The sequence below is a fragment of the Panthera leo genome, chromosome D3 (genome assembly GCF_018350215.1).
Source record: "Panthera leo isolate Ple1 chromosome D3, P.leo_Ple1_pat1.1, whole genome shotgun sequence".
Taxonomy (NCBI): domain Eukaryota; kingdom Metazoa; phylum Chordata; class Mammalia; order Carnivora; family Felidae; genus Panthera; species Panthera leo.
The window spans coordinates 29,528,807-29,669,118 of record NC_056690.1 but is presented as its reverse complement, the minus strand read 5'-3'; the positions used below and the strand labels follow the sequence as shown (position 1 = coordinate 29,669,118).

Sequence of the window (140,312 nt, the reverse complement as noted above, 5' to 3'; positions counted from 1 at the left end):
TGTTTTGTTTTGTTTTGTTGGTAATTGATACCAACAAAAACCCTTACCACTTTTTTTGTTGGTCTTCTGAAAAACCCAAGCTCCTCTTGAAACCAAAAGAACAGACCGTGAGCTGGCTTCAGGGAAGGACATTCACACACGAGACCACAACCAGATGTGCTGGTAAAGTGTTGGAATGTTCCACCCTTTTAAATTCCTAAACAGTAAATATCATCCTGTGACTTTTATTTAAATTATTTAAAATATTTTTTTCCTTGAAGTTTGGGAGGTGATGCCAGGATCATAAATGCATTTAAACTATGTGGTGTTCTCTGGCACAGCACGTCTACTCTAAAAGTGTGGTTTAGTTTTGTTGCTGTTTTATATATACATATATATAGTATTTTTATACCTTAACGCTTATTCTTGATGGCATCTGTCAGATATTACGCGAAATCAGAAATGGGAATCTTTTTTCAAAAGTCCTTTAATTTACCTGATGACTTCACCAGGTACTTACAAAATCCAAGTGGTTTTAATACCTAGAAAACTAAGTTCCAAAATGACCTACAGAAATGTAAACCCTCATTTGTCAAAGGCTCTTGGGTGGATCTGCAGCCCAGAGTGGCCTGGCCATGCCTTGGGCCAGGTGCATGTGGTCACTGGGTGCAGCTGGAGGGACGGACCGATGGACAACAGCCTGAAGGTTTGCCCCTTGGAGCAGGACTGCCAAGCTCACGTGCACAAGCCTCCTTCAGCCTCTGCGTCCAGCCCTCTGTCCTCTGTGTCCGTGTGAGGTTCAAAAATAAAGCTTCCAATGTCAGATGTGTCCTTCCCAGTAGCACCTCCTGTTGTGGGCACTGGGGGCCCTGGATTCCCACAGTTCTCATTGTCCATGGCTTCTCCCACGTGGGGTCCTGTTCCTTGAGGTGGAGAGGCAGGTAGTCCTGGGTGTGGGCCACAGGGGAATGTGGCTGTGACTACCCATGGTCCTTGCTGGGCGGGCCTCAGTGAGTCCACGCATAAGGCAACAGAGCTTTCCCTGCTGCGGCTCCAGTCCCATGTGGGGCCATGCGGCCCACTGTCTCCTAGAGCTCTGTGTCACCGGGCTCCCACCAGTTGGGCTTGTGCACGTAGCCCAAGAACGCCTAACCTGAGCTCACCCCTCCTGAATGCTGAGGGGTTAGGAGCCCTCTGGGACTCCCTCTTCACCCCCACATACCCGGAGTCCACGAGCGACTAGTCAGTGGCCTGCAAGTGCGTTTATATGGCTGTCACTGCATCCAGCCCTCTCCTCCTGGGTGAACCAGACTCTTGGGATACATTTCAGGCACAAACACTGGAGTGTAAGCCCTTCACTAATTGGGAGGGTAGTGGTGAGGAGGTCATGAAGAGGGATGAGGGCCAAAGGCAGAGGCTGAGAGGTCACTCCCTAGAGCCCAGGTCCCTGGTTCCAGCTATGGTCACAGGCAAGGGATTGCAGAGGCACAGGGTGCCTGTGGGGCTCAGCCTTGTTCTCAGCACAGAGGAAAGCTGGTGGCAGGCCTGAAGCAGGATGACCACAGGCTGATGAGCTTTAGGCGGGTGACACAGATATGACCTCTGTGTGGATATGCACAAGGGGCTTGAACAGACGCAGGTGAGAGATAAGGGGCTTAGACCTGGGGTTCAGCATCAGAGATGGAAAAAGAAGAGCCCCCCAGCATGTTCTGGAATTTGAAGTTTGGGTGAGGGGAAGAACCAAGGACAAGCTGGAGAGAGTGGTGGCCTGTGCTGACCTTTAGACCATAGGCCTTAGGAGTGGGTGTGAGGAGTGGACAGCCTTGGGGCCAAAGGAGACAGACAGTGGGAGGCGGCAGCTGTCCCCACCCTTCTGCAGAGGCACTTTGGGAAGGCCGAGGTAGCCGTGTCAAGGTCAGGAGCATGGAAACCAGGCTGGCACAGGCTACGGAATGAAAAAAGGGTGGGCAGGCAAGCAAGTATGTTTTTTAAAAGACATTTATAGAAAAATAGAGTTAAGGGATTTTTAAGTCTGGAAACGCTGGTGAGGCTGGCCTAGAAGCTCTGGTGCTAGGGCTGGGGGTCAAGTGAGCATGTGGGGAGGCAGGGGGCCAGGGGGCACACCAGCTCTCTGAGGCCTTTGGCACATCCATTGGTAACAGCAGGAGCTGGCTGGCTTCTCCCATGTGTGGTCCTGGTCCTGTCCTGAGCTGGAGGGGTGGGCAGTCCTGGGTGTGGCCCTCGGGGGAACATAGCTGTAACCACCCATGGTCCTTGTTGGGTGGGCCTCAGTAAGCCCAGGTATAAGGCAGCAGAAGAGGTTTTAGAAACTGATGTCAACAGGGCACCTGGGTGGCTCAGTCGGTTAAGCGCCTGACTTCGGCTCAGGTCATGATCTCACGGTCTGCGAGTTCGAGCCCCGCGTCGGGCTCTGTGCCTACAGCTCAGAGCCTGGTGCCCATTTCAGATTCTGTGTCTCCCTCTCTCTCTGCCCCTCCCCTGTTCATGCTCTGTCTCTGTCTCAAAAATAAATAAACGTTAAAAAAAAAAAAAAGAAAAAGAAACTGATGTCAAGGCTCTGTCTAGCATCATCAAGCCACCGGCAGCAGGAGCCCCCCCAAGGTTTGGATCTGAACCCTGCCCCCAGAGTCTCCCGGTCAGAAGATCCGAAGTCTGAGACTCTGTTTCTAACCAGGTCCCAGGTGATAACACTGAGTAAACAGTCTCAGACAAAATGACTGAAGTGGGGTGGGGAAGGGAGGAAGGCCAGAGTCAGGACACAGCGTTCCTCCCTGTCCCAGACCCGTGCTGCAGGCTGGTCTAAGGGCCACAGCCCACGCCTGGTGGTCCAGGTCGAGGGTTCTAGGTAGGCTCAGGCCTGGAAACAGGGCCAGGCCACTGTACCAAGTGAAGGTTGGGAAGGCCCAGGGGCCAGGAAAGGGGAACAAGCAAGAGCTCTAGTGAGCTGTAGTCAGGAGGACAGAAAACTCTGTGGTGTGGATACAGGTCCCCAGCCCTGAGTCCCTAAGGGGATCCAGAGTGACAGACCTGCTGCTACCATGAGCTGAAGTCCCCAAAACCTCGGCTGGGTTTTTTCTTGGCTACAGGGACAGCTGCACTGGTTGACGGCTCTTCCTCTGATACACGTTTCCTAGAAAGAGAAGAACCACTCTAGCTGCTGTGTACCAATTCCTGGAGCTGGGGGCCCACACCCTCCCACAGCTCCCCTCAGCGTGATGTCACACGGCCATGTACCCCCAGCCCCAAGTCCTCAATCCCCAGCCTGCGCAGTGGCCCCCATGGCCCCTGCTCGTCCTCACCACTGGTGGGTTCTGACCCATGGGCACTGGTAAGCTTGGAGAGCACCATGCAAAACGGGACAACAGCCCTCACTCCACTCACGTGGCTGCTGGATTGATGTACTTGCCCACCCCCTGGCGGTACGTCTGGGGGCCCTGGCTCCCCGGCTTGGGCTGGCTTGTTTTCACTGTGCTTTCTGGGGCCACCTCCTCGAGCTGCGTCTTCTTCCGCTCCTCAGCAATCTGTGAGGGAACAGGACAACAGCTGGCCCGGAGCTCCTCAGGCTGGGCAAGTTCCCCAGAAGCCCTGCCCACCTGGTGGCTGAGGCCCCCTCACCTGAGCGTCGGCCTCCTCGTAGGGGTCCACAAACACCGTGGTGGAGTCAACGCGGATCTCTTCCTAGCAGCAGAGGGAGGCAAATGAGGGGCCGGCAGAAGGCAGCAGGCCCCTCCTAAGCCACCTGCCTGATGCCAGGCCTGAGCAGCGGTCCCTCTACTCTCCCTGAGTACATACCTTAGGGCGGTCAGTTTTGGGGTCACTCTCCACATTCTCCATGGCTGTCAGTGTGTCAAAGCCCCCAACAACCCTGCGGCAGGGGGACAGGGGTACCTCTGTGCTGCAGGCAGTGAACCCCCAAAAGCCAAGTCCCTGTGGCATGCCAGGAAGAAGGGCAGAGGATGGGCCTGAGAAGGTCCCATAGGGGTGAGGGCCATGGCCCGGGGAGGAGGGGCCGAGGGGAGAGGTAAGAGCAGGGCCAGTGGGCCACCTGGCTTGTTCAAAGTTTTATTGGGACGTAGCCACACCCATTGCTTTTATGCTAGTGCCTTTGGCGCTACAGACAGCTGAGCTGAGGATTGTGACAGACCATGAAGCCAGGAAACTGGAAATACCATCTGGGCCTTCACAAGACAAGAGGACAGAGAACAAACATGGACCAGACTTGAGACCTGGAACCATCCAGAGGAGAGCCTGAGGGGGGTGAGTTCAGGGAGGGCAGCCGGCCAAAGGGGGCAAGAGCTCCTCTCCTCTCAGCAGGTCTGCATGGCCATGACTGTGGCAGTGATGGTGATGAGGGCAAATGAGCATGGAGCCAGGCGAGGGGGAAAGGCAGTGAGAGGGTCCCACTGGGGAAGAAGCCCACCCGCACCCCAGACCTCAGCAGCAGCTTCTCTTACCGCCCGAAGATAGTGTGCTTCTTGTCAAGGTATGCGCAGGAGCGGAAGGTGATAAAGCTGGGCAAGGAAGAGAGGGCATCAGGACGAGCGTGCACGCTCCCCCACCCAGCCTGACTTGGGTCATGGCTTCTGGGCACAAACCAGGCGTCCTTGTCCCTCAAGAGCTATTCTGGGAAGCTGGAGCTCACTCGCGTGTGTGGCCTTCATGCCCTGCCCGTCCAGGGGACCAGGACCCCTGGCTCCCCAGGAAGAGGCCCAGGGCACAGCTGCCTGGGAAAGAGCAGGAGAGGCTGTGCCTCCAGACCCAGCTACTGCCACCTCCTGTCGGGCAGACACCCAAAGCCTGCAGGGAGAGGCTGCTGGGGGAGTGAGTGGCTGGGGAAACTGGACACCAGAGCCCACACCAGTGTGACAGCAGCTCAAGGAGCAGGGACTCTGAACTGGAAGAAAGGACATGAGCAGGAAAGGGAGCAAAGACACTGAGGAACATGGGTAAATACCCATAAACACTGACCAAGTAAATTTTTACATCTAGTTTGGTATAAAAATGAGTGAAATTTAAATGCCTAAATATACTAATGTGAGATGGTAGAGCTGGGGGGCCAGGACTGGAAGGATGTGTCTGGGAGGGAGACAGAGATAACTAACTAGTAACTACAGACTTTAAATAAATCTACTTAAGTGACACATCTAACTTCCAAATCAGGAGAAAGAGAAATGAAAAATATTTTTTATTTATTTTTTTTAACATTTATTTTTGAGACAGAGAGAGAGCATGAACGGGCGAGGGTCAGAGAGAGGGAGACACAGAATCTGAAACAGGTTCCAGGCTCTGAGCTGTCAGCACAGAGCCCGACGCGGGGCTCGAACTCACGGACCACGAAATCATGACCTGAGCTAAAGTCGGCCGCTTAACCGACTAGCCGCCACCCAGGTGCTCCGAAAAATATTTTTTAAAAGGGTGACTAGAAAGCACAAATGAAGGTAACAGAAAGCAATCCAGACACCGTCTGGAAAGTTAGGTATGCACTTATGACTGTCAGGCTGAGGTAAAATAGTCCCCACTCTAGCATGTGCTGTTAGAAAGACAGCCCCAAGACTTCAAGGATCTGGAAAGCTCCAAGTTAAAGGATGGAAGGAGATGTTTAACAAGAGATGGAGGCAAAAGCATTCTGGGGCGGATCCTGGTGCACAAGGGCATGAGGCCACACCCCTCGAAGCGGTGCAGGCCGGGTAGCCTGCTGGGACACGGTGCGATGCCACCCACATCCCCGACAACCCACAGGATGCACACACGCACACACGCACACACAGCTGGCAGGGACGGAAGGCTGAAGCACATTCCTCCAGGGACAGCACTCCCTCGGGGCCCACCCCGAGGGCCCCTTGTCTGACCCGATGACAAGGCCAGCGGGCAGGTGTCCACAGACGTCAAAACCCACAACTGTGCAGACCTTAACTCTGGCCACCAAGTGGGTCACTCGCTACCACTCATTTCTAACACACATGGGGAACCTTAAAAGGGAATGAAATAGTCCCAAAGAAAAAAAAGGAAACAGAAAAACAATGAAAGGGCAAAGATATAATAGAAAGGAAGTAAAGTCTCAAATTAGTTCTTTGACCTAAGAAGAAAGTGCCGTCAACATATACAGACTCAAATGTCTTCAGGGTGGAGAGTAAGACGCGAGACTAAGAAAGGAGAGAAAGAGAAGAGAAACAGGAAGAAGCCATTAAAGATGGAAACTGAGGGAACTTACATGAAGTAAAAACAGAGAAGCCTTTCGTGAGCCATTAAGGAGAGTGGGAAAGGAGATACGGTGAGCAACAGGAAAAGAGATGCCATGGAAGCAAGTTTGGAAATCTAGACATGGACCAGTTACATTCTGGCAAAACAGAAACGTGGGTCAGTTGGCCCACGGAGTGGAATCTGACTAAGGAATTAGAGTGAATGATCTGCAAAAGCTGTCCTTGACAAGCTAACTGAACAAGCAGCTGACTCCAATCTAAGTTTAACCACCCCAGGCTATAAAGTGAGGGCAGGCTCACTGTGCAGGCTGCACCCTCTCAGACTCTGGTCCCACCAAACCAGTTCTGACAAGCCACACCTGGCTCCAGAAGATAGTGGCACATGGTCTAAAACAGTGGTCGTCGGACCATCATTGCACAGCAAGGACCAGACCGAGTTTACTCCAGAACAAAGGATTGACAGACAGCAAGGCTGGTCAGCCCAGAGGCTACATCCACAAATTCCAGGAGGAAAGGAAAACCATAGGACCATAGTAACAGATGCTAAGAGAAAAACATCTGGAAATGCCACAGTCTCTCCAAAAAAGTAGGCCCCAAAACAAATTTGATCAGATGGCAAAACAGCATGTTACGCCCACTCCTCTCCTTACAGGCCTATGAAGTGACTGGTGTTCACACTAGAAGAGAAGACAGAACACCACCTTGTGCTGATAAACGTGAGTATCTAGAAAACCCAAGACACTCTTAACAAAAACTATCTGAGTTATAAGAGAATTTGATAAAGTAGCTAGATATAAAATAGACTTTCTCAGGGCGCCTGGGTGGCTCAGTCAGTTGAGCATCCGACTTCAGCTCAGCTCATGATCTCATGGTTTGTGAGTTCGAGCCCCGTGTCGGGCTCTATGCTGACAGCTCGGAGCCTGGAGCCTGCTTCGGATTCTGTGTCTCCTTCTCTCTCTGCCCACCCCCTGCTTGTGCTCTGTCTCTCTCTCTCAAAAATAAATAAATAAATGTAAATAAATAAATAAATAAATAAAATAGGCTTTCTCCACATGCGCAACAGAATTGGAAAAGAATTCTCATTACAAAAATATCACAAGTCATAAAATCCTTAATGAACAGGCTTATCCAGGAAGGCAGGGAGCCCAGGTGAAGAAAACTATAAAGCCACATTAAAAGATATAAAATACAGCCTCACGGAAGGTCAAGACACATTCATAAATGGAAGAGGTCATACATCTATCCTTCCAAACTATCAACATCACATCACTCCAATTAGAACCCCCATAGTCTGCTGTAGATAAAATGATCTTAAAATCTGGGGTGTGTGGCAGGCTCAATCAGTGAAGCATGCACTCTTGATTTTGGGGTTTTAAGTTCAAGCCCCACACTGGGTGTACAGCTTGAGAAAAAAATAAAATCAGGGCACCTGGGTGGCTCCATTGGTTAAGCGTCCAACTTTGGCTCCGGTCATGATCTCGTGGTTTGTGAGTTCGAGCCCCACATTGGGCTGTCTGCTGTCAGCACAGAGCCCACTTTGGATACTCTGTCTCTCTCCCTCTCTGCCCCTCCCCTGCTTATGCATGCTCTCTCTCAAAAAGTCTTTTTTTTTTTAATGATTATTTTTGCGAAAAAGATCACGCGCATGCACACGCACACAAGTTGGGGAGAGGCAGAGAGAGGGAGACAGAGAATCCCAAGCAGGGTCCACACTGTCAGTACAGAGCCCAACTCGGGGCTCTTGGTCCCATGACCCTGAGGATCAAGACCTGAACAGAAATCAAGAGTCAGATGCTCGACTGACTGAGCCACCCACGTGCCCCTGTATTTTTAAGAGCTTTTTAGTCATTGATATTCCAGATGTTTTTCCCAGGTATTTTCCATTTGACAAGATCCCAGATAATATTTTGTTTTATTTTTTAATTTTTTTTTTTTTTTTTTTTTTTTTTTTCAACGTTTTTTTTTTTTTTATTCATTTTTGGGACAGAGAGAGACAGAGCATGAACGGGGGAGGGGCAGAGAGAGAGGGAGACACAGAATCGGAAACAGGCTCCAGGCTCCGAGCCATCAGCCCAGAGCCTGACGCGGGGCTCGAACTCACGGACCGCGAGATCGTGACCTGGCTGAAGTCGGACGCTTAACCGACTGCGCCACCCAGGCGCCCCAGATAATATTTTGTTTTAATGTTACTTTTTGAGAGAGAGAACAGGGGAGGGGCAGAGAGAAAGCGGGGCAGAGAGAAAGTGGGGCAGAGGATCTGAAGCAGGCTCTGTTCTGAGAGCAGAGAACCTGAGGCCGGGCTCGAACTGTAAGTTCGAGATCATGACCTGAGCCGAAGTTGGGACACTCAATGGACTGAGCCACCCAGTTGACTGCCATTGACTCACCTCTAATATGAGGGTGCCCATCAGAGCCCCTGTCAAGTGTGCCTGGTTGGCCCCAGACACCATGGGCACAGTGGAGAAGGGGGGTGCTGGGACTGCCTGGGCCCCAGGGTGTCCTCTCTCAAGGGAGGCCCCTTTTGTATCCTGATGGTCCCCTAGCTTAGGTGACTCGTTCCAGGTGATTTTCCATAAATCCTTTACATCCTAAGCCAGGGCCCTCCTGCTGAGTGCTTCCTACAGAGAAGGCGCTCCTCCAGCAGGTGTTCTGGGAGAGGCCCGGCTCCTTTCCCCACCCCCTCCCAGGCATGTGTTACATCCTTGTGAAAATCAGGGCCTAATTCCAGATTATATATACATATGCACACACAAACTTCCTCATAAAAAGTGAGCAAAGAGGAAAGAGTTGACAAAGAACAAGCAGAGACTAAAGACTTTTAAAAATCAGAAATAATGAAACTCCGTGAACTCCTCCAGCTCCCAAGAGAGGGAATGATTGAGGCCAAGCGAAACCCTGCCTGGCTGGGCACCCCCATTCTACCCAGCTGCACGGCTCTGCGGGGGAATCCCATCAAACGTCCAGGAAAGCCACCACTCCTGCCCCGCTCGATGCCACCATCATCAGCCCCCACATTGCACAGACCGATCTCCCCTGCCCTGCCAGCCCCATTGTGCAAGGCTCCTCCGGAAAATTGTCTTGCCGCTGCCCCACAGACATCCCCCACCCCTGTCCCTCCCAGGTTGAGTCTAGCTGTTCCCCTTCCCACACTCACTTCCGGTGGGCCCTCACCCCTCGCCTTTTCATCTAGACCAGGGCGGCCAGGTCTTTACTTCCAGCTCATTCTCACCCCCTTGGCTGACCCACTAGGACCAGGCTGAGTGTCCCAAGCATCTCGCACCTCAATGCTGCAAGCAGAATTCTCACACCCTCACTGGGTCTCCCCATTTCTAGAAACGCATTACAAGTTCTAGCCGCCCCCGCCCTCCACCATGCCCTCTCCCCACAGCCCGGGCCAGCCACACCCACACCCGCATCTGCCTCCTACAGCCGCTCTGGGTCTCTGTGTAACCACCCATGTCTATTCTTTCATGGGCACATACAAAGCACACACACCTGGGGGGTGGGGGAGTGGTGAGTCTCCCCCTGGAGTGCTGCCCACTTTCTGGGTGGGATTCAGGTAGTGTATGCTCTCTAGGGCAAAGCTGAGAGGGAGGACCCACCCACAGCTGCCGGCTGACTCACAATTGAGACTTGTTGGTGTTGGGCCCCGAGTTGGCCATGCTGAGGATACCCCGGCCCGTGTGCGAGAGGTTGGGCCGGAATTCATCTTTGAAGGGCTTTCCCCAGTACGACTCCCCACCTGGAAGAGAAAGCAGCATGACTGGCAGTAAGAACGACTGGGTCCCAGGCCAAGTGCAGCCCAAAGGATGAAGCCCAGCTCTGGAAATGTGTGTTGAGTCCCAAGGGGCACTGCCAAGTACCTCAGAGGGCAGCCCTGGCCCCGAGGGACCCTCATCACTATCTCCCCATGGAGTCCTCCCAGCCCCCAGGTCCTTCAGAGCCCCTACATGGGGCCAGGCCCCTGGTACAAGGAGTAGAAGGTGAAAACCACAGGTTATTACTGCTCACACCACGTGGGGTGAGGGAGTGGCCTGGGCCCAAGGAGCCAACAGGCTGAAGGGTTCAAGAGGCAGCAAGAAGGCAACATGTTGCTTTTCATCCTCTAACCAGGCCTTACAACCATCTCAAAATGAGAAAACTGAGGGATGTGCCTGAGGTCACACAGCAGGTTGGTGGCTGGTCTGTCAGATTCCACATCTGGAGCTCTCAGCACAGCCTGCACCCACCTACCCCCTCGCGGCCTATGAAGCAGCCAAAGCTGCCAGGGTAGCCCCCATACTAGTACCTACCTGTGCCTGTGCCAGTGGGGTCTCCCCCCTGGATCTGTGAGAAGACAAGAAGCCAGTCAGCAAGCTGTACCCCTTGAGCCGGAGGCCCTGCCTGGCCCTCCTGCCACCGCCCACCACCACTGGCTGAATGAACTCCCCACCTGCCAGGGGGGCTCAAGGGAGTTCTGGGTGAGGACAAGGCCCTCCCAGGCCACTTCTCTGCACAAGCCTAGTGTGGCCAGGCTGGGGACTCTTAGGGGTCAGCCTGCAGGCTCCCTGCCCTGAAAAAAAGGGGCTCATAGGAATGACTCCCAGGAGTCACCTGCAGGACTCACGCTGGCCAGGAGTCACAGGGCCCCTACAGTGGTGCAAGTCTTTGGCCAGTGCTGACTCTTGTCACTCACCACAAAGTTCCTGATGGATCTGTGGAAGATGGTGCCGTTGTAATACTGCTTCTTGCAGAGTTTGATGAAGTTTTCACAGGTTTTTGGTGTCTACAAAATAGCCCAGATACTTCTGTGAGGCAAGGAGCAACTGATGCAAAGATCACAACTGCCACCCAGGGCCCTTACCGTGCAGGGGCAATGGTCTGCTGCCCAGCCCAGACATGGTAAAGAAGGACCCGTGAAGCTAAATGACAAGACACTTGTATCTGCCGTGACCCTAAGCCAGGGCCGTGGAGAGACACTTGAACAAGTCGGGGGCAGGGGTGTGTGTGTGGAGCCTGACCCCTTTCGTGTGAAGGTTGTGCACGCAACTGGTCAGAGCACGGACCAAGGAAATGCAGTGCACCGCTAACAGGGTCCCTAACAGAAAGGGAGGTGGGGGCCATACTTTCTGGAGACCAAGTGGAATTTTGTACCACAAGCATGTGCCAAGTGCAGCTATGTATTTAAGACCCTGGCAAGGGCCTGGAGTTAGGTGGAGGGGATGGCGGCCACCTACCATGTCGCAGTGCAGCTCCAGATTGAGGTCGCCCTTGTTGGTGTGCAGCCGCACATAGCCCTTCTTCTTCACAAACTGGTAGCGCAGCACATCCTCATCGATGGCAGCTGCAAACCGAGGCCAGAGCTCTGTGCTGCCCTCCATCTCGGGCAAGCCCACCCCACACCAGACTCTAGGGCCGGGGACGCAGCCCCAGCTTTGGGGAGAGCCCAAGGGTCTTCCTGGGCTGAGCATAGGCTCACAGGGGCCACAGTGGCAGGACAGGGTGAGTATACAGGTAGAGGGATGAGGAAGGGCTCCAAGGTTAAGGAGGTACCTAGAAAAGCCTGGACACAGCAGGCTAGGAGGGGCAAAGGCGATGGTGGGGACTTGGCAGGCTGAGAACACAAGAGGAAGGGGCGTGGGGACAGTGCCAAGGTGGGACGTGGGCTGGAGCCCAAGGCAGGGCAGCCCCGGCAGGTGGAGGGAGGACCTTCTACTCCCGGCCTGGCCCCCCCTGCAGCCTCTGCCATCCCAGACAAACATACTTTCCAAAAGGGCCCATGGCTGCCTGACCATGCCTGAGTTGCCTAAGCACCCATGAAGGCCAGGCACGATAGAGTGATGCTCAAGGGGGCGCCCTGCCCTTGGACGCTGTTAAGCAGCACTGCTGGAGATGAAGGTGCAAAGGCAGCTACCTGCTTCATGCGTAGTCTCTGGAACCATGGCAGTGGAGGTGAAGGAGGCGCTGACCTTGCCGGTGGAATAGTGCGCCTGGAGAGGAAACCACATGGGTGCATTGGTGGTGCCCTGAGAGGCCGGGGCCCCACTGCTCAGGCCCTGCTTGGTGCCCTTCCTCCAAGAAACTGTCCACGGCCGCCACCCACAGAGCCCAGCAGGGACCTCCTGGGGGCCGGGCCCTCTAAGAGCTCACGGACTGAGGGGACCAAGCCAGTGTGCCCGCAACACAGGGCCCCGCCTGTGCAGGAGGCTGAGGCTGAGCTGGCCAAGGCTCTCGTGTAAACTGAAACCCTGGAAGTAAGTAGAAACTGGTCACCTCTGGTATTCACAGTACCAGGGACTCTAGTTCTTTTGCAAACGTTTCCACTTTTCACAGTAAACACACTGCCTTTTTAATCAGGAAAAAATAAACCCCAATAGGTTTTATTTTTATCTAAGACAGTGGGAAAAAAAAGATTTCTCCCCATTAGAAGAAAATAAATCAAAATACTAAGTGCTGCTGTTTTAGAGGAATGGGATTATTAACCACAACCTTTCTTTTCTTACTTTTGCAAATATTTCTGGATAATTCTTTAAGGATGTAGCCTCAGAGCCCCCTCTATCCTCCTCATCCCCCATAGCCCTGCCCGAACAGGCCATGTGTGGCCTCCAGCACCCCACCTGCTATCCCCAGCCTCCTGAGGCCCATTTTCAATGCAGCCCACCTATGGGCCTCCAAGGGGCATGTGGGCTCTGAGGGGTCCTGGCCACCCCCCTCCAAGTGTATCCCAGGGCCTCCATGAGTCCCTTCACCAAGACCTCTGAGGGGCTGAGCTGGGCAGGCTGGCTGAGCTGGCAGCTGTGTGGCCCTCTGCCTACTCACAGCATTCAGCTTGTCCACTTTCTTCTTCTCTGGGACTTTCATGGTGGCAGCCAGAACCTCGTCCCCTTTGAACTCTTTGTAGAGCTCCTGCAGCGTCTCTCGGGTCTCGGCGTTTGTATTTTTCAAATAATAAGATGGGTCCTGTTTGGCCTTTTCTTCATCTATAAAACAGCACAGTGGCCCTGATCAGCCAAGCCCCCAGCAATGTCCCCAGATGTGCACGACAGGGACAGGAGGCCAGAGCCCGCTGTAATAGTGGAAGCCCAGGCTAGGACTTAGGCTGGGTAACCTGAACCTCCATCACAGTGATGCTTTCCTGGTAGCTATGATGAAGAAAAGGGTGTGCAGAGGGAGAGAGAGCGAGGAAACGGCTCACAAGGGTACAAGTCAACCCGCCCACAGTGTTCTCCACAGTCGGCTCTGGTCTGTCCCCAGCCGTGACCTGGCCCCAGTGGCTCATACACAGCCCTGCACCAAATGACACTGGGGGCAGCAACCAACTAGCTGAACAGAGGCCACAGTCACCACCCCTCACTGACTACCTATTCCCACAATGAGAACAGAGCCAATTTCTAAGAAGCGAGTGGAGGACCTGGGAGAGGAAGCGGCCTAGAAGGGCCTTGGAGCTGGGTATTGAGTGGGGAAGAGGCGGCAGCCAGGCCTCCATGGCATGAGGCGGTGGGCACCAAGGATACTGGCCCCAGCTGGGACGCCCACAACAGGCCCCCTGTGGGCAGGCATGGGCCAACAAGGTCCTGCCAACTTCAGCACAGAAGCTAAGAGTAGCCAGTCTAGGCTTGAGCAAGACTCCTGGATGCTCCAGCCCTCAGGAAGGCGAGGTAAATTACCCAGAAAGCACTGGCACCCAAACCCCTGGCACGCAGACCAGCTGCCATTGCACCTACCAGGATCTGTTATTTTTATGTTATTCTTCACATGAAAGAAGTTGGAGACATTGAATTTGTCCAAATTGGTGGGGTCCTGCAGCAAAAAGAACACACACAGCACAGTGAGCCAGGCAGCAAGGGATGGGCAGGTGGCCTGAGTGCTGGGGTTGGGAAGGAGAGGCCAGTGGCAGCACAGAGATCTGGGGTGTCGAGCAGGGAATGGAGGGTGGGCGTCAGGGGTCAGGGGAGGGCTCTGCCTGAGCACGGCCAGGAGCAGGGGTGGGGTGGGGATAGTGATACAAATGGCTAGCTGCTCTCCAAACTGTGTCCCCTTCTCCCTAGCACACGGAAGATGAGCATGTCTCGCATCAGGCAGCCATGGGACGGATGGAGTTTCGTGGAGGGGATGCAGGCAGAATGGGGCACCCATCTTAGCCTCCCACATGCCACACCCCATGCTCCCTTCGGCCGGGTGCCACAGACCCCGTGGTGCCTCAGGTCCTGGTGACAGCAAGCCCACACTGTGGGAGGGAATGTGCACGGACCTCCGATGAGGACAGGATAAGCCCTGGACGGGAGGGGTCCACAAAGGCCACCCCTGGTTTCTAAGTCCAGGTCTTTCAGGAACCCACTCTCTGACACTCAGAGGCACGCCCTAGCCCTACGCTCACCACTGGGGTAGAGCACACGCCAGCCCATCCTCTCCCACTTGGATACGGAGATGGCTCTGGGGCAGAGAGGAGCGGCCTTGACGTAGCAAGGGCAGGCACTGGAAGAAGAGATGTGAAGCAGCCTCGTGAAGGCCCAGGCTGACAGAGAGCAGGGGCGCTGCCAGGAGCTGAGGGCAGCTGGGAAACAGCAGGCAGGTCACAGAGCCTGGGTGGAGAGGTGGAGTTGGCAGAGGAGTGCCACGGTCCCTCCTGGGAACAGCAGTGGGAAGGGGACACCCACCTGGAGGGTGATGATGTCCTGCCGAGAGAAGGGCTCATCTGTCAGCAGGTCTCGGAAGTTCTTGGCCTTGATATTTAGTTGCTCCACTGCCTACAGCCAAGAGAGAGCCCACTGTTACAGTGCTGGCCCCAATGCTGGCACCAGGAGTCTGGAGCCCACCCAGATGACAGCGCCATCTCAGAGGTGAGGAAAAAGACGGGACCCACCAAGGGCTCACAGCAGTGGCCCCACCACTGAGGGCGGAGCTTGATGAGCCTGAAAGATTCAAATTCAGCCATTTGAGCAAAGCTCACCAAAGGACACTCTCATGATACACATCTTATGTCAATAAGCAGGCTCAACAAGGCCAGCCATGCATCTCTATCAAAGCCCTTCCACCAAATCTGTGCACTCTTTGGGCAAAAGTGACCCCTGGAGCCCCTAGGGTGGCACTGGCCACCAGGACCCTGCCAACAGCTGGTGACAGGTCTGATAACATCTCAGGGAGGGTTTCCCTGCAACATGGGGCCCACACCCTGCTCTGTACCCTGTGCTGGCATACCCAGAGCAGGAGGACAGGTATGGAAATCAGGGCCTCCTCACCCTCACACTTGCCCACCAGCCTGCATCTGCTCCTCCTGGGGACTGCACCAGGACGCGGTGGAGGGGGGCTCCATGCTCCCCTCAGCCCCAGGCCTGCCCTCAAGAGCACAGGTTCCCTTCCAGGGCCCAGTCAGTGAAGATGAAGATGGTGGGAAGGACCCCTGGGGTACAAAAGAACTGGCCAGGTTTCAGGTCTGGAGGCTGCAGGAAGGGCACACCTCTTCCTGTCTGTGCTGACGGCTCTCAGAATGTAGGCTCCACGGGGACAGGCTGTGCCCACTGCACCCAGTGCAACCTTAACGCCAGCCCAGGGTTTCCCTGGAACATACACCCAAAGAGCCTGCATGGGATACAGTTCCCAAGAACCCACCTCATAGGTATAGACATTGCCTGTGGTCTTGACAGCTACGATGTGGGTATTGTTGGTGAACACGGTGAATAGCACTGGGCAGTGGTACTTTCCTAGAAAGAAGGCTCATCATCAGGGAAATACAAATCAAAACCACAATGAGATACACCTCACACCTGTCAGAATGGTTCACATTAACAACTCAGGCAACAACAGATATTGGCGAGGATGTGGAGAAAGAAGAACCCTTTTGAATTGCTGGTGGGAATGCAAACCGGTGCAGCCACTCTGGAAAACAGCGTGGAGGTTCCTCAAAAAATTAATAGAACTACCCTACGACCCAGCAATTGCACTACTAGGTATTTATCCAAGGGATACAGGTATGCTGTTTCGAGGGGACACATGCACCCCCATGTTTATATAGTGCTGCTGACAATGGCCAAAGTATGGAAAGAGCCCACATGTCCATCGATGGATGAATGGATAAAGAAAATGTGGTGTATACACACACACACACACACACACACACACACACACACACACACACACACAATGGAGTATTACTCGGCAATCAAAAAGAATGAAATCTTGCCATTTGCAACTACATGGGTGGAACTAGAGGGTATTATGCTAAATGAAATTAGAGAAAGACAAATATCATATGACTTCACTCATATGTGGAATTTAAGATACAAAACAGATGAACATAAGGGAAGCAAAAATAATATAAAAACAGGGAAAGGGAACAAAACATAAGAGACTCTTATTTTGTTTTTGTTTTTTAATGTTTACTTATTTTTGAGAGAGTGAAAAAGATAGAGCATGAGCAGGGGAGGGACAGAAAGAGAGGGAGACACAGAATCCAAAGCAGGCTCCAGGCTCTGAGCTGTCAGCACAGAGCCTGACGCGGGGCTCGAACTCACAAACCACGAGATTATGACCTGAGCTGAAGTCAGATGCTCAACCAACTGAGCCACCCAGGTGCCCCTAACATAAGATACTCTTAAATATAGAAAACAAACTGAGGGTTGCTGGAGGGCTTGTGGATGGAGGCATGTGCTAAATGGGCAAGGGGCATTAAGGAGAACACTTGTTGGGATGAGCACTGGTTGTTATATGTAGGGGATGAGTCACTGGACTCTACTCCCTGAAATCATTATTGCACTATATGCTAACTAACTTGGATGTAAATTATAAATACATAAATAAATAATAAATGAATGAATTAATAAACGGGGGAAAGAAAGAGGAAGGAAGGAAGGAAGGAAGGAAGGAAGGAAGGAAGGAAGGAAGGAAAGGGAAAGAAGGAGGAAGGGAGGGAGGAAGGACGGACGGACAGAAGGAAAGACAGGAGGGAGGGAGGGAGGACACGCAGAGACCAGAGAAAGGCCCAAGGTCAGAGAAAAGGAGGAGGCAGAACTCTGTGTCAGCATGCCCAGAGTGGAGACCCAGAGGGACAGTCAGATACTCAAGCCCCCTCCTCCCACTCCACTGGGAAACTCCTAGTCATTCTGCAAAACCCAACCCCTACTTGGCCTTCCTTGGAAGAGTCTGCTCCATCAGCCCCCAACCCACTGCTAACTATCACCACCCTGGCCCCATCCTCCATCTCAGACCTTGCCACATTCCGTCACCTATGTTACTGCAACAAACTCCCATTGCCCTCCCTGCCCCTGCCCTGCCAACTCGGCACCAGGCAGCCAGGAAGCCTGTTCAAGTAAGTCTCAACAAATAAACTGAGAAAAAAGGGCAGGAGAATATTTGCAGACTAAGAGACTTAGATATCAAAGACACGGATTTGTGTGGACTTAAAAAAAAAATCTTGATTTGAAAACTTAAAAAAAAAAAAAAGGAATGCATTCCAGAAATTTGACCACTGGCTGGATATTTGACAATACTAAGGAATTCCTGTTAATTTTTTAGGTGGGATGATGGTAGTATGACTAGTTTTGGAGTCCTTATCTTCTAGAGATACACATTAACGTACTTAAGCATGAAATGATACAGTACCTGATATTTGCTTCAAAATCACCTATGCACATGGCAGCACAGATAAAATCAGACAGCCCTGAGTGGATGGGACTGAAGCTGGGTGATGGATGTGGGGCAGGGGATCACCATACTAATTCTACTTTAATGTGTCTGAAATTTTCAATTAAAAACAAAGCAAAAAGGGCACTCAGTCATTTGAACATCCAACTCTTGATTTCAGCTTGGGTCATGATATCAGTTCATGGGTTTGAGCCCTGTGTCAGCGTGGAGCCCACTTGGGATTCTCTCTCAATTTCTCTCTGTCCTTCCCTCGCTCGCTCGCCCACACTCTGGTTCTCTCTCTCAAAATAAATAAACATAAAGAAAGAGAGCAAAGAAAGGTGCTTACTGGTCAAAACTGTTTAAAAAAACCAAACAGGTGAAAGGTCAAACTTGTCTTTTCCTCTCTGGCTGGTATCTGAGAGTCCTGTGGCTGCCTGGACCCTGCATGGCTGCCCGGCACTGTCCCCAACCCTGACCCCTCTGACCGAAGCCCCTGCTTCCACCCCTTGTACTATTCCAGCAATAATGGACTGCTCAGGGCCTTTGCACTGGCTGTGCCCCCTGCCTGGAATGCTTTCCCCCACATCTCCACAGGCCTCCTCTCTCATCAGATTCCCACTCAAATTCTATCAGTGTGTTTTCCTAGGAGTCTCTTCCCTCATCTTTAACTTTGGTTGGTGGTAGAAGCAGCATCTGACACACTAAGGTGATCTGTTTTCCAGTTTCCTCCCTTGCCATTCCAGAAGCTTTTATTCCAGAAGGGATGTAGCCTATTCTGCTTTCTGCATGTGGTAGGTGCTCAGTAAATATTTGCTGAATGAGAGACACACTGTGGGCCTCTCTGACTCCGCTGATCTCAGAGAGGAAGATCTACACCACTTGGCTACCGGTCCCTGACCTCCAGGGACTGTCCACAAAGCACTGTGCACACTCACTCATTTACAGCGAACTAGCACCTATTGTGAGCCGGACTCTGGGGTGAGATAGGACTGCCCGGTCCCAGCTTCACGTGTTTCAGCATCTCCCCAAAATGTACGTTCCTGGTTAGCAGAGACAACCCCCACCATGGCATCTATATGGGCCAAGAGAACTGTGCCAGGCCCATAAAGAACCAAGAGCAAGGTTGGTGCCTGTGGGGGTCACCTCAACTCTGGTATCTGATGAATAAGAATGGTGGAGGGAGGGGCACCTGGGTGGATCAGTCGTTGAGTATTTAACTTTGGCTCAGGTCACAATCTCGCGGTTCATAAGTTCAAGCCCGGCATCGGGCTCACTGCTGTCAGCACAGAGCCTGCTTCAGATCCTCTGTCCCTCTCTTTCTGCCCTTCCTCCACTTGCACTTTCTCTCAAAAATAAACAAACATTAAAAAAAAACAAAACAAAAAAAAGAATGGCTGAGGGTGCAGAGAGATATAAAGCAGGAGGACCCCAGGGCTGGGGTGGGCTTTACAACCAGTGGTGAGGAGAAGCCCAGACTAAGAGCTGCCTGGCGAATCCATCACACTGCCCATACCTACTGCCCTGGGCCTCAGTCTGAGCAGCTTCTGGTCCCAGTGATGAGCAGACCAGCGCCTCATCCAGACAGGGTCCATGCCCACAGGACCCAACTATACACACAAAGGCCACCAACAACCCTCACAGCCCCGCTGCCCTTGCGGGAAGAAATATCCCACCCACCCCCAGCTTTAAACAACTTGGAACTTTAAGGAAAAATTATACATCTTTTTTTTTTTAATTGGGGTAAAGTACATATAAACCTTTGCTACTTTAATCATTTTATAATTTTAAGTAACCTCTACTGCCAACATGGGGCTTAAACTCAAGAGTCATGTTGTCCATTGACTGAGCCAGCCAGATGCCCCTACATCTTTGAAAAATTAAGTGCCTGGGATGGGGTGCCTGGGTGGCTCAGTCAGTTAAGCACCTGACTCTTGATTTCAGCTCAAGTCATGATCTCATGATTCAGGAGACTGAGCCTCGGGTCGGGCTCTGTGCCAATATGATGGGGTCTGCTTAGGATTTCTCTCCCTCTCTCCCTCTCTCTGCCTCTCCCTCACTCGCACATGCTCTGTCTCTCTCTCAAAAATAAATAAACATAAAAAAGAAAAAAAACCATGTCTGGCTTGATCAGAAAGGAATGATGGATTCTGCAGAGATCTTGGTGAGAGACAGGGGCTATGGGGTCTGTGGGCCAATTTTTGAATTGGGTGTCAAAGGGATCACTCACCTTCGTTGTTCTTTGCAAAGTTCAGCTTGATCAGGGACCTCCCATCCAGCTTCTGGAAGGAAAATAATTAATAATTAGTAATAATGAATAAGTGGCTGATGTGAAGAAATGCTGAGGCTATGAGGCTAGGTGAAGCAGAGACTGGAGGTCTCTGACCAAGCAAGCCTTTACAGCTACAGGCAAGAGGAAAAGCCACACAGGTGCTGACCCAAGGCCCCCAGGACACAGAAGTAACCTGGACAAGATGGGCTGTACAACCCAGGCTCTAAGTGGGCAAACTGAACTGCTCACAGGGGCGGACCCCCAGCTACAGGTGGAGGCTGAGTGTGGAGGTTTGTTTTATACTTCTCAAATGTTCAGACATTTTTATTGTGAGCACTGATTACTTCTGAAGCTAAAAAATGTGTGTATTTCTTCTTCTGGGTGGTGGATACATAGATGGGCATCTACAATTCTGCTGTATGACTATTTAAAACAGAATATTAAAAAGTGGGGGGAAAGGAATCAATATACCCAAATGCTGAGTGATTGTGATGGATCCTCTATTTTCCAAAGTTCCTGCACTGTCTGCAGTTTATCTCTTCTGTGGGAAACTTTACAATAAAACAAAGTCCAGGCAGCCAGAGGAAAAATGCTGCCCCAGTGTGGGAGGGCTGGGTTGGAGGCAGTGAAGGGGGCTGTGGAGACCCCAGAAGGGGAGGCAAGGCTGTGCACCTAGGAGCACCTGAGGGCCCACAACCTGGCAGCCTCTGACCACTCTGGTGCGGGCCCAACCCTGACTACCTAACACACAGAGAAAACGCTGGGTGGGCATCCCTGGGCCAGGCCCCCATGTCCTCACCCTCCTGAGTGGCCAGGCCACATGCAAAGCCTTGTGAGGCCACTGCCTGCTGGCCAGCCCACCCTTGTTCCTCCACAGCTGGTTTCATCCCTTCCTTTGCCACTCAATGGCCCTTCTCACCAGTGCAGGTGAGCATTAGACTCTACGACAGACAACAGGGTCCCTGCTCTGAGGTTGCTCCCATCAGAAAGCCCTCCTCCTTCAGGCCCAGGCACATGACCCAACCCAGAGAGACCCCATATACAACTCCTGGCGGGAGGCCAAGCCCAGGACATCTACATGTTTTGGGGGTCCTGACAAGCACCTGAGAAGCAAAATGTCCACAGTAACCATATCCACTGGGAAGGAGACAGAGGACATATGGACAAGAAAACATGAGAGGGGTCAGGGGCAGAGTGGGGCCTAAAAGACACCATTGACACCACAAAGCACAGACCCTCAGCAGCAGAGGAGCCCCAACATCAGATGCTCCACTGAGGCAGAAGTGACCTTCATGTCAGGGAAGGCAATGTACCCCAAACACAAGCCAATCGCACGGGGCACAGGCAGGCAGCACAGACCCCATAGGAAGCCCCTGGAAGCCCACAGTGGCTCCCAGCAGACAGCCTCACAGAAAAACACTGCCAGTCACACTTTCAAATGACAACAAATGAGGAAGGACACAGCAGACACCTGAAAGAGAGCACTCTCCTTAGGGAGGCCAGACCACCAGCAGCACCTCAACCACCTGAGAGAAAAGTCCACAGGCTCTGGGCGGCCGGGCCCAGAACATGCACCACTGGTCTAGCCCTGTCTCATCCAAGGGCAGGGGAGCCACTCACCTGATCCAAGGGGCCTAAAGCACCCTACACCCTGTCACAAGTGCCAGAGGAGCCCAGATAGCACAGAAGGGCCTCCAGAAAACAGGTAATAAGACCTCGGCTAAGTAAAGAACCAGTGACATTTCACTTGTCCCAGGCTGCCAACCAGGACACTGTTCACATCGCTCACCCTCTCACTACCTCGCCCTCAAGCCTCACAGCAGCCAGGTCCTCCTGGGCCTCCCTGACGATGGCCTCCACTCTCCATGTTCTCAAGGGTCTCTGTCACAGAACTAGTTGGGCCACACCCAGCTTACTATCTTCTCAGTCAGGTCAAGACCTCATCCCAGCAGACAGGGTTCCAACCCCAGCCCCCTGGGCCAGCTCTCCACTCCACCGTGCCAGAACCCACCCTGCCCACCTCGTCCTCACACTCCTCCTTCTTGAACAGTCCATATTTCATCAGGTTGACCTCTTAGCCTCAAACACCTCCCTTGGACACCCTGGAGTTGACTTGTCCTCTAAAGTCCCACAGAAGTCCCCACCCTCCCTGCTGGCCCCCCTCATTCCCCCCTCCACTCCAACTGCCCACCCTCACTCCATGCTCCCAGCTCCCTCCTGCTGCCCTGCCCATGGCTCTGCTTCTGAGGGATCCACCTTCCTGCCAAAGCTGCACTGGCCCGGAGTGCCAAGCACAGGCTGGATCACCCGGTTCCACCTGTTGTCCATGGCACAGAATGTGCTAACTGACCCAGTCCTCTCAAAACGTGGCTGCACTTGAAGATTTCTACTGAGCTCTCCCCCTGCCCTGGGGACACATAGACCCTGATGTGATGGCCCAGCAAGTCCCACAGGCCCACCCTTCACAGCCATCTTGGGTCCAGCCTCTTTGTGCCACCTCCCCCGCCTTACCCTGGTCCAAACTCACACACCACCTCTTACACAGACACAAGTGCACAGCCCCCTCCCTGGCTGCTTTCCCACCTTCCACCCTTGACTACACATAGTCCTGTTTCCCACAGGGCAGCCAAAGTGAGCCTTTAGAACACAGGCAGGATCACAACACGCTTGGGCTTGAAACCCTGCCCAGCTTCCAGCACCACCCCCCAGAACAAACTCACGCTCCTCCCACGGCCTCCAAGCCTCCCCCCACCGCCCATGTGCCTCTATCTGCCACCATTTCCCCATCCCCCTCCGTCTCCAGGTCTCAGCTTCAACGGCGCTGCGCTGCTCCAGACGTTCCCCAAGCCCCCCACCCCCAGCCTGCCTGTCGGTGAATACCTCTGCCTCCACAGCTCACGGCTCACTGGCCCTGCACACAGCACAGGCTACCACCACGCTGAATAAATGGATGCAACTGAAGAAATGAAGAAATGGGCCTGGGCTGCAGTGTGAGGGAAAGAGAGAGACCTCTCAGAAGAAAAGGGACCAACAGAATGTGTAAAATATAGGAACACCACAGGTTTGTGATGGAGGTGTGCAGTGGGGGGGCAAAAGAGGAGAATAAGCTGGAACTTGGCTCTGGGAACCTCTTCCTGAGCGACACAGAATTCGTGTCATTGGACCTATATACACGACATATAAATACCTGCTTAACCTAACTCATGATAAAAATACAAATTAAGGGGCACCTGGCTGGCTCCGTCAGTAGAGTCTGAAACCCGTGATCTTAGGGTTGTGGGTTCGAAGCCCATGCTGGGTGTAGAGATTACATAAAAATAAAATCTTAAGAAAAAAAAAAAGTTAAAAAGTGTTTTCACCCCGAGGCAACAAAAATTTTTTAAAAAATTGATGATATCCATGGTTGTTGAGGGTATGAAGAAACAGGCGTTTGCAACTTCTCTGGAGGACAATTTGCCAGTGGCTACCCAAACTGAAAATACTCCCACCCTGTGACCTAGCCGTCCTGGAAGGACACTCCCACATGTGCCCAAAGAAACATGCACAAGGGTAGTCCCTATCTGCTGTTAGTAACAGCAGGGGACTTCAGATGTGCTTCAGCAGCACATGTCCTCCCTACAGGAGGACGCATGCAGCCACCACAGAACGCAGCAGGGCTCTATGCACCCATGTTCAGGTCTTCAACACACTGCAGGGGTGGGGGAAGGGGGAGAGCAAGTACAGAGGAGTTCGCGCCTGTGATTACAACCATGGCCCAAGGAAAGAAGATGTACATTTATGCATATGCGTGTGCACTTCGGGAACATTTCTGGAAAGGAACAATGTGGGGAAGGGGGAGGAGGACAGTCCTGCTCACCATGCCTCGTGAACAGTCCTCTACTGCGCTTGCATGTACATGAAAACCACAGAACAAAAGGTCAGACAAGAGGATAGCATTCACTGGCATCACTTAAACTCCTGCCCGGCCACCTACCTCTCCATTGCTGGGGTTGGTCCCATACTTCTTAAGCCAAGGGACGATGTTACTGAAGGGAAGAGAAGACACAGTGTCAGTAAGGCAGTCAGGTGCAGGCTGGTGAGGAGGTCACAGCTTAGGAGGGCTGCGTCCAGGTGAGGGCTATGAACAGGCTTTGCTCTACTTCACTTCTGCTAGCAGAAGCCAAGAAGAGGAGCATCCAGCCTTGACCAAGGAAGCAAGGGAGTGTTTCTGGTTTCAACACATGTCTAGGGTTTTTATTGTGGTTACATATAAACAACATAAACAAGCAAAAAAAAAGACATATATAAATGCTGATACGTCTGTGCAATGAGGTGCTGAGCCAGCATCAAAAATTATACTTCCAGGGGCACCTGGGTGGCTCAGTCGGTTAAGCTTCTGACTTGGGCTCAGGTCATGATATCACAGCTCGTGAGTTCGAGCCTGCTTCAATTCTGTGTCTCCCTCACTCTCTGCCCCTCCCCCGCTTGTCCTCTGTCTCTTTCTTAAAAATAAAAATAACAACACAAAAGTGTACTTCCAGAGAACTCTGAATGACACAACTGAGTGAAAAATGGATTCAGAACGATCCTTGCAGTATTACCTCAACCATGTTGCCATAAATAACCTCACAGAAAAAGAGGAATATAAGTACCGACAATGGTTATCCTTGACAGTGTGATTACGGTAAGTTTTTCCTTTTACCGTCAAGTATTTTCCACATTTTCTAAAAGACTAAAACACAGGAAAGTTTTAGAAGCTGGTTTATGTTGGAACATAAGACCTTAAGCATCATGTTCTCATGGTTCATGAGTTTGAGCCCCGCATCTGGGTCTCTGCTGACAGCTCAGAGCCTGGAGCCTGTTTCAGATTCTGTGTCTCCCTCTCTCTCTGCCCCTCCCCTGCTCGCACTCTGTCTGTCTCTGTCTCTGTCTCTGTCTCTCAAAAATTAAACATTGGGGTGCCTGAGTGGCTCAGTCAGCTAAACATCCAACTTTGGCTCAGGTCATGATCTCAGGGTTGGTGGGTTCGAGCCCCACATCAGGCTCTGTGCCGAAAGCTCAGAGCCTGGAGCCTGCTTCAGATTCTGAGTGTCCCTCTCTCTCTGCCCCTCCCCTGCTGGCGCGCTTTCAATCTCTGTCTCTCTCTCTCTCAAAAAATAAATAAACATTAAAAAAAAAAAAAAGACTAAGCAACATGCTTCAAAATACAGCACTGGGAAAGTATGTACCTAAATTATGGCTCTACTTTCATAAAGTGGAAAGTACTCAGTTTGTTAACATTCCAAAACAGGATAGGTAGGCCAATTAGAACACTAGCGCCCCCCCCCCCCCACCACAATGTGTGTAGAGAGGTCAATGCCACCCCAGGCAGGGACAGCAGCATCTGCCAGCAAGGTTGCCTGCCCAGGGGTCACAGCAGCACTGCTGTCTCATCCCTAAGGCCCTGGAAGTCCCTCCTGGGTCCCCAAGAGGCCCACTCAGGTCCCGAGGTTGCCAAGACTTCAGTATGGCCTGGCGTAGCATGGCCTGAAGCCACAAACCCTCCAGCTGGTCCCATACCCCCTTGCTGAGTGGGTGTCAACAACCTCACCCCTTTTGTTAGCTCAAAAGTCGAGGGCAAACTCACAGCAAGTCAAAGACGACTCCTTCGGGGGTGCAGACTGGGTAGACGAAGGGCTGCAGAGAGAGACTAAGAAAGGACAGAGTCACTCCAAGTCATACAGTGATTCCCGTGACTTCTCCCTTTGCTCCTCCCTCCTTCCCTCATTCCTGCAACAATACCAGTGCTCCTCTGCCAGCCGGGGCTGGGTGCCAGTACAGAGGTGACCCTACAGCCCTGACCCTCAGAAGCTCCCCACACAAACCAATAAATACAAGGCAAGGGTCCCTGGGATGACAAAAGCCTGGTTCTCCCCACACTCTCTACTGTGTCATATAACACACACGTGATCACATTCAAGCCCCAAAGAGGCTGGGGGTTTGGGTTTGGGACTCCCCAAAACCTCACATAGCAGGCAGGCCATACTTTTCTACTGAAAACTAACCTCTCGCATCCCAAGAGACTCTGTGGAGCTATTGTGGTCTGGCGGTGCCCTGTCTGCTCCTGACCAGAGTGTGCACACAGTTGCCCAACATTTCCAAGGGACAGGCACGTGACTCAGGCAACAGCCGATGCCCTAGGAGCCCTGGGTAAGTTCTAATACATGGATATGGGGGTAGAGGGGTGTGCAGAGATCCAGACTGCCACAAGCCATTTGCCACCTCAGGAGGGTTGGCTTTGGAAAAGGAGAGCCCACAGATGAGGGGAGACAGTACCTGGTGAGCTTCTTTATATCAATACCCTTTTTTCTTGCATGAGGTTTCCATCACTAGCCATCAAGAGCCCTGGTTGACCTGGCTTGTTTGCACCTCGGTCACCTTAAAGTCCAGATGGCACAGGCCAGTCCTCTGGACCTGGACCGCCTGGTGGCAATGGCATCACCTCCCCAGATGCTGCCCCAGAAAGCTCCCATGGGGCAACCTCACCACCTCCCCACTCTGGCCCAACCTACTGCTCTAACCCAGTGGTGATCCTGGTGCTGCAGGGGACTGATGAGAACACGACCCAGCACCAAAGCAAGCTCCAAACGGCAAGACACTGCACATTCATCTTCTCCCAAACGGGCCTTGAAGGGCATATTCTCAAAGCACATTTTTACCCAGAACCCAAGGTAGTTAAAAAGTAGATGAAACACAGCTTAGAGAGATCTCTTGGAGGAACTGGAAACCAAGGACCAAAATATTTCCATAAAATCCATTCATACCCACTCTGAAGGATACCACATTCCCATGAAGCTGATGACAAAACTTGGTGGGCGTGGGGAGAAATCCAACCAATGAAGCCTGGGTCTCACTTGCTGACCCTCCCTGAGCAAGTGCTATGAGAAGGGAAAACCCCTCACTCAGCGCTACATGGGAGCCTCTCGGGGCCGACCCAGTGGCTGCATCCCTGGCCTTCCCTGCACCCTTCTCGCCCTATGGTGTCTGGCTGACCTGCCCCAATCAGGGTGCTGGGATCACTAGTAGAGCTTTGTCAGTTCTTAAGCTCATCATGCCCAATGGGACACACACACACACACACACACACACACACACACACAGCATGTGTCCAGGGCAAGGATGATCACAGCTTGAGCTTGGAGAAACTCAGGCCCAAATGGACCATCGGACCTGCCCAATCCCCAAAGCCCCAATGTCTTGGGGTTCATTAATCTTAGCCCCACTTCTCCAGCAGACACACCTGTTCATACACATACCAACCACAGTGGGAAGAAGCATCTGAGTGGCTCTGCAGCTGGGTCCCTCCTCATCCTCATCAATAACCTGTGCTCACAGGGAAGGGGGAAGGGGTTCACAGTACCATGACTGTTGCTGCTGCTGTTACTGCTTAGACTATGGACCAAAAGTAAAGCATGAAAGACATGGGCCCGGAGTCAGACCACCAGGTCCAAGCCTCAATGGCATCACTTCCTGGATGTGACACATGGGTGAGGGACTTCCCACTTCTAAACATTAATCCTCTCAACTGTAAAGTAGGCTTAACAACAGAGTCTACCTACCTTGGAAGGCAAGAAAGAGGCTGGAAAAAAAAAATGCAAATACATAGACACCGAATGAGCAGAAATATTAGTTCTTATCATTGTTAGGTCATCTTCTCTCAGTTCAAGGAAGATCTAGACAGGAGAACACAGACAGAACCCACATCTGCATCCCCAAAAATCATATTCACTGTCAAAATATGTCATTAAGTAACAGAAAACAACTAGGAAGGAAAGATAAACACTCAAAACTCTTACCTGCAGTGATCAAAAGGTAAGCGACGAAAATTTGCTTGTGGGATATCTGTTTAAGATGAAAATAAAAGATGGAAAGTTTATTCTGTAAAACACTTCCATGTATGTGTTCCTACCAACAATTCAATTCCATGTTAAGAAAAAGTTCATGTGGGGGCACCTGGGTGACTCAGTCAGTTAAGCATCTGACTTCAGCTCAGGTCATGATCTCGAAGTTCGTGGGTTTGAGCCCCACATCGGGCTCTGTGCTGACAGCTTGGGAGCCTGGAACCTCCTTCGAATTCTGTGTCTCCCTCTCTCTCTGCCCCTCCCCCGCTAGTGCTCTCTCTTTCTCAAAAATAAACAAATATTTTAAAAATAAATTAAATAAATAAATAAGAAAAAGTTCATGTGAATTACCTAGTGCAAAAACTGCTGTGGATTAAAAACCTTTCAATAGGTAGGACACATGGAATACATCAAGAAAGAACTTAGAGAAAAAAGGACATACTTGCTTAAGCCGCTGGGGTTGGGTTTCTCCCATAATCCTAATACCCTTGCTGTGGGCCCTGGCTTTGCTTTCCAAGAATCCTGTGCTGGTTTTACCCCGGTCAGCAATTATGAGAATATGCTCTTTTTATTTCATCCTCTTTTGTGAATCATCTGTGTTCTCAACCCATTTGTCTGCTACACTTTGTGTTCTTGTTCATTGTTAATTTTTATAGTCTCATTGTGTAGTAAAAACATCAGCCCTTAATTACAACACCCACCCCCCGCCCCGCCACACACACACACACACACACACACACACACACACACACACATCCACATCAAGGAAAACAGAAAGATTTCATGCCTTACCTGGTTTCTTGCCACCATAGAAGTGAGTGTATTCAGCACAGGTAATGTACCTAAAGAAGAGACAGAGAATCTTATTACCACCCCCCTTTATAAAGAGGACAGTCTCTAGAAGTAACTGATGATTAAATCATTTCACTCATTCAGCAAATGCTTTTTTTTTTTTTTTTTTTTAATTTTTGAGACAGAGAGAGACAGAGCATGAATGGGGGAGGGGAAGAGAGAGAGGGAGACACAGGATCTGAAGCAGGCTCCAGGCTCTGAGCTGTCAGCACAGAGCCTGACGCGGGGCTCGAACTCACGGACCGTGAGATCGTGACCTGAGCTGAAGTCGGACGCTTAACTGACTGAGCCATGCAGGCGCCCCAGCAAATGATTATTAAACACCTACAATGTGTGAGATGCAACACAGACATACACAAACTAGTAAGCAAATACAAACAGTCCTGCTCTGCTCTGAAGGAAATGAACAGAATTTAACAGAAGGCTTGATGATGCAAAGAGCAAGCCATGTGAAGATGTGCGGGAAGAGCTTTCTAGGCAGAGGGACCAAGCAAGCTTATCCAATATAAACATCCTGACACAGGAAAAGCTGGTGTGTCTTCAGAAAAGGGTGAAGTCATTGAAGAAGAGTGTGCACGGGGGCATGTGGCAGCAGGTGAAGAAGGCTAGCAGTTGGATCACGAGGGGCCCCACAAGCTGTGTGATGGCTGTGGATCTACTTTAAGCGGTATGGAAAGCGGCTGGAGGGTTCTGAGTAGGGCCCTGACATGCTCTAACATAAGTCCTCAAAGCATCACTCCGGCAGCTGTGAATAGAGGGACAAGCAAGAGAGGCAATAGAAAACCAATCAGGAGGCATCTAAAAATGTCAAAGGAGGGGCGCCTGGGTGGCTCAGTCGGTTAAGCGTCCGACTTCGGCTCAGGTCACGATCTCACTGTCCGTGAGTTTGAGCCCCGCGTCGGGCTCTGTGCTGACTGCTCAGAGCCTGAAGCCTGTTTCAGATTCTCTGTCTCCCTCTCTCTCTGACCACCCCCCCACGTTCATGCTCTGTCTCTCTCTGTCTCAAAAATAAATAAACGTTAAAAAAAATTTTAAAAAATAAAAGTAAAAAATAAAAAAATAGGGGCGCCTGGGTGGCTCAGTCGGTTAAGCGTCTGACTTCAGCTCAGGTCACAATCTCGCAGCCCGTGAGTTGGAGCCCCACATCGGGCTCTGGGCTGATGGCTCAGAGCCTGGAGTTTGCTTCCGATTCTGTGTCTCCCTCACTCTCTGCTCCTCCCCCGTTCATGCTCTGTCTCAAAAATAAATAAACATTAAAAAAAAATTTTTTTTTAATAAAAAATAAATAAAAAAATAAAAATGTCAAAGGAGATGAAATACACTCTACCTACTGAGGGGTTTGGTGGATTAGTGAGTGCCCTCCTATCCCACATTTACTTCCTGGATGAGCCACAGGATTTACTGATGAACAGGGGGAGGAGAGAGCCTCAGGAAAGAGGCACCAAGGCTAACTCCCAGACTTCTGACCTGTGTTAACTAAGTAGCAGTATGACCACTGAGATAGGGAAAATGAGGGGGCAACATATTAAATGTGAGATGTCGGGACACCTAGGTGGCTCAGTCGTTTGAGTCTCTGACTTCAGCTCAGGTCACGATCTCTCCCGGTTTGTGAGTTGGAGCCCCACATCGGGCTCTGTGCTGATAGCTCTGAGCCTGGAGCCTGCTTCAGAGTCTGTGACTCCCTCTCTCTCTGCCCCTCTCCCACTGGTGCTCTGTCTCTCTCTCTCTCTCTCTCTCTCTCACTGTCTTAAAAATAAATAAAAACATTTAAAAAAATTTTTTTTTAAATTCTTTTTTTTAATGTTTATTTATTTTTGAGACAGAGAGAGACAGAGCATGAACGGGGGAGGGTCAGAGAGAGGGAGACACAGACTCCGAAACAGGTTCCAGGCTCTGAGCTGTCAGCACAGAGCCTGACGCGGGGCTCAAACTCACGGACCGTGAGATCATGACCTGAGCCGAAGTCCGCCGCCTAACCGACTGAGCCACCCAGGCGCCCCTAAAAAAATTTTTTGTAAGTAAATGTGAGATGTCTATCAAACCTCCAACTGGAGATGTCAAGTAAGCAGTTGACTACTGCAAGATGAGAGAGGGAGAATGTAAAGGGAGAAGAAACGTGGGGGACATGGACGTTTGAAATCTGAGAGAGTGGGAGAAAGACCCAGCAAAGGAGACTGAGAGAGGCTATTGAGACAGATGGAAAACAAATGGAAAAGGGCATATGGGGTCTCAGATATCAAAGAAGGGCCTCAGAGGGAGCAAGGTGGTCAACCGTGTCACACGCTATTGACAAGCCCAACAAAACGAGAACTGGGAATTGACCACTAGATTTAGCAACAGAGAAGTTACTAGGATCCTGACAGGAATAGTGCTGGGGAGAAAAGCCTGACTGGAGCGGTTTCAAGAAACAGCAGAAAACAGCAAGTAGACACAGGTCTTTGACGCCTTGTTCGGAAGAAAACAAACAAAAAAACAACCACGGTGGCAGGACAGGAGCACGGGGCAAGGCTGGTTTGTTTTAAAATGGAAGATTCCGGATGTGTGTAAGCCAATGAACGGCACACAGGAAGACTGGAGGTGCAGGAGAAAGAGGGGCTGATTAGGGGCAGAATTCGAGAGTGGAGATGGGGCGTTCCAGGGCAAGAGCGGAGGAGCGGAGGGGCGGAGGGGCGGAGGGGCGGAGGGGCGGGGGGGCCGGAGCTTGCACGGCGCCGACGCGATAGGAAGGCCGCGCTCAGAAGCACTGACAGTGTTAGTACCAAGAAACCCGGGAGACCTCGGCGGTCGGGGTAATTCCCCTGCCTTGGAGGAGACAAAGGCTTCCGAGACGAAACGGCATTTAAGAGTGGCTCTGGGAACCAGCTCTGAGAGAGGGAAGAGGGGCGGCGCGGACTGCGGGACAGGTGGGCACTGAGGCCGAGCGGGGCCGCGCTTCCGGCTGCGGTTCAACTTACATCTTGTCCTTCTGATGCTGCCGTTTCCCCATGGCGGCGGGAGCGGTGGCAGTGCCAGGACCAGCGAGTGAGGAAAAACGACAGCAAACGATTTAGAAGCCGACTTCTCGGCCGAGCTCCCTAACGACTTCCGGGTCCCGCAGACCCGCCCCGGAAGTGGGCGCAGGGCGTGAGTGAACAGTGGAGCCTGGTGCCAAGTGCGCATGCCCAGTCGGTGCAGCCCAGTCCTTGGACACCTGGGCAGTTTGTGGTAGGGTTTGCCTCCTGCTGGGGGCCGAGGGGCCTCGAAGCCCCACTTCCTCGGGCGAACGAAGAAGACTCTCTCTAGACCTTTTCTCCTCTCCATACCCCCGCTCAAGGCTGCCCTGGTTTGACCTGGTTTCTCAGATTTTTTAAAAAGTCCACCTTAAGTCTCACCAGCCTCTGTCTCATCTCTGCTTCCTTCCACGGCAGACGTCTCCAAACCTACGTCCACATTCGCTGTCTACCCGTTCTCCCATTCAGTCCCCACCACCTCCAGCCCACTCCTGGGAGGCTTAGGGACAAGTAGCCATTAAGCCCGAGAGTCCAAAGCCCTCACTCATCTCTCTTACGGACCCTTCCCGCGGCCAGATCACTGTTTGTGTGCCCCAGACTAAGCCCCGGGCCTCCGTCTACACCCAAGCACCTGGTGATCTTTCCCAGGCTTGTGGCTTTAAATACCACTCATATCTCTTGACTCACATCATTAAATGGCCAGCACTCCAGATTCCTGACGTCTATTTTAGGTACCATTGATCTCAAATTTAACGTGTGGTCAAAACAGAATTCTCCACCCCCCCACCCCCCTCCCCCTCCCCCTCTGCATAGGCTCCCCTTGCCACAACTGTACCGCTATCTAGTCACCCAGAGCCAGTGGTCCTTGCCCTTTCTCATCTCATGGCTGCCTCCTTATGTTTTTCTAAGTTTCAACATAAATGTCACCTCCTCAGAGAGATCTTCCCTGACCACCCACTGCATACGTATCCAACTCAGCTTCCTTAGGGCTTATCACAATTTATAACCCTGTTATTAATTGGATGCACTGGTTACACATACAGTCACACACACACACACACACACACACACACACACACACACACACACACAGAGGAGGATAGGATGTAAGCTCCTTAAGAGCAGGGACACCAACTGCTTGGTTTATTATCTCCAGTCCCAAGCAAGGTGTGGAGCATACACAAGGGTTCAACAAGTATCTGCTAATGTCCAGCAGTCATTAAGCATTTTGTGAGGGCTCATGTCTCACATGCAGGTTTGACTCTAAGGCTGGTGTGCAAAGCAACAACAAGAGTCACGTCTCTGAAATTCCTTAGGGAGGTGCCAAGTTGGAAACTAACATGCCAGCTTATTTTCCTCCAGGGAGGGAATAGATCACTGTTTCTAAACCTGCACCCAGATAAGGCTTGAGTTTAGAGCCCAGGTGTAGGAAAAAATGATGGAACTGCAATTCAGTGAGGTCAAGTGAAGCTCAAAGGGGCTGCAGAGTCACTGTAGAGAAGGGCAGTGCTGTCTCCTCACTCATTTCTCTTTCAAAGTGCCATGGCTGAATTCCCAAGTTAAAGAACAAGCAAGGGGACTTCACAGTAGCACTGACCTGAACAATTACTGTATGCAGGCTCAGACTAAAGGGCCTCTGGCTTGCACTACTCTGACAAACTCTTCCAGCAGGACGAAGCCCAAGGGATTGCACAGCCTTTAGGGAGCCCAGCACAAGTAAGGCACCTCCATGGGAACTTTATTCATTGATCTAGCCATGGTCTGTAGGAAAGAGGTTACGGATCCCTCTTGTGGGGCACAGACTCCATGCTGTTAGGGTCATTCTCAGAGTCATCTTTGGGTCTTGGCACAGGCTGGAACTTGAGCAAGACAGGCGGGGTGAAGATGGACGTCTTCACAGGAGGGGATGGTGTCTCCTTGGTGTTGGGGGAGCCACTACAGGCCAAGGTCCTGTGCAGGAGATAGCCAACACATGTCCATGAGGTGGGATACCGGCACACAGAGCCATCAGAAGTACGCATGACAAAACTTAAGGCTGTGGGATGGCCTTCAATACATTTCTACTTCCAGAATGCTCTCCCATGGATGTTTTGTTCCAGGCTGTTCATCACAGCAATGTTGGTGATTATGAAACCCTGGAAACAATCAAACATCCATCAAAGAATGGCTAAAGGAACCATGGACACCATGCAGCAGACCATTCTGCAGCTGTTTAAGTTCTGATGATGGCCCAGCCCTGGTGCATGGCCCCACAATTCTGTGAGGATCTGATGATGCCAACAATGCCTTGATTCTACATTTTGCATCATAACAACACTGCACAAGTGATTGCCGGCAACCCCTTCTCCATCACTCGGCAGTCAGTCACCTTCCTACTCTTCCATCCTACCAGGAGGTAGGACAATCTGATTGGATAGCTTATTGTTTCCACTTACACATAATTCATGAATCTACATAATCAGGTTTAACCATGTTCATAATTTTATGTCTGCATAATATTCCATAATTCTGTGAATGCACATTTAAGCTGTTTCCATTTTTTCTCCTTTTACACTGCCATAAACACTTTTGTACCCAGTCGCTTTTTTCTTTCCCTTAATCATCTCCTTGAATTGAAACTCTCCCAGAACTCGGGGCGCCTGGGTGGCTCAGTCGGTTAAGCGGCCGACTTCAGCTCAGGTCACGATCTCGCGGTCCGTGAGTTCGAGCCCCGCGTTGGGCTCTGGGCTGATGGCTCAGAGCCTGGAGCCTGCTTCCGATTCTGTGTTTCCCTCTCTCTCTGCCCCTCCCCCGTTCATGCTCTGTCTCTCTCTGTCTCAAAAATAAATAAAACATTAAAAAAAAAAAAAAATTAAAAAAAAAAAAAAGAAACTCTCCCAGAATTGAAAATACCAGAGCAAAGAATATGAGAACGTCTATGGCTCCTGATGTTTTGATAAACTGCCTCTCAGACTAACCTTAAACTTTGGTGATCCAAAAAGACCAGAGAAAGAGAGAAGATAACCCACATAATATGAGGAAATATTTTGCAGATCCTACGTCTGATAACAGACTTGTGTCTTTGGCAGTCCCTCAAAATATATTTACCATATGATCCAGCAATTCCACTTTTAAGACTATACCAAAGAAGGGGTGCCTGGGTGGCTCAGCCAGTTAAACGTCTAACTCTTGATTTCGGCTCAGGTCATGACCTCACAGTTTTGTGAGTTCAAGCCCCACTTTGGACTCTACACGGAGCCTGCGTGAGACTCTCCCTCTCTCTCTGTGCCTCCACTGCTCACACTCTTATCTTTCTCAAAAATAAAAAAAATATTTATAAAGAGTGTGCCCAAGAAAACTGAAAACTATGTCCTCACAGAAACTTGCACAGAAATGTTCATAACAGTATTATTCATAAGAGCCAAAAATGGAAACAACCCAAATGCCCATCAACTGATGAACTGACAGATAAAATGTGGCATATCTACACAGTGGAATAATATTGTTCAACCATAAAAAAAAGTCAACCCATAGAATGTACACCACCAAAAAGGAACCCCAGTATAAACAATGGACTTTGGGGTGATGCTGAAGTGTCAATATAGGTTCATCAGTTGTTAATAAATGCACCACTCTGGTGGGGGATATTGACAATAAGGGAGGGTAGTCATGTGTGGGGGCAGGGGACATGGAGGAAACTTCTGTACCTTCCTCTCAATTTTGTTGTAAACCTAAAACTGCTCTAAAAAAATTAAGTCTTAAAAAAGAAATTTAAAAAGCAGGAAATTCAGAACTGACACATGCTAGAACATGGATGAACCTTGTAAACATTATGCTAAGTGAAAGCAGCCAGTCACCAGAGACCATGTTATTGTATGGTTTCATTTATATGAAATGTCCAGAATAGGCAAATCCACACAGAAATGTTAGTGGTTGCCTCGGGCTGGGGGAGAGAAGAACTGGGGGTGACAGCTTAGTGGTGCTAGAGTTTTTCTTTTTTTTTTTATTGTAGTAAAATATGCACAAAATTTACCATTTTAACCATTTCTATGTGTACCATTCAGTGGCATTATACACATTGACAGTGCTGTGGTGACCATCACCATTATCTATCTCCAGGACTTTTTCATCATCCCAAACAGAAACTGTACTAATTAAGCAACAACTCATCTCCTTCTCCCAGGCCCTGGTAACTTCTCACCTACTTTGTCTTTAGAATTCTGCCTACTCTAGATACTTCATGTAATGGGAACCAGACAATAACCTGTCCTTTTGTTCTGGTTTATCTCACTTATTTCAACATTCTATTATATGGATAGACCACATTTTGTTCATCTTGGGTACACCTGGCTTATTTTCTCCTTTTAGCCACTGTCAATACTGGAGCTATGAACACTCATATACAAGTATCTGTTTGAGTCTCCACTGCAATTCTTTCAGGCATATACCTACAAGTGGAATTACTGGGTCATATGGTAATTCTGTTTAGCGTTTTGAAGAACCACCATACCCTTTTTCCATGGTGGCTACACCCTTTTACATTCCCACCAGCCACACACTAGAGATTCCAATCTCTCCACATTCTCATCAACACTTGTCATTGTCTTTTTGAATTTATTTTATTTTTTAAAGTTTATTTATTTATTTATTTTGAGGGGGTGGAGGGGCAGAGAGAGAGAGAGAGAGAGGGAGAGAGAGAGGATGAATCGCAAGCAGGCTCCACACTGTCAGCACGGAGCCCAGCTCAGGGTTCAAACCCAAGAACCGTGAGATCATGACCTGAGCCGAAATCCAGAGTTGGAAGCTTAACCAACTGAGTCATCCAGGTGCCCCTTTTGTCTGTCTTTTTGATGGAAGTAGGTGAGAAGTAGTAGTTCACTGTGGTTTTCACTTGCATTTCCCTGATGTCTAATGATGTGGAGCATCTTTTCCTGTGTTTATTGGCCATGTTGTAGGTCTTCTTAGAAGAAATGTCTATTCAAGTCCTCTGCCCAATTTTTAGAATGGGATTTTGATGATTTACAAATATTTTCTCCTATGGGTTGTTTTTTCACTCTCTCCTATTTGGCATGATGGAAATGTTCTAAAATTGGATTATGGTGATGGTTTCACAAATGTGAACATACAAAAAGCCACTTAAGTTGACACTGTAACTGGGTGAATTTATATGATGCTATGTAAATTATCTCAATAAAAGAATTTTTAGGAGCACCTGGGTGGTTGTCAGTTAAGCATCCGAACGTTGATTTAGGCTAAGGTCGTGATCTCAGAGTTTGTGGGTTCAAGCCCCACATTGGGCTCTAGGTTGATAGTGCGGAACCTGCTTGGGATTCTCTTTCTCACTCCCTCTCTCTCTCTCTCTCTGCCCCTCATCCACACTCTCTCCCTCAAAATAAAAAAACTTAAAAAAATTTTTTTTTAATTTATTTAAGTATTTATTTGTGAGAGAGAACGTAAGCAAGGGAGGCAGAGAGGGGGTCAGAGGATCCAAAGCGGGCTCCATGTTGACAGTGGAGAGCCCAATGTGGTGCTTGAGTCCATGAACCATGAGGTCATGACCTGAGCCAGAGTCGGATGCTCAACCGAGCCACCCAGGAACCCCGCCCCCCCCCAAAAAAAGAATTTTTAAAAGAATTAAAACAGGGGTGCCTGGCTGGCTCTGTCAGTGGAGAATGCAACTCTTGATCTCCGGGTTGTGAGCTCAAGCCCCACATTGGGTGTAGAGATTATTTAAAAATAAAATCTTTAAAAAAAAAAAAAAAAGAATAGGGGCGCCTGGGTGGCTGAGTCGGTTAAACGTCCGACTTCATCTCAGGTCATGATCTCATGGTCCGTGAGTTCGAGCGCCGCGTCGGGCTCCGTGCCGACAGCTCGGAGCCTGGAGCCTGCTTCGGGTTTGGTGTCTCCCTCTCTCTCTGCCCCTCCCCTGCTCTTGCTCTGTCTCTCTCTCAAAAATAAATAAAGATTTTAAAAAATCAAAAAAAAAAAAAAAAGAATAAAGCCATTTTATATTATTTTCACAGCAAAAATGAGTCTCTGCCTACAGCCTCAATAGCACAGGATTCTCTACTTTGGGCTTTTTGACAGGTATATAACATACATGCTAGCAACCTTAATGTGTACATCTTTCATTACTAAGTATGCCAAAAATATTTTTAAAGGTTTGCTTACTCTTTGGGTGTCATCTTGGATAAACTTTCCATCAACTAAATTTAGAATCAGCTTTATAGAACTGTGTAGGTTTCTTACAAAAGAAGCCATCTGAATTCTCACTCATTGCTAGTGGGAATACACAATGCTATAGCTACACTGGTAGTTTCTTCAAAACTGAACATATTATCACCATGTGATCAGCAATCATACTCCTTGGTGAAAGAGTTGAAAATTTATGTCTGTAAAAAACCTGCACATCTATGTGTATAGCAGCTTTACTCATAATTACCAGAATTTGGAATCAGTCTTTCGGTAGATGAATGGATAAATAAACCACAGTACATCCAGACAATAGAATGTTATTCAGTGCTAAAAAGAAAGGAGCTATCAAGCCATGAAAAGACATGGAGGAAATTTAAAAGTGAGTATTACTAAGTGAAAGAAGCCAATCTGGAAAGGCCACATACTGTAGGATTCCAAGTATATGACATTCCGGAAAAGGCAAAACTGTGGAGACAATAAAAAGATCAGTGGTTGTCAGGGGTTACGGGAGAGGGAGGGATGAATAGCTGGGGCACAGAGGATTTTGAGGACAATGAAACTATTCTGCATGATACTATAATGGTGGACACATGTCATTATACATTCGTCCAAACCCACAGAATGTACACCACCAAGAGTGAGCCCAAACATATGACTTCTGGGTAATAATGATGTGGCAAGGTAGGTTCATCAATTTAAGGTGGGGAATGTTGATAGTGGGGGTGCCTGTGTAGGGACAGGGGGTAGAGGGGAACTCTCAGTACTTTGTCAGTTTGCTGTGAATCTAAAACTCCTCTAAAAAACAGTATTTTTTTTTTTTTTTTTATGTCATCTGAAGCAATGAAGCGGTCAGTTTAAATATATACTTTGAATTAACACTCCATGGAATGACATGGGAAATACTTAACAACACCCTAAGTGGAAAAAACAGGTGACTAAAAAACAAACCAACAACCATATTCAGTAAATCCCTGCTTTGCAAGACACATGTCTATAAACCTTAGGGCTGCCCACAGTTGACAGAATTGTTTCTAGTGGGTCTCTGAGCTGCTTGTTTCTGATTCTTGCCATTACAAACACTAGGAAGGGGGAGTGACTTTTCCAGCACCCTATTACATTAGGGTCTTTTCATGAAATGCAAAGGACTATCATACAGAACGTTTTTCTGGCCCTCATGCACACTGCCATGATGCCATCAAGCCAGGCAAGCCAGGATGGTGTCAGAGGCATGCTTACCAGGGGTAGCCAGGGCAATGAAGCTGATGTGCACTGTTTCCAGCCAAGTACGAGAAATGGAAGCCTCCGGGGTTGAGGACCAAGGGGGTCAGATCAACCATGTGGCTGCAAGACAGAGCAGAGAGGGTAACATCAGCTCTGGGCTCCTCCCAGGCAGGCCCTTCCCAGCCTCATTGCACATGTCTATACACAGAGCAGACCCGAGCCTCGATTCCTTCCCTATTAAATGGGAATAACAACCCCTCAGGATTATTGTGAGGATTAACAACGTAGGGAAGAAATGGCAACCGAGTGTTGGCACACAAGCTACCCAAAACACTCCTTTTTCATTTGCCCCAAGTTTAAATTCTACCTCTTTGGGTTCGATGACAGGCCAGCCCAGTTTAATTTCACTTCGGACCTTGTAACTTCCAACTTCTCCATCTGCGGTATAGAAACGAAATCTTAGGACAAGTTTGGGGGCCTCGCTGAGAAAAAAAACACCTTATACCGGAACTAGGGGAAGTACGTGACTGTCCTTCATTTGACAAATACGTCAGGGTCATCCTCAGTGCCCACCTCGAGCTTGGTGTTAGGGTAACAGAGAATGTGATGGGGGCTGGGAACTGACAGAGGATGGGGTCTGCCTGGAGTGAGAGTGCAGGATACGCGGAGATTAGCAGGGACAGGCAGATAGGAAGGCACACTGCAGAGGCACCTAGAGACTGGCAAGAACACCACCCATGAGGCGAGGCAGGTGTGGGGTTGGAGACATTGGGGGGCAGCCATGGTTCTCCACCTGTCCTTTGGGCACCCCAGAATTCTGCCCAGTGTTTTGGGGACTGCCTCACTCAGCTGAAGCACAGCAGGTAAAACTCTGTGCCTCCAACCCTTCAACAAGAGCAGACCCCTTTTCATCTGCTTTATCCGTTCCACCCAAGATAGTGCCTGCAGACAGAGTTCTGCCACTTAAAAACAAAGTGCTGAGAGCCACTGCTGTGGGCCAGGAGAACCACTGGGGTGGTTCTGAGCGAGGGGCAGAGGCTGCCCTTCCTGGGACCACATGAGTGGGGGATGTGCTCACTGACCGACTTGCTGGGCAGAGGAGGGAAGGGGCCAAAGACCCTAGGCATAGTGTAGACAGGGGGTGATGAGGCCACCATGGAGGCCACGGTAGTAGCAGTGGATGGAAGTGGTGGAGGTGGCAGCACGGTTGGTAGCAGGCATGGGGAGGTGGACCGGTCTTGCAAAAGGATGGGTTCTGGTTTCTTCAGTTTTGGCTTTCTTCTCTTCTTCTTGGCATCTGTGACAAAAGGGACCAGTGAGTGCCTACCCCACGGCCAGAACAGGATAGAGTGGGAGCCCAACAGTAGTATAGGGTCTTCACAAGGTTCCTCCCCCAAAAGGGACCACATGATAATGCCTAGAGCCACTGTTGACAGGCACCAACATGTACCATCTCATCAGTCCATAACTATCCCATGGGGAAAAGGTATTTTTGTCTCTCTACAGGTACAACTGTAAGCTCCAAGTGTACAAGGCACAGGCAGGATCCATACCCCAACTGTCTGACTCCAAGGCCAGAATTTCAGGGGAAGTGACAGAGTATCTCCACCAACGAGGGCTTGGCTTGCCCTAGGCAAGTCAGTCTGCCACCTATGCCCAAGCACTGTGGAAAGCTCCTGAGTCTGCCAGCACCTTCATGGGGTATCCAGGCTCTGGACAGTAAGCTCACCAACTACACCCAGCCCCAGGGCCATCCTAAGGGTGTGCAAAGGCTCCTTTTTCTGTAAGGAAACCCATATGTACAAGGTCTTACAGAGGTGGGCTCAGGGAGGGAATCTTTGAGAAGCAGGGCCCTCAGGCCTACCCCCTCTCCTCTTTCTGTATTAGGTTTTCCTCCTATATTCAACAAGTCTGGCTATTTCTACTGTTCAGAGTTATAGGAAACCAGCAAAGTGGATGTGAACAAGTGCCTCATACAACCCATTAGAACGGCTCATCTAGAATGATGATCACCACCACCAAAGAGCACTGACCCAGAGCTAAGAGCCTGAGCCTCAGAGCAACCCAAGCCTGAGTTCAATTCCAGATTCTACTACTTACTATGTGACATTGTTGTCACATAGTTGGCTACCCTCCCTGGCCTTCTATGTTCTCTTTCATAAAATGAGAATAAATAGGATCAACACTACCTTGGGAGACTATGGTAGGAGCTACATATGCCATGGGTTGGGATGAAATGGTGACGTGGAGCACTCACACTTACCATCATGGAAAGTAGGACCCCCAGGTGAGCCAGGCTTCCTAACATAATGAAGCAAGCAGCTCCACTGCTAGGTAGTCTATCACTGAAGACAAATGCACTGAAAGAACTGAACCCAAATCTAATCAAGGCTTTAGAACGACTGTCCAAGACATACAGGCAGAATGGGCTGCCTGGGTGGCACAGTCGGTTAAGAGTCGGACTCTTGATCTCAGCTCAGGTCATATCTCACAGTTTGTGAGTTCAAGCCCCGCATTGGGCTCTGTGCTGACAGCAGGGAGCCCGCTTAGGAGTCTGTCTCTCCTTCTCTCTGCCCCTTCCCTGCTTGTGTGCACTGTTTCTGTCTCAAAATAAATAAACTTAAACACACAGACACACAGACACACACAGACACACACAGACACACACACACACACACACACACACAGAGGCAGAGGGGAATAAAACAAACAACACCAATGAGCCATAACAACAGATATAAACCCATTAAGTGGATTACCCCAAAGGACAACACAGTTCTTCAAGTTGATGGCAGGGGGGACAAAAGTGAGGGCATCCCATCTCAAGAGGTTTCAACAGATGTGGCCACTATACTCATTTGCCATCCCTGTGTGGTCATTAAAGTGGCCCCTTCCATTTCACTCTCACAAATGTCCTAATGTGGACACAAAGTATATAGCCATCCTAGTAATGGAAAGTCAGAGGCTGAACACCAAACTAAGTATCAGCTAATATTATGGAACTGTTGTCAATTATGTCCGGGGTAACACTGTGATTACAAAATATCTTTTTAAAAAAATTTTTAAATGTTTACTCATTTTTGAGAGACAGAGCATGAGCAGGGGAGGGGCAGAGAGAGAGGGAGACACACAATCCAGAGCAGGCTCCAGGCTCTGAGCTGTCAGCACAGACCCTGACTTGGGGCTCAATCCCACGAGCTATGACATCATGACCTGGGCGGAAGACACACTCAACTGAGCCACCCAGGCGCCCCACAAAATGTCTTTTTTTAATATCTAAAAAAGCATTCTAAAGTATTGAAGAATACAATGATGTCTGAGATTTCCCCTAAAATGCTCCAGAAAAAGAAAAGGGGGGATGAAGCAAGCATGGCAATATGGGGATAATTGCAGAAGCTGAAGGGAGACCAGTATCTGAGTGTTCACTGCAGTCTCCAGTTTTGTTTATGTTCGTTTGCATAATAAAGACTCAAAAAATAAACACCAAACAATCGAAAACGTACCAAGCACAGGATCAGGGATCAGGGATCCTAAGTCAGGTGTGCTGGCAGAGATTGACCCTCACCCTGGGAGTAGAGGTGCACGCGGTGGATGCTCCTCTTCAGCTGTTCCAGGCGCTGGTGCATTTCCAGGGCACCCATGCTGTTGCAACAATTCAGCTCCCCCTGGACTGCACAGAAAAACTTCGCCTACAAGGGGAGAGGCAGGGCAGTAAGAAGCGGGAGAGGTGACACAGCTGCCTACAGCACTCCCCACGCTGGGCCTCCTGGGCCTCCTGGAAGACCCTACCCTGCAGCTTCACCTACGTCCGACGGCCCTCCCCACACCCGCTCCAAACCTCCAGTCCTCAGAGCTCCGCCCCATCCCCCGAAGCCCCGCCGGCGGACTCGCACCCAGAGGAAGGAGAGGAGCCCGCGCCCCTCGTACTCGGCCAGCTTGCCCTTGCGCACCACCCTCTCGGCCAGCGCGGGGTTGCGGTCGATGCTGCGAAAGAGGCGGCGCAGCGCGCGCTCCGTGTAGGTGGCCGCCTGCCTCTCGAAGTCCTCCTCGGAGATGAGCTGGCAGAAGGTCACGCTCTGGGAGAACTCGCTGTCGAACTCGTCAAGGACCTCCATCCGAGAGGGGCTGCGGGCTGGCTCGGGTGGCCTGGGGGCGGGGCCACCGAGGCTCCAGGCGCGCCGACTCCCACCCGCCTCGGGCCAGGAGAGAGGGGCAGCTCCCGAGGGCCCGGGATCGGTCGCCGAGGGCGGGCCGGGGCCAGTAGGGGCGGGGGCCGCCGGGACCCACCTGCTCTCTTTCCCACAGCCGCCGAGCCAACGCAGCCTCTCTCCGCGAGCCGCAGCCACCGCCCCGACCGTTCTAGCCAATCCCCCTGGAGCTCTCTAGCAGGGGGCCAATCCGCGCGAGGGGGACGCACGTGACAATGCCCGCTGCTCTGGGCATGCGCTCTGGCGCCTTCGACGGGGCGAACACTCACGCGCGCGCGGCGGAACACTGGCCCTGATGGGGTCCCGCAAGACTTGATGAGGGAGCGGGCCATGGCACGCAGAGAACATGGTCCGCACCCAAACTCTTTTTTAGGCCCTCACTCCTCCTTGTTCCGGCAGCTCACCATCTCTCCTTGCGGTCTGTGGACAACACCCCAAGGACTTCACTCAGCCCCTGACTCATCTGCCCCAGACTTCACTCTTCCACACTTGATTTACTCTCCAGTATCACTCCGCTCGCACTGTCGTATAAGTACCGCGCGCTAACCGATTGCGCCACTGGAGCTCCCTGCTCTCCAGTATCAAATCCACCCACCCTCCCCAGCTTCTATCTTCTCTCTTCCCCTGTATAACTCAATACTTTGTGTTACTTTGCTCAATACTTTATGTTGCCTCTTCAGCATCTAGCTGCTCCTTATGGCTTTAAGAAGGTCCTATCTTCATGGTACCATCTTGGACAATTTAGCTCACTCTGAGGTTCCAACTCAGGGCTGACTTAACTCACCCTAACTTATATCTCAGGCTCAGACCTTCCTTGAGTTCTAGAACCACATCCAAGTGTCCGATGGGGAAGTTTTGGGGGCATCTCATGATGCACACATAAGATTGGCATATAGGTTCTTCTCTCCCAACCCCAAACCTGCTTCTTTTCTCCTCTCCTACTTGGTCAGCGATGACACCACCATCCACCCCAACCACTAACAGGGGGGTGCACCCTGGATTGCTTCCTTCCTATTACCTCCACCGCCCTTCACCCCCAACAATCCATGGAGTGTACCTGATAAGTCTAGACAATTTTCACCTCCCACCACCAAGCCACCAACCCTCTAGGCTCTGCTGTCCCCAACATCGGGCCCTCACTTCCTCCTGCTTTGAGGTCAGAGAGCAAGATGGAAACAACCAAGGAGGAAAAATGTTCTAGCCTAGGAGGACAAATAGACTTAGATACACCTGGGTTCAAATCTTCATCCTGCTTCCTGACCCTGTGTAACTTAAAATGAGACTTTACTTTGAAATATGTAGTATGTGCCTTTTTATAAACAGCAGAAGCATCCTCTGAGGGGTAGAGTAGACCCCTAATTAATCTTCCCTCATGTTCTGCTAATAATACTTTACACTTTATGTACTTATTTGTATTTTTTTAAGTTGTATCAGTCCCCTCCTCTGTGCCAGGCACTGCCAAGAGAGATATAAAAAGGGATATTGTCCCTGCCCTCAGGGTCTAATGAGGACTTCAGCCACAAGGAGAAATTTCAATCTAACATGCTCTGCTGGAGGAATATTGGATGTTGTGGAGCCCAGGAAAGGCTTCCCCTAGGACGGAACATTTGAGCAGAACCCTGAGTTCACAAACATCCCCCAGCAAGGGCGAGAGACAGATGTATGAGAGTCTCCAGGCAGTGGGCACAGAATCTACACAGAAGGATGGCCACCTCCAAGCATGCATGCCCGGGCTTCTACCCTCAGGGTGGGGTGAAGCTGGCATCTTGATGTGCTCAGCCAGGAGTGAGGGGTATTCCCAAAGGCCCATCTGGAAACCTGGTCCTCCTCTTAAAGGAGACAGGCTTGAATAACTGTCACTGGGCACAGAAAAGCCTTTTGCATTGTGTTAGGTCCTGATGGTGGAGCCGGCCCTACAAGGATGCCTGGGGCCTGGCTCTTTGACAGTCCCTTTAATTGTAGCTGTTAGGATGGGCATGCCAGGCATCTCTTGGTCCCCTCTGCAGTCTCAGGGCAGCACACCTCCCTGTAAGAAAACAAGCTGACATGGTTGATGGGCATCACCTGTGGTCTGCATATCCCAAGTCCACCCACCCAGCCCAGATAGTGCTGCTCCTAAGATCCCAGGACAATGTTCTCTCCAGAGCCTGACCCTCCCCAAGCCCTCAGGGAGGCCTGGGTGCAGTTCATCTGCACATGGTCAAGGTTGAGCTGGGTCTGAGCCAGACCCTGGCATACCCTTCATGCAATACAGTGAATCTTCATTTCTCCACAAAGCCCTGACCAAACCTGGAGTCCCCAGTCTTACCCAGGGAGTTGGTGTGGAAAGATCCTCTTCAAACCAGAGTTTTTCTGATCCCAGGGCCTCTGCCCCTGCTCCTGTCCAGCAATATCCCAGAAGGAGAATTTGTGGGATGATCCCCCAGTTCTGCACTCACCTAATCCTCTGATGGAGGGTCCAGCCCAGTTCCACACCTGCTCCTGCTAGGAAGTGGAGTGAGGCAGCAAAACTCCCTCCCCTCAGACACTGTGGGTGGTGGGTTGGGCCTGACCGATGCCCTTTCATCATTGCACTGCTTCCCAGTGGCCCACAGTAGTGCAACAGGGAAAGAGTGTCAGGCAGGCCTGCCAGCGCCTCTCCTGGTGGTGGTCGGTGAGGATCTGAGATCTGGAATGCAGGCCCACTGGGGTGGGGCCCCGAGGCCTGGGGGAAGGGTGCCCTCTGACCCTAGAGGCCCGGGCCTGGCCAGGATCTCAAGTTTCCATGGAGAAGGGAGTGAGCTGGGGAGGGAGGTGGGGGGAGGGGAGGGCCTGCAGGCCCAAGGGGCCCGGCCTGAGGAGGGTTGTGGTGTGGGGAAGGGGGGGGTCCCCAAGGCTGGTCCCAGATGCTTTGACAATATCATTGCACTGCTTCTCAGAGCACAGTAGTGCAACCTCGTCAGAGCAGCTGGGGCCAGCAGGGGAGACCCGCATGGTCCCCAGTAAGTGCAGAGCGGGAAGCTCAACCGTGGGTGGGTGGGGCTAGAATCCCTGTTCAAGACCACAGGGAGGGGAAGAGGATTTCAACAGGGCTGCTGTCCTGGAGATAGTCAGAAGGTCTGGGACTTTCCCCAGGCACTCTCCACACTGCGGTACGGGAGAAACCCCAGACTGAGGGGTAGCTCCAACCCAGGAGCGGGAGAGGACGGGAGAGAGGGTAAACACACAAAGGAGAGGGGCCCGCGCTCCACCGCAGTCCGAAGCCCACTCGTGCACGGAGCGAGGGTGGGTACACCCCGACGACCCTACTCCCTCACTCGACCCAGGGCTGCAAGAGAAGGAGGGTGGCCCCATTCCGATCCACGCGCCCCTGTCGGCTTACGCCCCCTTCCCTGGCCCCTAGTCCCCAACTCCGCTCCGTGTTCAGTCCTAAAGATTATCTGCCTGGAGGCCCAGAGCGAAGCAAAAGAACGAGGGGGGGCTTCCCGCCCTGCTGGAGTCCCCTGCGGAGAAGGCGCCAGGGATCCGGGCTGCGCCCCTCCGCACAGTCCCACCGGGTAGGGCCGCCCTGCCTGTGCTCTCCACCTCGGACCCTGCTACTCACGCGGCGGGACACACCTTTCGAACCAGGCCAGGACAGGACGCGGAAGGTTAGCAGGAGAAAGGTCTTAGCGGTTGTTCGCTCCCCTCGTACCCATCAGGGCGACCCCGCACCTCGTGGCGCCCTCTTGCTCACCGGCTCCATCTTTAACCCGCTGACAGTCGGCGGGGCCCGGCCCCCGGCTTCTTAGCATAACGCCGCGCTCATTGGCCGGAGCCAACGCGGGGCTTCTCTTCCCGCACGCCTATTGGCTAAAACCGGAGCGATTTCAAAATAGCCTCCGGGCCTGCATTGGCCGGGCGCAGGCCAAGTCCCAGGCTCGGTGGTTTTAACAATGAGTACTACAAACACTTTCTCCTCATTCATAACTTATCAAAAGGAATTTTACCCGCCTTTTCTCGGCTCCAGTCTCCGCGAGTTTAGGAGCAGCGCCCGCGAGAGCTCTTGGAAGTCTGGGGCGGGGGGGGCGTCCGCGCAGCTGAGCTCGCTGGGAAGAGGGCTGCGATCCTAAGAATCCTGAAACCCTGAAACCTGTGTCTAGCCTGCTGTGGAGCCGAGCTGCTTCGTTTTGCGTGCTCACATCCCTCCCTGTGTCTCCCGGATTTGATATTCAGCTGCATTGGGTTTCCCGGCTGGGTAGCTCCCCTCCCCACCAAACCCCACCTAATCGTCCTGCTTGACCAGAACGGGGTTTGCCTGAAGCAAGCCGGTTAGGTCTGAGCTTCAGAGATCCGGTCCTGGAGCCCAGGGAGCCTTGTGGATCTGTGGGAGGTATGGGGAAGTGGGTGTCGACCTGGGTACATTTTGTAGATAAGCATTCATTAAGTGCCTAACCGAGGCTGATGACCCAAAAGGATATACATTGGCCCTCACACAGCTGCAGTGTGTGTGTGTGTGTGTGTGTGTGTGTGTGTGTGTGTGTGTATGTGTGTGTGTGTGTGTGTGTGTGTGTGTGCGCGCGCGCGCGTGTGTGTGTAGGCGGGGCGATGCTTAGGCTACATTGCTTCTGTCCCTTCCCATACCGCCCCCGCCCCCCATTTTATTCTCAGTCCAATGGCTGAGAGTAAATGTTTTTGAGGCAGGCAGAGCTGGGTTTGAATCTTTACCAACTTGCTGCCTCCTCTGCAAAATTAAGATGATAATTGAGCCTGCTTCAGGGTTGTTGCCAGGAGCAAATGAGATGCTGTGTAAATCCTTGGCCCAGCACCTGACAGTGTTCAATAAATGAGTGCTCTACTGCTACCGCAATTTAATTTTTGGTCTTGTCCAGCATTCTGTCTGAAGCTATCTTATATGCTCCCACAGCTTCAGCCTTGGTTCCCCAAGGATTCCTATGTGCTGTGCACTGTTTGATTCTGCTATTAATCTAGTTGTACTCCAATCCTGTCACAGGTCAGGTGGGTGATGGGAGAGGAGGTTAAACTTGTAGACAGTGTTTGAGAGGTTTGGCAGTGGAGGGGTCAGGAGCTCTGTGTTTGACCAGAGCAGGAACTCATGGGTTGGGAGGGTGGAGAAGTAATGGTTCAGCACCTACATGTGACCCACCTCCCCTCAAGTCTCACAATTGGCTAGAGCTATTCTCCCACCCCCATAACGCCAACAGATTTCTCACCTGCAGTGTGCTCTGCCCACATTCCTCCAAGCCTCTTCCAACCAGTTGCCACTCCCAGCATCTCCTTGGGCTCTTGTATTCTCATTCAGGAAAAGTGTCACTCTCTACCCCCAGCAGCTCCCTTAAACCCCTCCCCTCCTATATAAACAGCCACACCTGGGCCAAGTTTAGCAAATCCAGGAAGCCTGTAGTCTCCACCATAACCTCTAGAGGTCACCTACACACCAGCAAAACTAACTGTTCCCTTCATTAGGGCCCTCCTATTTATTGTTCCTGCCTTTAAGTTGCAATGTTTTGCTTGCCCAAATTGTGACTGTCCTTCCAGGAAGCCTTCTCAGATATCTGCAGGTAGCAGTTCTTTGTGGTTACTTTCCCTTGCAATATCTTTTGAAGTTCTGTAATCTCCTTGGGACCCTGGAAGGTTGTAATGGGGGCTAGAGATGCCCACATACCCAGGCAGGCTAGGGTGTGAGGGGTGCCATTTGCACCAAGAGTGAGGGAACTTGTGATGTTAATTTCCAACAGATGGGCAGTCTTGGCTTGGTGCTGAATCGAAGACAAATGTCAAGACTGCCACAAATGCTAGAGGAGACGTGCCAGGAGAACAGGGACCCACCTCAAGGGATGAGGGCGCTGGAGAACTTGTGCTTCATTCTAGCTGGCAGGCAGTGGGCCTACTGTTCATCCTGCTGAGGCCCTGGCCCTGGTCATAGCCCTTAACAGAAGATTGATGAAGCTCAGGGGCTAGGAAACTGGGGTCACTTGCTATTAGAGCATCTAAGGATAGAGAAGGGTGTTGTGATGGCCCAGGGCAGTGCTGGAGTACATGAAAGAGCATCAAGGTTTGGACAGGTTTAGCTGTCATTCCGTGCTGGAGACAAGGGGTTTTGCACTAAGGAAGAGATAGTGAACCAGTCAGGGAAGCTGGGTACCTCCTGGCCACCCCAAGGCTCACAGCAAAACACAATCACAGACTAACATTCTTTAATCACAAAGGCACTTGAAAACCCCTACAAACCCAAAGTCTCCACCAAGAGTGGTCCTGTAGATGCCCCACCCTTCTGCCCTCCATCCACCCATCCATGGCACTCAGAGTTCATCGTGACCTGCAGAGGAATCCACACTGGGTTTGATGAAGATGCCTTCCATGGCCTTCCACGTATTGTGTGTATTGGCACTGGACATACCATGCACTTCGTGCTGCCCACGGATGGGGCTCCCGTACTGCTCCCCAGTAACCGACAGGAACACGGAGGTGCCCACGTGCTGGAAGCGCACGGCAGCCTCTCGCTCCCAGTGCTGCCCTGAGCAGCGCACCGTCCACAGGTCCAGGTCGTCACCCTCACCGTCTTCCCCAAAGGCGCTCACCTCCTATGGGTGCAGGGGGCAGATGGACAGTGTTCACCACAGAAGGCACAGAGTCCCCTGTGGTCACTTGTCTGGCAACAACCTCACACCCAGAACACTGGGCCTTGGGTCCTTCCCTGTACCTTTCTGAGCTTAGCTTCCATAGCTGCAAAATGGGACACTACAACCGCCACTCCCAGCACCCAGTAGGCTCTCCCCAGCAAGGGCTTTTCAAATACACGTCCACCCTACCCCATCTGTCTGCGCAGTGATCACAGGCCCCCGCATAGCTAAAGCCTCCTCCTCTCTCCATGTTCCCCTTCCTAACCTCTCTGAGACTCACTCAACATGATGTCCAACAACCCCTCACTCAATTTCATACTTTTTCTTCTGACAAGTCCCCTAAGCACTCAGTCCCTAACCCCACAAACCCCTCCCACCCCAACTCCACCCCTCTACCTCTCCCTCCCCAAGTTCCAGTGAACTCCATTGGAGCACAAGCTCTTCCCCAGGCCTGCAAAGCCGCTAGTCTCTCCTCTGTGGCCTAGAGGACTCCTACTCATCCTTCCTGACCCAGCCTGAGTTCCTCATCCCCTGCTGGCTTTCATGTTCCCCACCCCAAAGACCTTATGGATCCTCTTCCTGGGTCCAACTCACCCCCAGGAGAATAAGTTATCCAGCCTGATCTCTCTTCCTGTCAGTCGCCGGCAGAGGTAGTGCTCAGGCTCAGAGTCACTGAGAGGAGTCTAGATTCTGTCCCTGCACCACCCCCCCTCCCCCCGCAACACAAGTAACCTCTCCCGGCCGGCCACTCACCTGGTTATTGGACAGCGGCGACGGAAAGTGGTGCGTGTGTAGGTTCTTACCGGTGAGCACGTGCGTGAGCCGAACCGCCTGCCCGCAGCGCACCGGGGACCCACGCGGGCACCCGCCCTCCGAGCCGCCACGGATCCGCCAGTAGCTATTGGCGTCGTCAGACGCCTCCACGCCAGTCACCGACTGTTGGCCGCTGCCTGTGGGGCGACACCCCACCCCACCGCGAGATTGCGGTCAACCTCTGAACTCCCTATACTTGACTCGGACACCATAAACTTTCCCAACAACCTCAACCCTGGGACCCCAAGGGCTCACTCCCAGCCCCAATCCCTGGCCCTTGGTCTCTGGCTGAACTCTCAAGTCCCTTAGCCTGCAGCTCCTGGACGACCCTCCTCGCTCCCAATATCCCAACGACCCCCTTAAAACCGCCGGTCCTTGTCCCCCTGGGCCCCCCAGCAACTTCAGGCGGCCAGTGAGGCTCCCTGGTGACACCCAGACCAATGGCTCTGCAGACTCCCCACGACCACCCAGCCTTCAGACTCCCAGCCCCGGGCTCCGCCCCCTGACGATGCCCCATTCACGGGCCTCTGCGCACCGGATCCGTATTTGATATCGTGCGAGTGCAGCCGCACCCTGTGCTGCGTGTTGAACAGCTTCAGCACCGACCCGCAGGTCACGAGCCCCGCGCCGGTCTTGGCGGCACCGCTGCCTGGCACCAAGAGAGTCAGCAGCAGCCCTACAAGCGCCGGTCCGGCAGCTCGGCCGCGGCCCGCGCTCCACATCGCCCCGGCCGAGCTCCGGCAGCTCGGGCCCATGGGACGCTTCCGTCTCCGCCATCGGCCAATGACAGAGGCACTGGAGGCAGCCAATCGCCAGCCAGCACGGCTCTCCGCCTGCACTGCCATTGGGTCGGCATGGAAGGGACTCGCCCCTAGCTTTCCAGAGAGGCAACTGGGGAGGGGGCTGGAGACACGAGGAGGGTTTTGATTGGTCCACGCTTCCGAGGACCCACCAATGAATGATGCCTAGGGAAGGCTGGTGCGGCGCCAAGTGGTAGGAGAGAAGCTGGGGAGTCGTGCTGTAGGTGAGGGCGCCCACCCCCCCCCCCCAGCGGCCGCTGAGACCCTGGACACCAGGCTGGGAATCCAAGACCCTGCGGGTACGTGTTCACAAAGCCCTTTGATCTTGGATCTTCGGGCTTCAATCACGATCTTTCCTCTCGGACTCTTTGTCCTCAGCTTCAGGGTCTTGAGGTTGCCGGACCACTAGATTTTGTGGTTACAAGGTCGATGTATCTCAGATATTGGATCACTTGGCTCTTCATTCCCTGGAACCCGGGATTAGTTAATCCCCCAGTTACTCGGTCATTGCCTTCCTGACAATGGGTCACCTCAGTCTCTGGACTTTGTGGGTTTTTAATTCCTCTGACCACTCACTTTTTCCAGGGCAGAATCACATGGTCATTCGACTATCGGGCAGCAGAGGGCAGCAGAGATCTGTGGTATTGAAGATGATAGGTTCTCTCACCAGGAGACCCCAAGGTTTCTTAGGAAATAAGAGCCCTGGCCAACCAAGTGACTTTGGGAAATAAGTGTAGGTAACCATGTGTCCCAGGTTTCTGACACGAGTGGGTCCCAGTCTCACTGCCTTCTCAGAGGGCTGTCAGCTGTCTTCAAGGGGGAAAACTTATATGACTATTTATTCATTTGTGGAACATTCTTATCTTGACTTAACTCCCTGAGCTAGGGGCCACTGGGGAACTGGCTCTGGGCTGCATTGCTCAATGGGCTGACTACCCATGCACTTGGGGTGCAACAAAGCAGGGATAAAAGTTTATATTTAATTAAATCATTCAGAATTTTGCGTTCAGAAAGTCCAGAATAGAGCCATTTTAATTATAGAAACATGTTATTTGGGGGTTTTCATGTTTAATATTGTTTCTATTTTGAATTACATATGGTATAAGACACTTGATTCTTTCAGGGTTTAGGGTGTCTAAGTTGCTAAAGTTATGCCCTGGCATTGGCAGACCCTGCCCTTGAGGGGCCTCCACTCGAGGGTGGAGGGGCTAGAGTGTAATCTGGGAAGCAATGAAAATATCCTCTTGGATACCAACAAGCATCTCAGACTTATTATCTCTAAAGCAGAATTCTTGGTCTCTTCTCTCAAACTGCTCCCTCTCCCTAGAGGGAGTCTCAGTAATGGTACCTCCATCCCCTCCCGCCACCACCCACCCCCCCCCGCCCACCACCACCGTTTGGGACTTATCTTCAGTTGCTCTCTTTACCGCATACCTAGCATCTCATCCAACACATATTGGTGGCTCTAACTCTAAAACAGATTGTGAAGCATCTCTCCTGCATTCCTTATCACCACCCTAATCCAAGCCACCCCATCCCCCCTCCAGATATTGACCACTGCCTCTTAACAGATTTCTGTCTTTCCATCGCTCCAGCCCCTCCAAGTCATTCTCCAACAGGGAGAATATATACCTTTTTATACCTTAAAAAGCATATATCAGAGGGCACCTGGCTGGCTCAGCAGTAGAGCATGTGACTCTTGATCTCAGGGTCATGAGTTCAAGCCCCAGTTGGACATGGAGCCTACTTAAAAATAATAAAAATAAAAAATCAGGGTCAGTAGGTGGAGTGTGTGACACTTGATCTCAGGGTTGTGAGTTTGAGCCCCAGGTTGGGTGTAGAGATTACTTAAAAATAAAATCTGGAAAAAAAAAAAAAGAAAAAAGCATATATCAGATCATGCCAGGCACCTGCTGAAAGCTGCCAACAGCTTCCCACTGCAGGTAAGACCAGAGGGTGGTTAGGACACAGCAAGCAATCTCCCCAACAGGCAAAGACAGAATTCCAAGTACAGCAGAGACCCAAGAACTGGAATAGGAGAAACCAACATGGCTCTCCATCAACTTTCTCAGAGCTTCATGGCTGGAGCTGTTCTCTTTCCCTGCTCCCCACTGCATACCGCCTTCCGCAGCTGGCAGATGCTCAGGGCTGACTATGGTGTCTCCACAGACTTCTGCTTTCCAGCCACAGTTTGTCTTCAGGCTCAGAAAAAAATCTGATCTGCTCCACTTGGTTCCAGGGACTGCTCAAGGTGAAATCAGCTATGGATGGGGAGGAGGGGTAGTAGCTGGTCTCCAAATATGGCTACTAACAGTTCCTTCCATCCCTGTAAGCGTAAGCTGCTTCTCTCATTAACACCTGGACTCCATTTTCCCTCCCCTTGAATCTGGGCAGGCATTGCCATTCGCTTTGACCAAGAGAATGGCACAGAAATGCTGTTTTGGGGCTTCTGAGCAAAGCTGCAAGAGGACCAGTGGTTCTCGATTTGTCTCTCTAGGAAGCCAGCTGCTGCACCGTGCTGTAAGGAAGTGCAGGCCAGAGGACTGAATGAATGGTTAGGGGCCTTGGGGAGATCCTAGAGGGGGAGAGGCCATGTGGGATGTTCTGGTCTCAGCCATGTCCCCAGCTAAAAGCAGCCACACAAGAAACTATCTCCACCACTGCCAGCTGAGCCTGCCAACCACCAGCATCAGGAAAAATGATGACTTTGTTTGAAGCCACTTAAGCCTTGGAGTGGTTACATAGCAACAGATACCTGATACAGATACAGGAGCTAAAGTCAGATGTCTTTAGCACAGTGTACCAGTGGTTCCCAAAGGGGCTGCTCCCACTCCAGGGACATTCCCTAGACATGTGCCTCTGAGGCCAGGGTGGGTGTATGTTCTTTTTCCCTTGAGGACTTGGCAGAGAGACCTGGAAAGCTGGCAGGTTTCATGCCAGCTGCTATCTCTGAGAGCCCTAGGGCTCCCCTCCCGGTTCTGTCCTACAGACAGGATTTCTTGCCTCTCCAGAGGGGGGTGGGTCGGGGGGAGATGCTCCACACTGTCCACCCTTGTTTTTAGCACTCAGTGCAAACTGCACCAGAATTTCCCAGTCTATGCCAGCATGCCTGGCTGGCTCAATTGGAAGAGCATGTGACTCTTGATCTCGGGGTTGTGAGTTCGAGCCCCAGGTTAGGTGTAGAGATTACTAAAAATAAATAAACTTAAAAAATAAAAATCTCTCAGTCCACCCCAATTGCAAGCTCCTAGGGCAAACACCTGACTGGCCTAGCTTAGAATAGGGATGTGTCAAGAGGGCTAGTCAACTGTGGCCAAGTGATATGGCAAAAAGGTACAAAAATGTGGCCTGACACTGTGGTGGCCTCAGGGAATGGGCCTTATGAGTTGAGCATATGCCCTAAAAGATCCTTGCCACAAGAGATCTCTGGAAAAATGGGTCCCTGATCCACCAACTTAGGACCCCGGTTGCTCTGACTGGCAGCAGAGCAGGTCTTTCTCCTTGAACCACAGGGCATGGGTGTGGTATGGAAGCTCCTCCCTGACTGGCTCCAGAGAAGCTCTGCAGTGGCTGTGTCTTCACACATGGAGTGCTGAGCGTGGCCAGGCTTGGTTGAGCAGACTTGGGCTCTATACGCCCAGGTGGGACCTGTGTGATCTGTGTGAGCAGGTGGCTCACACCTCCCCCATATCCCTGAAACAGCAGCCCACACAGCGAGTCAGAGTGGAGCATCTTCACATGTTCTTTTGACAGGGTGGAGGGGAAAGAGGTTGAGCGGTTCCCTAGGTGAAGATGCCTGAACAGCGGAACAAAATGGCTGCCCTGGGAAGGCAGAGAGAAGGCAGGTTCTGAGCTGGTAGCACAGGATGGCCAGAAGCCCCAGAAGAACCTTGGAGATGAGACCTGCCAATCACAGCACCAGCCATGCCCACAGACCCTTCCAGAGAAAGCTGTCTGGCCAGGGCCACTACTGAAAGGGTAGTCACATGGCCAGCCTGGAGCAGCCAATCCACAGCTTGACAGACCGTGAGCCCCCATGTGACCCCATGTGACAGACCGTGAGCCCCCATGAGCCCCCATGTGATCGATCCATAGTTTGGATCCTCCAGATTCAGGAGCTGGGAGCTGGGAAATACAAATTAGGAAGACAGGTAGGCATGGGAATATCAGGAAAGGGAGGATGCATGGTTCCCCAATAGGAACATGAGGGTGTGGCACAGCAAAGGTAGCAGGTTGCTGCCCTGGCAGAGGAGGAGCTCTCTGGAAGCAGGAACCACAATGCTCAGGAGCCATTAGGAAAATGCACCATGAATCCTAAGAGGCTTGAAGAGTCAGGAAGGTGCACACTGGGGCAGAGAAGAACCATAAGCAGACACTTGTGTTCAAGCATGCATGTGAGGTGAGGGGGGCGGGGGGTCAGGGTATGGCCAGCTGTCATGAAGGCTGGCTGTGGCCAGGCCTGCGGGAGGTGTTACTTCAGGCGCAGGTGCTCAGTCATACGGAAGTGGGGCTGAAATCTCCAGACAACAAAACTGTGCTCCATCAACACAGACTTTATTTCTCCCTCTGGCTTTCCTGATAAGCCAGCAGAGCTCCTCGTGGGCATTCAGACCACCCTGACCTCTGCTCAGGGCAAGGGCCGGTGGGGGGGGTGGGGTGCAGCACTCCATTGGAGCAAGAGGATGAGCAGGGAATCAAGCACTGGGTGCAACTCATAGGCCTCACGGAGCATGACTGTGGCCCACATCTCTGGAGTCACTGCTGACATCGGGCTCCACTTGAGACTCGGGAGAGCTCTGGGGTTTGCCCTTGTCCCCAAAGAAGTCATTATTCTTGTCCTCGTCCTCTTCCTCCTCATCACCTTGACTGTCCATGTCTACAACTTCCTGACACAGATCGGAGCCCCTGTCTGTGCCAGTGAACATGAAGGGCCTGGGCTCCTCCTGGCTCTTGGGCTCCTTCTCCTTGAGTGTAGTATCCTCCTGAGTTGGGAGGAGCTGAGGGTCCAGCAACTCACTGTGGAGAGTGGGCTCTGTGTCCTCCTGATTCTTTTGGGTGGACAGCTCAGGCAGCGTGGAGGGGGACTCCGTGTTGCTCCGGGGCGCCCCCTGGTGGGCAGTGCTGCGGTGGGCGGTGCCGCGGTGGGAGTCGTGCTGGGACGCTTGTCTAGACAGCTGTGGGGCCCACTCTGCCTCCTCCAGCTTGCGCAACAGGCAGTTCCAGTTGATCTTTGAGGACAGGCAGATTTGGGAGCCCTTCACTTTCTTGAAGCCCAGGAGGAGGTCCACGAGCGTCTCGGTGACAGGGAAGGAGATGAAGCCTAGCTGCTTGGAAAGGTTCTTCTCGAATTTGTACTTGCAGATGAGCAAGGACACGACCTGCTCCACCAAGTAGTTGATGAGCTCCTGGTACAAGGGGTTGGAGAGGTGGGATATGGTGGACTTGGATGAGATGGAGGGCAGTGGCTTCTTCTTCATGAACTTGTAACTGGGGCTCTAGTGCAATAGCCGGGGAGGGAAAAGGAGACACGTCATGCCATTCCTGATGCCTCAGGATGCCCCTCACACCCGAGCACCCTCCATCCACATCACCCACACAGATGCCACGCTTGTTGCACTAGTGTTATGGCCTTGCCACATCTGCTATCCTGTCTCAATCAGCAGCTGAGCCCTGGTCCTGCATGTGGGCCACACCCTCACACTTAACACACTGTTCCCACACTTGACCAAACCGGTCAGGCCTGGGGCCAGGCTGGTGATGTCAGTCACAGTGCCACCCAAACTGGAGCGTGGATAACCTGGGCTCTGGTAGATTGTCCCCCAGACCAAGGTTCAGAGGAAGGAAGCCTGCCTCGGCCTTGATGGGTGAGATGAAGGTCAGGGGCTGTGCTGGGGGTCTACCAGGGTGAAGCCACCTATGTCTTCTCTGTACTCTTTCTGAGCAACTCCCTCTCAGCAAACACACTGGAGGATCCTAGGTTAGTGGGAGCACAGGTAGCTGGGCCTAGGATGTGGGGCCCCACTCTGGGCTTAAGCTGCTGTCTACAAGGGACAGGACCCTCCCCACATAGAAGGGCCCCTCAGATTCACAGGCAAACATTACAAAAAGACCCAGAATAAAATCTTGGCTTTATTCATCTTCAACAACACCTGACAGTAACCAGGCCAGGATTTCTGCTCCCAATCAGTTCGTCCCCAGCTCAGGTGGTTTCCACAGTGCAGGGCAAGATACCTGTGATGGTGGCTAAGGGTGGTTGCTGAAGGAACCCTTCCCTAAACCCCCTTGTCCCACCCTTGAGGTCACCTCTGGATACAGTGAAGCAGATGGGGAGAAGCTTCTTACTGAGGAGGCAAGTGGTGAGAACACGGGGAGGTGGTGGGAGACGTGAGGGGAGAGGGAGATGAGAGGAACTGTGCCCTGGGTGGTGGGCTGGGTCTGGCTGGAGGGCCCTTCAACCACGATCCCAGGGGCAGGCAGGGTGAGGTGCAGGCTCCACCAGGGCTGGGCCTTCTGGCTGAAGCTCAGGGACCCTGAAGTAGGTATGGATGGTGTCTGTATTTCAGGGTCCTGGCCAGGCACCTCCTGTCTGCGGTGGGGTGAGGGGACCTTGGGTTCTTCTGTGGGTGTTACCTTGAGCCTGAGTCTGGTGGCCACTTGGGCACTGGACATGGGGGAACCACCTTCCTTGGGCTTGGCCTGTCCTCTGCTCTTGGTGCTCTTTCTGCGAGCCATCTTGGGGCTGGAGGTTCTGGTGGGTAGCATATCATAGGGCTCCTCCTCATCAGTGGGTGTGGCTAGCTTGGAGCCTGGCATGGAGTCAGAGTTGGGCTCTGTTGCGGGCTCCCATTCTGATGGGAAGAGAGGGCAGCCATCATGGCGGCGGGCACCACGGAGCTTGTCCACAGCCTGGCTGACCACACTCTGCAGGGCAGGGAAGAGCTGGTGCTCAGCCAGAAAGTCCAGAGTCCGATGGGGCTCACGGAATGAACAGTAGCCAGGCAGGTCAAAGGATGCTGGCTGGCTCAACAATGACTTGATCTCCTTATTAAACTCTTGCTTGAGGCAGATCAGTTCCTGTTCTCCAGGGCCCAGCTCTGATGTTTGAGGTGTGCCTGAGCTTGAGCCCAGCTGGCCTGAGAACCAGGACAGAGGCGGCTCCTGGGTCCACTGGCTGCTGGCATGGCTGTCCAGTGAATCCCACAGCAGGGAATCCCTCTGGAAGCAGGACTGATCCAGGCCTTTCTGCAGAGAGAGGGGGACTTTCAGGGGCAGCCAAGCCAGGCCTAACCCTAGCCCTGGGTTCTTGACTGGGGTCCATCCCGCCTACCCTGTGCCATGGCCCTGGATCTCACCCCTCTGTTCTCCAGCTTCAGCAGCCGTTTGAGGTTCTTCTCCAGCAAAAGTTTGTCCCTCATGGGTGGCAGTGAGCCCATGCCATGGATGCCCAGGTCACTGTCCTGGCTGTGGGATCCCAGCCAGCCAGCTGTGAGGCTGTTATGGGAGTCAGACATGGAGCTAGAGCAGGATGGGTAGTTGTTGGGACATCCAGTGCAGAGGCTGGGCCGGACACGGTGCCAGTGCATGGTACTGAGGCTAGGCTGGGCACGTACCCGCCGCCTACCCCTTGGTATCTCTATTGGGTCCTGCACCTCCACCAGTGGCACCCCAGCCTCTGTCTTCATGGTGGTCATGCGCTCAGTGGCCTCCTCCACCACCGTCTGTAGGCTGTCCAGCACCTGGCCTTTGACAAGGAAATCCAGGAAGTTACCGAAGGGCCGAGGGTCCCTTGGGTTTTGTTGGTGGCCACGGAGCCCTGAACTGTCTGTGAGAGTGTACCTCGATGGTGGGTGTGGCATGTGGCCCAGCTTGGAGACTTGTCCCATTTCCAGGAACAGTGGCTTCTTAGGCAGCTGCACCAGAGCAGACAGGCATCATGTCATATAGGGCATGGATGCTCCACAAGGAGTAGGGGGTTTCCTGGAGGTCCTCCTAGGGCACCAGGAGCTGGGTGGGAGTGGGCAGTGGAAGGCACTGTGTGTGTGTGTGTGTGTGTGTGTGTGTGTTTTGTTTTTTATAAAATTTATTGTCAGGAACTATGTTTTAGAGTCAGGAAGTTTCTAGGTCTGGACCCTGGCTCTGCCACTGCAGGTTGTGACACCATAGGCATGATGGCCCCTCTTGAGGTCCAATTTCCTCTTCTGCAAAGTGAGGCTTGATTTCAGGTCATCCTAACGCTTCCCTGACACATACATTTCACATATATAACATGTGGCTAGAGAGTCAGAAAGCCCACTTCTGCCCTCACACAGGGCAGGACAGAAATGGGCAATCACAAACCCCTTTGAGCCCTACTTGGGTTCCTCACCTGTCCTTAGAGCAGACCAGTCCTGTCTCCACTGCACAGACCACCTGTAGTCCTGAACCCTCGGCTCCCCATGGCTGTTTCTGAAACTTTGAGCCTTGGGCCCTGAGTAGACTCCATGCTTCCACTCTGGAGTACCAGTCTACCAAGCTCCTCCCCAGCTGCTGGAGGTCAGGGGACACAGTGAATGAAGTTTGAGGGTGACTAGGGCCCAGCAGGGGGTGAGAGGAGTGGTCAAGGTGATAAGGATGTCACTACCAGGCCCAGAGAGGAGGTCAACAGGCACTGAGAAAGGGGGGCTGTGGTCTGGGGTGCTGGAGCTGGCGGGGAACATTTTGGGGGTCTTAAAGTCAGGGTCCTGCCAGACACACTTACCCGGGCCACGTAAGTGGTGTGGCCGGCCTCATCGTCTGCCAAGTATCCTGAGTGATGGCGGCAACTGGTCATGGTGAGGGTGAATTGCTGTCTGCCTCCTCTCTCTCTGGTTCCGAAGCACAGCCACGGATTCCTCTCTGCGCCTGGCGGGGAGATGGTGTGAGGGTCTCCCTAGGCCTCAATGAGTCCGACTCTCCCTTCGTCTGTCAGCCACTGTGTCAGCAATCCCCGGATCCGCAGGTTCCTCGCTCCCCTTACCCCACGTCCTTCACATGTCGGGCCCTTCCTCTGCTCGGAATTCCCTGGGTGTCTGCGCACGGTCCGTCCGTGTCCAGAGTCGTCGGGGCTGAGGTCCCCAAGGATGTCCGCATACTGTCTCTGACCATCTCTGGGCCTGGATGTTTCCGACCCTCCCTCCTCCTAGACCCCGGAAGCCCTGTTGTCTGCCCCTGGTTCAGAGCTGACCCGCTCACCAGAGTCCGTGCCTCGCTCAGTGCCAGTCAATATAGCCTGGGCCCACTCCAGGGAGGCGACACAGAGCTCTGGAGTTGGCCCATGTCAGCAGGGCTTGCTCATTTACATGCTACGTCCTGATTGGTTCGCAATGCTGTCTAATTCCGCCACAATGGTTGAGGGCGGGACCCAGGCTGGCCCCTCCCCCACTTCCTCTGAATTTGCCTTGCCCATATTCACTGTGGGAGATTCAGGGGTTGCTTCCGACTGTTCCACGTAGGAGACTGGGCACCTGAGGGAAGCCCTAAGGGTCAAAGCCACAGTCTCCTCTGGTGACACAAGCACTTTCCTCCTGGGCCTCCTGATCCTTTCTAGGGTCCTCTCCTTGCCCAGTGTGGGGGAACCCAGGAGAGTCTTCAGCCCTCTCCCTCTGCAGTGTCCCTGAGCACAATGGTAAGAGTCCCGGCTCTAAGTCACAGACCTAGCTTCAATTCCTAGCTCTACTGTTTCCTCCCAGTGTGACTCAACCTCTTGTCATCTGCTCCTCCTCTGTAAACAGTTGAATGTTCTTCCATATGAGAATATAGAGATTAAATCAAATCTGCATACAACACACCTGACACCCCAATAAGAGCCCTGTGTATCTTTACCTCCTTTCCCCCTCTGCCCAGTAAACTCCTCCTAATGTCCCCCCCAGGTGTCACCTTCCAAGAAGGCCTGCCACCCTCAACAGAATTACCAAAAAAACCCATTCTAGGCTCTGCTACAAGGTATTGTTACTCATTTACCATATGGTGCTCCTTGGGGGTAGGAACAGAGGCACACACCCCTAATCTCTAATATTTCTAATACCAGTAAGTGCTCAATAAATGTCAGTTTCCTCTTTCCAATCTGCTTACCCTCAAGGGCTGTGGTCTTTTCAGGATCAGCTTCCCAGTGGAGAAAGATAGTTTAAGTCCAACAATTCAATAATCACAACTCAACACAATAACCCTTATGCCAAGAGGTTGATAAGGGCTCTATGAGGCCTCTGATCCATACAATGTCCCACAAGGAACATATTATTTGTTATCTCAAATTCAGCTCTGCCTTCTCTGCCCCTGACCCAGGGGGCTGCTAGGGTCTAGAGGACCAGGGTAGACCCAGAGCTTTGGAGGTCAAGTCGCAGCTCCACTACTGGCAGGGTCACTTTGGGCAAGCCACTTTTCCCCTCTGAGCCTCAGCTTCCTCATCGGCAAAACAGGAATAACATTACCAATCTAATGGGCTGGAGACAAATGCTGCACTTTCCATTGGGAAAAGAAACACAGCCACATCACAATGAAAACTCTCACTGTCAACCATGGTGACTATATAGTCATCAGTAAAGAAAGCTTTTCTGCACCACCAAGGAAAAAAATGAGATTATGAATGTAAAAGTTGTATCCTGGCACAGAGCTCAATTGGGGCAATCAAGGACTAATGCTTCCTCAAATGAAGCCATTGTTATACACGTTTTGTTTCATTTTCTTACTTAGAACGTTCTTTCTAGAATGTTTTTTTTTAAACCTCCTCTTAGAAAAAAAAATCACCAAAGACAAATACGCAGTTGAAAAAGTTCATAGTCACTATCAAAAAAATGAAACACTACAAGAATGGGATAACACTGATGTGATCATTATCTTCTCAAAACAAACAAAAACTTTAGGGTGGGGGAGAAAAGGAATTGGGTTTGTTTATTTGCTTAGAAAAATGCTGGAGAGACACTATCTAGAAAGTTAACAGTAGCGACTTTAGGGAAGAGTAAGTGGTTTTTTTTTAAATAGGGTTTTTTTTCCTGTATTTTTCATATTAAATATAATTTTTGCAGTTACCGAAAGTTCCGCGTTGCAATAAATCCGGCGGAGCGCGCTGTGTGGTCCAGAGGATCGTTGCAGGGCCACATTGAGACCGGTAGGTGGCGAGAACAAAGGCGAAGTGCAGCTGCGTGAGGGCTTGCGCTTCAGGGCGGAGCCTCCGACTGCGTCTAGGGGTGGGGCCTGGGTCCAGTCCTCTAGGGTCCGGGGCAGTCCGCGGAAGTGTCTATGGCTGGACCGCGCGTGCGCCTCGTGGTCACCGCAGATGACTTTGGTTACTGCCCGCGGCGCGATGAGGGCATCGTAGAGGCCTTCCTGGCAGGAGCTGTGACCAGCGTGTCCCTGCTGGTCAACGGCGCAGCTGCGGAGAGCGCAGCGGATCTGGCCCGCAGGTGAGTGGCGGACCCCTCCAGGGTCGGGGCTGGCTTCGGGAGCCGCCGCCCCGCGGCAGCCAGTTCTCCCGCTCGCGCTCCGCCTGCAGGCACAAAATCCCCACGGGCCTTCACGCCAACCTGTCCGAGGGCCGCCCCGTGGGCCCGGCCCGCCTAGGCGACTCGTCGCTGCTCAGCCCCGAAGGCTTCTTCCTCGGCAAGATGGGATTCCGGGAGGCGGTGACGACCGGAGGCGTAGCTTTGCCCCAGGTGCGGAGGTGCGGCTGCAGGAAGATGCTCGAAAGGATCCCCAAGGCTCCGCCCTGAGGGTACCGTGAAGCCTTTAGTGGCAGGAGCTGGCGATGGATGTTTCCCTAGTTCAAACGAGCAATCACACGGAGGCACCTGGAGGGAACCCTCCTTGGTAGCTGCTCCGGGACGTTCAAGGTGCCTGTCATCCTCTCTCTCCAGGTGCGGGAAGAGCTGGAGGCCCAGCTGATACGCTTCCGAGAATTACTGGGCGGGGACCCCACTCACGTGGACGGGCACCAGCACGTGCACGTGCTCCCAGGTGGAGGGCATTGTTCCCTGGAAGGGGGCTGCGGGTGAGAGGTGGTCCCAGGTAGTAGGAGGTGCTACTTCCTGACTCCATCCCGCCCGCAGGCGTGTGCCAGGTGTTCGCAGAGGTGCTGCAGGCCAATGGGGTGCGCTTCACAAGGCTGCCGGTGGAACGTGGGGTGGGCGACCGCGCGTGGCTCGAGGCCCCCGCGCGTGCCTTCGCCTGCTCGGTGGAGCGCGACGCCCTGGCCGCCGTGGCCCCCTTCTCCCGCTACGGCCTACGGTAAGGCCCCCCGCCCCCTATCCCGTATCCTAGTGAGCCCGGCCGGCAGTTCACCTGACAGCTGTGTCCGTTCCTCATCGTTGAAGGCGGTCAGGCGTCGACTTAGGTTGCCCCCGTCCCAGATCTGTCCAGTCACAGGCCTAGCCCTGCCCATCACATAGTCCTGCTGCACCCTGCATGCCCCTGATGCCCCGACATCCACAGGTGGACGGATGCCTTCGTGGGCCTGAGCACCTGCGGCCGGCACATGTCTGTTCATCGTGTATCAGGAGCACTAGCACGGGCCCTGGAAGGCATACCCACGGGCCATACCCTGACAGCTGAGCTGATGGCACACCCTGGCTACCCCAGTGTGCCTCCTGCCGGCGGCTGTGGTAAGGGTCCCGATGCCTTTTCCTGCTCATGGGAGCGGCTGCATGAGCTGCGTGTCCTCACCGCACCCACACTGCGGGCCCAGCTTGCACAGGACGGAGTACAGCTCTGCGCTCTCCACGACCTAGATTCCAGGAGGCCTGGGGAAGCCACTCTGAAAACCTTCCTGGAGCGCTCCCCGCCATGACCCTGATAGCCAGCCAAACATAAACACCCGTTAGTACACAAAAAGGGGACCAGTGTCAAGCCCTGGGACATCCTAGAACCAGGCTGAGAGCCAGGGTCCAGTAACATACTTCCCTGGGCAGGACCCTGTCACATCTGTGTCCAGGTCCTCATGGCTCAGAATGGTGGCCAGAGCTTTGGCAACCCATCTTGGCTACAGATGACATCTGGGCCTGGGGCCTGCCAAGCATTTGGTGCCCTTCAAGTTGTCATGTAAGTTAGCATCTTCCTTGTCCAGATGTAGTAGAGATCACTGTATTAATAAAATATCTGTCTTGTAAACTTGGATGGTTTATAAACTGTGCCCATAAAACGTTTGCAGACACTTAAGGCAAAAGCAACTCAGGGCCCAAACCAGGTCATTATTCCAGAGTAGATATGCAAAACATACTCCACATTTGGGAGGAAGGGGTTTGGGAGAAGAATGTCTCACTTCTTGCCTACTTTTGGGGAGATACTATAATCTCAAATTTTATTTAAAAAGTCACCTGTTCCGGGCACCTGGATGGCTCAGTTAAGCATCTGACTCTTCATTTCAGCTCAGGTCATGATCTCAGGGTTGTAAGATTGAGCCCCAAGTTAACACCTAGCGTGGGAGCCTGCTTAAGATTCTCTTTCTCTCTGCCCCTCTCCTGCTCTCAAGTGTGTGCACGCGTGCTCTCTCTTAAAAAGTCACTTGTTCTAAACAAGCAGTCCTTTGCCATCCTAGGGGCAAATAAAAGGAGGTCCTGCAAGCCTGTTTAATATTCTCCAAGAGGAACCGTCTATGGAAATGGGATCCTGGACTCTTCACTGCCTGGTGATGTGTGCATGCCCCGTCACTGGGGTTCATGTGTCTCGGATCAAGGAGATGCAGGGAGCAGATGGGGAAGGTGGTAGGGAGTTCTTGGGAGCACAGTCCTGCCCGGCTCTAGAGTGTTGAAAGGCAGATGGAACGATGATCCTGTTTCATTTAATCTCAGGTAATAGTGCCTATGTGCAAGGAACAACGTCCTCGTTTTACAGACCTAGGAGTGGCAGGACTTTGAAGCTGCCTGTACGTTTTTTCACCATGCAGTGTCAGGCAAGCAATCAGGTGCCTAAAGAGCTCTCTCTTGGCCTGGGCTGCCTTGAGGGATGTACAGCTTTCTTTGAGAGGTGAGGGTGGGATCTTGCTCCTCCTTTCTGCTGTCCGGATCCTACATCTCTAACCCTTGACTGTGGCTTCACGCTTTTCTTTCCTGGCTTCATCTTCTACTCTAAACTTCCCTTGACCATGATTCTTCCAGCAACAGGCCCTTTCCTCCATAGCTGTGAAGTGGAATCCCTTAGCCCCTCCAATTGCCTTGCCTCAGTGTACTGGGGTCTGGCCACATTCCTGCAGGCTGCTGGCCAGAGCTGGTAGGGGTGGCCTGAAGGCAACCTATTGGCACAGAAGCTCCCTTGAGGGAGGTTCTGCTATTTTGAGAAGAGGAGGCAGTTGGCTGTGTGGCTCTGAGGCTGAGGACAGAGGTATGGGTGGACAGGAGAGAGATTTGGGATCTGCACAGCTAAAGCTGTGGAGTCACCCAGAGAGGGAGAGAGGGGTGATCAGAGATGAGGGCCCAGATCAGCCCTAGGGACCATGAGGGTTTAACAGTGGAGAGGAGAGAGGCTGTGGCCAGGAGACAGAGGTCTACTTCAGAAGGGGTGGGAAAGTGATAAGGCAGAAGGCTGCAGGCAGACCAGGCCCACTGTGGGGCTGGTCACTAGCACCCCACTGGGGAGATGGGGTATTCCTTATGTCAAACCTGCTGTGCACTGGGTGGCTTGGACAAGGGGTTTACTGTTCTCTACCCATCAGTCATGTATGGGAGGTCTGCTCTGGGCCAGGCAGGACTGGGTGCTCAGATTGCCTAGCCTGTGTGGAGCTCACAGTCTGGCACATACATGGGCTTAGCTGGCTGGACTGCGGTGGGAGAGAGGGGGGAGGAACACAAAGTAGAGTGTGGGGCCAAAGTGGGGCTCCTAACCCAGCCAGGCCTGCTCAGAAAACGCTCTCTGGAGGAGGTGACTTCCTTCTTTGGGCCTTGGTTATGGGCCTCCATCCACCATTGGGCAGTCCTTTCCACTCTGATCCTCTGAGGCGTGTATGGTGTCCCCAGGAGCCCTCCTGCAAAAACATGTCCCAATCACCCAGGAAACAGCCATTTAGCAAGTACCACCTGAGCCAGGCCACCTTCAGCTCTGCTCCTCCGGTTGGTGCCACTGCCCCACACTGCGTGAGGGAGGCAGGGAGAAGAGGAAGAGCCAGTGCAAATGGGGCAGGAAGAACTAAGACCAGTCTGGCTTTGCCTTTGATGGGGTCAGGTGGCTGCCCTGCAGAGTGGGGCACAGAGGTGCTACCAAATGAAGAGAGTAGGCTGAGAGGCTGACAGCCTGTGGATTGTGCGATGAGGAAGTCCTGGGGCCCTTGCCAGGGAAGCCTCAGGAGGCTGGCCAGGGGCTGACAGAAGCCAGGCTGCAGTGGGCACAGGAGTGATGAAGTAGATGCATATTTTGAGCTGAACAATTAATACAGGAGTGAGGAAGGCAAGAAAATGGTGGCTCCAGAGTTGAGGAAGTTGAGCGAAGGTCCTGTAGCACTCTGGTTTTGGGAAAGGGGTGGGGACTGTGGCTGTGTCTGGGGTCCAAGAACCTGAGTGATGGAATGTAACAGGCTCTGGAGCCAGACTGTAAAAACACAGGCCACGTGTCCTTGCCTGTCACTGAACTTTGGTTTCTTCCTCTGTAAAAATAGGGATAATGGTGTCCATGGGGTTGTCTTAAGAGTCACAAAGGATAAAGTCTTAAGAGGCAGCAGAGTTGATCACCCTGTTGATGATCAAGGGAAAGGACTAGCTCCTTGCTTGTAGGTAAAATGACACTCCAGGAAGGTTCCTCCTGGACACCTGCAGATGTAGCTGACAGGGCAGGTCTGGTATCAGCTTGTGTCAAATTCCCAAGGGGACTTAGGAGGCCTTGGAGGCAGGTTTCTGGCTGGGATGGTTCAAGGAAATGGCCTAGCCTCACCCTCAGGTGCACCCTCATTTAGTTCAGTGAGGTTGAACAAGACAGCCACTCTCTAGGGGCCTCAGTCTGCTCCTCTGCTAAATGTACATAATACCACTCTCTCGGGACTGACAGATGAACTGAAGTGATGCATATACAGAGGCCACTGTCCCTTCCCCTGACACCCAATGGGTCCTTCCACAGGCCCCAATGGCCTGGATTTCAGCTTTTTCTGCTTCCCTCGTGGAAAGACCACACACCTGTGAGTGCCTCTTCTGGAAAAGCTGGGCATGGGGAGAGAGGAGCAGGCAGAAGAGCCTAGGCCCTGGCCACCCCTTCCCCATCTCCAAGAACATAGGCCCCTGGCTCTGCCCACCCCCAGTAAGGAAGAAACCCACAAAACCAAACCAGTGTCGGAGAGCATTTTTATTAAGGGCAGCAGAACGGGATCGCAGCATCTTAGAAAGCCTATTCTCTGCCGTTGGCAGGGAGTGGGAGGGAACCCGGCGCACTTCGAGGAACCCAGTGCTTGTGAATTCCTGAGTAGGCTCAGGTCAGTGGTGGCTGCTCGACAGCTCTCCCCTTCTCCAGAGGACCCAGCTGTTCGGTTGTGGAGCAGCCAGGGCTGTCCGCCAGCATGCTCAAAGCCTGCCCTGGGGACTGCCAGTCTGGAGGGGGGCAAGCTGCCCAGGCCTGAAGGAGGGACCATCCCCTGCCTTGCTCTCCGAAGGCCAGGCCTCTGACGGGGCAAACCATGGGGTGCCATGCCAGGGCTGAGAGTCCCTGAGGGGCTGCTAGCTTTAGCAAAGGTATCCTCCTGAGCACAGAAGTGAGAGGGCAACAGGCAGGCAAAGCTACGCTGGTAGAGATATGAAACAATGGGACAGTTTCCAAGAATGGCAGTATTTCTGGATTCAGAGAAGCAATGAGAACAAATGGTGGCTTATTTGGATAGCTTCTGACAGAATTTGGCATTTTATTAACAAATCTGTGTGTGAGTGAAATGAAGTCCATTATCACCTTTCTGCTAATGAAGAGACAGATGTGGAAACACTGGCCCGGTGCTCCTGCCTTCCTGGGCCCACGGGAGTCTCCAGAACCTGCCCTGGCGCACCTAGGACTGAAGAAGCCAAGTTCATTGCCACACTGCAGGGGCCACGCACCTGGACAACTAAACAACGTTCTGCTGCCTAACCGACCCATCACACCCACCTCTGCACAGGTAAAACCATCTTACAGGTCTGTAAGGCCCAGAAAGATCTCAAGTAAGAGAGCTAAAAACAGAAAGCCAGGTTTCTTTATCTTCCCCACAGGATCTAGTCGCCCCCCCCCCCCCCCCCCCCGCCACCTCCACCCAAGAGCCAAGAAGGGCAGCCGCCAGTGGCAAAAGAAGAGTTGGTGACACACGGTGTTTGGACCATCGGCTTCCTCTGGGTGTCAGTGACACGTATTCTCTATTTCAGGGGCAGTCCCACTTGCTTTGAAAAGACATTAACATTCAAATCCTTACAAGTTCATCTGATGATAAATTCTAAGGTCAATTTTTATTTCTACAAAAAAAGGCAGTCAAAACAATATAAAACACATGTAAAGGATATTATTGAGTGAGCTTCAAGTGGAGCTTGACTCTGCAAAGGCTGTGAGTCCAGAGGGAGGGGGAAGGCCGTCTTGTTCCTGGGCTGGCCGGCTGCTCCGAAGAAAGGGGCCAGCAGGGCGCCAGCAACCCCAGACTGGTGCTGGCTACAGCCGAGTCCTGCCAACTCCAGCCAATTCCAACCCCGCAAAGGGTCAAACTGCCAAGGGAGGGTCGCAGTGGGGCTGCGCTGCACTGAGGAGCTGGGAGAGGGAGCTCCATGGCACATTCAGATGGAGCTCGGTGACAGGTGAGCGTGGAATTTCACATGGACATTCTGGCTTTGGCGTTGTTGCCTGCACTGACACATCTTCTACAATGGTTGCAGGGAGGAGTGTCAACCTTTGGCTTCAGCAGCCTCTCTGGCGAGAAATTCCTCACACAAGTGCCAGCTCACACAAGTGCCAGCATCTTCTGGTGGGTGGGCCCTCCCCTGGGGTCACCACAGACATGGGTTACCCCAATCAGGCCAGGCCAAAGTTCAATCACGCACACAGACATCAGGGTTTGCCCATTTAATCAACGTTATTGTGGTAACACCAGCTGGATTTTTACATAAGAACTGGGCCTCCCTTTTCACGGAATTTTTTTTGGGGGGGTGATGAGGGGGAGGTGGTGGGGTGGTGACTGGTCGTTTGCTTGTTTTTAAATTTTTTTTAAAGGATGTTATAAATTGGAGCCAGGAGAATTTGAACCAACTCCCACACAGGGCAGTGCAACGTGGGAGTAGAGAAGCCACCAGAATCACCAGGAGTGGTCTCTTCTCTTTGCGGAGGAGACGGGCCTGGGTCTGGGGAAATGAATGAGTGAAAAATAGACCGAATGCAAGAAGGTGGGAGTTGCAGGGGCAGGGGAAGAAAGGGAACTGCAACCTTTTTTTCTTTTTTCCTTTTTTTTTTTCTTAACCTTAAGGGCTAAATGTAAATTGAAAATTTTGGATCAATTTGGACAAGAAAAGAAATACCATTCTTTTAAAGTAGATTGAAGCAGTGATTTTTAAAACAAAGAAAGCAGAACTAGAACATCTTAAATTTTTAATCCTTTCTTTACAGGTTACCTAGACCACTTTTGATTAAGAAAACTGTAGAAAGTTAGTAACTGCCACAAGCAAACGCCAGGCGGCGGAACGTGTCAATTTTCCACAGAGTCCTGCTTTGCCGGGTGTCTGAATGCGCTGCTCGGGATCTCCGCTCACACTCGCTGGAATCAGTCGCGGCAGAGTTTAGTCCACAGGTCGCTTCTCCCCGTATTTCTTTGTAAACTCTTCAGCGTTCTTACAGAATTTTTTACGGTCCTTAGAGTATTCTTCAGCTAGGTCAGCCCGAAGTGGGTGCTCGGGCTGGGGGTCGTTCACCAGTGCTATGAGGGACTGGATTACTGCCAAGAAAAGGACCAGGCACCGCTGGTTAGAACAGTCTCAGAAAGGGCAAAACTTTGACTGCAACACTGATATACATTGATGTGCTTTTATGAGAAAGCAGCCTCCCGTTTATCCAAAATTCTAACCACCAGGGCGCAACCCATCTTTTCTCTGTAGCTGGGAGAAGGTGCTGAGCCACAAGCAGCTAATACATCAGCAGTTAACTGGTCAGATGACACCTCCACCTCTCCAGGAACCTTCCTGAACTGACACCCTGGGGAGCCAGTCACTCTCTCCCTGCTTCTCCCAAACTGCGGAGCTCTCAGGCCTAGCAAGGACACCTCCTCACATGCACATACACATACTCGCACGCACGAGTGGAGCTTCTCCAGGGTAGGGATTGGGTGACGTGTCCCTCACTACAATCAGTTCAGGGGAGTTTCCATAAAAGTGTACTGAGAAAGCATGACAATGAAGGGTGCATGACAGGTCTGCACAGTGTAAATACATAATGAGCCCACCCTGGAAGACCACTAGGAGCTTCTGAAGCAGCTGAGAAAGGTTCACTTGACACCCGAACTGCTGGAAGGCAGGTAACCTTCAGCACTGTTATGCTCTCAATCCCACAGGCAGAAATCACACAGCTCAGGGTGGGTTCCACAATGCTTTCCCAAAGTACAGTAAATCCTAGATGTACTGGAAGGCTAGCCCTGGGATGGAAGGGCCACCAGGGAACAGAAGATGGGAAAGAGAGATCAAGGGGGAAGCACGGAAGGCTCAGGAACCCCAAGCCTCCTCACCTCAGAAGTGGGGTGCATGCAGCCACTTTGCCTTCTCCCACATGCTTCCCCTCACCTCGCCCTGATTAGGACTGGCACCCCGAGAGTTCCATGTTTCTTCCCACTGTCATGTTCCTAGCAAAAAAGGCATCTCTTCTCTGGATTACCGAAGCCATGTATTCCTTTCCTGGGAGCCATGTTCTTCACCCTAGCATTACAAGTTATGAATTACCTGCTACCACTGGCTGGGTCAGGTACAAAGACATAACCAGCCAATAGGTCCACTCTGAGTGGGGGGAACAGCACAAAGTACTCCTGGTCAGGCACCCAAATACCACCTGCCCTCACCTCTGTCTATTAGTGTTACCAAGTGAGACAGGGCAATTGAGGGTTCCTGTGACCATGGTGGGCACAGGCGAGGCCAATAGGGTCCAGGCTGAGTATGGAGGAGGTGGGCAGAAAGGGTGGACTGGGGAGAGCCAGCAGGAATGAAAGGCCTGGAAACAGCTCTGTAGGTTAGGGCAGTTTCTCCTTATCTCCACACCACCCTCAGGGGCAGGCATTATCACCTCCCACCTGTAAATATCTCTTAAGAGAAAGCAGGCCCTGGAAGTATATTTCTATCTGTGTATTTAAGATTTACCCTTTCTATATTTTATTCTTGTGTAACAGCAGAAACAATGATAAAGGTATTTTGTCCCTATTTCCCCAACTTCAACCATTGGTACTCCACTATTTGCTGTGTTTCCACATATAACCTAAGTGACTACTTATCTAATATATTTCTCTAAATCACTTTAAAAAATAAAAATATTTATATTTTATAAAGGAAAAGTAAATGTTAGTACCTCCAATGGAAAACCACTTTCACTCACCATAAACAGAAGGTATGCATCAACAAACATTAAAATAAGTACCTAAGGCTCCCTCCTGTCCAGCCAGGGGAAGCAAGCACACGGACAAACCCTCTTCCTGAGGACATCTTTCACAGCTTCTCCCAGATGCTACCCCAGCTTGCAGGCCAGGCCCTAATTTAGCAAGCTCCCAGATTTCTCCACCCCCATGCTCAGCTGCGAGACTGCTCCATAGACTTCCCCATACTCTTTTCCTGCTCTTGACTTCAGGCTAGAAACTTGAACCACATCTGACTCACTGTAAACAGGTGGCTTCCCGTCTTCTTCCATGATCAGAAACAGTTCTGTAGCAGAACTGATGCTTCATTAGCATTTCAGGAACCTCAGAGGGTTCTTGCCTGGATAAGTACTTTGTGGGAGGTACTGATGAGTTTTCAAGTTTTCCTGTTCACCCTCTGTGACGGATACTCAGGCTCTCTGCTGTTCACTAGCTCATCTTTTTTTTTTTTTTTTTTTTTTTTTAATGTATGTTTATTTTTGAGACAGAGAGAGACACAGCATGAGCAGGGAAGGGGCAGAGAGAAAGGGAGACACAGAATGTGAAGCAGGCTCCAGGCTCTGAGCTGTCAGCACAGAGCCCGATGCAGGGCTTGAACTCACGAATTGTGAGATCATGACCTGAGCCGAAGTCAGATGTTTAACTGACTGAGCCACCCAGGCACCCCAACTAGCCCATCTTAATACCTAATCTATTGGTATAAAAACCATTTTGTTAACTATTAAGACTAGTTTTTCTTTTTCTTTTTTAAGTTTATTTATTTATTTTGAGAGAGCAAGCGAGCAGAAGCAGGGGAGGGGCAGAATCCCAAGCAGACTCCACACCATCAGCGCAGGACTTGATGCAGGGCTTAAACCCACAGTCTGTGGGATCATAACCTAAGCCAAGATCAAGAGTCGGATGCTTAACCAACTGTGCCACCCAGGCACCCCAAGACTGTTTTTTCAAAAGATGACTAATTTGTAAGATTTCTGTATCTATTTAATTCTTGTCTGGGAACTTGCTTTTGCTTATTTGATCAAGTCAAAATATTTTCCAATTTTTTTACTTGTTCTGATGAGTATTTCATTCTTTCTCTGTTCCTTTGGGTGCATTTCTGGCTCCTTGGCTAAACTGTAATAAAGTCTAGCTGAGCTTAGCTTGCTTTGATAGTAAGGAAACTGACAGCTACAACAGATTTTCAAACTACAACTGTGGCCCCATCCCAGCATTTTTCATACATAAAACAGCGCATTCATTGTATTTTACAAGTGGTCTAGCCCTATTTTTTTTTTTTTTTTAAATCTCTTCCTTGACCCAAATGCTCCTCAGGAGTATATTTTTCTCCTCCAAAATGTAGGGGCTAAAGAACAAAATCAAATTTTACCTCCCACTCTCAATGTATACAGTCAGAGAATAAAGGCTATAAAATTTCCTTGTTTTTGTTCTTAGTTTCTTTGTAATGGGGAATGTAAACAATATCCATGACATCCCCCCCCCCCTTTTCATGGAGATCTGGGGGCTCCATTCTCAGAGTAAAATGTGAATGGTACATTCCCCCATCCCTAAAGGCTGTCTGATGCAGTAGCCTTCCACAAACTGTACTACAAGGGGCGCCTGGGTGGCGCAGTCGGTTAAGCATCCGACTTCAGCCAGGTCACGATCTCACGGTCCATGAGTTCGAGCCCCGTGTCAGGCTCCGGGCTGATGGCTCAGAGCCTGGAGCCTGTTTCCGATTCTGTGTCTCCCTCTCTCTCTGTCCCTCCCCCGTTCATGCTCTGTCTCTCTCTGTCCCAAAAATAAATAAACATTGAAAAAAAAAAATTTAAAAGTACTACAAAATCTAATCTTACACTGTTTATTATATTTATGGAGTCCTCTTTCTAAATTTTATCCACTTGATTTAAGATAATAATGGAGGGGGAACTGAAACATTCAATTAAGGAATTATTTTTCTTTTTATATATTTCTGTCGCTATTGTTTGGTACACACAGAATCCATATTATGCTGGCTTTGTTACAGACTCCAATTTATATGGCAAATCTTATTCAACTACCACATTAAGCCCTTGCTCTACTGCTAAGATATCTACTAGAACCAGATACACTGCTATGCAAAACTTTGTTTTCACATTCCTTTTTTCTGGTATTATTATTGTCAAGTTCTACTACCTCTCTGTTTGATACAGTTTTGCTTTGTTTCTTGACTTTTCTCCTGCTACTTTTGCTCAATTTTTTAAAATGTTTATTTATTTTTAGAAGAGACAGGGTGGAAGTGGGGAAGGGGCAGAGAGAGAGAAACACAATCCAAAGCAGGCTCCAGGCTCCGAGCTGTCAGCACAGAGCCCGACACGGAGCTGGAACTCATGAAACTGCGAGTTCATGACCTGAGCTGAAGTCAGACAATTAACCAACTGAACCACTCAGGCACCCCATACTTTTGCTCAATTTTTAATGCTTCTCTACTTTCTAATTAAAAATCAAGGGGCACCTGGGTGGCTCAGCTGTTTGAGCATCCAATTTCGGCTCAGGTTATGATCTCAAGGTTCGTGAGTTCAAGGCCCACGATTCTCTCTCCCTCTCTCTCTCTCTGCCCCTCCCCTGCTCATGCTCTCTCTCTCAAAAATATACAAACATTAAAAAAAAATCTTAAAAGTATACAAATTAAGTTGTTTTCAGCAGATAACACAAAACTGTGTAATACCACTACTATTTCATTCCAGAACATATTCATCATTCCAAAAACACCCACTCTTATAAAGAGTCACTTCCTAATCCCCTCATCCCACCCCTGACAAACACTAATCTATGTTCTATCTCTAGATTTGCCTATTCTGGACATTCCAGGTACAGCTGATTCTAGTTTTTTTGTTTTCTTGGGTGTTTTGGGGTTTTTGTGGTTTTTTTTTGGTTTTTTTTTGTTGTTTTTTTTTTTGGTTTTTTTTTTTTTTTTTTTTTTTTTTTTTTGCAGCAGTTATGTACTGTAAAGTTGCTGTGAATGCTGAATTACAGAGATACTCAGCCATGAGTGACCCCAGGGATGACCAGCTACAGAACCATCCAGCTGAACCCAGCCAATCTACAGAATGAGAAATACCAAATTGCTGTTATTTTAAGTCATGAAGTTTTAAGGTGGTTTGTAACATAATAATAGCATAAACATGGAAGCATATCAGCAAGTGCCAGGGACAACATGCCTGATTGTATGTGAGGACAAGCTACAGAACGATTTTCCAGAAAGAAACCCTAACTGTCCCAAATAACAAAATAGCAAGTCTGCCCATCACTTCACACACAACAGTACCCTGTACCAAAATTTTTATCTTAAAAAGCCTGCCGGCAAGGGCGCCTGGGTGGCTCAGTCAGCTGAGCATCCGACTTCGGCTCAGGTCGTGATCTCACAGTTTGTGGGTTTGAGCCCCGCATCAGGCTCTGTGCTGACAGCCTGCTCAGAGCCTGCAGCCTGCTTCAGATTCTGTGTCTCCTTCTCTCTCTCTCTCTGCCCCTCCCCCACTCATGCTGTGTCTCTCTAAAATAAATAAATGTTAAAAAAAAAAAAAATTAAAAAAAAAGCCCACCGGCAAGTACCAAAAGAACGAAAAGCCTATCTCAGGTATCTGACAGGTATCTAATTTAGGGGTGGAGGGGAGCTCAGCATTTTGGCTATGCGCCTACATCTGCCCATCCGGAGCAGCTAGTCTCTGAAGAGGTGTGGAGCACTTTTACTTGTGTTTGTATCTCCTACAAGCCTCAATGCCCCTGGTCCCACTCCATTTCTCAGGTAAGGGAGAAGATCTTATAACTTTGAGGCCTGGCAGTCTGAGCTGTGGTGCAGCCAGGCCTGGAAGGGCTTCCCCTCCCAGGGCATGGTGTTAGATACACACAACTTGGCAAGGGCTCCTGAAGTTGTGTGAGAGGCTGACAAGGCATTCCGGAACAAATGCAGCTACAGCCTTCCAACACAGAGCTAGGAATTTGTATAGAAAAACAAAAACAAAAACCAAGTATGTGCACTTAAGAACTTCATCAGCTTTTATAAACATCACGTTGTCCATGATCGAAAGTCACGTCCACTGGAGATCTCTCTACCCAGACTCAACATTTAGACCCATTCCTTTCTACTACTGAGCTGTGAAAGCCTGATGGACACCTTTCATGATGATTATTTCAAACAAGAGAGGCTCAACTTCCCATGCAAAAGGATTTCAACTCCATCTTCCAGGGGTTCCAATGAAAAATTACTATATCAGTCTGAAAAACCATCTGAGGCCTTCCACCCTCATCCACTCCCTTTAATCTGAAAAGACCGTATAGTGGTTCAGGTGGCTACGCACCAACAATATGAGATTAAAAGTTCAAAAGAAAGTTCTGAAGTTAAGAAATAAAAACTAGACACAGTCCATAACAAAATCTAGATACTTCCAAGGGACAAGAGGAAGGCCAACCATAATAATGAATCAAGTACCTTTCCCAGAAAAATTAGCACATGTATGTTCATACAGAAGTACCTGGACACATGGCCACATTCAATTGCAAGGAATTCCAGGCCCACTAAAACCAACTTTGTGCTTTTATCTGGGCACACAGCCCTTGACCATGCCCCTTCCCCCCAGCACCACCCACTCTGAGCCACTGGCATTGTGCTGCCTGCCAGGTAGCTTTGATTTGCACCCTTCTTTTAGCCTGGCAGGGCCTCTCCAACCTCCCTCCCTCCTTCAAGTCTGAGTTCATGTGCTAACTGCTGTACGAGGTCACCTTAAACACCATTTGCCCTTTCCCACTCAAAGCAGCCCCACAATCCTTCATGAAAACTTCCAGGGACAGTACCTACACCCCCTAACTGCACAGGCAGCAAATGCTGGGCTGGTCTATTTACATGTGTCCCCACTGGTCTGCGAGCACAGGAGGGCCTCCTCAAATACCTGTGCAGGTCAATGGTTTGACTGAGATGTGCCCTGCCCATGAGGAATGACGGGAACCTCAGCAGCACTTGTGCATGCACTGGAGTTGGGTCAGGTAAGATTTCTCTGGAATCTGTGAAACATGGCATTAGAAAGGACTGAGGGGCCCCTGCCCCACAACAGCATCCCCAGAAGAGCACCACCTGAGAAAGACACAAGAAGCATGCCTTACCTTGGTCGGTTTTGGTTGCTGGCTTCCAGTTTTCAGCACTAATTACCGGCAGACAGACCTGCCCCTTTTCATCGATGTTCGGGTGATAGATCTTTGTTTTAAATGTGATCTTCGGTGGTTTGAATGGGTACTCTGCTGGAAAGTTGATTTCGATTCTGAAGGCCCCCTTATCATATGGAGGGTTGTCCTGCAGGGAATGAGAAAAGATCAAAATGAACACGCTACAGTTCAAACACCTGTAGCTGAGACAGGACTGTCCTGTTTACTTGAAAAATTAACTTATTTCAAATAGTATGCCAATTGAAGCCTTGTCACCTTCAGGGCAACCATCAATTGGTGTTTCCGGAGCAGGATGTCCGCAAAGCTACATAAAGGTCTGCAACTGGCCGTGTGGTCTCTTTCTCTTTGTATCCTTAATAGACTTTGTTTGTTTGAGTAGGTTTAGGTTTACAGCAAAACTGAGAGGGAAGTACAGGTATCCCCCACTTTCCAGAAGTTTGAGTGACGCCACTTTGCTTTCTTGAAAGACCTATGTTAGTACCTGTTTTGCTAGCCAAAAGACAGAAATCTGAAGAGGATTTTCACTTTTACCAAAAAAGGCAAAAAATGAAAATAGCATTCAGCATCTGTTTTGCAGCAATCATTTATAGAGACAGCACTGCACCTGGAACAGCCAGAGTGGTGGCGCCGACAAGTGCCTTCTTCAGGAACTGCACTCAGCATCTGAGGCAAGCTGTCAGAGCTTTGAACTGTATCTGTAATAAACATCTGTGCTTTACCTTGACTTTTGTCTATCTGTTAGCAAGACGTGTCCCTAAGGTATCAGACAAGCCTGAGAGGTTAATTTTGGGGTCTGGAAACACTAACAATTTTTTCCATATAAATTAATAGTAACTAAATGCTTCTTTGCTTTACACCATTTTGGCTTATAAAAGGTTTCCTAGGAATGCTCCAGTTGTGTGTGTTTGTGAGTGTGTGTGTTTTAAGACTTATTTTTAAGTAATCTCTACACCCAACATGGGGCTTGAACTCACAACCTTGAGGTCAAGGGTTGCATGCTCCACCAAATGAGCCAGCTGGGTGCCCCAGAATGCTCCCCTGATAGCAGGGGAAAGCTGTACCAAATTCCTATATGTCCCCTCCTCCACTATCAACATCCCCCATAGAGTGGTTACAATCGATGAACCTACACTGACAGTTCATTGTTACCCATAGTCCAGTTATACTAAGGTTCATTCTTGGTATGCATTTTGTTGGTTTGGTATGGTATCATACATTATAGGTGGAATCATTCAGATTAGCATATTTCATTTAGTTATATTCATTTAAGGTTTTGCCATGTTTTTTCATGGCATGATAGCTCATTCTTCTTAGCACTAAATATTTTGTTTTCTGGATTTATCACCACTTATTCCATTCATCCACTGAGGGACATCTTGGTTGCTTCCAAGTTTAGCAATTATGAATAAAGGTGCTATACACACCTGTGTGTCAGTTTTTGTGTGGATATGCATTCCTAACTCCTTTGGGTAAACACTGAGCAGCATGATTCCTAGATTGTAGGTTAAGACTATTTTTAGTTTTGTTAAAAAGCACCAACTGTCAGGGTGCCTGGGTGGCTCAGTAGGTTCAGCAACCAACTCTTGATTTTGGCTCAGGTCATGGGATGGAATCTTCCAGACTCCAGATATATTCTCATTCTCTCATTCTCTCTCCCTCCCTCCCTCCCTCCCTCCCTCCCTCCCCCTCTGCCCACTTGTGCTCTCATTCTCTGTCTCTCACAAACTAAACATTTACATTTTTTTAATGGTTATTTACTTTTGAGAGAGAGAGAGAGAGAGACAAAGCATGAGTGGGGGAGGGGCAGAGAGAGAGGGAGACACAGAATCTGAAGCAGGTTCCAGGCTCTGAGCTTTCTGCACAGAGCCTGACACCGGGCTTGAACCCACGAACCTTGAGTGAGATCATGACCTGAACCAAAGTTGGACACTTAACTGACTTAACCACCCAGGTGCCTCCAAACTAAACATTTAAAAAAAATCACCAACTGGGTTGCCTGAGTGGCTCAGTCGGTTAAGCATCCAACTTTGGCTTAGGTCATGATCCTGAGGTTTGTGGGTTTGAGCCACGTAACAGGCTCTGTGCTGATAGCTCAGAGCCTGGAGCCTGCTTCAGATTCTGTGTCTCCCTCTCTCTCAGCCTCTCTCCTACTCACACTTTCTTTTTAAAAAAAAATAAATAAATAAATAAACATTAAAAAAACAATCACCAACTGTCTTCCAAAGTGGCTGCACTATTTTATATTCCCACCAGCAACAAATGAAAGTTCCTCACCAAGACATCCTCCCCAGCATTTGTTAGTGTTAGTGTTTTAGACTTTTGCCATTCTAATAGGTGTGTATGGTATCATGTTACTTTAGTTTGCAATTCCCTAATGACAATATATGATGTTGACTATCTTTTCATATGCTGATTGTCATCTATATATCTTCTTTGGTGAGGTATCTATTCAGATTTTTTGCCCATTTGAAAATCAGACTCTTATTATAGAGTTTTAACAATTTTTTGTATATTTTCGGATAGCAGCACTTTATCAGATATGTCTTTTGCAAATATATTTTTTGAAAATATGAACAGTCACACACAATATGAACATATAACAACCCAACCAAGACCACACTGAGTGCTAATGGTTCAAAGAGGTGGCGGAACTCCAGCTGAACTCTGGGGAACAGAGCTTGCCCCTAGTTGCTATCCACACATGGCCAGAACCATGCCCCACATCCTTGTCCCTAGGACAGCTCAAAGATCTAGACTTCAGGGCCTGGATGCCCTGATGGGCCCAGGAGCCTCTGAGAGATGCCCCAAGAAAAAGAGCCCCAGATTCTTCCCACCCTCCCTCTACCTCCAGGGTTGAGCAAACCCTTCATCTACTGCCTTTCCCCAATACTCTGGCTCTCCTGTGTGCCATCCAGGTGTGCCATGTCACACCCAACCCAAAGAAAGCTAAGCTTCACAGAGCGCCCAGGAATGCTATTGGCAGCCCCCCCCCCCCTCCTCTTCAAGCCCCAAACCATCTGGGCATCCTCCAGCAAAACATGGCTCCTCTGTTGGGAAGCAAGGCTGGCTTGCACCAGGTCTCTACACTGCCCTGTGTTCTAATCCTGCCCAAGGAAGGGAGGCATGGGGCAGGGGCTTTGGAGGACAGGTAAAGTTGGGGAAGGCTGAGGGGCGAGAGAAGACTTCCCGACAGATAGGACTAAAGACTATGATGGTGGGGTCTGGAAGGGGCAGTCTGGGGAAGACAAGAGGCTGGGAGCAGACAGTGTGGCCGAGGGGTTACACAGGGTCTTCCTAAGGAAAGCCTGGGGCCACGTTTAGGGCTCCGAACTCCCCCTGAACAGCAGGATATACTCTCAGATTAACCTGTGGGGAAGCTTGTAAGGAAGTTGGAGACTCAGGGTCAGGAGTGGAGATGCTAACTAACAGTCTGGGTCGTATGCCTGTGTGAGGAGACTGACCTGCACACACCTGGGAAAGGATGTTAGGAGAAGACACGATTGGGAAATCATTTTTATCCCAACAAATCCTTCCCTAATCCCTTCTTCATGAACACAGATTTTTATAGAACACTGTCCAGAAGTTAAAGTGGTAGCAGACCCCTCCCAGACCTTGCCCTGTCTGCCCACCCCGACTCACTACCTAGGACAGACAGCTCAACTCACTGTTACAAATATACAAATTTGTACAAATTACAAATGGAAGGAACTCAGAGAATACTGCTTTTGTTTTTTAGGAGAGATTTAAATTTTCTAAGTAAAAATCATGTTCGCTTATACTGCTTGAGCAAAGTGAAAAGAGCTTTCCTTTATAACTTTTGTTTGGCTTGTGATTTCTGCCAGATTTATTCATTCACTGCCCCAGACTAGTCACCAGCCTTGTGCCTTGCCTTGTGCTGGGCACCGTGCTAGGAGCTGAGAGGCAAGAGATAGCTGGTCCCAGTTAGCAGTATTAACCTCGGTTCTACCTCCTCCTTGCTGGATAAGCCTGGGACATTCTTGAACATCTGTAAAATGGGAGTATAACAGCAGCCTGCACTGATGATGAAGTATGAGCACATACAGTCCAATGAGCCTGGCACCTGGCAAAAAGCTCAAGAAAAGCAGCTCTCTTGCTACCAGAAGCAGGACAGGCTGAGCCTCTCACCACAATCTAGGGAGTGTGGCTAAGCTCACCTTAACTTCTCTGAGACTCTGTCCTTGTCTGGAGCTCTGCGGAGGACCAAAGGAGTGGCTCGAATGTGTGCTGACACACAGACTGTCCACCGGTCCCAGGGACTTTTGCTGAAGGTGTGCAAAAATTAAAACACAGAAGAAGCATATACCTTCCGGATAAAGGCCTAAAGCCCCACAACTTTTGACATTTCAGACCTAAACTTATTATGCATGACCCTGACCAATGTTTTTCTGTCATTCCCACCTTTATGTATGCCTTGCATTCCCTTCAGCTCACATTGCTGTGTCAAGGAAAGTGTTTTTTTTTGTTTTGTTTTGTTTTTGTTTTTAATGTTTATTTATTTTTGAGACAGAGAGAGACACAGCATGAGCAAGGAAGGGGCAGAGAGAGAGAGGGAGACACAGAATGTGAAGCAGGCTCCAGGCTCTGAGCTGTCAGCACAGAGCCCGACGCGGGGCTCGAACTCACGAACCGTGAGATCATGACCTGAGCCGAAGTCGGACACTTAACCGACTCAGCCACCCAGGCGCCCCAAGGAAAGTTTTTAGATGTAAAATTAATTTCTTCTGATAATTTTTTTCTTCTGATAATTTTAACATGTCATAAATTACTGCACAGATTTTAAATTTTACTCTCTCTCCTGAAGACGCTATAAGTGACAAGCCAAACATGTATCCACTCTCCCTTTACATAAGTATATTTTATCAACAGTATGGTTGAGAAAAAAGGAAAAAGAAAAATAACTTTGGTATCGCTTTCATGCTAAGAATCCCCTTTTCTGGGTCATCTGGATGGCTCAGTCAGTTGAGCGTTCAACTTTAGCTGAGGTCATGATCTTGGGGGCTCTGCGCTGACAGTGCGGAGCCTGCTTAGGAATTCATTCATTCGTTCATTTTCTCTCTCTCTCTCTCTCTCTCTTCTCTGCCCCTCCCCCACTCATGCTCCCTCTCTGTCTCGAAATAAACAAACTTAAAAAAAAAAAATCCCCTTTTCTGCATTTGCTTCTAGTCATTACACACATGCATGTAAATAAGATTTGACCACTCTTTACCAAAGACTTACTACATGCTAGCTGTTTTTCTGTCTTATCTCCAATTCACTTCCCCCAACAGCACCCTCAGGCAGATGCTGTCATCACCCACATCTGGAAACTTAACAAGTGAGGTGGAAGTTGAGTAATCAGCCTAAGACCCTAAACTCACCCTTCCTCTCCTGTAACACAACTTGCTGCATGTGCAGGCATACCTCATGTGATGGCATACCCCATCCTCGTCACCTCTGTGGGGCCTGCGGGCAAGAGGCACTGATGAGAATGTGCTGATGCTCATGTGGCTTGCTGTATCATGAGTCACGAATTGTTCTCTGTCCCTGTACAAGAAGTCTTTTGTCTCCTGCCAGCGTCCAATAAGCCGTGGCAGGCTACCTTGTTAGCTTGCAAGTAGGGCAAAAACTTCAGATCCTTCACAGTTCTCGACACTAACTTTGCAAGGCACAAAGTCATTCTGTGGCAACTAAGACCAAGAGGAAGCTCCTCCACACATGGCATCAGACCATCTGGGGCTGTTTACCCATGTGTCCTACTCCTAACCCTGTGGCCAAACCTAATCTTTCCTTTCCAGGGCAACCCTTCAAGAATCTCAAGACCCCATTGCACGTCTTCCCTTTCTTGAATGTTGACCCTGATTCCTTCAGTTTCCCCACAGAAGTCACAGTTTGTGTCACTGCTGTGACTGCGTTCTCTGTGATGCAGTAAGGACACCACACAGCTCTCTGGCAGCCACAGAGGAAGTCAGTCCAATCCTCCCGCTCCCTGACGTACGTGGACTGCTGCCACATGGTGTGTCCCCACAGCATGTACACAGCCAGCTGTCTGACACCACATGCAGGACTCATGGCTGACTTGATGCGAACAGGTGGATCCTGGTTTAGAGCTAACGAACATGCTGTCCCTTCTTCACTCCAGGATGAACTAAAGGCTCTGTGTATCGCATCCACTTCTGTCCATTTTGGTGACGACCCCTCAGTCGCATCCCATCCTTTCCCCATGCCTCACCCAGCAAGTTAACAAAGCCTGAAATTCACAATGATGCCAAGCCCACACCTGACCTGCTGGCTACCCGCCCCCCAGAGTTGAGCCGTGCTGTTGAAGGGGAGCTTTCTATGCTCTCATGTCTTCAGGGTCTACTCTAGAATCTTGTCAACTGGGGCTCCTGGGTGGCTCAGTTAAGCGTTCATCTTTGGCTCAAGTCATGATCTCATGGTTCATGGGTTGGAGCCCTGCATTGGGCTCTATGCTGACAGCTCAGAGCCTGGAGCTTGGTTCGGATTCTGTGTGTCCCCCAACCCACCCACAATCTCTGTCCCTCCCCTGCTCATCCTCTCTCTTTCTCTCTCTCAAGAATAAATAATCATTAAAAAAATTTTTTAGAGTCTTCTCAAAAGCTGAGATAAGCTCATGGGTCTTCTGAACACAGACAATGTCTTTTTACCCTTTGTAAACTGTCAAGTATTTATTCTTTTGTAGCTATTCTGAAAATAAGCTTCCTGATTGCCTGAATCACAAAATCTGCTCAATTAGTAGGCTGATTTTGCACTAACGTTGCTTTCTGAATGAGTTATTTGTACCATTTCCAACAATTTGGTTCACAGGGTTTTTCACACTATAGTTGTCAATGAAGACCCCACACTACAGAATTCCATCATACTGAAAGTATTAGTGGAAGTAATCTTAGAACTGGTTTTCCAATCTCTCATGACCAAACTACCCTATGAATTATATCTAAATTTAAAAATCATGCTCAGTGGGGCACCTGGGTGGCTCAGTCAGTTAAGCATCCAACTTTGGCTCAGGTCATGGTATCGCCGTCTGTGAGTTCGAGCCCTGCATCGGGCTCTGTGCTGACAGCTCGGAGCCTGGAGCCTGCTTCAGATTCTGTGTCTCCTTCTCTCTCTGCCCCCCCCCCCCCACTCTCACTCTGTCTCTCTCCCTCTCTCAAAAATAAATAAACATTAAAAAAAATTTTTTGGGGGGGCGCCTGGGTGGCTCAGTCGGTTGAGCATCCGACTTCAGCTCGGGTCACAATCTCACGGTCCATGGGTTTGGGCCCCACGTTGGGCTCTGGGCTGATGGCCCAGAGCCTGGAGCCTGCTTCCGATTCTGTGTCTCCCTCTCTCTCTGCTCCTCCCCCGTTCATGCTCTGTCTCTCTCTGTCTCAAAAATAAATAAAAGTTAAAAAAAATTTTTTTTTAATTTTTTTAATGTTTTAAAAATCACAATATCCATGAACTGAATTCAATAAGGAATATTCTCTCCTCTGAACTCGTATGTACTTCTCACAACACAATCCACTACCCCCAGGAATGAAGTAGCCTTATTGTTATTCTTCATAGAAATATAACAAAAGCAACAACAACAACAAAGTATTAAACATTCCATCCCCCAGGTAATAGCTGTTAGTCGCTGCTGCATGGCCCTGCTATGTTCTCTATGCATATGTAGCATAAACAAAGACATTTTATTCTGGACATCTATACGTATATATTTTTTAATTTTTTTAATGTTTATTTTTGAGAGAGAGGGCTAGCGAGCAGGGGAGGGGCAGAGACGGAGGGAGAGAAAGATTCCCAAGCAGGCTCTGCATTGTCAGCATGGAGCCCGATGTGGGGATTGATCTCACAAACCGTGACATCATGACCTGGGCTGAAAGCAAGAGCCAGACACTTAACTGACTGTGCCACCCAGGCATCCCATCTATACATATTTCTTATAAGTAGTTATAAAACTGGAGTCATACTGTCTATATAATCTTTCATAACTTCTGTTCATGTTGCTATCTATACATTGTCTTCCACTCTGCAATCCAGATGTTTCCCATTTCTGTCACGCCAGAACACCTTGCAGGTGGAGCCACACTCAATGTTACAGAGACCATGGAGGGCAGTGCCCCAGGTGGCTTCTGTCCACAAAGCCTGTGCCTGGTTTGGACAAGAGCTCAACAGTTCCCACCAACATGGAAGGATGCTCTTCTCCCTAAGAATATCCCCAGTGCAATCTGAGGTTGGTGGCAAAATTATTTTTTATGTATGGCTCTGGGTCAGAAACCAGGGCTCCCCTCATTTGGTTTCAACCATTACAGCTACAGAAAAGCAGAAGGAAGAAGCTCCAGGACAATCAACAGGAAAGCGGAGAAGAGCAGAAAACACAAACCAAGGCTGGGCCCTGAGACAGGCAGGACTTGGCTCCTCCTCAGTCCCGAAGGGCAATGTAGAAAAAAGGAAGGTATCTGGAGGGTGAGGATTTCCGGTGAAGTGGGCTATAAAGTGAATAAGGATCCAGAAAGGAAGGTGAGAGATTACAACTACAAATGTAGCAACAAAAAGGTAAAAGAAGGAAACCAAAGCTTCACACACGCTCCTGGAGGCCAGGGTGGAGCTGAGGGAAATCTTCCTTCTTCCTTGACAAAAAATAACCTAACACTAAAGGAGCTTTTATATTGTGCCTGGGAGAGTGCCAAATACTTTTAATCAAGAACACCACACCAATCACCAGAGGGCAACAGGAAAAAAAAGGAAGGAAAGGGTGCTTATGTCACAGACATCCGAACACCCTACTAGCTTCAGAAAGTAGGTTTTGTTGCAAGTGGGGAAAAAACGTTTTTTAATTGAAGCAAAATTCACGTAACACACAATTAACTATTTTGGCACATACAATTCAGTAGTATTTAGTGAATTCATAATGTTGTGCAACCACCTCTAATTTTAAGACTTTCTTTGCCCTCACTCTGTATCCGTTAAGTAACAAATGGAAAATCGAGGCAATGAAACTTTGTTCAATTTATTACATTTTTTTTTTTAATTTTTTTTTTCAACGTTTTTTATTTATTTTTGGGACAGAGAGAGACAGAGCATGAACGGGGGAGGGGCAGAGAGAGAGGGAGACACAGAATCGGAAACAGGCTCCAGGCTCCGAGACATCAGCCCAGAGCCCGACGCGGGGCTCGAACTCACGGACCGCGAGATCGTGACCTGGCTGAAGTCTGACCTGGCTGAAGTCGGACGCTCAACCGACTGCGCCACCCAGGCGCCCCGAATTTATTACATTTTTGCTTCAGTAGAGGCTGAGGGGGCTTGGCCAGAGGTGGCTAACTTCTCCCAGGAGGAAGAGGAGACAAGCTCAAGGTTGAAGGAGGGACCCTCAGGCGGAGGCAGGCAAGCCAAGAACACACACTGCTTTCTACAATCTGGCCCTAAAGTTGTTAAAATAATGTTCAATACTAACAGAGACAGAAATCCGCGTTTGTTGTAGAAAATGTGGGATGTGGGCAGGCAGAGGAGAAAACAAGCTCCTCTAGTCTAGCCTCCCTGACAGAGGACTGGGGCCAGAACCTTAGTAGATGGCATTCCTGCCCCTTCTTTTAGGTGAAGGCACATGAGGCTCTCTCTCACATGTTGGGGAACTGTGTGCACAGTGCCATAACACCTTTATTTACTTTACAGGCTGCCACCAACATTACCCTCATCACCCATGTACACTTATCTCCTTGATCTTTCTAATGGCTGCAGCATATTCTGCTGTCTGGATATACCACAATTTCTTTACTGCTACCCCCCACTGCAGGGCGTGAACTCCGTTTCATTTGTAAAGACGATACCAATAGTATCACGAGTACCTGTGGGAGCAAGCATTAAAGACCCTACATTTTTTTTTTTAATTAAAAAACAAAGCTACTATGTATTCCCAAGGCATCATTGGCCAGTGCCCCTTCTTCACCACAGGAAAAAGCACGGGAGGCAAGGTTGTAGGGAGCCATGAGGATATGGTAGCAGCACTCACTCTGGGAAGCCACAAGATCAGTGATGTTCTCATATAAGAAGCCTGGGTTTATCTAAAACAGAGGGAAGTGGTGGCAAGGAAGCCTTGTTCTGGTGGGCTCCTCACAGCACTCTGATAGCTGCTGCATTTTGATCACCTGTCTTCTCCATTAGTCCAGGAGATGCCTGAGAGCAGGGACCCAAGGCCTCAAATGTTTGCTAAACTCAGATTGTCTTCTCGATTATAAAATCATCAATGCCAGTGTTTATGTTATTCTTTTGAATATGGCCAGGAATGGGTCAGCTCTCAGAATAATGGTTTAACACACCTGAAATACAATGACCCCAGAAGTCAGAACCAGCCTGGAGCTTATACACAGAAGAGAAAACATTTCTACAACTCTGGATATCCTAGGCACCAGTCACAGCTTAGAGTTGCTAATAAAGTAGGAAGTATGAGAATCTCACAGTCAATCTAGGTGGTAGGGAGTCAATTCTAGGTCATTCACATGGAAATAACACAAGCTCTTATTAGAAAGGAAAATCTGATTATTGCCGCTTTTTTTAAAAAACCAAAGCTAGGGGTGCCTAGGTGGCTCAGTCTAGCTGAGTGTCTGACATCGGCTAAGGTCATAATCTCACGGTTCGAGTTTGAGCCCTGCATCAGGCTTGCTGCTGTTAACGTGGGGCCCACGTTGGATCCTCTGTCCCCTACTCTCTCTGCCCCTCCCCACTCACACGTTTACATTCTCTCTCAAAAATAAATATTTAAAAAAAAAGCTAATTACAACTGAATTTAAAAAAAAAAAAAAAAAAAGCAGGCCCAAATAACCCAATTCTAAGAATGGGCAAGGTAGGGGCTCAGTTGGTTAAGTGTCTGACTTCAGTTCAGGTCACGATCTCACTGTTCATTAATTCAAGCCCCACGTCGGGCTCTGTGCTGACAGCTCAGAGCCTGGAGCCTGCTTTGGATTCTGTATCTCCCTGTCTCTCTGCCCCTCCCCCACTCATGCTCTGTCTCTGTCTCTCTCAAAAATAAATAAACATTAAAAAAAAATGGGCATTGGGGCGCCTGGGTGGCGCAGTCGGTTAAGCGTCCGACTTCAGCCAGGTCACGATCTTGCGGTCCGTGAGTTCGAGCCCCGCGTCAGGCTCTGGGCTGATGGCTCGGAGCCTGGAGCCTGTTTCCGATTCTGTGTCTCCCTCTGTCTCTGCCCCTCCCCCGTTCATGCTCTGTCTCTCTGTCCCAAAAATAAATTAAAAAAAAAAAAAAAAAAAATGGGCAAGGTAACATGAACAGACATTTCTCCAAAAGATACATATAAATGGCCAACAAGCACAGGAAAAGATGTTTCAAATTATTAGCCAACAGGGAAATGCAAATCAAAACCATAATGGGATACCACTCTGTACCCACTAGGATGGCTGTAATTGAAAGGACAGACAATATCAAACGTTGGCAAGGATATGGAGGAATTAGAACCCTTACACACTGCTGGTAGGAATGTAAATGATACAGCCACTGTGTTAACAGTCTGGCAATTCCTCAAATGGTTAAACATAAAGTTACCATATGACCCAGCAATTCCACTCCTATGTAAATACCCAAAAGAAATGAAAACACACGTCCACCTAAAAACCTGTACATGAATGTTCACAGCGGCATTATTCATAACAGCCAAAAAGTGGAAACGATCCAAATGTCCATCACCTGATGAATGGGTAAATAAACCATGCTATATCCGTTATAATGAATATTTGGCAATAAAAGGAATGAAGTACTGATACATGCTACAACAGGGATGAACATGAAAGTATTACGCTAAGAAAGAAGCCAGACACAAAAGGTCATATGTGGTATGATTCCATTTATATGAAATATACAAAATAGCTAAATCTACAGGGACAAAGTAGATTTTTGGTTGCCTCAGCCTGGGGGGGATGAACTATGGGTGGGGGGTGATTCTTTTGGGAGTAATGAAAAATGTTCTAAAATTGTAGTGATAGTTGCCTAACTGTGAATAGACTAAAATCCATTGAATCATACACTTTAAAAGGATGGCATGTATGGTTTATGAATCTCAATAAAACTGTTTAAAAAAAAAAAATCAGGGGCACCTGAGTAGCTCAATCAGTTAAGTGTCCAACTCTTGATTTTAGCGCAGGTCATGATCTCACGGTTCTTGAGTTCAAGCCCTGCATTAGGCTCTGCACTGACAGCACAGAGCCTGCTTGGAATTTTGTCTCTCAAAGTAAATAAATAAACTTAAAAAAAAACAAAATCAAAGCAAACACAGAAACAGTGGTTCTCAACTAAGGGCAATGTTGTCCCTCTCAGACAGGTTTAGAAATGCCTAAGGGTGCCCTTACATCATCCCAATGACAAAGTTGGCCACTGGCATCTAGTGGACAAGAAACAGGGACAATATGACACAGATAATCCACACACACATACCAAAATGCAGCGTACAACACAACCTCACTGAGAAATACTGCTTTAGGATAATTACAGATTGAATTTACAAACCGTGTGTGAGGTGCTTACTATGTGTGTCACATGGTGCTAGGCACAGGAAGTAGAAGGGAAACAGATTTCAGGCTCCCACCTGAATCAGAACTCACTGAGATAGATATCAATATCACAATACAGCAAAAGTCACACTGTGAGCAGTGCCCAAATAGAAGGGGGCACAATGATGGGTGGGTCACACCAGGCCCCAACAGGCTGTCCAGCCAACAGGCATTCCCCCATTTCTTTGCTGGCAAACTTCTGGTTTTGTATGCAGTCACACTGCTCCCTATTGTGACACAGGGGTAAATCCTGACTGGTCTAAACCTGTCCGACAGGTAGCCACCAGCTGCTAGTGGCTATTGTGCACTTGAAATGTGACTCTTCAGAGTTGACAAGTGCTGAGTGCAAAACACCACCTGGATTTCTGAGATCTTGTATTTATTTTATTTTATTTTTTTAATTTTTTTTAACGTTTATTTATTTTTGAGACGAGAGAGACAGAGCATGAGCGGAGGAGGAGAGAGAAAGAGGGAGACACAGAATCTAAAACAGGCTCCAGGCTCTGAGCTGTCAGCACAGAGCCCGACGCGGGGCTCGAACTCACAGACCACGAGATCATGACCTCAGCCAAAGTTGGATGCTCAACCGACTGAGCCACCCAGGTGCCCCCTTGAGATCTTGTATTTAAAAAAAAAAAAAAAAAAAAAAAAAGAATGCAAAATAGTTCAGTAATAATTATTGATACTGATTATATGTTGAACCATATTTTAAACATATTGCATTACGTGAACTATTTACAAAATGAACTCCCAAATGAATTTTTAAAAATTTTAGTGGGACTACTAGAAAATTTTAAAGTACAGCTGTGGCTCACAGTATGTCCCCACTGGACAGCACTATCCTACTTCAGCCAGTGATTGCTACAGGGTGGGGTGGGGGTAAGCCATGTGTCCTGGTTCTGGATAACATGTGAGGGGCCTGTGGGCAGCTTCTGGGATAGGTGTCTTTGCTCTTGGTCACATCACACTACATGTATGATAAAACTTCACAGACATAAACACACACATATTAACACTGGAGAAATCTGAATAAAGTCAGTGGACTGTATTACTTAATTTTCTGGTTATGATATGATGCTATGGTTACGCAATAGGTGAAGGGTACTGCCAATCTCTCTATATTATTATAATTACATGAGAATCGACGATTACCTCAAAATAAACAGTTCAAAGAGACAGAGAAGTGAAGGGAAGAGAAGGTCCTCTTCCGACCCTGGACACTGGGGCCCTGCAGGAGTCTGCAGTACTGCAGCAGTTTTCTGACAGCTGGGTAAAAGCTGGACTGAATTGAACCAAGGTCAGGAGAAGAGGAACAGGCAGAATTCAGGTCCTTGCTCACATCACTGAGTTGCTGGATTAACCAGCTAAGAGCACAGAGCATGCACCATCAGATTTTGTCAGGTGCAGTAACTTTCCCTTTGCAAAGCTAAATTGAGTTGGGGGCTTCCTTACTTGGGAGTCAAAAGTGACCTCACCAGTACAAATGGTGACTGCAGAGAACACAGAAGGGTAAGATTCACCAAGACCAGGGGATGGGGAGTTTCAGAGAAGACTCAGGAGGAGGAAGATGAGTACCCTAAGCAGAAGGGGCAGCCTCCTAAGCAGGAATAGAGGTCATGTTCCTGAGAAAATGCGATGTCTCTCTCTCAAAGTTAACAGGAATTTGATGCAACAATTAGTTTTGAGTACCCTAGACACAGCCCAACTTAGGGTCAACTGGTGGAGGGCACTGACCTGTAGCCCACACAACAAGGAAGCAAAGCTGTTTAAAAGAGGCTGGTATATGGGGCGCCTGGGTGGCTCAGTCGGTTAAGCATCCGACTTCGGCTCAGGTCATGATCCCACAGTTCGTGAGTTCGAGCCCCACGTTGAGCTCTGTGCTGACAGCTCAGAGCCTGGAGCCTGCTTTCACATTCTGTGTCTCCCTCTCTTTCTGCCCTTTCCCTGCTCATGCTGTGTCTCTCTCTCTCAAAAATAAAAAAACATTAAAAAAAAAAAAAAAAAAAAAAAAAAAAAGAGGCTGGTATCCAGCACACATCAGGGAGAGTTGATGATAAGCCTGTGAGGCTTTGCAAAGAACTCCTGAAATGGAAAAGCTTGCACAGAGACAAAGGTACTTCCAGTTTTCGAAAGACAACATTAATCAGTGCAACTGATGCCCATCCCCAAAAATATTCTGGAGGAGTTCACCAGAACCTGGTATGTGTGGGCACTGAAAGGAGACAGCAGTGAGCCTCAGGAGCCAGCACGGAGACCGGACAAACTGCAATGTCAGAGAGACTCTATTTCCTCTCCCACCAGCTGGCGGGGGGCACAGCAAGGAAGTACAAGACTTCTCCAGAGAGCCTTCATTTCATTTTAAAAACAATTCTTGGGGCAGCCTTTGATATACAAGGCCTCAGGGATACAAAGATGACTCACAAGTCTGCAGTTCTGAAGCCCAGAGGCAAAGACATTCAGGGCTGCTGACTGGAGCACTGACCACAACATTGGCTGAAGTAAACACTTGTTCTGCGCCTGCCCTGCAGGAGCACCATCAACCTATTTAGTCCCCTGCCCACTGTGAGAGGCAGGGACTTATGAGTTTTACAGATGAGAAACTGAGGCACAGACCATTAGAAGGAAGACTACTGTCACTGCTGGAATGTCTCCACCTGTGAACATCTTACCTTCTAAATAACAGGTAAAACTAGCACCACCATAAGTACCACCATAAGTTCAGGGTGACAATGATATGGGACAGGAGTAGCCCAGGCAAGAAAGGAACTCAAGATGGAATAAATTCCTGCCTTAAAGAACTAAGCACTCAAATCACAAAATTAGAAAAGGACAAAGAGCAAACACCAAGGAAAGAGAAGACATCATAACATAAAAGCAGAAGTTAACATAAAAGCAAAAATTAGCTATTCACAACACAGAAAAAGAAAGAAATTTCTACTTCATAATACTAAAACTAGTATGATCATCTTACCCAAATCCACTAGAACACAAAAAACACATTCCAATCTCACATATGAACACATACAAAAACACTAAAGACTAGTAAACTTAACACAATGGAATTATTTTAAAAAATAGTCCACAGTGAAAGAGGGGTTAATTCAGAAAGGGAAGAGAGATTTAATTAACAGGTCACTTTGAAAACCCATATCATAAAATTTAATTGACAAGTAATATGGCCTTTAATGAAATCCACTCATTCCTGATTAAAATTAAAAGATTTGAGAGCAACATCAACAAAATGGCAAAGCAAGCAGCTCCAAACTCCTATTCCTCCACAGAAACATAAAACAAAACAAAACAAAACAAAAAATGCACGCAAGAAACTGTCAGAACCAATTTTGTAAAAACTTGGGAAAACAGTCCAAGGTTTACAGCAACTAAATAAACCAAGAATCAAGAAAAAAAGCAACTGAAAAATGGTGGGAAAGCTTTTGTGGCAATTTTACCTGCCCTTACTCTACCTCCTCCCAGGCTGGGCAACAGACAGTCTTGCAGATGGCAGCCTCTGTTTCCAGTGTGGGACCCTGGTCCCCGGCTCCAGAGGGAGCAGAGCAGAACTTACTTGCAAATTATTGTGTCTGTCTGTTCTAATGTGTCCAGGGGCTACCTGAGGCGCTGACACACAGTGCTCATCTCTGTTTTGCCTAACTCAGAATCCACATAGGGTGAAAAATCATAGGCACTGCTCAAAAACATTGTAAGACACAAGCCACCTGGAGCAAAAGATAATGATTAAGACTTCCTAAAGTAATGGAGGAAAAGCCAAGAAGAAATCTAGCGAAATTAGGACATTCAAAAGTGCTCAACCACACTGGGGAATTGAGAAAGCCATGCACATGCCTCGAACAGGCTACATGCTCAGAAAAGTCCTGAGAAGATCTGAAATTTTCACCCACTGTCTAACTATAGCCTCAACACAAGCAACAAGTAAAGGCTTGGCTCTGTGTTGAAGTAGTACCCTAGACAGAGCCAATCTGCACAGACCGAGACTCTTTTTTTAAGGCTTCTGGCAATCAAGGAAATTTCAGCCCAAACACTGGTAGAACACAAGTGAAACCTTTAACAATCAAGAATAGCAAACCCCAGGGCGCCTCGCTCAGTCAGTAGAACACGCATCTCTCGATCCTGGTGTCAGGAGTTCAATCCCCATGGTGGGTGTAGAGATTAAACAAACAGGGGTGCCTGGGTGGCTCAGTCAGTTAAGCATCCGACTTCAGCTCAGGTCATGATCTCACAGTTCATGATTTGAGCCCTGCATCAGGCTCTGTACTGACAGCTCAGAGCCTGGAGCCTGCTTCAGATTCTGTGTCTCCCTCTCTCTCTGCTCCTCCCCTGTTCATTCTCTGTCTCTCTCTCAAAAATAAACATTAAAAAAATTTTTTTTCAAACAAACAAACCAGCAAACCTTGGGCAAGAGGGAGAATCTGATTCCAGATTACAATATTCAAATGTCCAGTTTTCAATAACAACAACAACCACCACAAAGTATACAAAGAAAAAGACGGGCGCCTGGCTGGCTCTGTCAGTAGAGCACATGATCTTGGGGTTATAAATTCAAGCCCCATGTTGGGTGTAGAGATAACTTAAAAATAAAATCTTTAGGGGCACACCAGGGTGGCTCAGTTGGTTAAGTGTCTGACTCTTGTTATCTGCTCAAGTTGTGACCTCATGATCAGGAGATGAAGACCCACGTTGGGCTCTGTGCCGAATATGGAGCCTGCTTGGGATTTTCTCTCCCTATCTCTCTGCCCCTCCCTTGCTTGAGGATGCTCGCACACACTCTCTCTCAAAATAAATAAACTCTAAAAATAAATAAATAAAGGGACTCCTGGATGGCTCAGTCAGTAAAGTGTCCAAATCCTCATTTCAGCTCAGGTCATTATCTCTCAGTTTGTGGGATGGAGCACCGTGGTGGGCTCTGCGCTGACAGCACGAAGCCTGTTTGGGATTCTCTCTCCCCCTCCTTCACGCACACATACGCCCTCTCTCACAAAATAAATAAACTTTAAAAAACCTTAACATTTATTTATTTTGAAAGAGACAGCACGTGCAAGTGGGAGAGGAGCAGAGAGAGAGAGGGTCAGAGGACCTGAAGCGGGCTCTGTGCTGAAAGCAGATAGCCCAATGCGGGGCTCAAACTCATAAACTATGAGATCATGACCTGAGCTGAAGTCAAATGCGAGCTAAGCCACCCAGGCGACCCTAAGATTTTTAAGTAATCTTTATATTCAACATGGAACTTGAACTCACAACCCCAAGATCAAGAGTCGCATGCTCTACCAACTGAGCGAGCCAGGAGCCCCAATTATAACCCATTTAAAGGAATAAAATAAATCAACAGAAACCACTCCTGAGGAAGTCTAAACACTGGGCTTACTAGACAAAGAATTAAAATCAACAGTCTAACACATGCTCAAAGAAGCAAAAGAAATAGCGGACAAAGAGCTAAATAAAACCAGGAAAATGATGTCTGAACAAAATGAGAATGCCAATAGACAGAAATTGTAAAAGGAAAACAAATTTTAAAGCTAAATAGCACAATAAGTGAAATGAAAACTTCAGTAGAGTAATTGGACAGTAGGTTTGAGTAAGCAGAAGGAAGACTAAGAAAGAATCACCTGAAGTTAGAAAAACTGAAATTATCCAGTCTGTGGACCAGAAAGAAAAAGGAATAAGGAAAAGTGAACAAAGCTTAGGGATATATGGGACACCATCAAGAAGACTAACATATACATTGTGGGAGCCCAAGCAGGCTAGGAAACAAAAAAGGGGCAGAAAGAATATTTGAAAAAATAATGAGCAAAAACTTCCCAAGTTCCATGAAAGATTAATCTACACATCCAAGAAGCTTAATGAACTCCAAGGAGAATCAACTCAGAGAGATCCATACCAAGACACATAGTCAAATCACCAAAGAGATAATCTTGAAAGCCATAAAAGACAAATGATATGTCTGGATCTTCAGTAAGACAAACAAATGGTTTCTTACCAGAAACCACAGAGGCCAGAAGGCAGTGGAATAACATATTCAAGGGGCTGAAAAGACCGTCAGCAAAAACTATCCTCCAAAAATGAACGAGAAATTAAAATATTCCCAAATAAAAATTGAGAGGGGCACCTGGGTGGCTCAGTGTATTAAGCAACTGATTCTCGGTTTTGGCTCAGGTCACGATCTCATGAGTTTATGAGACTGAGCCCCTGACAGTGCGGACCCTGCTTGGGATTCTCTCTCTCTCTGTTCTTCCCCTGCTCGCGCACATGCATTGTCTCTCTCGTGCTCTTTCAATCAATCAATCAATCAATCAATCAATAAACTTAAAGAAAAAAAACCCTGAATTATCACTTTCTCTAAAAGAAATACAAACAAGAACCCACCCTTCAAGCTAAATGAAAGGACAGTAGCTTAAAGCCATATGAAGAAATAAAGAACAAAATAAATGTAACTACACAGAAAAATATAAAAGCTAATGTTATAGATTATTGCACTCTGGGTTTGTAGCTGCTCTTCCTGACAATAACAATATAAGAATGGGAGGTAATGGAGATGTATAGAAGCATAGTGCTTGAATACTACTGAAATTAAGTTGATATTATTCAAACTAAATTGTTAAAAGATTAAGATGTTAATTGCAATCCCCAAGGTAACCTCTAAGAAAATAGTAAGTATATATAAAGAAAGAAAGGAATCAAAACAGTATGAAAAATCAACCATATATATATATATATATATATATATATATATATATATATATATATAGCAATAACAGAGGAATTCAGGAACATAAAGCATATAAGACATCCAGAAAACAAACAGATAAATAACAGAAGCAAATTCTTTCTTAATCACTTGAAATGTAAATGGGATAATCTCTCCACTTAATAAAAGAGATTGGGACACCTGGGTGGCTCAGTCAGTTAAGCATATGACTCTTGATTTCAGCTCAGGTCATGATCTTGCAGCTCATGGGTTCAAGGAAAACAATTTTAAAGCTGAATAGCACAATAATGAAATGAAAACTTCAGTAGAGTAACTGGACCGCAGGTTTGAGCTTGCACACTGGGCTCTGTGTGGACAGTGCAGTGCCTGCTTGGGATTCTTTTTTTCCTCGCTCTCTGCCCCTTCCCTGTTTGTGCACTCTCTTAATAATAATAATAATAATAATAATAATAATAATAATAATAGTAATAGTAATAATAATAAATAAAAGACAAGAGATTGCCAGAATGGATAAGAAAATGCAATTCATCTATATGCTGACTGCAAGAGACTTGCTATACAAAGACATAAAGTTAAAAGTAAAAGATGCAAAAGATATTCCACGCAATTAATAACCAAAAGATGACTATATTATTATCAGACAAGACAGATTTTTAAGTAAAAAGGATTATAACGAAGGATATTATATATTGATAAAGGCTCAATCCATCAAGAGGATACAAAAATTATAAACCTATAGACAACTAACAAACATAAACCAAAATACATGAAGCAAAAATTGACAGAGTGAAGGAAGAAATACAAGTTTTAAATAATATTTGGGGATTTCAGTATCCCATTTTCAATAACAGAACAACAGAAAAGATCAACAAGGAAATGGAATACTTGAACAACCAATTAGACCTAACATATACAGAACACTCCATCTAATAATAGCAGAATACACATTCTTCAAGTGCTTATGAAACATCTTCCACAATAATCCACATGTTAGGCCACAAAATAAGTCTTTAAATAAATTTTGAAAGATTGAAATCACACAAAGTATCTTTTCTGGCCAGCATGGAATGCAACTAGAAGTCAAAAATGAAAGGAAAACCAGAAAACTCACAAATATGTGGAAATTAAACATACTCTTTATTTTTTTAATGTTTGTTTATTTTTCAGAAAGAGATAGAGACAGAGCATGAGCAGGGAGGTGCAAAGAGAGAGAGACACACACACACACACACACACAGAATCTGAAGCAGGCTCCAGGCTCTGAGCTGTCAGCACAGACCTCAATGCAGGGCTTGAACTCATGAACCACAAGATCATGACCTGAGCCAAAATTGGACACTTAACCAACTGAGCCACCCAAGCACCCCCATACTCTTTTCTTTACATGTTTATTTATTTTGAGAAAGAGAGAGAGTGAGAGCACATACCTGCTCATGAGCAGGGAAGGGGCAGAGAGAGAGAGAGAGAGAGAGAGAGAGAGAGAGAGGGAGGGAGGGAGAGAATCCCAAGCAGGCTCCAACACTGTGAGCAAGGAGCCTGGATGCAGGGCTTGATCTCACAAACCGTGAGATCATGAGCTAAGCTGAATCAAGAGTTGGACACTTAACTGACTGAGCCACCCAGACACCCAGAAAATTAAACATATATATATATATATATATATATATATATATATATATATATATACACACACACATATATATATATAATTTATATGTATATATATATATGATTTATATGTATATATAAATTATTTATATGTATATATAAATTATTTTATATGTGTATATGTTATTTATTTTTTTTAAATGTTTAATGTTTATTTATTTTTGAGAGAAAGAAGAGAGAGCACAAGCAGAGGGAGGGGCAGAGAGGGGAGCAGAGGATTTGAAGCAGGCTCTGAAGCAGGCTCAGAGCCATCAATGCAGAGCCCAACGTGAGGCTCAAACCCACGAGGCGGGAGATCATGACCTGAGCCAAAGTCAGATGCTCAACCAACTGAGCCACCCAGGTGTCCTGGAAATTAAACATAATTTTTTTAATTTTTATTTTTGAGAGAGAGAGAGAGAGAGAGAGAGAGAGAGAGTGTGTGTGTGTGTGTGTGTGTGTGTGAGAGAGAGAGAGAGAGAGAGAGAGAGAGCAAGAGGAGGAAGGGCAGAGAAAGAGTTGGGCAGAGAAAGGGGAACAGAGGATCTGAAGCTGGCTCTGCACTGACAAAAGCAAGCCTGATATAGGGCTCAAACTCCCGAACCACGAGATCATGACCTGAGGTGAAGTCAGATGTTCAACTGACTGAGCCACCCAGAAATTAAACATATTAAAAAAATATATGTTTATTTTCTTGACCCGGTTAAAGTAAAAAAGTCACAAGGGAAATTAGAAAATACCTTGAGATGAATGAAATTTAAAGCACAACAAGTAAAAACTTACGGGATGCAGTGAAAATAGTGCTCAGAAGGAAATTTACAGCTATAAGAACAATAAAGATCTCAAATCAATAATCTAACTTGACACCTTAAGAAATAAGGAAAGGAAAGGAAGAGCAAACTAAACCCAAAGCCAGCAGAAAGAAGTTAATAACAACAATTACAGAAGAGATAAATAAAACAGAATAGAGGGGCGCCTGGGAGGCTCAGTTGGTTAAGTGTCTGACTTCGACTCAGGGCATGATCTCACAGCTCTTGAGTTCGAGCCCTGCATCGGGCTTTGTGATGCCAGCTCAGAACCTGGAGCCTGCTTCGGATTCTGTGTCTCTGGCTCTCTCTGCCCCTCTGCCATTCACACTCTCTTTGTCTCTCTCAAAAATAAATAAACATTTTAAAAAATGTTTTAAAAAGTAGAAAAACAATAGAGAAAAATCAATGAAAGCAAAAGTTGGTTCTTTGAAAAGATCAATGAAAAACTGACAAACCTTTGCCTAGACTCAGGAAAAAGAGAGGAGACTCCTATTACTAAAATCAGAAATTAAAGTGGGGACATTACTCCCAATTTTACAGAAATAACAAAGATTATATGAGAGTAATATAAACAATTGGGTACACCAACAAATTAGATAACTTAGATAAGATGGACAAACTCCTAGAAATAATCTGCTAAAACTGAACCAAGAAAAATCTAACTAGATCTATAATGACTAAAGAGATTGAATCAGTAACCAAAAACCTCCCCTCAAGAGTGCTGAATCAGATGGTTTTACTGATGAATTGTACCAAATGTGTAAAGAATTAGCACAGATCCTTCTATAACTCTCCCAAAGAGGAGTGAACACTTCGTAACTCATTCTATAAGGCCAGCATCAGCCTAACAGTGAAGCCAGACAAAGACACTACAAGAAATTTACAAAATCTTACGAATTTTAAGCCAAACTCCTCAACAAAACACTAGCAAACTGAATTCAGTAGCATATTAAAACGATTATTCACCATGACCATTTGGGATTTATCCTAGGAATGCAAGGATACCTAAATATACAAAAATCAATCAGTGTCATACACCACATTAATAGAATAAAGGGAAAAAAATCACAATCATCTCAAGTGATGCAGAAAAAGCATTTGACAAAACTTAACACACTTTCATAATAAAAACACTTTATAAACTAGGTCTTGAACTCAACAAAAGCTATATATAAAAAAGCTACAGCCAACATCATACTCAATGGTGAAAGTCTGAAAGTTTTTCCCCTAAAATCAGAAATAAGACATGGATGCTTGCTTTTATCACTTCTATTCAACAAAGTATTGGGGTCTTTAGCCAGGACAATTAGGCAAGAAGCAAAAGATATCCAAATTGAAATGGAAGATATAAAACTACCTTTATTCAGAGAGGACCTGATTTTATACATAGAAAACCCTAAAGATTCCACAAATACACACACAAGCTATTAGAACTAATAAATGAGGGTTGCTTAGGTGGCTCGGTTGGTTAAGCATCTGACTCTTGATTTCAGCTCAGGTCATGATCTTGTGGTTTGTGGGAGCAACCCCTGCTTCCACTGGAAGCTAATGCAGAGCCTGCTTGGAATTCTCCCTTCTTCCCTCTCTCTGCCCCTCCCCCGCTCACTGACACGCACACATGCTCTCTCAAAATAAATAAATAAAAATTTTTAAAAAATGGGGCGCCTGGGTGGCTCAGTTGGTTAAGCGGCCGACTTCAGCTCAGGTCATGATCTCACAGTCCGTGAGTTCGAGCCCCGTGTAGGGCTCTGTGCTGACAGCTCAGAGCCTGGAGCCTGTTTCAGATTCTGTGTCTCCCTCTCTCTGACCCTCCCCGGTTCATGCTCTGTCTCTCTCTGTCTCAAAAATAAATAAACATTAAAAAAAAAAAATTTTAAGAATAAAAAAAAAATGAATTCAGCAAAACTGGAAGATACAAAAGCAACACAAAAATATCAGTTGTATTTCTATACACAATGAATAATCCAAAAAAGAAACTAACAAAACCATTCAAAATAACATTGTAAAGAATAAAATACCTAGAAACAAATTTAACCAAGGAGACTTAGTTACAGACTGAATGTGTTCCCTCTAAATTCATATACTGAAGCCCTAACCCCCAGTGTGACTATATTTGGGGTCAGCGAGCAATTAAAGTTACATGAGATCATAAGGTGGAGTCCTGATCCAATAGAGTTAATGTACAGTAGCTCTCCTTTATTCGCAGGGTATACTTTCTAAGACCCACAATGGATATCTGAAACCACAGATAGTACCAAATCCTATATATACTATGTTTTTTCCCACACATACATACCTATGATAAAGTTTAATTTATAAATTAAGCACAGTAAGAGACTGACAATAAAAAAGTAGAACAATTATAACACTACATATATACTATAATAAGAGTTATGTGAATGTGGTCTCACTCAAAATATCTTATTGTACAGTACTCTTCTTCTGGTGATGATGTGAGACAATAAAATACCTACATGATGAGATGAAGTGAGGTAAGTGATGCAGGCATTATAATGTAGCATTAGGCTACTGTTGACCTAAAGATATGTCGGAAGGAAGATCATGTGCTTTGGGATCATGGTTGACTTTGGGTAACTGAAGCCACAGACTGGGGCAGGGAGGACCTACCTTACAAGAAAAGCACCAAAGAGCTTTTGCTCTCCCTGTCCATGAATCCAGGAAAGGCCATGTGAGCACACAGTAAGTAGGCAGCCATTAGCAAGCTAGGAAGAGTCCTCCCCAGAAACTAACCCTGTCAGACCTTGATCTAGGACATCTAGTCTCCAGAAATGTGAAAAAATTAATTTCTGTTGTTTAAGCCACCCAGTCTATGGTATTTTGTTACAGCAGTCTGTGCTAATACAGAAGCATAAGACTTACACACTGAAAATTACAAAACACTGCTGAAAGAAATTAAAGGCCTAAATATACGAAAAGACATCCTGGGTTTACGGATTCGAATACTTAATATTCAGATGACAATACCACCCAAAGATTCAATGTGAACTCTACCAAAATCCCAAGATTTATTTCTGCGAAATGGAAAAACCCATCCTAAAATTCATATGGGATCTCAAGGAACCTTGAATAGCCAAAAAAATCTTGAAGACCAAAAGGGTGACTGGCTGGCTCAGTTGGTACAGCATGGGACTCTTGACCTTGAGGTCGTGAGTTTGAGCTACACATTGCAGGTAGAGTTGAATAAGGAAGGAAGGAAGGGAGGGAGGAAGGAAGGAAGGAAGGAAGGGAGGAAGGGAGGAAGGGAGGAAGGGAGGGAGGGAGGGAGGAAGGAAGGAAGGAAGGAAGGAAGGAAGGAAGGAAGGAAAAGACCAAAGTTGGAGGATGGAGGACTCACACTTCCTTATTTCAAAACTTACGACAAAGCTACAGTAACCAAAACAGTGTGACTGGCAAAAAGACATACAGACCAACAGAACACAGCTCAGAGCTCAGGAATAAACCCTCACATGTATGTTCAACTGATTTTTGACAAAGATGCCAACCAAGGTCAAAAGGGGGTGGGGGCTGGCTGGTTCAGTTGGTAGAGCATGAGGCTCTTGATCTCAGGGTTGTGAGTTCAAGCCCCACATTGGGTATAGAGCCTACTTAAACAAACAAACAAACAAACAAACAAAAGGGGCACCTGGATGACTCAATCAGTTAAGTGTCCAACTCTTGGTTTCAGCTCAGGTCGTGATCTCATGGTTTGTGGGTTCAAGCCCCACGTTGTGCTCCATGCTGATAGCTCAGGACCTGTTTGGAATTCTCTCTTCCTCTATCTCTGCCCCTCCCCCATCACGTGTGGGTGCTCTCTCACTCTCTCTCTCAAAAATAGACAAACTTTGGGGGGGGGGAATCAAGAAGACCTACATGACTTGGATTTCTTAAATATGAGCCCCAAAGCACAGGCAACAAAAGAAAAAAATAGATAAAATGGACTTCATTAAAATTAAAAACTTTTGTTCAAAGGACACTATCCAACCGGAAACTAATGTTAACGCTGTGTATCAACTAGCACTTGAATTAAAAAAAAGAGAGAGAGAGAGAGAGAGACACTCTGAAGAGTGTGAAAGGAAGGGTGCTTGGGTGGCTCAGTGGGTTAAGTGTCCAACTTTGGCTCAAGTCATGATCCCATGGTTCATGAGTTCAAGCCTGGCATCTGGCTCTGTGCTGACAGCTTGGAGCCTAGAGCCTGCTTTGGATTCTGTGTCTCCCTCTCTCTCTGCCCCTCTCCCACTTGTGCTCTGTCTCTCTCTCTCTCAAAACTAAATATAAATTTTTTAAAAAGTGTGAAATGACAGTCCACAAAATGGGAGAAAATATTTGTAAATCATGTATCTGATAACGGTCTAATATCTAAACTGTATCAAGAATTCCTACAACTCAAAAACAAGGAGAAGACCAACACCCAACTAAAAATGTTTATGGCCACTTTATTCATAATTGCCAAAACCTAGAAGCAGACAAGATGCCCTTCAGTAGGTGAACAGACAAACTGTGGTCCATCCAGACAGCAAAATATTACTCCATGCTAAAAAGGAGCTGTCAAGCCATGAAAAGACAAGGAGGAAACTTAAATGTACTGTATATTACTATATCTGAAAGAAGCCAGTCTGAAAAAGACTACACGCTGTATGATTCCAAACAAATGCCATTCTGGAAAAGGCAAAAGTATGAAGACAAGAAAAAAATTAGTGGTTGCTGGGGTAGGGTGGTAGCGAGGGGAGAAGGGCAGGGAAGAATGTGTAAGTAGAACACGGAGGATTTCAGGGCAGTGAAAATACTCTGTATGATACTGTAACAATGGATACATGCCATCATACATTTTCCCAAACTCACAAAACATACAGCACCTACAGTGAACACTAATGTAAACTATGAGCTTTAGGTGATGATGACGACGTCGGTGTAGGCTCATCAATTTTAACAAATGTACCATTCTGGTAGGGAATGTCCATAATGGGGGAGGTTATGCATGCATGGGGCCAGGGAGATATGTAGGAAATCTCTATACTCTTCTCTTAATTTTGCTGTGAAGCTAAAATTGCTCTTTAAAAAAAGAAAGAGGGCAAAGGCCTTGCTTGAATTAACAGAAATAAATATGTTACCCAAAGAACATATACAAATGGCCAATAAGCACATGAAAAGATGTTCAACATTCATAGTCATGAGGAAAAAGCAAATCAAAACCACAATGGAGGGGCGCCTGGGTGACTCAGTCACTTAGCGTCCAACTCTTGATCTCCACTCAAGTCATGATCTCATGGTTTGTGGGACAGAGCCCCACATCAGGCGCCGAGATTAAGGCACTGACAGTGAGGAGTCTGCTAGAGATTCTCTCTCCCTCTCTCTCTGCCCCTCCCCCCCAAACAAAAAGATAAATTTTATGTTGTATATTTTACAATTTAAAAAAATGAAGCAAATTTTTTTTAATTTAAAAGAAACTTTCAAGAATTCTTGAATGAACAAAAAAACCCAGTATTTTTCCCAGAAACAAAGGACTGATATACAGAATTCATACAATTCAAAGAAGCACACTAAAACTCCAAAAGATAACAGATTACAGAAATATAAATAAGAAAAACCTTCAGCTACAATAACAAAATTAAAAATGCATTGGGGCGCCTGGGTGGCTCAGTCGGTTGAGCAGCCGACTTCGGCTCGGGTCATGATCTCGCAGTCCGTGAGTTCAAGCCCCGCGTCGGGCTCTGTGCTGACAGCTCAGAGCCTGGAGCCTGTTTCAGATTCTGTGTCTCCCTCTCTCTGGCCCTCCCCCGTTCATGCTCTGTCTCTCTCTGTCTCAAAAATAAATAAACGTTAAAAAAAAAAAAATTTAAAAAAAAAATGCATGTTACTATGGTCTGAATGTTTGTGTAGCCCCAAAATTCATATGTATAATATTTTTAAATTTTTTTAATGTTTGTTTGTTTTTGAGAGAGAGTCAGAGCAAGCAAGGGAGGGGCAGAGAGAGAGGGAGACAGAATCCAAAGTAGGCTCCAGGCTCTGAGCTGTCAGCACAGAACTGGATGCAGGGCCAAACTCACGAACCGTGAGATCATGACCTGAGCCAAAACGGATGCTTAACCGACTGAGCCACCCAGGCGCGGCCCAAAATTCATATATTGAAAACCTAATGCCTAAGGTGATGGTCTGAGGAGGTGGGGCCTTTAGGAACTTAGATCATTAGGGAAGAGCCCTCATTAATGGGATTAGTGCCTTATGAGAGGCTCCAGAAAGCTAGCTTGCTCCTTCTGCCATGTGAGGATGCAAGGGAAGTCTGTGACCAGGAACAAGGCTCTCACCAGACTGGCAGGCACTCTGATCTCCAACTCCCAGACTTCAGAACTATGAGAAATAAATTTCTGTTGTTATAAACTAGATACAGAAAAATAAATTTTTTCAGATATTTAATTCTGTTGTCTGTTGTTCTAAACTAACCAGCTCCTGGTTATGTAACAGTCTGAATGGGACCAAGACACAAATCCAATTGAGTACTTTTGCACCTATCCAATTGGCAACAATGATTTCTTTCTGTATGCTTGTTTCACAGGCTCTTTACTACATAACTGCCAAACAGTTTTGCAGGCAGCCCCACAAAGGCTTTAATAATATAGAAGAGACTAAGCACTTCACACACAAGCACTTACTAAACTTTTACAACAATCAGTGAGATGAAGTACTCCTTTTAGATGTAAGGATATAGGGACAAACTGATTAACTAACTTGCCAAAGATCCCCAAACCAGTTAGGGCAGGGCTGGGGTTCTCACCTGGGGCAATCGGACCCCACAGGCTGGTGCTGAAGTACTGCCATTCAGAACCCCTTTAATAACACCCAGCAACCTTCATGACATACAAAGGACATGTGCAGGCACTTTGCAGACAGTGGCCATGAGAATATAAATTGGCACAACCTTTCCAGGAGATAACTTGATGATACACAGGCTTATAGATATATATAATATAATCTTCCTTCTGGTCAGGCTGTATTTTAAAATCAAATCTAAAATAAACAGGGGCACCTGGGTGGCTTAGCTGGTTAAGCGTGCAACTTCAGCTCAGGTCATGATCTCACGGTTCATGACTTCAAGCCCCTCGTCCGGCTCTGTGCGGACAGCTCATAGCCTGGAGCCTGCTTCAGATTCTATGTCTCCCTCTCTCTCTGCTCCTCCCCTGCTCCTTCTCTCTCTCTCTCTCTCTCTCTCTCTCTCTCTCTCTTTCTCTCAAAAATAAACACTAAACACAATTTTTTAATTAATAAAAATAAAAAATAAAATAAACAAAGATGCACACTAAGACTTTCACATAAAGATGTTCTTGGGCAAATTATTTCACTTAAAAAACATTTTTTTAAAATCCATTAACTTTCTAAAACTATACACCCAATGTGGGGCTCAATCTCACAACCCTGAGAAAAGAGTTACACGCTCCACCGACTGAGCCAGCCAGGCACCCCTTTCAAGGATAAATTATTTTAAAACTGGAAAAACAACAATCCAAATGGCCAAAATCAAAGGAATGATTGAATAAATATATTATGGGATTTGTACAGTTATCAAAAATTATGTTCACAGAATTTCAAGGCAATGACTAAATGATGAAAGTATGTAATAATTATGAAATTACCAAATGGTTCATTAAAAATTGCATGCCGGGGCGCCTGGGTGGCTCAGTCGGTTAAGCGTCTGACTTCGGCTCAGGTCATGATCTCACTGTTCGTGGGTTCAAGCCCCGCATCGGGCTCTGTGCTGACAGCTTGAAGCCTGGAGCCTGCTTCGGATTCTGTGTCTCCCTCTCTCTCTGCCCCTTCCCCGCTCATGCTCTGTCTCTCTCTGTCTCAAAAATAAATATTAAAAAAAAAAAATTTTTTTTTTAAAGTGCATGTAAAAAGGTTGGGAGGAGTTGCAAATGGTTAAGAGTGAACATGTTCATTGAGTCAGAAATTCGAGAAGGCTCATCACCATACCTCCAGTTTCTAAAGGGCAGGTGCCCAAAAACTTACTGAATTTATGTTAGGCTTATGGGATTTTTTTTCTTCCTTAGACATTATCTCTGAATTTCAAATGAAAAAAAAAAAAAAAAAAAAACAACTATATAAAACTAAGCACTTAAGGGGAATAAGCCTGAAGTGCCATGGTAACAATGAAGTGTCTCGAGGTAGCACCACACCTGGTTCACTTTCCCTCTCTGGGGGGTCCAAGTCTGTCCTTGCTCTGAGTTATGCTAGGGCCTATTTACTAAGTAGGACCAGCACCCTGTGGTCAAAGCATGCTTCTGGACTACTATGTCTTTATCAGCCTGGCTCTGCTTTCACCCCAGTTGGGTGGACCCCAGGTGAGTCTAGGTAGAAGACTCCCCAGCCCCTGTGGTGCAGGAACACCTGAGGCCCAGGTGTGGGGTATGACTGGGGGCCATGGAGGGGTTAGTTGCCAAGAGCACCGTAACTGCTTCCTTGAAATGCTCCCCACACCAAGCCAGGAGCCCTGGGCAGTAATTGAAGGACACAAGAGAGGGGTGGGAAGAGGCAATGGAATGGGGAGAGAGTAGCTATGGCCTACTGTCTCTGGCACTAGCTTCCCCTAAATGAAAGGCAAGGCTTTGGCCTAGACACTCCCCAGAACCTGGACTCAAGCACGCTACATTCCACCAGCCAGTCTCCACCTTGGGACTTATGAGACCACAGCTCGTTCCACAGGCTCCACCAACATGACACCAGAGACAGGTCATATGGTCCTGGCCATCCTTCCACTTAGCACCTAACAGTTCTCTACAGCAGACAAGGCCAGAGGTCACCGGCTGAACCTTCCCAGCCAGAGGCTCCTCCACAATCTATATACTGTGCCCTGAGCCCCACCATCGCCAAGCCTGGAGAAATCTAAAGGACTCATCCTCATAGCCAGACTGGATACTCCCAGGTTTAAAATTTTTGAGTGTGTACTGAAATGCTACAAAAGCATATCTTTCCTTACTTATCCAAATGATTATGAAAATAAAGCAGGAATCCAATATCTACTGCTGTGTCTCTTCTAAAAAGGCATGATCTGTAACCAGCATTAAGAAGAAAGTATCTACAGTAAGCATGTTCCATGTTCTGCTTTGGCAAAGTAGCCACTCTGCCCACAAGGAAAGAGTCTGTACAATAGGGCAGGGCAGGGACAAGCACAGGAGAAGGGCCTGAGGCTCACAGGGAAAGTGGGGATGAAAAGAGGAAGCAGTGGAGGTAGAAGAACAGGAAGGAAGGGGGCATTCATGCAGAAGTCCCGGTTGGGAGCCAGGGAGACTAGAAGGCACACGGTGTCCAAGCAGGCTACGTCACAGACAGATGGTGTGGCTCTGGAGAGAGGGCAGGAATAGAGGCAAAGACAGGACTCCTTCATGTACAGTAATAATCTAGTAAGCTATGATGCTGGAAGATGCAGGGACCCCAAGAAACAGCATGAAAGATGGGCAAGAGACTAAACAAGGTCCCTGTCTAAGAGCTCAGAGGAAGCAGCAGGAAGACAGGTGTGAGTGGCACAAGGTCACAGAACCAGGGGCTGGGACACCGCATGGGCTCCAAAGGCTGGGGAGGCAAGTGGGCTCCAGGGCTGCAGAGCCCAAGGCATGAGGACAAAGGGGAGCCCATGTGCTCAGTGTGAGGTGGTTCCAGGAGGGTGGGAGAAACTGGAACTACAAATTGGAGTTAGTACAGGAGGAGACTCGGGGGGTGAGGAGATGAAAAGATGAAAAAAGAGCAGACACTAAATCGAGAGGACAGTAAGGCCACAGGAAGGCCCTTGCCAGGAGCAAGCCTGAGCCTATCTGAAGGCAGAAGTCCGTGAGGCAGGGGGAGCATGAGCTGTGGGGTTCAGACAGTGGAAGCAGAAGCCCCAGACAAGACACTGGGTGAGGGGACCAGGTGGGCTTGTTAGACAAAGGGATTTGAGACCAATGACAGGCACATATTGGAGGGGACCAGGAATAAAGCCCAGAACGCAAGGGTCCAGAGGGTTAGACATCCAGATGCAAAACCAGGTGGGGAAGCAAAGAAAAGATCTAGATGGGAATGTCCGCCATCTCCTAAGAGAGGTCAGAGAAGGCAGCACTGTCTGGACAAATGGGACCAGACACAGAGAAGCCAGGGAAGACAGGAGCACAAACACACACTCCTTTCCTGGGCCGATAACCAAAGAAGTGGAAAGCTCGGGCCCCCCAGAATGTTAACAAAACCAGGGCAAAGACAGGATTCTACTTAGGAACCCGAAGTTAGAGTCCCTGCCTTATTATACCCTAGAGTGACAGCCCGCCTCTGTGCCTGTTGGCTGCTTCACCTAAGAGCCTACTTGGGAGCAGAGAGATAAGCCCAGCACACACATCACCTTGAAGAATAATCTGATAAGAAGTGGAAGTGTTCAATACTCACAGGAACAATAAGCCCTTGCCAAGTCAATAAATTAGCTTCATCAACCTGGATGTTACGGAAGTTTTTCATTCCACATTTGCGGATTTCTTCAAGCTCCTGTTGATTAACAAAGCATAAAGGGGTGTCAAACAGGGGAAAGCACCACACATTAAGATCCCTCCTGACTCCCTCAAATTAAACCAAGTGTCAACACCACCAATGACAAAATTTTAAAGTGTGGACTAGACCGCGCCCAGTCTGGTTAAGAGGCCCAGAGCCACAGTGGTCCCCTCAACCCTTGCCCCAGACCAAGACAAACCCCCACCTTGATGACCCCATGGAACTCGGTGGGACAAATAACTGTCTTCTGCAGACACACTGCCTCCTCTTTGGGCTGGTCACCAGACCTTTGTTTAAACACCCTCGGACCCCTAGACAGGGCAGCCACGTGGCAGGGGCACAAGAAAGGTGTTACAGACCTGACTTCTTTCAACCAAGATTTATTAAGCTATGAGTCAGGTGCTGAGGATATAAAGATAAACAAAACTGGGGACTAGAGCCAAACACATACCTACCAGGTTTTCAACCCAGTGCTGTAGGTGTGATTTCAGAACTCTGCCTCAGCACGGACACACAGGGAAGAGAACAACTATCCACTCTGGGGTGGAGAGGGGGACATGTGCCTTTCACTGAGCCTTCACTTCCTCGGCTTCAACACAGACCCAGAATCAAACACAACAAAGGGGCAATGACTATGCAACAGAACTCTTTGCAAATGAGGGATTATTATTAAACAGTTCATGCCACAAATGCCATTTGGTCCAGAAAGCACAATCACCATGACTACTTCAGGGCCCTGCCCGAGAAGTCTTTAGTCTACAATTGTCTTGTTACTTGTTTCTCAACTGTGCACCGCTGCTTCTCCAACAACTCAAGTCAACATCAAGAGGCATTTTGACCCAAGCCACCCACTGTGCACTAGCCTGCCCACATTCCCAATATTCCTCCATTCTCAGACACCTGGAGTGACACAATCCCTCCAATGTCTCAACCTGGTCTCTTGTCCTTGGTACAAAAGTCTCCTCAACATCTCTTGGGTACACTCTTTTTGGCATCCTCAGAGCACCACCTAGCTGAGTTCTGCCTCTCCTGCTGAGCAGGCAGAACAGCTTCCTCAATGGCCCTGGCTTCCTCCTTGTTGGTCCAGCCCACGCACCCTTTTGGAACTTAGAAGCCCCTCTGTGTGTGATGCTATGGCTCACGATGGCACCAGAGGCTCTGAATAAGCCCAAAAGATCCTCTGCACCTTACATTCCCATCACATAGGCAACAGTTTAAAAGGCCCCATGAGCAAACAATTCCAAAGAAAGTAGGAAGTGAGCCAGTGTTACAGGTTCTAAGTTGGAGGATGTGTGGTATGGAGTAGGCAGAGAAGGACAGTGTGTCAAATGAAGACACAGAACAGGCAGTTGGGATGTGCCAGTGCTTCATGGCAGGTGACACACCCGACCACGTTTCTTCCTACAGGATGCTGGTGCTTGTCAACCCTAGCTGCCCAGCCCACCACTGGGGCTTAGGCCCCAGCCCTGGAAATTCTGGTCCAGAAACTGTGGGGTAGAGTCTGAAATAGGGATTTTTAACAAGCCACACAGTGACAGGAAAGAACCACCATCACTGGGAGATGAGCTCCACTTCTAAGCAATGCTCAGCTTCCATCAGGAAGCTGGTTGCAATGGTTGTGGCCACTGCAATGGGGAAGGTGTGGTCTGGCTCCTCTTCCCGAGCCTGCAGGGAGGAAAGCATGGAACCTGAGAGACCACTCACTTGCCAACTGCCATCTGGTCTTCCTTCTAATGCCCAAGACTCATCAGAAATGCTCCCCTGGGGACAATGAAACCTTCAGGATGGGGAATAAATAAATCTCACTCTAACACTCTGCCCCACTCCCCAAAGAGCATATAAGCTCCATGAGGGTAAGCTTGAGGGCACAGATCTAAAAGCCTCAGGAGCTCATGGTCATGCTCACTTGCTTAATTATCAGGGTAGTGAAGGGACATCTGGAAGCTGGGGCTTGGGGAAGAAAACGCTCTGGAATGGGAAATGCTCTCCATGTATTTTGATTTTCTGATCCCTGGTATAAGATATCAGAGTAAGATTCCTGGTTAGAGACAGAACATATCATATGTCACTTAAGAGCTGAATCTTAACCAAGCTATCAGAAATGTTTTAAACCACATACAGGTAGGAAAACAATTTCAGATAGAACATTGAAACTAGACAACAAATGAGATTATATTCAATTTTCATGGAAAAAAATTAATTTTAAAATAATCTGTAAATTTACTCTATGGCTTCAGAAATTCACATACTAATAACAATAGGAAGTATCAGTAATAAACACAAGAAGGTACATTTCAAAAGAATTACAAAAATGAAGCAAGATGAGACTCAACTGCGGGCGGGGGTGCAGAGAGGGCACCTACTGGTGCTCTGATATCAAGAGATACATGAACAAAGATAAAACAAAAACTGTGGGAGGGGCGCCTGGGTGGCTCGGTCCATTGAGTGTCTGACTTCGGCTCGGGTCATGATCTCGTGGTTCATGAGTTCGAGCCCCGTGTCAAGCTGTGTTGACAGCTCGGAGCCTGAAGCCTGCTTCGAATTCTGTGTCTCCCTCTCTCTCTGCCCCTTCCCTGCTCATGCTCTGTCTCAATCTCTCAAAAATAAACATTAAAAAATTTTTTTTTCAAAAACTGGGGGAAGATGCCATCCCTCTCACCCCCTACTAGAGAAGAATGGGCAACACTAATGTCAGCTGAACTGGGAGGTTCAAGAAATCCAAAGCTCAGTTTATCGATTACTAGTTATCAGATAAACTCTCAACTTGCTATCAAGTTAAGCTCACCAAAGAGCAGAAGAGACAAACTCCTTGTATAATTCTAACCAACAAGAAGAAGTGATTGTAAGGCAGAAGTGAGAGAAACCAAGACAAACAAACAAGCAAGCAAGCAAGCCCTGTAATCTCCAGGGAATGCTAGGCAGCGTTTCTCAACAGGGTGGCATAGGCATCCAGATAGGACTCTGCACTTGACCATCCTGAGCCCAGCCCATTACATGCCAAGCATTGTGACACCACCCCACCCTGGTTTCCCAATATCCTCTAGAGCCCCAGCTGCTGAGAACCACTGACACCATTGGTAGCCAGGATGGTAAAAGTCCTGCATTGCACAAGCAGGTCCTCCAGATAAGAACTGCTTGGCCCAAAATGCCAATCACACCCCACCAAGGGAACAACTTGAAGAGGATGGATTCTAGTCATTCAGAGAAAAGACAGGTTCATCTGAAGGTCTGAGATTGGAAAAGGCAAGATGACTCAAGAGGCTTAACAAACCCTCAAGCAAAAGTGCACCCCTATAACTGAGAATAATCCTCAGATGGAAGAACTGGGGAAGGAATTTAAAGAAACCAATGTAAATGCAAAGTTCAAATTCAAGGGGTGCCTGGGTGGCTTGGTCAGCTAAGTATCCAACTGTTGATTTCGACTTAGGTCATGATCTTGAAGTTTGTGAGTTTGAGCCCTGCGTAAGGATCCATGCTGACAGTGCGGAGCCTGCTTGGGATTCTCTCTCTCTCCCTCTCTCTCTGCCCCTCCTCCATGTGCTCATGCTCTCTCTAAATAAATAAACTTAAAAAAAATTTTTAAGTTCAAATCAAAAGGATATTATTACAAATGATGCGAAAAAAGGGACCTGACAAAGGAAAACTGTGAGTGGCCTGGCTCTAGAACAGAGTCAGGAAGACCAAAGCCAAAAACGACAGGAGCTTACAAAATAAGGCCACAAAAGTTTGTTTCAGTTCTGCTAGGAGCAAGAAGCTGTCCTGGGTCAGCTGCTCCAGGCTGATGGCGCCAGTACTGACAAACCAAGAGAAGAGTGCGAGGGAAAGCAGAACCAGCCAGTGAGCTCATTCCTTCTCCCAGTAGGAAAGAGCAGGCTTCCCACCCAGAGCAAGTGATGAGGGAGAAAGACAGCAATGCTTCTCAAAATGAGGTCCATTTCTGAGCCCAGAGGTGGATCTCAGTGTATTGAGGAACTTGAAAGAGCCTGGGTATGCTGCCCAGCTCTTCAAAAAGAGAAAAGCCCACTGCCCAGACTATAGCCCAGAGAGCCTGATGCCCATGCCAGGCAGGAGTGTGGCACAGTCCAGAAACAGACTGCTGCCTAACAATTCTGCAGGCACTAACAGGAGACAGCCCTGGCCCTGCACAGAAGCCTCGGCTTATTCCTGAGAGGACAGCAGGAATCAGCTATATACAGTGAGCTCTCCGTCACATAACTCCAGTGTATGCATCCAAGTTCAGGCAAAGTAGTTAACAGTCTCCGCCCCCCCCCCCCCCACCTTCTCTGGAGATCTATGCTGGTGCCTGGAAAAGCAACCATTCAAAATCTCCCGGGGCAACCCTCACGCAGCACTGACGGAGAACCCTTCAGGAGCCAGCGATTCTCAACTAGCTGTGGCCATGGTCCTCTTTAAGAAATCCATTCAGCAGACAGATGGGGGCGCCTGGGTGGCTCAGTAGATTAAGTATCCCACTCTTGATTTCTTCTTCTTTTTTTTTTAAATGTTTATTTTTGAGAGAGACAGAGTCAGAATGTGAGTGGGTTAGGGGCAGAGAGAGAGGGAGACACAGAATCTGAAGCAGGCTCCAGTCTCCGAGCCGTCAGCACAGAGCCCGATGTGGGGCTCGAACTCACAGAGTGTGTGAGATCATGACCTGAGCCGAAGTCAGACACTCAACCGACTGAGCCATCCAGGCGCCCCCCCCACTCTTGATTTCGGCTCAGGTCATGATCTCACAGTTTCACGAGTTCAAGCCCCACGTTGGGCTCTGTGCTGGCAGCATGGAGCCTGAGAGTCTGACACTTTCTCTCTCTCTCTCTCTCTCTCTCTCTCTCTCTCTGCCCCTCCCCCACTTGCACTCTGTCTCTCACAAAATAAATAAAAACTTTAAGAAAAATAATAAGAAAACAAGAAACGTATGCAATCACCCCATGTGTCTGGGAAGAAGCTGGGAGCCAAGTTTGGCTGGAGTCTAAACTAACATTAGGGGACTCTCAATTAAGAGAGTGTACCCAAAGGCCCAGGGGGAATTGTTCAACAACCACATGCAGAGAGATGGGGCAGAGAGGGAGTGTGGAGGGAGAAAACCTAACTTGTGCTGAGGCCTCATTCTAGACTTGCAGAAACAGTCTCCTGAGTAAGGCTGGGCACCTATGCCAGGGGATCCCCCAGTGACTGTGAGCTGCACTCCTGCTTAAGAACTACCATGCCCATCCAATCCTGTCTTTTAGAAAGGAAGATCCTGAAGCCCTGATTAATTCAGTGTCATTTCCATGACTAGAAATAAGCTCCTAAAAGAGCTAACACCTCCCACTAAGCCAGGCACACAGAAGCAATGTAAGGAATCCTTCCAGCTGCAACAAGTTTGTGGTAATAGAAACCCAGAAATCTTTCTGAACTTTTTTTAAAAAAAGTGAATGCTGGGCACCTGGGTGGCTCAGTTGGTTAAGTGTCCAACTTTGGCTTGGGTCATGATCTCACAGTTCATGGGTTGGAGCCCCACGTCGGACTCTGTGCTAACAGTTCAGAGCCTGGGGCCTGCTTCCGATTCTGTGTCTCCCCCTCTCTTTGCCCCTTCCCACTCATGCTCTTTCTCTCTCTCTCAAAAATAAACATAAAAAATAAATTAAAAAAAAAAAGAAAAACATAAGGCAGAGGAATTGCTAAGAACACATCACCACCACACTCCCCTTAGGCGGGCAATAGCTTAGTGTCACCACTTACAAAATCCCAACAATAAACAAATGGAGAGATGCCAGGGAAGAGGTCATATTCTAGGAAAGAGCGTTATTTCTGGGGACAACCTCCAGAAATGAAGATGCTAGGGAAAGTGCGCACCTTTGGTGTAGGAGGCATACACCAAAAGCAGCCATGTGAAAAGCAGGAGCAAGACTCTGAGAGAGAAGCGTGAGAGGTGGTTGGTCACAAGAACATTCTGCAGTGTTTACAACAGACAGCACACAGAATAAGACTGGAAGCTCACACTCAGAGATGGGCAAGTCAGGCATATTAGCTTCTTACAGATGGTAAAGCTGAAGTTCAGAGAAGCCCAAATCACAGACCCTTTATAGGGTAGGGCCAGGACCAGAAGCAAACCTAGAATCTCTCTCAGCCACACAAAGCAATAGGTGAGGGTGGCGAGGGGTTCCACTAGAAACAGGCAATGCAGGAGCTCCTATTTCTTCAACAAGATACTGGCAGAGCTTAGCTTCCCAAAATTTATAATGACAAAAGCATGAACATATATAGCATTTGCCCTAGCCCTTCACAGCTGGTCAAGTGTTTATGCCGTGCAAGGAACATTTCTAGGCTTGTCTTGTCCAGACAAAGTGAAACCTGGCAGATGGAGCTGCATGTCTAAGGGGAAGTTACACAAACCTGCCTTAAATCTAAGTACAGGGATGCCTGGGTGGCTCAGTTGGTCAAGCGCCCAACTCTTGACATCAGCTTGATCGTGAGATCAAGCCCCAAGTCAGGTTCCGTGCTAAGCGTGGAGCCTGCTTGGGATTCTCTCCCTCCCTCTCTCTTTCTCTACCCCTTCCCCTGCTCACACACACACATTGTCTCTCAAAATAAATAAATAAGCTTTTTTTTTTTTTAATCTAAGTACAGTATAGCTCTCAAATACCAGCTACACAACTGGGAGGACATTAGTTATTTGAAAAAGCCTCTTCCTGCTTTTTTGTGTGACGGTAGCCAAGTAACTAATTTTGACAGATATGTGCTTTCCAAGCTCACACAAAGCAATCAGTGGCAAGGACACTAAATCATGACTTTAATTCAAAATACTGTAGGAGTGCCTGGGTGGCTAAGTTGGTTGAGTGTCCAACTTCCACTCGGGTCATGATCTCGCGGCTCATGGGTTTGAGCCTGGCATCAGGCTCTGTGCTGACAGCTCAGAGCCTGGAGCCTGCTTTGGATTCTGTGTCTCCCTCTCTCCCTGCCCCTCCCCTGCTCACATGCTCTGTCTCTCAAAAATGATCAGTTAAGAAAAAATTATATCAAAATACTGTATATCTAAACATAAGGTTTCAGAGCCCCGCAAATATGATTCTCTTATTTCAATTAATAGTTAGCAAAGGAGGCAGGACCCACAGAAACACATCACCCCTTCCATGGGTCGGCAGTATACCATCTTACACTTAGTTATTTTCACAACTAACATATTTAACTACTATCACAACTGTATGAAGTAGTTTTATCATCCTACTGCAGAAATCAGGACACTGAGGCTCAAGGTGATGGCACAAATGAGTCCGTGATAGAAGTTAAGATCTGAACTTGACCACAGCACACTGATCCAGGATGGTGGGCCACTTGTCAAGAGGTCATTCTAAGAGGGTATGGCTTAAGAGAACACTCAGTACAAGCTCATAGGCATACACTGCCCACACACCTCTGGGCAAGCATGGCCCAGGCCCAGCTGAGTGGACTCTGATGCCAGCTCCACACAGCTTCTGGATGTCAGCCTGGCTCCTGGAATATGTTTCTGTCTCCATATGAACATGGTTGTACATGGCATTCTTGAGTCCAGCACCCCAGCACAAGTGACTGGAATGGGAACCACGTGTGTAAAACACAGGGCAGATCTCCTTCTGTAAGGTTAGCTTTCCTGAGCTGAACTTTCTTAACAAGATGTACATTGGTGTGAAGGAGATATTTTACAAACCATGTCAGAAAGCACTCAGAGGCTGTTCAACTTCTGAGTCGTACCCACTCCCTGATCCTGTGATAGAATCAGGCACCATCCTCGCTCAGAAAGACAGAACACACCATGAGCACTAGATTTGACGTTACTGACTTGCTTGCAAACGTGCCTGCTGGGCTACGGACTGTGAAAACAGCATTTTCCTCTGCTGCTGAACTATGTTGGCAAAAAAGCAGAAACAAAATCTGATAAGATCATGAAGTAAAGAAAACTATAATCAATACAGACCTGGAATTATTACAAACTGAACAAAAAACCCACCACCTGACCTGAAATGAATTCCCCTCCTCTCTACCCTGTTCCTCCTTAAAAACCAAAAGCAGCCATGTGAGCAGGAGCAAAACCCCGAGAACAGGGAGGCCTGGGCAATGAGCGTGCCCGGCTCCACTGCCAGCCTGTGGGTGTTACCCCCCCCCCCCCTCCCCGCCCCAAGCCTCAGCCTCTTGTCTGTCAAGGGTGTTCCTCTCAGCTCTGGAATTCTAAAGAGATTGTGGCGAGGGCCAGGAGCAAAAACGGATCAGCCACCAGAAGCAACCTTTCTTAACTTTCTGCTTCAGGGCTGAAAGAGAAGACAAAAAGCAACAATTTTATTTCTGGGACTGCAACTACTTCTTCAAAGTATTTCTTGCAAACTCCCACCCCTTACTGCCAGCTCAGCACCTTTCCGTGCCTTCCACAGCACCTGGACTCATCTCTGGACACAGTGACGGTCACTGCACTGCACATACATGAAGGACACGAAGATATAATGTAAGTGTGAGATTCAGAGATACCGGAAAGACAAAATTTTGAATTCAAGAGCTTTTTAATTTTGTTGGAAAAAGTAAACATTTTTTGAACAAAGACACATTCACACAGCTGCCTCAAGAAACTTCTTGCTAATCCTAAGGAACAGGTTATTTCAAAAGGCAGAAGAGCAGGGTGGGAAAGAGAATGGGCTCTGCCTGGGTAATGAGGTCGTGTCCAGGCATGGTCCAACCCACCTTTTCAGTACCATCTCCAAGCCCCTACCCTCCTGCCAGGCTGCTCTGTCATTGCCCTGGGATATGTCTTGCTCACTCCCGATAATAACAATCTATGTGTATCTAACACTTAGGATATGCTAAGCACTCTCTGGAGCATGCGACATATACTAACTCATTTCACTTTCGCACACAGATGAAGTAACTAAAGCACAGAGATTAAGTAATTTGCCCAAGTTCCCACAACTAAGATATGGCAGGCCCAGTACACAACCTCCAGAACCTGAGCTCTTAACCAGGATACCATATTCTCTCTCCCAATAGCTTTGAATGAAACACCCCTTCCTCCCCACTTTTTATTGGGGTGAGGGTTAGGTTTACCTATGCCCTCAAGAAAAAGACAGGATGAGACTGGCTAGAGGAAACCCAGAGGCAAAGGCTCTCACATGTGAGCAGCCTGCTGCTTCTCCTGGATGTTACAGCTGAGGTTACATTTGACCCCCTCAACTGAAAGGCCCAGACATCTCTATGCCACCTGTCCTTAAACTCATCAGCATCACCTTCTGCAATGCCCCTTCATGGAGAGACAAGTCTTCAGCGGCTGGCCAGAGAATGTAGCCCTGCAGGGAAGACGGAAAGAGGGAACGCTCATAGTTCTGGAGGGCCAGGTGCACTGGATATACCAACCTAGGGTAAAACCAGGCCACTTACCCAGTGCTTCTGGAAAGTGCCTCAGGGCTGGACTAACTGAAACCAAAGGAAGGGACTGCACAAGGTCAGAAGCAGGCAGCTGTTTGGGGGCGGGGGGGGGCGGGGGGGGGGGAGTGAACTGTCACTGCGGTTCCCCAGGGCATCTCTCCTAGCCACCACCCACATCCATTTTGAGGGATGAGAGCTACTAAACCTTACTGGCTGCCAGGCCCCCCCCCCCCTTCTCCAACAGCCCAAACCCTTGCCTATGCTTCAAGGGCCAGACCAAGTTCCACCTTCTTCTCAGTGTCAGAGGATCTTTCCCCCTGTACTCCATTATTCAGCTGGCAAACATCCAGCATACAGTGGACAGACCAGAATTCCTTTGTTCTAGGCGTATGCCATTTTTCTCCCTCACTGAGCTCCTTGAGTACAGGGCTAAGAGGAGGTGCCTGTGAGTTGAGTCCTAAAGGACAAGAAATTACCCTGATGTAGAGAAAGGGCAGGGATACCAGGGCAGGGATACCCATCAAGAGACCCTGGGGTGCAGAGCATGTGTAGGGGATCCCACGGGCAAGTGCAGAGAGAAAAGACTCGCGAGATCAGACTTTGAAACATGCTAAGGAATGTGGGGTTTTAAATACAGATCTCTGACCTCCCGAATTTAGCTCCAATCTCTGAGAGCAGGGCCTGAGCCCTGAGCATGTGTACCTCTCATGGACACACTGCCAGTTAAGAATCATGTGGGAATGAGGATAGACTGGTGAGGAATAAAAGGAAACTACCAAGGAGTCTAGTGCAGGTGGCCAACCACAAATGGATGGCTTGAACTAAGGGAGTGGTAGAGAGGGTGGAGAAAGACAGGCAGAGGCCAGAGAGGATAAAGGCCTAGTTCAGCAGAATCTGGCAAGTGGCTAGATGTGGAATGAAGAGGCGAGGTGGGCTTCTCCAGGTTCTTCCTTGAGTGGCTGAGTAGACAAGTGGATCATTAACTGAGAAAGGCAAGACAAGAGAAGCATGGGGGCTGTGGGGACACAAGTTTGGACAACCACAGGTCTATATGCCATTCAAAGGGAACTCCTCCAGGCTGTTAGATACAAAGCCTGGGCTCAGGAGAGATATCTTGGGATCCTCTAAACGTTAATCCTTAACTTCCTGTTGCAGTAAAGAAAATAGAAATCTCTCTTGAACATTTAGTGATACTTTTCAATGGAATGAGAATTTTCCAAGTGATTTGGTACAATATGCTGCTAACTTGACAAACTCTTTATAGAATTATAAAAAGGCCAGAATAGGTCCACCAAGTACCCTGAGACAAATGTTTTTGCTCTAGTATATACCTTAAGAAAAGGTCCCAAATGTTGCAACAAACAAGTCCATTCTCTTTCCCAGGGCCTGTCCCAATTTTCTTTTAATAGGGAAACATTTACAATGAGCATCATTAAGGGAAGCTGAAATAGTCCCAACTTACCGGGATTTTACATTTAGAACAAAAAAAAAATACAATGTTTTTCTCAATTCCCTAAAACCAAGTGGATTCAGGACATTTATACCGGCATAACATCATCTGAAAAACTCCCCTCACCCTCTGACACACACCTACCAGACACGTTCACAGCTCTATCGTTTAATTACCCAACTTCAGAGAACATAAACTTGTATTCAAAAGCAAACCGCTTTATTGCTTTTGAATTCCAAGGAAAGAACTATTATTAGTGACTCCTACTTATTCACGTGTAGTTATGGACTGAAAGTACACCATTACAGAGTTCTGACTGAACATCATTTAAGTAGTATTAAAAGGTTGCTACAATCTCAATTCCTCATCTCAACAGTTACAGCATAATGACTGGTAAAATGTCACATACCCCCTTCTTAAATCCACAACTTCCCCCACTGAGAAAAGCCCTTCTGGGAAGATACTTAGCTGGAGGGCCCCTAGGGGAGATGTGTGCTATTGAGAGGCTGAAAAGAAATGATCAGACTGCAATCAATTTCCTTAGCCACACCTACAGGTTTCACTTTTGTAGCTATTTCCCTTCCTGATACAAGCAATGGTTACAATCTGGTTGTTACCATCAATGCTGAATTTGCTGCTTGCAAATTAAAATGTATTTAATGTTTTATTAACATTCTTTCCTAAAAAGGGTTCTGAAAAAGGCTAATCCTTTTAGCAAATGCTTTTTAAAGACTTTAGTCTATGGGGGAGGGGAAGAAAAAAAAAGAGGTTGGAGAGGGAGAGAGCCAAAGCATAAGAGACTCTAAAACTAAGAACAAACTGAGGGTTAATGGGGAGTGGGAGGGAGGGGAGGGTGGGTGATGGGTATTGAGGAGGGCACCTTTTGGGATGAACACTGGGTGTTGTATGGAAACCAATCTGACAATACATTTCATATTTAAAAAAATAAAAATAAAGACTTTATCATACTCACTTTGCCTAAAATAAGTTCTTAGCCAATATATGCAAATACTCTACTTTCAATAATGTATCTTATACAGTCCATGGTTACAAAGAAATCAGACTCTCAGTGTCCTGGAAAATAGTTTTTGAGGAAATCTAAAGTTCTTTAAGATGTAATTCATTTGATTATTCAGCATGTTTCTTTCATCATCAAAAACCCCTTTATTTCCACCCCAAGTATTGATCAATATGCACCAATAATTTGTTGTTGTTTTTAACCAGCTTAAACACTGACTCCCAGAGCCAGTGATCTAAGTCATTTAACCAGCATTCCTCTACTGAATTGAAAGAGTTTCCATCCACAACTCAAGAAACTACACAGTCCTCCATGTGTCCTTGGAGTAAGAAAAGAGGCATGGACTTTGGGATTTGAAACTAGGGAGATTTAACATCTTCTCTCCCCACACTGGTCTGCTTGTTACTCCACCTCAGGTAACACTCAACCTATCTAAGCCCATAATTCTCTCATTTGTAAAATAAAGATGATAATATGCTAACTTAAAGTGTTACGGAAAATAATTTATGTAAATGATCTAGCACTTAAAAGTACTTAGGGGCACCTGGGCTAAGCTTCCAGACTCTTTGATTTCTGCTCAGGTCATGATCTTGCAGTTTTTGAGTTCTAAGCCCAGGATCCAGCTCTGTGCTGACAGTGCAGAGCCTGCTTGGGATTCTCTCTCCTCTGCCTCTCTCTCTCTCACTCTCCCTCTCAAAAATAAACACTAAAAAAATAAAAAATAAAATAAAATAAAGTACTTAATGTTACATTTTTTTTTTTCTAATTTTTAAAAATGCTTATATTTTAAGAGCGAGAGACAGAGCACGAGTTGGGGAGGGACAGAGAGAGAGAGGGAGACACAGAATCTGAAGCGGGCTCCAGGCTCTGAGCTGTCAGCACAGAGCCCAATACAGGGCTTGAATCCCCAAACTGTGAGATCATGACCTGAGCTGAAGTTGGATGCTTAACTGACTGAGCCACCCCAGGTGCTCCATACATGTTCTTTCTAAGCTCCAATTTTTGGAAACATGAAAATAATTTAAAAACCATAGGAACTCCCCTCTCAGAGCTCTGGAAGCCTGGGAACCCCAAATTAGGTCAACTTGGGTAGACTAGGGGATACCAAGATGAATTGGGTCAAGATTCCTGTCCTTAAGGAACTCAGAACTCTGTAGGAAAGGCAAGTCTAACACAAATGTGATTGGGACAAGTGCTCAAAGAGAAACATAAAGAAAGCACTGTGGTCACACAAAGGAGGAAACAACTTATTCTGAAGGGGTTTGGGGGAGAAGGCCTCACAGAGTAACTAGCATTGGAATTGGACCTAGGACTTCCATGGAAGGGAGGAGAGGCAAGGGGAAGGTAGCCTTTCTCAGGTAGATCAAACAGCATGTGCAAAGGACACCACATAGCAAGTAAGTAAGAAGAGCAGGGGGCTCTGGAGTCAGAACTTGAGTGAGGTCACAGCTCACCCTCCCTAGCTAGGAAAATTGGGGCAACCCAACGAATCCCTCAGCATTCCATTTTCTCACCTACAAAATGGGAATAATAATGTCTACTTTCAGGGAGAATTAAACATGATCATGAATGTGAAGTACAGGGCAGCACAAAGTAAAAGCTTAAAAAAAAAAAAGGTAGCTATTATGATTTGCAAGGGTAGTAGGAAAACAAGGGGCAGGAGGTGAGGCTAAACAGATTACTTTCAACCAGCCTAGGAAGGGTCTTGCATACCAAATAAGAAGTTAGGATTAACTGCTGAGGACTATAAGATCAGAGAGGTTTTCAATAGGAATGAAAGGATTAAAAATTTGCTTTAGAAAAAGAACTCTGGTGTCCAAGAAGGGGAGTCTGAAAAACTCAGTATGTACTTGGAAAAGCATCTGAGAGATGAGGGTATGGATTCAGGTAATTTCGGTAAGATTAGGAAGGAAGGCACACACTCAACTCTCTCTAAAGTAAAATCCACAAGGCTTAATGGGTGACTGCATTTGAGGAGAAGAGTACAGAAATAAGTGAATAACAGTCTTCTCATCTGGATGACTGGGTGAATGGTGGTGTCACCGCAGAAAAGAGATGAGAAGTTTGGAATCTGCTGACTGTTCTTTTGTGCCCACTTCTAACCCAGTTTTATGAAGTTAGTCGTCGTCTCCAGCCCTTACTGAACAAAAGAAATGTTCCCAGGGAGGGAGGGCCCAGAAACTGTGACTCCAAGTTCAACGTCTAGTTCCAACAAGCACCGCTCTGCCCAAGAGGAATCCTAGCTCTTTATCTCCTCTCAGGAAATCAGCTCCTGCTCTTTTTTATTTCCGGCTCGATGCAACCCGGCAGCACTACCGGGACGCCAGCTCACAAATCTTGGCGAGGTCGGCTCCGGAGGGCGCCGGCAAACATACTCGGGAAAGAACTAAGCCAGTTTAGCATCTGTAATCCTCACCAAAGGAGCCACTTAACAAGAAGGCACCCGGGGCATTCAAGATACAAAGTACCAAGTTATTTTTATAAACTTTGGCCGGTTTGAGTTCGAACGATTGAAGCCAACCCCCACCCCCCAAAATGGCACTTTTGCTTCAGCAAGGAAAGGAGATCCGGATGACTAGAAGTAGTAGGTTGAAAAGGAGACGGGGAAGGAGAAGCGCGCTGCAAATGCGGCCGACCCTACGCCTTCCTGGAGTTGGAACTTACCCGCTGTGTGACTCTGCAGTCACAAGGCGACAGTTTGCTAGGACCCAGCACAATTTCAAACGACCCACCAACAAACTGACCTAACTTTTGTCGCCCTACCTCCTCCTTCCTTCCCCAGCCCGAGCCTCCCGGCCTCCGGAGCTGCGACCCGGCCGAAAGGGGCACCAAACCCAGCGCGCTGCGGCCCAGGGCGGGGCGGCTCCGCGGCGCGGGCTCCCAGCCGGAGCTCCGGCGCTCAGGCCTTCCCCGCGGGCGCCCGGTTCGGGACCTCCTGGCCGGGCCCCCACATCAACACCGCTCCGGGTCCGGGAGGCCGCCGCCGCTAGGAGGACCCTGCCCGGTTCCGGGCGGAGGACGGTGTGGACGCCCCGGGCCAGGCGGAGGGGCCAGCGGCAGCTCCCAGCGCGGCCTGACGCTCCCGCCCAGGCTGCGGCCTAGGCGGCCCCGTTAGCTCCCCCAGCCCGCGTGCGGTCCGGAGGGGCGGTGGGACCACGTAGAAGCGGGAGACCGAGCGGCGGCGTCCCGAGGAGTCCCAGCCCGCCGCGGGGACCCCGGGCCCGGGGCGCCGCACCTCCCTGCCCGGCCGGCGCCGGAGAATGGCTTTTACCTTCATCAGCCTCCTGCTGGCCGCCATCTTGGATCTGGTGCTGCTACTTCCCCAGAATGCATCGCGGCCGGCCGGGCGACTGGAGCCCCCGCACTTCCTGGAGCGGGGGAGGGGCGGGCCGGGCACTCCCCGAAGTGCGAAGTGCCTACTGTGTGCTGGCCACGGTGCTGGGTGAACACAGGTGAACGGGTCTGGCGGAAACCCTGCCTTTACGGGCCGTCCAATCGGATGGAAATTACAAAGCGTGCTTGGCACACAGTAGGCGCACAATAAATAATGGCTGCATAAAATAAGATCATTGAATAACCAAGATTATTTCATACACTGATAAGTGCTGTGAAGAAAAGAAAACTGGGTGGTGGGAAAGTGACTCTGGAGACCTACTTTTCCAATGAAAGCCTCACTGAGGAGATAGTATTAATAACACTGGAACCTACAGAGCGCAGCTCCCCCCTCCAGTGCTTCATTTTCCTTAGTCTTTGAAACCACCCTGTAATATGGTTATCATTAACAGCCCATCTCACAGAAAAAGCAAAGAGAAGGCCAATGATTTGCCCAAGGTCATGCAGCCAGCTAGGAGCAGAGGGTGAGCTGCTGGCTCCAGGGCCAACGCTGGAAACTGAAGGATGGGATAGAGCAGCTGAGAGGCTGGGAGGAGATTGTTTCAAGCAGGAGAAAAGGCGCTGGCAAAGGCCATGTGGCTGTCTAGATGGCCAGAATGGAGTAAGAAGTATTAGAAGGAACAAGGGAGGCAGGTGACAGACCGGGACAGCCTTACAGGAACAGAAGGGATTTGGCTTTCCTTCTATGCTCTGTGAGAGACCTTTGATGGATGTGTGTAGCAGCCACCTAGTCAGATAAAATGTTTAAGGAAAGTACTATGATTGAAGAATGGGGAATGGAGGGGGATAAGCAGGGAGTAGGGGCCATTTGGAAGCCTGCTGTAGCCAATCAGGCAAAAGTGATAGTGGTTGGGACCTAGGGTGTCAGTGTAGGCAAAGAAAAAGGTACCGTTTCAGTACACATTTAGGCCATGTGAAGGCATTTTTCTTCATTCTAAGAGCAATGAGTTTCCCATGAAAGGGGAGAAGAAGAAAGAACTGGAGATTATGTAGCCTGGAATGGAGCCGGCCTTCCTCACAGTGTCCTGGGAGCCCAGGTTTGATATGGGTTGGGAGGGACGAGATGACAAGCCTCATGCCATCAAGGTTCTGTTTGCCTTTTATCTCTCCCCAGGGCTGGCACACAGTGGGTGTTCAATAAACATTCAGCAAATGTGTGAGGGACTCCATTAGCCAGTTCCCTAGAGGCATGGGGGACTTGGAAGTCTGGCCCGGAGACTAACTCCATGATCATACTGTGTACACCGAACCTGGTACTACATTGGCCCAGGTGAAAGAAAGACAGCTTTATTGGGAGCCTGCCCTGAAGAATTCCAAGGCAGTTGAAGAAGCACAGTGATTCCCTCAACCTGGACATGTGAAGCTGGCAATAGAAGGCGAGGTTCAGTGAGGGCAAATGAAAAAAGCTAGCCTTTGCTGCGGCATCTTCCTATTCCCTCACCATCACCTTGCAAGACAGCTCCCTTGCAGGTGAGGAATGAAGGCTCTAAGCAGCAGAGTGCCACTGTTAAACAAGCATACAGAGAAATGTACCCAGTCCCAGTGGAAAAGGTCTTCGGGGCCCCCTCTCCTACTCTAAAACCTTTATTTCTGCCCATGGCAAGCCTGGCTTCTGATCATGCCAGCTCCTTTCCACTCAGCTAACTCATGTTCATTTGGACCTGGCCTTAGTGTCACTTCCCTGAGCCTTCCATTAAAAGTGGCCTCTTCCTCCTCTTCCACTCCTCCTCCTCCTCCTCCTCCTCCTCCACCTCCTCCTCCTCCTCCCAGACTCCAGGCCATTCTGGATACAACTTACCACATGCTGCTTCTTCTCCCAATCATCACAGGGTCCTGGATGCTCACCTGCTGGGTTCAGAGAGGTAGATAACAAGGTGGCACCTGCCCTCAAGCAGCTTGCAGCATCCTGGGGAGGCACCAAGGAAAACAACAGAATGTGGCAATGGTTTGGTGAAGTGTGGGAGCCCAGAGGAGAGGGCTGACAGTGGCCAGGGGAGGGGCCAGGGATGGAAGGAGCTCCGGGACAGGCTGACTGTATGCCCGGCACTGGGCCCTGCACATTTATACCCACCACCAAGTTCATTGGCACCACAGAGCAGCGCTAAAATGTTCTGTTTCACAGGTAAGGAAACGAGGCCCTGAGAATAGTAGTTCACCCTTCATCACCCATAGGAAGAGGGGCTCCAGAAGTTAGATCTTGATCTGGTTCATGCTGGTGAGGCTTTGCCTTGACCTCCTTCTGCTGGCCCAAAGCTTCATGTCCTACATTTCTCCCTTCCTAAGACCAGTGTTTCTGCCACACTATACCCCCTGCCTCTCCCCTTGCTACTTCCTTTGCCTGTAATGCCTTTGTCATTCCCTCCCCCCATACTACCTTGTCCATCTGGCAAGTGCTGATCATTCTTAAGGACTCAGCTTACCATGGTGGCTCACTTGGGTGACCTGTCAGCCTGCTGTGTGCTGGGCTCCCAAGAGTACAAATGCACAAGTGTTCTTTTTTTTTTAACGTTTATTTTTGAGAGACAGAGACAGAGACAGAGAGAAACAGAGCATGAGCAAGGGAAGGGCAGAGAGAGAGGGAGACACGGAATCTGAAGCAGTCTCCAGGCTCAGAACTGTCAACACACAGCCCAACATCGGGCTCGAACTCACAAACTGTGGGATCATGACCTGAGCTGAAGCTGGACACCCTACCGACTGAGCCACCTAGGTGCCCCACAAGTGTTCTATTGACTCCCCCAATGGCCCTCTGAGGTCAGAGCTGTTATCAGCCCCATTTACAAAAGAAGAAACTGAGGCTCAAGGGTCAGTCAGCTTTTCAGCCACCTGGCTGGTCAGAGGGTCAAGCCTGAGTCTGCTCTTGGACTGTGAGGGGGAAACCAAGTTCTGTCTGGGAGACTCAGCTGACCTAAAAGTCTCCTTCTTTCCCTTCTATTCTCCCTCTCAACCTCCCTCTTTCCTTCCATCCTTCCTTCAGTAAATCCCATTGGGGGTACTCTGTGCTTAATGAATAAGGAAATTCACATGGTGTCTGGCCCTGCCTTGACCAGATTGGGTGCTCAACAAACATTTGAAGGACTGTCCCTGACCTAGAGCAATGGCCAAATGACTGAACAAAGGGTCTTGCCACTGGTGTCAGTAAGAAGTAGATCAGGACTTGTGCTTCAGGCTGCATAGGAAGGAGGGCAGCTGGAAGAGGTTCAGAGGGGAGAGAAGTGGAGACGGCAGAAAACGGAAGATAGGTCTGTCCCGGAAACAGTGGAGGGCTGGAACAGTGATGCTGTCAACAGTAATAGGGTCTTCAGGAAGCAGCAGACATTTGTCTGAAGGCTCAGGGATTACAATTACCCTCAGACTGCCAGAGCTCATGGGCCAGGCTATACTGGCACGAGTTCAGAGCCCAGACTTGGGTCACACAGGCCTAGGCCCAAGTCCTTATGTGACCCTGAGCAGTTTCCTCCTCTGGAGAGGACAGGGCCAGCCTCCATGGCTAGTGAGGACTCAGGGCCAAGGCCAGCCCAGCATTCCAGAGAGCCCTAGCCAGAGAGCTAAAAGGTGGCACATGCTTGTGTGCCCAGGAGGGCATGGAGCAGGCCAGAGATGGCTTTAGGGCCTGGGAAGTGAGGGCAGACAACAGCACGGGCCCTCTCCAGGTACACAGCCCCATCCAGGAAGGGGCAGTTCTGGGGGTTCCAGGCCTTCCTACAACTCAGAGTAAGAAGACCTGGCTGGGCCTCTGCTGAGTGACCCTTCCTCTTTGAGCTCCAGTTTCTCTCTAGGCAACTGAGGACTGGGACACGATTGCCAAGGATCAATGCCAGCAGAGTATGGGCATGCCTTGAGCAGGGTGGGCATGGGAGAGAGCAGGTGTAGGCAGCCAGACCATAGCGGGCTGGGGGCTTTGCAAGGCCCTGCTTCCTGCAATCTGATCCCTAGGCAGCCCACCTGGGCTCTTAGGGAAGCCTGCTCTGGCAGAGCTCTTCACCCCATTGGCACCATAGCCCTCACTCACAGTCCCTGCCCACAATTCGAGCTCACTACACTCCTTTGCCATATCTATGTTTAACCTCAGGCTTTATCCCTTAGGTTAAGTTCCATGAGGACAGAAAGCACACCTGGCCTGTATGCCTCTGTCTTCTTCAGTCATGTATTTGTTGAGTACATACTATGTACTAGGCATTGTTCTAGACACGGAGGAGACATCAGAGAACAGATAGAAAACACATTCACCCAGGGGAGCCTGGCTGGCTCAGTCGGAAGAGCATGTGACTCTTGATCTTGGGATCATGAGTTAAAACCCCATGTTGGGTGTAGGGATTATTTAAATAAATAAACTTTAAAAAAAAGTTTAAACTTAAACTTAAGTTTAAACTTAAAAAAAAAAAAGTTTGGGTGGCTCAATTGGTTAAGTATCCGACTCCTGATTTTGGCTCAGGTCATGATCTCAGGGTTATGGGATCAAGCCCCATGTTGAGCACTGAGCTCAGCATGGAGCCTGCTTGAGATTCTCTCTCTCTCCCTGTCTCTCTGCTCTCCCTATTTCTCTCTCTCTCTCTCTCTCTCTCTCACTCACTCTCTCTCTCAAAATAAAATAAACATTAAAAAAATATATGGGGCACCTGGGTGGCTCAGTTGGTTAAGCATCAACTCTTGATTTTGGCTCAGGTCAGGATCTCACAGTTTGTGAGATCAAGCCCTGCATCGGGCTCCGCACTGATAATGCAGAGCCTGCTTGGGATTCTCTCTCCCTCTCTCTCTGCCCCTCTCCCTGCTCTCTCTCTCTCTCTTTCTCTCAAAATAAATACAATAAAAACAAAATGAAAAATAAAAGGAAGGGAAAAAAAGAAAACGCACTGACCCAAAAACAAGGGATGTGGAAGGGAAGCTGGGGCTACAGGGGTCTGGAAGCTTAAAACCCTCCAGTGGTCTCTCTGGATGGAGCTGTCACCACTCACAAGGGCCAGGCAAGCTCTGTAAAGCTCTGGGCATGGGTGGCAGAGCTGAAACAGGGCCAGACCAGGCTGGCAGAGGAGGGATGTGAACCAGATTGCCCGGGATCCCATACACCATGACCTCATGGCCCAAAGGTCACAGACTGGTGCTGGGAGGAGAGGCAGCATGGAGTACAAGGCTAGTGATGTGGGGCAAACCAAGGTGAGGGGAACAGGTGCCTTCTCTCAGGGTCAGTGAAATCACTGGGTGTCAGGGCAATGTGTGTGCAGTTAATAGACAGGAGGGGCTCTAACCCAGAAGTTTTCAAACTTGCTTCTAGCAATATGTCTCTTTATTAAGCTAAAATCTTCCTTAGAACCTAAATAATGATACTAACAGTTGGATGTGCTTTGTTGAAGCAAGTAGGGACAGTGTTTCCCATTTAGCTCTGGGCACGTTCCCCCACCCCCAACAATCCTACAGTATTTCTCAGGAACCTTGCGGCCCTAAGGAACCCAGTTTGAAAACCACCCATGTAATCAATCTCTTTTATATTATAGACAAGAAAGCTGAGACCCAGAGAATGCAGCTACATGGTCCATGCTCTCCCTGAGCTCAGAGTTGATGGGGCTGACAGGCAGGTCACTGGACAATCACTGAACAATGTGATGAGTGTGGGGATGGCAGAAGCCTGGCACTGGGGAAGCCCTGGTTTGCTCAACCACATTCCAGAATGCCTCTGACATGCCACAGGTGGTGCCAGCCCAGGCAGCAGTTGGATGGTGACTGTAGAGTTCCCAGAGATTCACCCAAGGGTCCTCCTCCTTGGCAGCAGCCTACCTTCCTAACCTGATGGTACCACTCAAGGCTGCATCAAACATCCAGGCTGTGGAGCCCCACCCATTGCCCTGAAGTGACAATCCAGCTCTGCCGCAGCTGCCTATATGCCCTGGCAAGCCACCTTCTCCCACCAAGCCCCAGGTTCTCCTCTGTCAAACAGAACTGTAGTGGGGATTGCATGAAGAATCTCTACCTGTGGCTACCACATCTAGTGGCCCAGCACCAGTTGAAGGGTAGAGCTGTCTCTCCATCTTGCCTACCCACTTGACCCCCATATCCACCTTGTTTCTCAAAAAGAACATTAGGAATCGCCATTCTCTGTTTTCTTGCTACGTATCGTTGCCCAAAGGCATCTATCTCCCATAGCACACCAGTGGTTCAGAGGACCCATGTTTGAAAAACATGAGTACAGAGGCACTTGGGTGACTCAGTCGGTTAAGCAACCAACACTTGATTTCGGCTCAAGTCATGATCTCACGGTTGTGAGATTGAGTGCACGTGTCAGGCTTCTCATTGAGCATGGAGCCTACTTTGGATTCTCTCTCCCTCTCTTTCTGCCACTCCCCTGCTCATTCTCTCTCTCAAAATAAATAAACATTTAAAAAAGAAAAAGAAAAACATAAGTATAGCAAAAAGTGTGGAGCCCACAGAACCACATGCTGAATGAACACAACATGTGCTTCTTTGAGCCTCTGTCTTCCCACCAGTGAGATGGGGCTAAGATCACCTGCCCACCACCTGGAGACATAACTGTGTGAGTGAGAGGGCCTGAAACACAGAGAAGCCACAGATAACATAGACAGAGCCACTTGGTGCTGGAGCAGGAAGAGCAAGGAGGGAGGAGCCAGATTTAAGTAGGGCTCCTGAGTTCCCAAGCCACACAGATGGCCTGGCCTAGAGAGGCTATGAATGCATGTATGTATGTGTGTCCCGCAGCTTTGGACCCCATCAACATCTCTAATGAGGCCTGATCCTCATTCCAGCCTAAAGCATCTGCCCAAAGCCCTGAGAGGCATCCCAGAGCTGGGTCTTCAGCCCTTGATGCCAGGTGGTACCTACATGTGAGAGGTAGTCAGGTTGGGTGGCCAGGTTGGGCAGTACCCTTTCTGCCCTTCCTGCCTGCCTGTCCCTGGGTCCCTATCCCTCTTTTCTGGAGAGGGACTTTTCACTTATTCCTTCTCTGAAACCACTCTGGGCAAGGACACTAATGTATATAAGATACATCCCTGCTCCAAATGGAAAGATACCAGGTAGGATGATCAGGGCTGTAGAGTTTTAGGGAGTCCAGACTCAGCCCTAAGAGTCAGGTAAGCCTTCCTGGAGGAGGAACTGCTAAGCTGAAGCTACAGGACAAGACAAGGTTAGCAGCAGGTAAGTGGACAAAAACTCTTGATCCACTGGAGCTTGAGGCTTCCCATCTGTAAAATGGGTGGTTTAAATAATGAATGGCATGCATTTAGCACTGAGCATGGCACACAGTAGGTCTGCAATGGTCATTGCCGTTATTTTTGTGTTGGGCAATATAGGCATCCCAGGCAGGGGGGAACAACACGTGCAAAGGCCCAGAAGCCTTTGAGGCAGGGGGATTCTTTAGGTCCTGGAAGTAGCTTGTGAGGGTCTAGGCCAACCCATAGATGGGACAATGGGAACTTACACAGACCTCGATACAGCTCCTATTGTACACCTGGCCATCAGCTGACAGAGTCCTGGTGTCTCTCTAACCATGGAAGACTGGTGTTATCAATACATCCATTATGTAGAGGTCAGGAGAGGTGAAGTAACCAGCCATAGTCACTCAGGCAAAAAGTGGCAGAGCCTGGATGGATACCCAGGTCTCTGAGGCTTCCCATCTGCCATGAGTCATCTGGAGTGAGTCCTAGGGAGCACAAAGAGTACCTGTGCTGCCTTTACCATGGCAGCCCTGACTGGCTTCAGCCAAATCTTTGCTTGCAGACCTGTTTCTGTAGCTGCAAAAAAGGGAGTGGGATTAAAATCAGTGAGCTGCCAAACAGAGCCTTGCTCTGTTCTAGGCACTGAGTGCTCTTGCCTCATTGAATCCTCACAAACAGTAGAAATGGATGCTCAGGGAGGTCAGGGAACTCTGGGAGGTCACACAACACAGAAAAGGGCTGCATTTATTAGCCCATTTTACAGATGAGGACATGAGAGTGGCACAAGAAGCTGCAGGACTGTTTGACTCCAAAGGCGTGCCAGTCCTAACCATCTGACCACTTTGCCCCTTGGAGAGCCATGAAAAATTCTCTGGCCTTGCTGCATCCAGGGAGGGGGGATAGGGAGCCAGCTGGGCCCATAAGGATCTGTGACTTTACCTTTTGGAGAAGTAGGAAGCCCTGGACACTCCTGGACCAGACAAAAGGTAGGCTGGGCCCCCATGGCATCCCCATTTTCTCACCTTCCTCCCTGGCTGGCCCCCAACTCTGGGTTCTAAATGACCCTCTCTCCTTTTGCATATGCAAAGTGTGAGACCCTGCCCTGGGAGAAAGAGTGGGGAGTGGTCTTCATAGCCATAACCCTGAGGTTGGGCAGATGGAGTAAGAGTACCCACGGACTCTGGAGGCAGAATTTTCTAGGTTTCACTCCCTACTTAGCTACTTCTGGGCAGCGTGACCATGGAGAGGTCCTTATCGCTCAGAGTGTCCTTGCAAGATGATCGTAAAAATAAACCAAGAAAACATAGGCCAGGGCTTTGGATCTCCAAGGAGGCCTTCTCACCGTCTCAGCTGGCACCATGCCCAGACTATGGGCTCAAGACTTCTCATCTGTAAAATAGGCATAGGAAGTTTAAATAGATAATGCATGCAAATGTCCAGCACTTCCAGGGGTCCTTGGAGGGTAGGTGCCTTGAGGGTGCAGACACCAGATGCATCCCCCAGTAGGGGTTCAGGGCTCACCCCCAAGTTTGGGGGTATTCTTTTGTGTTTCCCAGCCATTTAGCCCAAACAGGTCAGCTGAACCCATGACAGAGCCAGGCGCGATCTACCCACACCCCATCCTGATTTTGACCCATACGTGGAGCCCAGAGCAGTAGCCCAGGCTTCCCACAGTGCCAGTTGGCCTGAAAGAGATTGTACGGTGTCTGGGAGAGTATCCCCCCGGGCGGGGGGGGGGGGGGGGGGGAAGGGTCACAAAGGACCTGGCACCAGGAATAGGGAAAGGCCTGGGATCACAGAGACCCCTGGGCATCCCAGAAAGGTCATGAGCTGCGTTGAATAGGGGTGTCTGGAGGCCAGCCGCCGCACAGGCAGCCCAGAGAAGAGATCAGGCTAGTGCATCCGCGCCAGAGGATGGGGGAACACGCTCAGAGGCGGAAGGGGCGCGCGGAAACCCCCATGGGAAGCCGGAAGGGGCACGCGGGGCGGTTGGCCTCGGCGGGGGCGGCGGCCGTTGGAGAGCAGCGGCCTGGGCCAGGCCAGGTCTGGCGTCTGGCCAGGCCCGGGGCCACCATGACCAAGGACTCGCCCAGCCCTTTGGGCAGCGGCCGCGCGACACCCAAGAAGCCGGGTAGTCCGGGTCCATCGGCCGCGGTGGTGGAGGAGCAAAGGCGGGAGCTGGAGAAGCTGCGGGCGGAGCTGGAGGGGGAGCGGGCGCGCGGACGCGCGGCGACGCAGCGCTTCGCGTCCCAGGCGCGCCAGCTGCGGGAGGCGGCCGAGCGGGAGAGGCAGCAGCTGGTTGACCATCTGCGCTCCAAGTGGGAGGCTCAGCACGACCGGGAGCTGCGGCAGCTGCAGGAGGACATGCTACGGGAGCGTGAGGCCGAGATTCGGCAGCTGCTGCGCTGGAAGGAGGCCGAGATGCGGCAGCTGCGGCAGCTGCTGCACCGCGAGCGCGACGGCGTCATGCGCCAGGCCCGGGAGCTGCAGCGCCAGCTGGCAGAGGAGTTAGTGAACCGTGGCTACTGTGGCCGCGCGGGGGCGCCCGACGTCGCCGCTGCTCAGTGCCGCTGTCGCCTGCAGGAAGTGCTGGCACAGCTTCGCTGGGACACCGACGGCGAGCAGGCCTCGCGCATCCGACACCTGCAGGCGGCGCTCGACGTGGAGCGCCGGCTCTTCCTCAAGTACATCCTAGAGCACTTCCGCTGGCATCCCGCTTTGCCCGTCTCCCCCGACCCCCAAGCCGTGCATTCTTCGGAAGAGCCGCCCCTCCATACCGCCGGCAACTCCCCCGGGCCCCCAAAGTCCGTCTGTAAACTCGAATCCTTGAATACTGACAGCCTGAGCGCTGGCATCCGTCTGCGCTCCCGCTCCCTAGACGTGGTGCCAGCCAGGTGCTCCAACTCCCCAGACAGCCTGCTCCACACGCCGCGCTCCTGCTCTCTCGATTCTTTGGCACCAGCGCGTTCCCGCTATCTCGACAGCACCCTCAGTTGCCCCAAAGCCCCCGAATCCAAGAAGCCGGCCTCCTGGCCAGACACCCCCATCTTAGGCTCCTCGAGTCCTCCGCCCCCGCTACCCCCACCACCGCCACCGCCATCGAAGCCCAGGAGACCTAGTGACTCTCTAGGAGAGGACTCCGGGAGCCAGCCCTGCGAGGCCCTGACTCCCTCGCCGCCGGATCTGGACTACCAGGAGCTGGTGAAGCAGAACTCGGAACTGTCAGAGGCGTTGCAGGTGCTGGCACGCCGCTGCTCGGGACTGTGGGAGGAGAACGTGCAGCTGTGGCGCGCAGGTTTCCAGGACAAGTCCGACGAGAAGGTGAAGCGGCTCAAGGTGAAGCACGCGGAGCTTGCAGGCCTCGCGAGGCGCCTAGAGGACCGGGCCCGAAAGCTGCAAAAAACCAACCTGCGGGCTGTGAGCGAGCCTGTGCCAGGCGAGAGCCGCGCTGGCCTGGAACTGTGCCAGGCCTTTGCCCGCCAGCGCGCTCGGGACTTGTCGGAGCAGGCAAGCGAGCTGCTGGCCAAGGACAAGCAGATCGAAAAGCTGCGGCTGGAGTACCACTTGCTGCAAGCTCGCGTCACCTCAGGCATGAATAGTGTCCCGCACCCTGGCGGGGGTGCTGCCCAAGCCCAGTGGCTCAACATCAGTGAGTTGGACCGGCTGCAGCGCGAGTCCCAGCGGGAGGTGCTCCGCCTGCAGAGACAGTTGACGATGCAGCAGTCCACCGGCTGCGCCCGAGCTGAGGCGGACGGCGAGAGCGCACCCTTCGAGGAGGCGCGGCGCCAGGTGCAGGCACTGGAGCTGGAGCTGGGCGCCCAGGCGGCCGTGGCACGGCGCGGCGGCGAGGATGGTGAAGTGCAGCTGCGGGCGGCGCTACGCGAGGAAGCCTGGCTGGCGCAGGAGAACGCGCGGTTGCAGGCCCAGGCCAACTGGACGCGGAAGGTGGCGGCGGAAAACAGCGATGTGCGCGGGCAGCTGGGCTGCGCGTGCCAGGAGCGCGACGCCGCCGGCATGCTGGCGGAGCAGCTGCTACAGCAGGCTGAGCGCGGGCAGGACAGGCAGCAACAGCTGCAGCACGACCTGCAGAAGGCCCTGCGAGATCTCCAGGCTGCTAGGGAGGAGATGCTGGCGCTGCAGTGTCAGACTGGTTACCTTCCCCAGGAATCCCGGGAGGCCCCCCAAGTCCCGGAGGCTCAAGTCAGAGATAGTGGAAGGACCAAGTTCCAGCTGGCGCCTGAAGAGCAAGCAGCTTCACAGCCCAGTGCAGACAAACAGGGAAATCAGGAAGCTTCTCAGCTGGAAAGTCCAATTGCTATCAGGGAGCCAGCCAGTGACCCTCAAGTGCCAGACAGAGTCCCAGCCAGCGGACCTCTGGACTCCGGGTCCCTAGCCAAGAAAACTAGCTCCCAGTCGAATTCTCCCTCTGAGTTGGAGTCCATATGGACCACGGTGCTGTCTTGTCCTCCTCTGGATATGGACACAGCCAGCGAGGTGGAGGATCTGGAGCCTGACGGTGTGTCCTCTACCTTGGAAGCGAGGGGCTCAGAGGCCCCCCTGACCCCTAAGCTCAAGATCTTCCTGGCTTGGTATAGCTACAATACTTTTAAGGGGCCTAATGAACATCCTGAGAGTGAACTGCCCCTCACAGCTGGAGATTATGTGTATGTTTTGGGGGACATGGATGAAGATGGATTTTGTGAAGGGGAGCTTGAGGATGGCCGGCGGGGGCTGGTGCCCTCCAACCTGGTGGAGCAGATTCCAGACAGTGACATCCTGGGCTGCCTGTCCCCCAAGTCCCCTGACTTCAGCCCTACTCGATTCCTAGGTAGACACAGCAAGTTTTTGAAGGAAGACACTGCTCACAGCTTGTTGCCTGGGAAAGCCCAGGGAGCTATGGACAAGGGGACATGCCAGATGGTGAGGGCAGGCTCCAAGACAGAAGTGGCAATAGAGATCTCAGATGCCAAGAGAGAAGAAGACAGCTGGCTGGGCTTGCTGCAGTGTGGGGAGGAGAAGGGCTTCTCTAGACCCCTTCTGGGGGCCACAGGGGCTTTTTGCGTGGCTCCCATGCAACTACACCTGCAGAGTGTTGCAGCCACATCAGCCAAGATTACCTGGGTCTACAGCAGCAGCAACCACCCCCACATGGTATACCTCAATGACCAGGAGCATGCCCTGACCCCAGCAGGTGTGTGCTGCTACACCTTCCACAGCCTGCATCCTAGCACACGGTACCGGGCACGAGTGGAGGTGCAGCTGCCATGGGACTTGCTGCAGGTGCACTGGGAAACAACGTCCTCCACCATCACCTTTGACACACCGCTGGCAGGACCTCCTCACCCTCCTCTGGATGTGCTGGTGGAGCGCCATGCCTCACCAGGCATCCTAGTGGTCAGCTGGCTCCCTGTAACCATCCACTCTTCTGGGTCATCCAACGGAGTCCAGGTCACTGGCTACGCTGTGTATGCTGATGGGTTCAAGGTTGCAGAGGTTGCTGATGCCACTGCTGGGAGCACCCTGTTGGAATTTTGCCAGCTCCACCTGCCCCTGATGTGCCAGAATGTCTCTGTGAGAACCATGTCACTTTGTGGTGAGTCCCTGGATTCAGTGCCAGCCCAGATCCCTCATGACTGTTTCACCTGTCACCAATTGCCAGAGACTTCTTCCTTTAGCTACACCTGTGGTGACCTGTCTACCTGCAGAGTCACAGTCCCTGTCCGTCCTCAGAGGCTGGCACTGGCTCCCCTGAGTGCTAAAGCCAGCCCCCACACTCCTGGAAGCTGCAGGGAGCCCCAGGCCGAGTTTCTAGAAGCATTCCCTGAAGAACCCTCAAGGAGGCAATCCCCGATGTGCAACCTGAGTTCAGAGGGAGAATGTGCAAGTGTGGGGTCTGGCAGCCAACCCCAGCGACCTATAGGGGCCCAGGAGGTCTGCAGAAAGGACTTGCTCTTTCAGAAGAGTTCCCCAAACCACAGACCACCTCTGCTCAGTGGACAGTCTAGGGGAGAAGAAAACTGCTACTGGCACATGGGCGCCAGAAAAAGCCATGCTTCGGGAGTCGTCCATCTGTTCCCAGAGTTTGGGCTTGAGAAGCAACCATATCAGGAAAAGGCTGCTTTTGAAAAGGTCCTTAGGCAAAAGCAAGATTCCGATGTGTTTGCCCCTCCCCAGCTGGACACCAGCCAACCATATGTGTCTGACTTCCACAACATTTTGCAGGAGGAGGAGGAGGCAGTGCACGTCAATCTGTGGGGCCCAGAGAGGCGAGAGCAGAGAAAGGAGTTTAGGACCCAGAACGGGAGCTGTCAGGCTCTGGGGAGCAAGAGAGAGTGCCAGCTCCTGGAGCCCAGCCCAGCACTTTGTCCAGCTCCATCCAGCAAAGTCATTAAGATGTTCAGGGGTGGCCCCTCACCACTGGGGACAGAGGTGGACACTTTGGCCAGGGTCTTTGTGGCCCTCTTTGATTATGACCCCCTGGTGATATCTGGCAACCCCGAGGTTGCAGAGGAGGAGCTAGCTTTCCAGAAAGGGCAGCTGCTAAGAGTGTGGGGCTCTCAGGACCCTTGTGGCTTCTACCGTGGTGAATGCAATGGGCAAGTGGGCAACATACCTGGGCATCTGGTGGCCGAGGTAAAGGTAGGCACAGAGCAGACTGATGGGATGTGGCATTTGCCAACACAAGGGCACCTGTCCTCTGTGGCCCACCTCGATGACTTTGGGGGGCTCACCAGCCCCCAAGGCTCCTTTCCTATGCCCCAAGGGAACCCCCGGAGGTCACCACTGTGGACTCCAACAACCATGATGACAGCTTTGGACTGTGACCCCAAGGATGGGCGAGCAGGGGGCCAGGTGAAGGACAAGCTGTCACTGAGGGCAGGGGATATGGTCATGGTCTATGGGCCTGTGGATGACAAGGGATTCTATTATGGGGAGTCAGGTGGTCACAGGGGCCTGGTCCCAGCCCACCTGCTGGATCACCTTCCCCTCCATGGAAAGTGAGCAAGGCTCCTGCCGGGGTAGTGGCCTCTGGCCACCCACACCCCGCCAGAGGAGAAGCAAGCACTGGGACCCTAACTCCAGCATCCCTCCTCAACTCTGTGAGCAGCACTTGCTCAGAATGTCACTGTGAGAAATTGACACCAGTCCCCAGGAGTCCCCTGGCCTCTGAGAGGAGCAGGGCTTCAGTCTGAACTGAGCTGTTCCCAAAAGAAAACAGAACAAGCAGCCCACGAGAGTCTGACAGGCTGTTTTGGAGTTGTCAGTGACTATGACAGGTATTTGGAGAAGGGTCTTTTTCTGTGCTCAGTATGCATTTTCTCTAGGAGTTTCTTTAGAAGTGTCCTCATCCATTGCGTTGTATGAAAGTCTCAAGAAAAGCCTGCCTCTTAAAAAAAAAAAAAAAGTGACCAGAATGTTCTTTTTCTATCTTATGTTCACCTCCTCATTAAAATGTTCATAGAAAAGAGAAAAATAATACTTTAGAAGTAAAAGCACAACCAAGGGAAACACAAATATACCTCTCTTCCTCTCTCTCTTCTGTCCAGGGGTCCTGCAATGGCTGCAGACATGTGTTCCCAGCTGGGGAGGGCACCTCCTTATTCTTTGGAGGGGGCTTAGCTTACGGTCTTCTGGCAGGACTATCAAGGGGTCAAGCCAAGAGCCAGGGCTGAGAAGCAGGGCCCCAATGGCTCAACGAGGTTGGCATTTCCCACAGGCTTCCCTGCATGTGGCCTGTGTCCCTGGGTGCCAGCCTTTGTGGAGAGTGGGATCAGTGTCTCCCGACTGGGGATCCCACTCTGCATGGTGTTAGTAATTGCCCGCTTTCCCCAGGGCTTCTCTCTGGGAAGGTGTTTCTATATTTACCCCATCTTGTAGAAGAGACTCTGAGGCTCAGGGGGCCCCCTCTTGTCAGGTGACACAGCTGAAAACTGCTTCCTCCCACAGTCTTCCTGGCTCTCCCTCTAGGAGAGTGAGAATGAAGGGTGGTCTTCATCCTTCTCTGCCTTTTTTTTTTTTTTAATTTATTTTTGGGACAGAGAGAGACAGAGCATGAACGGGGTAGGGGCAGAGAGAGAGGGAGACACAGAATCGGAAACAGGCTCCAGGCTCCGAGCCATCAGCTCAGAGCCCGACGCGGGGCTCGAACTCACGGACCGTGAGATCGTGACCTGGCTGAAGTCGGACGCTTAACCGACTGCGCCACCCAGGCGCCCCATTCTCTGCCTTTTTTATAAAGTTTTATTTAAGTAATCTCTATACCCAATATTGGGCTGGAACTCACAACCCTGAGATCAAGAGTTGCATGTTCTTCCGACTGAGCCAGCCAGATGCCCCCATCCTTCTCTGCTTCTGTTTGATACTCTTTTGTTTCCCTGAGTACAGCAATGATGTCA

General features: G+C 49.3%; 7 protein-coding genes across 16 annotated transcripts in view; 3 read left to right on the top strand and 4 right to left on the bottom strand.

Moving 5' to 3' along the window:
- The window catches only part of YPEL1 (yippee like 1), a 24,395-nt gene extending 23,593 nt beyond the window's left edge, over nt 1–802 (top strand). For all 3 annotated transcript variants that reach the window (XM_042909516.1, XM_042909517.1, XM_042909518.1), the window contains one exon: nt 578–802. In XM_042909516.1, the coding sequence (XP_042765450.1) occupies nt 578–775 (198 nt within the window). In that variant the 3' untranslated portion in view covers nt 776–802. The remainder of the gene's footprint in view (nt 1–577) is intronic.
- An 85-nt stretch (nt 803–887) lies between these two features.
- Nucleotides 888–31,874, bottom strand: PPIL2 (peptidylprolyl isomerase like 2). Of its 2 annotated transcripts, none has more exons than XM_042909515.1 (21): nt 31,736–31,874; nt 28,722–28,771; nt 27,885–27,930; nt 25,676–25,738; nt 24,044–24,095; nt 20,029–20,080; nt 15,789–15,880; nt 14,837–14,926; nt 13,904–13,979; nt 12,999–13,159; nt 12,094–12,169; nt 11,417–11,523; nt 10,876–10,965; nt 10,493–10,526; nt 9,825–9,942; nt 4,455–4,511; nt 3,793–3,865; nt 3,616–3,678; nt 3,382–3,521; nt 3,028–3,130; nt 888–1,924 (listed from the first exon to the last, which is right to left on the bottom strand). In XM_042909515.1, the coding sequence occupies exons 1-20, from the start codon at nt 31,765–31,767 to the stop codon at nt 3,034–3,036; spliced, it is 1,569 nt and encodes a 522-aa protein (XP_042765449.1). In that variant the 5' UTR covers nt 31,768–31,874; the 3' UTR covers nt 888–1,924; nt 3,028–3,033. The 2 variants fall into 2 exon arrangements, with proteins under 2 accessions (XP_042765449.1, XP_042765448.1); XM_042909514.1 differs by lacking the exon at nt 888–1,924 and adding an exon at nt 1,960–2,234.
- A 1,614-nt stretch (nt 31,875–33,488) lies between these two features.
- Nucleotides 33,489–43,517, bottom strand: LOC122203919. The gene is made up of 7 exons (XM_042911106.1): nt 43,454–43,517; nt 43,060–43,312; nt 42,732–42,855; nt 40,249–40,463; nt 39,534–39,604; nt 39,182–39,286; nt 33,489–33,721 (listed from the first exon to the last, which is right to left on the bottom strand). The coding sequence occupies exons 2-7, from the start codon at nt 43,279–43,281 to the stop codon at nt 33,547–33,549; spliced, it is 912 nt and encodes a 303-aa protein (XP_042767040.1). The 5' UTR covers nt 43,282–43,312; nt 43,454–43,517; the 3' UTR covers nt 33,489–33,546.
- Nucleotides 43,518–49,533: 6,016 nt separating this feature from the next.
- SDF2L1 (stromal cell derived factor 2 like 1) lies at nt 49,534–51,581 on the bottom strand. The gene is made up of 3 exons (XM_042910483.1): nt 51,325–51,581; nt 50,730–50,926; nt 49,534–49,937 (listed from the first exon to the last, which is right to left on the bottom strand). Exons 1-3 carry the CDS (start codon nt 51,542–51,544, stop codon nt 49,656–49,658), a joined length of 699 nt encoding a protein of 232 aa, XP_042766417.1. The 5' UTR covers nt 51,545–51,581; the 3' UTR covers nt 49,534–49,655.
- Nucleotides 51,582–56,126: 4,545 nt separating this feature from the next.
- Nucleotides 56,127–132,278, bottom strand: UBE2L3 (ubiquitin conjugating enzyme E2 L3). Of its 7 annotated transcripts, none has more exons than XM_042911562.1 (8): nt 132,180–132,278; nt 126,552–126,659; nt 124,632–124,911; nt 77,229–77,415; nt 60,327–60,469; nt 58,942–59,499; nt 58,220–58,831; nt 56,127–57,084 (listed from the first exon to the last, which is right to left on the bottom strand). In XM_042911562.1, exons 2-8 carry the CDS (start codon nt 126,575–126,577, stop codon nt 56,311–56,313), a joined length of 2,580 nt encoding a protein of 859 aa, XP_042767496.1. In that variant the 5' UTR covers nt 126,578–126,659; nt 132,180–132,278; the 3' UTR covers nt 56,127–56,310. The 7 variants fall into 7 exon arrangements, with proteins under 7 accessions (XP_042767496.1, XP_042767495.1, XP_042767497.1 ...); XM_042911561.1 differs by lacking the exon at nt 132,180–132,278 and adding an exon at nt 109,425–109,520 and having other exon boundaries at nt 126,552–126,655; XM_042911563.1 differs by lacking the exons at nt 77,229–77,415; nt 124,632–124,911; nt 126,552–126,659; nt 132,180–132,278 and adding an exon at nt 62,633–62,715.
- YDJC (YdjC chitooligosaccharide deacetylase homolog) lies at nt 62,803–64,705 on the top strand. Its single transcript, XM_042911568.1, has 5 exons — nt 62,803–63,006; nt 63,096–63,255; nt 63,457–63,556; nt 63,649–63,826; nt 64,031–64,705. The coding sequence occupies exons 1-5, from the start codon at nt 62,843–62,845 to the stop codon at nt 64,383–64,385; spliced, it is 957 nt and encodes a 318-aa protein (XP_042767502.1). The 5' UTR covers nt 62,803–62,842; the 3' UTR covers nt 64,386–64,705.
- Nucleotides 132,279–133,766: 1,488 nt separating the features above from the next.
- LOC122204216 (RIMS-binding protein 3A-like) lies at nt 133,767–139,547 on the top strand. Its single transcript, XM_042911560.1, has one exon. The coding sequence runs from the start codon at nt 133,831–133,833 to the stop codon at nt 138,916–138,918; it is 5,088 nt and encodes a 1,695-aa protein (XP_042767494.1). The 5' UTR covers nt 133,767–133,830; the 3' UTR covers nt 138,919–139,547.
- The last annotated feature ends 765 nt before the right edge of the window (nt 139,548–140,312 follow it).

Bases quoted from the DNA above. Each gene is read 5' to 3' on its own strand.
- LOC122203919 (XM_042911106.1), bottom strand. From the start codon at position 43,281: ATGGAGGTCCTTGACGAGTTCGACAGCGAGTTCTCCCAGAGCGTGACC. The intron at 42,856-43,059 runs GTGCGAGTCCGC...CTCCCCTTGTAG, and splicing joins GGCTCCTCTCCTTCCTCTGG to GCGAAGTTTTTCTGTGCAGT. The intron at 33,722-39,181 runs GTAAGCATGCCT...TCTCCTGCACAG, and splicing joins CATTGCCCTGGCTACCCCTG to GACCTTGGCCTGTAGTGGCT.
- LOC122204216 (XM_042911560.1), top strand. From the start codon at position 133,831: ATGGGGGAACACGCTCAGAGGCGGAAGGGGCGCGCGGAAACCCCCATG.
- PPIL2 (XM_042909515.1), bottom strand. From the start codon at position 31,767: ATGGGGAAACGGCAGCATCAGAAGGACAAGAT. The intron at 13,980-14,836 runs GTGGGTGTCCCC...TTTTTGCTGCAG, and splicing joins AGGACATCATCACCCTCCAG to GACCCCACCAATTTGGACAA. The intron at 3,522-3,615 runs GTGAGGGGGCCT...GTTCCCTCACAG, and splicing joins ACGAGGAGGCCGACGCTCAG to ATTGCTGAGGAGCGGAAGAA.
- SDF2L1 (XM_042910483.1), bottom strand. From the start codon at position 51,544: ATGGGCCCGAGCTGCCGGAGCTCGGCCGGGGCGATGTGGAGCGCGGGC. The intron at 50,927-51,324 runs GTGCGCAGAGGC...GTCGCCCCACAG, and splicing joins CGATATCAAATACGGATCCG to GCAGCGGCCAACAGTCGGTG. The intron at 49,938-50,729 runs GTGAGTGGCCGG...CTGCACCCATAG, and splicing joins CGCCGCTGTCCAATAACCAG to GAGGTGAGCGCCTTTGGGGA.
- UBE2L3 (XM_042911561.1), bottom strand. From the start codon at position 126,577: ATGATTGGGAGAAGAAGCAGCATGTG. The intron at 77,416-109,424 runs GTGAGTATTGAA...CATTCCCTGCAG, and splicing joins GGCAAGGGCTTATTGTTCCT to GACAACCCTCCATATGATAA. The intron at 58,832-58,941 runs GTGAGATCCAGG...CTCTCTCTGCAG, and splicing joins TGAAGCTGGAGAACAGAGGG to AAAGGCCTGGATCAGTCCTG.
- YDJC (XM_042911568.1), top strand. From the start codon at position 62,843: ATGGCTGGACCGCGCGTGCGCCTCGTGGTCACCGCAGATGACTTTGGT. The intron at 63,007-63,095 runs GTGAGTGGCGGA...CTCCGCCTGCAG, and splicing joins GCAGCGGATCTGGCCCGCAG to GCACAAAATCCCCACGGGCC. The intron at 63,557-63,648 runs GTGGAGGGCATT...TCCCGCCCGCAG, and splicing joins GCACGTGCACGTGCTCCCAG to GCGTGTGCCAGGTGTTCGCA.